Source organism: Neofelis nebulosa, chromosome 6 (assembly GCF_028018385.1).
Source record: "Neofelis nebulosa isolate mNeoNeb1 chromosome 6, mNeoNeb1.pri, whole genome shotgun sequence".
Classification (NCBI taxonomy): Eukaryota; Metazoa; Chordata; class Mammalia; order Carnivora; family Felidae; genus Neofelis; species Neofelis nebulosa.
In genome coordinates this window covers 83,459,302-83,571,087 of record NC_080787.1, presented here as the reverse complement: position 1 = coordinate 83,571,087, position 111,786 = coordinate 83,459,302, and the positions used below count along the sequence as shown (strand labels likewise).

Genomic DNA, 111,786 nt, shown 5'->3' with positions numbered 1-111,786 from the left:
TTACTGGGGCCTTTCCACAGCTCTGAGCGTGAGCACTGGGGCCAGTCCTGTTTCCTGAGAGAACTGAGCAATTGTTAAAGTTACACATCCCCTGTCTTACAATATATATAAAACTTAAAATGGACCTAAGACCTTAGCGTTAAGAGCAAAAACTGTAAGATTATTAAAGTAAAACATACTAAATCTTCATGACATGGGTAAGGCAGTGGTTTCTTAGATACAAGACCAAAATCACAAGCAACCAAAGAAAAAAATATTTCATCAAAATAAACTTTGTGTTTCAAAGAACATCATTAATAACGTGAAAAGAAAGGAGTACTTGGTGGATCAGTTGGTGAGGCATCCAACTCTTGATTTCGGCTCAGGTTACAATCTCGTGGTTTGTGGGACTGAGACCCACATCCGGCTCTGCACGGACAGTACGGAGCCTTCTTGGGATTCTCTCTCTCCCTTTCCCCTCTCCTGCTTGCACGTACTCTCTCTCTCTCTCTCTCAAAACAGATAAACTTAAAAGTGAAAAGATAACACTGAATGGGAGAAAATATTTGCAGATAATATATCTGATAAGAGACTTGTATCTAGAATATCTAGAGAACTCATATAACTCAATAATAAAAAAAAAAATAACCTGATTGAGAAATGGCAAAGGATTTGAATAGACATTTGTACAAAGAAGATACACAAATGACCAGTAAACGTGGAAAGACGCTCAACATCAGTCATGAGGGAAATGCACATCAGAAGTACAGTAAGCTGCTTCACACCCAGTATGATGGCTAGAGTAAAAAAGTGAGGAATTGGAGAAATTGGAGTTCTTATCCATTACTTTTGGGAGTGCAAAATGGGGCAGCCCCTTTGAAAAACTTGTAGTTCCTCAAAAGTTAAGCAGAGTTACCATATGACCCAGCCATTCCACTCCCAGGTATATTGCCAAGAGAAATAAAAGCATGTTCACACAAACTTGTACATAAATATTCATAGCATTATTGTTAGTAGCCCCAAACTGGAAACCCAAAAGCCCATTGACTGAAGAATGGATAAACAAGATGTGTTCTGTCTCTACAATGGAATGTTATTTGGCAATAAAGAGGAATGAAGTTATACATACTGCAACATGGATGAATCTTGAAAACATCCTGCAAGAAAGGAAGAATGGAAGGGAAAGAGGGGGGAAGGAAGGAAGGAAGGAGAGAAGAAGAGAAAGAAAAAGAAAGGAAGAAAGAAGACAACATGCTGAGTGAAGCCAGACACACAAGGCTACATATTGTATAATTACATTTATATGAAATGTTCAGATTAGGCAAATCCACAGAGACAGAAAGTAGATTGGTGATTGCCAAGGGCTGAAGGGAAGTGAAGGGAAGGAGGAGGTATGAGGTTTGTTTGGGAGGAGATGAAAATGTTCTAAAATTAGATAGTGGTGATGGTTGCACAACTCTGAACATACTAAAAACCACAGTTTTAAGAGGTAAATTCATGACATGTGAATGATATTTCAGTAAAGCCATTATTTAAAAAGTTACACTTATCTCCAACTGAGTTTTTCTCCATACTGTGATCACAATAATTGAACTACTGAAAATAAGAAAGATTAAAAAAAAATGATAGGACCTAACATTGTATTCAAATGTATCCAAAACAAAACAAATATTTCTTGAAAACCAACAATATCTATGAACAATTCTAGGGTTCCAGCCAGTCCTTTTATAGGCCTGTTTCAAATGGAAGAGAGGAAAAGAGTGATCTTTCGAACAAAATCTACAGGAAAGAACTTTAATGGGTCTCATCCCTTTCCCACTAAATCTTCAGGAGCAATGTGACTTTTTAAACAAATTACCTGGATAATTCTGAGAAGTGGCCAGATTTGGGAATCACTGAATTAGTCCCCATACTGAATTATTCCCACTCCCAAATTCCTGTTTAACTCCTGTAATTTGGCTTCCTGCCACATCTTTGAACTGAAACTACAGTTAATCGAAGTTTGGAGATCCAGCTGAAGCTGTTTTCTGCCTTCACTTCCTCACATCACTCAAACCAGAAACTCCTTTGGTTTTCATAGTCACCCTCTATGCTTTTGTTCGGGCTTCCCATCCATCCATTTGAAGTATAGGTTCCAGTGCACCTGGCTGGCTCAATCGGTAGGACATGCAACTCTTAATCTTGGGGTTGTGGGTTGGAGCCCCACATTGGCTATAGAGAGTACTTAAAATAAAATCTTAAAAAAAAAAGTATAGATTCTCAAGGTTCTACACTTACACTGGGACTTCTATTTTCCTGGAAGATCTCACCCTTTCTTGTGGTTAAACTACCACCATACACTGAAGGCTCCAAATCTGTTTCTCCAGTTCAGACCTTTCTCCTGAGCTCCAGGCTTCTTTATACTCCAGCTGCCTATCGGGCATCTGGAAGTCCCATGATACCTCACACTCCACAAGTCAAAAATCTACGTCCTCTCCCCCCAAATTTGTCTACCTCTAATGGATATCGGTTAATGGTGATACCATCCACCAGTCCTACCTCCAAACTAGAATTGTAGATAACACTGTTGACTTCTATCACCTCCCATTCTGTTCAGTCAGCAAATGTATTCTACTTCAGAAATAACTTGACCCATCTCATTCTTCTGTCCTCTTCCCTCCTCTTCTTTCATCTTCCCTTCCATTAGGGCAAGACCTCACCCTCCTTTGTTATTACAACTTCTCCGATCCAACTGATCCCAGTTAGGAATTCCTTAAAAAAATAAAGTGGATCATGTCACCCCACTTTGCTTAGAGAATCAAAAGAACTTCTTTTGATTCCTTCTTACATAATAAAACCCCAATTCTGTTTCAGTTCTGGCTACTGTTCTTCCTGACCTCCAACCTCATCTCCCTACGTCTCTACCACACTAAACTCCTCTCCATTTTGAACACAGCAGGCAAGCAATAAGTAGTCTTTAAGCATTTTATTCCTTTCAGTAGATTAAATATAACCACATACATCTTTACACTTCTAGTGTTCATAATTCCATATCCCAGGATAGGAATCAAGCCTAATTTATGATGAAATTATACACTTTAGGATTGAAGACCAAAATTAATCTGATGCTCGTGATCGGAAGAAGAGCTTACATAATCATGAATTCCCCTTTGTTGTACGGGTTCCTTCAAAATCAAATGTCTTTTCACTGAAAAAAAGATGTGTATGTGGGAGGAAAGCAAGCATCCGTGGCCATAGACAAAGCATGAGTTCTTAGATGGAGAAATAAAGCAACCTTGTGAAAACAGGTCATTTGTGTGTTTACTCAGCATTTCCTAAGCACATTCATGCACTCATCTTGTCCATCAGGTCTTTCCTGCAAATCCACTCAGAATCCAAGCTGTCTCCCTGGTGGATGTGACAGACTGGTTTTATGCAGCCAGAGGGAAGGATTAATGATCTCAGCAAAGAGCTGGCATATTCAAGAGGTTTAAAAAATTTTTTACGTAACAGTTTTAGCCAAAGCTGCTCTCGGACTCAGCGGCAGCAGAATTTCACAGGAGGACAAACTTGTTGACTAATGGCCAATCATTAGGCAGCAGGGAGGGCAAAGCCTTGGTGTTTGTGTCACGCCTGAGGGGTGGGAGGTGGGGTGGGTCAAGCTTCACTATCAAATACTGAATCGGAAAAATCAGTCTGGCCAGTCATGCCCTCGCAGCCCCTCGGAGAAGTACCATCACAAAGCGACAGACTGAATCAATGGTTCAGCCCAGGGGGGTCTGCCCCGCTGCAGGTTACTGGCGAGCAGCTTCTGGTATCGTAGACAGTCACAGAATGCCTTATTTCACAAGACTCATTTTATTCTTGTTTTGCCTGGCGGCTCTTGTGGAGAGCAGAAAGCCCAAGAGGAGGAGATGGACAGGGCAGCTGGAAATGCCCAAGCCAAGGTAAAGTCGTGGGGGGGAGAGGGGGGAGGGAGGTCACTTACAGCAGCAGCAGCCCCAGCCGCATAGTGGGATGGCTCCCAGGAGGGCCAGGGGTTACCTCGTTTCTATTAATCTATTTCCAGCCGGAGGTAGACAGGGCCACCACCTCACTGAAAACAGCCTCTCTCGGGGTACAAATATGCTATAGTGTCACAAGCCACGAAAGAGCAAAGCTAGACTGGGTCGAGCATTTTCTTCTAGTACCTGTGTTCTGCCCAAGCATTTTGACTTAAGGCAGGTAGTTGAAGATTTTGTGGGTCAAATATCCTGTACTTCTCCGATTGTGCTGCTTTGTTTCTCAGGATTACATCCTGTAGGGACCATAGGTGGCCTGCTGAGTGATTGCACTCAAGTACTTTGGAGGAGGGCCTATATATAGGAATTTAGTTTGAACTACTAAGAAAACATTGTAAATGGAAATTGTCCCCTTTAAATTATTTGATTGGGGGGCACCTGGGAGGGTGCAGCCGATTAAGTGTCCAACTCTTGATCTTGGCACCGTCATGATCTCACAGTTCACGGGTTCAAGCTCCACACTGGGCTCTGTGCTGATGGTGCTGAGCCTGCTTGGGATTCTGTCTCCCCTTCTCTCTAGCCTTCCCCCGCTTGTGCTCTTTCTCTTTCAAACTAAATAAACATTTAAAAAAAAAAGTATTTGGGAACAACTTTATAATGGTATCGGGTTTCATTTCACTGTTTTGAATCTTCAAAAGGTATTTGAAATTTGCTAGGTTATCAGGAATACATGTGTGGACAACAGGAATTGCCATTTCACGATGTAATGGAAACATTTCCAAGATACTGGTGAGGCAATCAAAATCATTACATTACAAATCAAAGTTCCCTATTAAGTTTGTTTGAACTGATGTACAAAAAATGATTCTCCAGGCCTGATGTAGACATGACTATTCAGAAGAAAAGAGCAAGCAGCTAAGATATAAACACGTGTAGCAAGGTGAGATGCTACACCTGTTTTCCATTCTAAGCGTTGTGTGAACTAGTGATTATGAATATAAAATAATATCTTGAGACACAGTTTCTAGGTCACTGGTTTTTATTTTTAATTAGGCACTGCTATCGCTGACAATTTTTTGAAATTGTACCTATATGTATATTTACTTATAAATTATATACACGTACTGTTATAAACATATATACTAAAGTAAAATGATTGCTTCCTTATTTTTAGATAAAAACTGTCAGTAAGAGTTACAATCTCTATCTTCTGTGTCCCAGCGGACCATCTTAAACACCCCAGGGGTGTGCTGGCTTTGGAGACTGCTCCCTGGGGGATATATGTGCTTTGCAGGGCCTGATGCTACCCAGGTAGAAAGCAAACAGATAAAACTTGTCCATGATGCCGGGAAAGAGGCACTGCTCTGGAAGTCTTGCCCTGGTTATCTTGCCAGGATCACAGGCTTTTGGACTGGAAGGAACCTCAGGGGCCACGTGAGCCAGCAATTATTCTGCATTCTAATTCTGTGACATGTGAATAGGTATTGTGTGAAAGGGGACCTCAGGGTCAAAGAAACTTGGGAAGCTCTGGTTCAGACGATTTTAAACAGATGTCTCTATAGCAGAGCTTCTAGAACATTTATTATGCAAATAGACATTCTGAATCTTGAAAGGGAAAATAAATTATGCAGTTTCTCAAAAAAAGAAAAGAAAACAAAACAAAACAAAAAACCAACCCACTTTTTTGGACTATCTTGTGGGAGTCATAGTTTACAGAGCACATATTGGGAAGCACGGACTCATTTACGGATGCTGAAAAGTCAGCTCTCAGACGTGGGTAATTCACACAGCTGGCTAGTGACTCCACAGGACTAGAATGTAGGTTTCCTGATTTACCCAGCCTGGAGGAAAAGCATTATATGGAATGGTCTATTCCCTAAGAATGGTGCTAGGGTTCAGCACAAGCCCCTCAGGGATCCTCAGGGATCCTACTCAGCAGCCTGGGCTGTCACATCTGTCACTCCCCAGAAGACCCGCAGTCATTCCCAGACACCTGCATGAGCTTGGGGACAGATTGAATCTGACCCTTAGGGGTAAGGGGAGTTTCTTGAAATCCATCCCATGAGATACTAAGGTGGAAGAAAAGATGAATGTACACGTTGAACAAATATAAAATAATTATCGCAGAGGGGCTGGGAAAAAAGATAGAGAAAATGTCATATCAGGAAACATGGTTCTAGGCCTTTCTAAATTTTTTTTAATGTTTATTTATTTTTGAGAGAGAGAGAGAACGAGAGCAAAAGCTCTGTGCTGACAGCAGAGAGCCTGATGGGGGGCTTGAACTCATGAACCACATCATGACCTGAGCCAAAGTTGGATACTTAACTGACTGAGCCACCCAAGAGCCCCAAAATGACCTGAAACTTTACTGCACTTATCTCTGTAGGGTCACTTCTTTTCTTTGAAGTCCTGTGTCCCCCACCCTGCAACCCCACATGGTCATACACACACATACCACATACCATACATAGGATTTCACACAGTGTCACACACACCACACATACATGGTCTCACACACACAATCATCCCTTCACATGTAAGATATATGGTCACATTCACACATACAATCACACACACCCCTACACACTGCTGTTAGGATCTCTTCTAACCTATATACCTTCCATATCACTGTGGCCAAGGCACCCTTACAAAACAATTATTCTGCTCAGGAGCTACCTTTTCAAAAACTTCTGGCTTTCTGATCCTTTGTGTCCCTGTTTATTGAATTGCTGCCACCCGAACCTGTTTTCTCTTAGCTATTTGGTTTGTTCTCTTCTCCCTGCCTTTCAGCCTCCCAGCTTTCTCCCAACTCCTCCCTGCGTGCTACCTAAGTTGGCCACCTGACCACATGATTGCTTTCCTACAGGAGAGGCCCTTTTCCCCGGAGATCTGAAAATGCACCTCGCTCTAGGCTCTGAGGTCTGGGCTCTCCCTGGATAACACTCTCTGGTTCCTCCTGGTCCCAGAGCTGGGGGGCCCCTTCCATATTTCCTCTCCTATTTGCTGCCCCCCTTGGTACTGCCTGCCCTTGGCTGTCCTTCTCTTGGTCTGCATCGTGGCTCAAGTTCTGCTGGGCCCAGGAGCAGTTTTGCTTTCCTGCTGCCCAGTGACCTTCATCCTCCCCAGAGGCCTGGGAAGGAAGTGGCGCCAGGAAGTCAGGGAATCCAGGTTCAGGCCCTGGTTCTGTGGCTCTCTGGCCATGGCCGTGTTTCCCAATCTTTCTGAACCTCATTTCTCCCACTGAAAAGGGGTGATTTTGAGACCTTCCCCACTGGGATGATGGGGTAACTAGAGCTCGGGGTCTGCACAGAGAGGGGGTGATTCATACAGGCGTAGTCATTTTGACTGCAATTATTGTTACCAAATAAACTTCAACACAGTGGCGCTAGCCCTGCTTCTTGAAGGTGTAGCGAGCACATCATTCTTCTCTCCCCACCCAAGGTTGGTTTGAGGTCCTGTGGAGGTTCTGGCTGCCCCACATGGGGCTGGGACTCAGGGTATGACCCCTGGAGTCTGAAGTCTTCGGTCCAAGGCATCCAGGCGCTGAAAGGATGAATTGAGGGCATCTGGCTCACACAAATAGCTCAAGGCTGGAGATACTAGTGGCCTGACTTATCAAATAACTGGTTCCTTAAAAAAAAAAAAAAAAAAAGACTCAACAATGGCATAGGCATTCCAGTCTCCTCTGTCCTGCCAGGGTGCTGGAGTTCTGGGACTTCTGTTCCCTAATCCGCCTCTCTAAATGGAAATGGAAACTATTGGCCAGCAGGGATTTGCTCCATGTGAGACAGAGGGGTAGTGTGCCCGTTGCACTCACAATTTAATGTCTGTGATCTGCTAACCCCTTCGGCTGAGCTCTTCCTCTACCTTTCTGGGGTGTCTTTTCTGGGGTGTCTAATGTGGCCTGTCACACAGTCGCTGAGCAGGCACTGGGCCTGGTGCCTCTTGACTTCTGGAGCCAGGCTTGGTGCAGAGACTGTAAGAGTGGAAGCTCCATGGAGGCACCCTGACGGTGACCACCATGCTTCAAGGGGACTGAACTGGGTTCCATATTCCAGCTAACCAGGAGGAAGACTTCTCTCCAATTGGCTTGTCTAAAAGCAACTCTGATCATGGCTTCTTCCTCCAACTGCTTACCTTCCGTGTTTTCCTGTTGCCTTTGGATAAAGACAAAATTCTTAACGTGATCTTCAAGGCTCTGCCCGGCCTGGTCCCTAAGGTGCCCCTGCAGCCCCACTCTGTCCATTTCAGTGCCTCACCCTTCTCTTTCCCTTTTATTGAATGCCCACTCCTCTTTCAGCCACTCCTGTTTTCACCTCAAAACTGGTGTGTCTTAAACCAAACTATGGGTGTGTTGAATTTATTTCATATTTAAAGTTTATTTATTTTGACAGAGAGAGAGACAGAGAGAGAGAAACAGAGAGTGCAAGCAGGGAAGGGGCAAAGAGAGGGGGAGAGAGAGAATCCCAAGCAGGATCTGTACTGTCAGCACAGAGCCCGATGTGGGGCTTGAACCCATGAACTGTGAGATCATGACCTGAGCAGAAACCAAGAATCAGATGCTTAACTGACTGAGCCACCCAGGCTCCCCATGAGTATGTTGAGTTTCAGTGCCTACAGGATAGCCACTGGGGATAATTAGACAGTTGGATAAAAGGTCTAGAGCAGGGGGTACAGATTTAGGAATCCTCAACACGTTAATGACAATTGAAGCCACAGCTATAGGCGAGCCTGCCAAACAGGGTGTAGAGGGAGAAGAGAGGGCAGCTGGGACAGGGCTCTGGGGACACTAGCAGTTAAGGGATGGGCTGAGGACGAGGTGGGGTACTGCAGTGGAGATTGAGAAGGGAACCATCAGAGTGATAGGAGGAGAACCCAATGCCGGGTCCGGAAAGACCAGGTTTCTAGCAGAGGCATGTCCCTCCGTGTGGCAGAGAAGCCAGCACCCAGCAAGAGTGCCTGCAGGGCCTCGGGTCAAGCACAAGTGGGGCAGGGCGGACTTGAGTGAGGGGTGGCAGCAGCAGGTGACACACAGCTCTCTGTGTGGAGGATCATTTATTAGGAGGGGGAAAGAGTTTTATTTTAAAGAAAAAGTTTAAAGATGAATATAACTGCCACACCTGTACCACTGCCACTGTTTAATACATTTTGCACGAGAAGGACATGCGGTCTAGACAGATATTCTGCTTAGGGGTCAAGGTGGGAGAGACTTGAACCCGGTTTGAAGGCTGATGAGAATAAGCCATGGACGAGGGAGATGCTGAGGAAGTTGGGGCGAGGGTGCTTGAGGGCAGAGGTCAAGGGCTCTGGGAAGAGGGTCAGGCACCTCTGCCCAACCCTCAAGTACTCTAAGAACCTATGAGTGAAAATATTACTACTGCTCCTGCTCCCGAGTTGCCCCCTCCCTGTTTTCACCTTCTCCCTGAGAATCTCCAGGTGGCCTTCAGAGAATAGTTGGGAGGTCTGGAGCTCCAGGTGGCTCCTGGGCTGTAAGGTGGGAAGCCCCAGCTTATAGGGCAATCTGCTTCTTGGGTAGGGAGGGAGGTCAGGGCAGAAGTTAGGCCAGCACTGCAGAATAAAACTTTTTGAGACCGAGGAAAAGTTATAGATCTGCACTATCCAATATAGTAACCACCAGCCTCATGTGGCTATTAAGCACCTAAGTATGACTAGTAGAACTAAAGAACTGAACATTAATTTTATTTCATTGTAATTGACTTAAACAGCCACATGTGGCTAGTGGCTACTTTATCGATCAGCCCAGCTTTAGAACTCCATCAAATTGCACTATCTGGGCAGAGCTGATAGAGAATGAAAGTTAATGAGGATTTCACAGAAAGATGTGTCAAAGAACAGAACCTCAAAAGAGGAAACATGTTACTTCCCTCTTATAGAGTTTAAACAGGAAATATGCCTATTTCTCTAAAAAACATGAAGTGTGATAAGAATACTGAGAATAAAATAAGGATGTATATATAAATGAACAACAAACATTCAAAACAAAATCCCTTCATTTACTTCTAAAATCCTTAAATATCCTACACATAACGCTGACTTCTTATAAGGCTGTTTAGTTTCTTCTGTCAAGAATTAGATCTCACAAACTTACAAGACCATAGGGGAAGGGGAAAAAATAGTTTCAGAGAGGGAGGCAAACCATAAGGGACTCTTGAATATAGAGAACGAACTGAAGGTTGATGGTGAGAAGAGGGGAGGGGGAAAATGGGTGATGGGCGATGAGGAGGGTACTTGTTGGGATGAGCACTGGATGTTGTATGTAAGTGATAAATCATGGGAATCTACTCCCGAAGCCAAGAGCACACTGTGTGCACTGTATGTTAGCTGACTTGACAATAAATTATATTTAAAAAATAAAAATAAAAAACATTCATAGAAAAAAAAAAAGGAATTAGATCTCACATCTTGTTAGACCCAAATCCATCCATCCTTCTTTCCTTCCTTCCTCCCTCCCTTCCTTCCTCTCTCCCTCCCCTACTCTCTCCTTTTTTTAAAATCTTAGAATTCTTTTTTTTTTAACTCTTTTAAAAAAATGTTTATTGGGGCGCCTGGGTGGCTCAGTCAGTTAAGCGTCCGACTTTGGCTCAGGTCATGATCTCGTGGTCCGTGGGTTCGAGCCCCGCGTCAGGCTCTGTGCTGACAGCTCGGAGCCTGGAGCCTGTTTCAGATTCTGTGTCTCCCTCTTTCTCTGATCCTCCCCTGTTCATGCTCTCTCTCTCTCTGTCTCAAAAATAAATAAACATTAAAAAAAAACTTTTTTTTAATGTTTATTTACTTTGAGAGAGAAAGAGAGCAGGGGAGGGGCAGAGAGAGAGGGAGAGAGAAAATCCCAAGCAGGCTCTGTGCCATCAGCACAGAGCCCAATGCGGGGTTTGCACTCATGAACCATGAGATCATGACCTGAACCAAAATCAAGAGTCAGATGCTTAACCGACTGAGCCTCCAGGCACCCCCATCACAAAACCAGTATTATAGTAACATAAGAGAAATGTTTAAAAAGAAATATATATATATAATCCTCCACCATTCAACCCAACTGCTGTCATCCAATCATTACCTTACGAAGGCTCTGCAAGGGTCTGGTTCTCAGGACTGACTATGAGGGCCTGGGGAGGACAGGGTGGGTCAAGAGGGGTGTGTGTGTGTGTAGCCTTTGGTGGATGGAGAAGAGATGTCTAACAGGTAGCTCCTATAGGGAGTAATCTCCCCATATGCCTTTGTGGGTTGTTGGGAAAACATCTCTTGCTTGTTTTTGCAGTCACCTATATAAGAAGAACCTCGACGTGACCAAAATCCACAAGGGAAAACCTCAGCCACTTCTTAGAGTGGAGGACCATGATTTCTCCATGAGGCCTGCCTTTGGAGGTAGGACTGAGTCCCCAGGGGCTGCCTGCTGCCCTGTCCTGTTCCCTCAGGCACAACCCTCCCTCGGGGCCCCAGTTTTCCCACTCACAGTCAGATAAGCCCAAGTCGGCTTCCGAAGTCTCTCATTTCCTCAAGGAGAGAAGAGTTGGAAGGAAATGAGCTAAGAAGGCTATTGGCTGAAGTGTTGCTAATGGTTAAGATGTCTACGACCAGAGTGGACCTGCCTTGCTGCTGCCAGCTTTCTTTTCCTAAAACATGAGCCAGCCTGGAGAGTCTGGACACAAAATGGCTCCCCTGGGTCAGCCACCATTCCCAGTGATTAGCTGGGAATTTGGGGTTTTGAGGGCCACCTGCCTTTCAATGCAGCAACAACAATTTAACCCATGATGAGTCCCCTCATAAACTTGGCCCCTAAGGAGCTTTGCTGCTTTGCAGTCAGGGACGGGTGGCCAGGCTGGTGGCCGTCCTTTCTTTCCAGGAATTGGAGAAATGCCACAGGACGGCCAGGAAAGGAGCCATCTGCTCTCAACAGGCGGGGAGTGGGGTAAGAATAGCAGAATGTGCAAGATGTGCCCCGCCAGCCACCCCCCCCCACCCCACTTGTATACTTGGGAAACTGAGCTCTGGTGCATTTCAGCCAACAGGTACTGGCCAAGGCAGACCTGGGCAAGCTGGCTTCCCTTTCCCTTTATCTCCGTTTCCAGATCTTCTCTTAGGGCCCTGGGGCTGTAGGGGTGACCTGCAGGCAAGTCACAGATCCTCTCTGAGCCTCTGTTTGCTGGTTTGCAAAATGGGAATTGTAATCCCTACATCTGGGGTTGTGTCAGGATTAAAGGAGATAATGTATGTAAAGCCCTTGACACGTAAGGATTCAAGTCCCTTTAGAAAAACCCAGCTGTCAGGCCTGCCTCTTGTGTGACTGTTATGGGATTAGACATTAATTCATCCCAGGGGCCTTTGCATTTTAAAAGGCCGCAAAGCCTCTCACTCAGTTCCCTGAGCTCTGACACCTGCAGAGCAGGAAGAGAAAAGTAGGAGGCAGATTATGGTCCCATGTGCCTTCTTCCTGCCCAGGAATGTTGTTCATCACTGGCTCAGGTCAGGAGGTTACCAGCTCCCCCAGGGCTCACCATGATAAGGCCCACAAGGAATTTTATGAAAATAAAGTTTTCCTAAATAAGCCACTCTAAAATAGCTGTATCTGCTCCAAGCGGTCTGAGACATTCCTGTCACAAGGAAGATCCACCTTGCCTTTCTGGTAGAGTGTCAGTTAAGTGGCTAGGACAACAATACACAATGGCATTAATGACAGCACTTTGATACTGGTTTTTCTGCACCAGGGACCATTCTAATCAAGGTATGTACATACAGGATCTTATTTCAGTCCTCAGGACAGCTCTGTGATGTAGATACTATCATTTTTCCCAGATGGGGAAACTGAGGCCTAGTTCAACTGAGGTGAACTCACTGGGTCAGGTCACACTCCTGCTGAGGTTAGGCCCTCCCTCCTGGCAGAGTGTCTTTTCTTGTACTTTCTACTTGTATGTCCCTCAATGCAGGGCTGACATACCCATCAGGCAGAGTAGGCATAGTGTTAAAGGATCACAATGATATTCTTAGAGACCCCTGAAAATATTTTAATGTATTTAAACACTTTTCTTCTTTTAATGTTTTGTTTTTGAGAGACAGAAAGAGAGCATGAGTGGGGGAGGGGCAGAGAGAGAGAGAGAAAGAGAGAGAGAGAGAGAGAGGGAACCCAAGCAGGCTCCAGGCTCCCATCTGTCAGCACAGAGCCTGACACGAGGCTCAAACCCACAAACCATGAGATCATGACCTGAGCCAGTCAGACGCTTACCCCACTGAGCTGCCCAGGTGCCCCTAATGACTCTTATCATCTGTAACCTCTGGGAGCATCTGAACAAGGGTTAGAACCAAGAAGCTTTCCCTGCAGGTACTCCTGAGGGTCTCCATTCCATCCAGCACCCTATCCTTGGGCAGGGGACACTGCCCAGGTGGCAGGCAGATCTCTGAGGAAGGAGACTGGCAGACATAGGTGACTCTGCAAGTAACAGACTCTGTGCAAGTAACTCCTTACTTGTTGGCAGCCCTGTGCCAGGAGCCTGGTAAGAAGCAGAGCCTGGGCCCAACCTGCCCTCACGCTCGCCCCTCCTGACTCCCTCCCCGGCTTAGCACCCACGCATACTAAGCAGGTCATTTTAACAAAGATGTTGTGAAGTTATGTCTTATTCTTGTCCTCTCTTCCTATTTTATTTCTATAAGAGGGGCTTCCTGAGGACTGATGTTTAAAAGTACTTGATAAAGAAGAATTTATCTGAGGCTAGATACCCCATGGTGACCTTTTCGGCCTGGAAAAAGAACAGATTAAAAAATCTAGCAGCTTCCTAATAATCCCAGGGATCAGTTGAAACAAAAATACCTTGCCTAAGCTCCCAGCTGCCTGATTCAGTAGTGCGTCCTGGTTAGAGGAAACTCCAAAGACCTGGGGTGTCTCCTCCATTTGTTAGGAGATATGCTGCAATGCAGGTTTTTTTAATATTTAGTTTTTAAGAAATTGTGGTAAAATACATATAACATAAAATTGACTATGTTAACCATTTGTAACTGTACAGATCAGTGGCATAGTTATACAACCATCACCCCCACCCATCTCCAGAATGTTTTCATCTTCCCAAACTGAAACCCTGTCCCCATTAAAAAGTCAACTCCAGCTCTTTCCTTTTTCCCCAGCCCCTGGCAACCACCATTCTACGTTCTGTCTCTAGGAATCTGACCACTCTCGGTACCTCGTGTAGGTGGAATCATACCGTTTTTGACTGGCTTTTGTGACTGGCTTATTTTATTTTTATTTACTTATTTATCTTTGTTATAGCACAATTTGTATATTTCAAGAAGACAAAAAATTAGTATCGTTTACAGTATCTTAAGATAAATTGCCTTCGAATGGGAGCTTCCTTCCCAGTACTTTGAGGTCTACAAGGCACATGTAGAAAATTTACTTCTGTGGAAACTGAGGACTGCTTAAATTGAATGGCAGGCAGGGAGAGGGCCTGTGGTTTTTCTTTTTGATTAATTGCTGTAACACTGTCCTTTGGGCGACTGAGGGAGTCTCATGTTTTCTTTAGACATCATTAGGCCCCAGAGCTCTTGCAGGACAACTTTGACGCCATATGAATTCTGCCATCTTGCCAGCACTGATGAGACTGACGGTAGTGAGTTCTCACTCAAGTTTGTGCAGCTTTAAAAGAATGCAGTTGAGGAGGGAGTCATCATCAATCTGGCTTATTTCTTTTAACATAATGTCCTCAAGCTTCACCCATGTTGTAACATAGATCAGCATTCCCTTCCTTTTTAATAATATTCCACTGAATGCATAGATCACATTTGGTTTATCCATTCATCTGTTAGTGGACATTGGGTTGTTTCCACCCTTAGGAAATTATGAATTATGCTTCCACGGACATAGGTGTACAGATACCTGTTTGAGATCCTGATTTTAATTCTTTGGGGTATATTCAGAAGTGGAATTGCTGGATCATAGGGTAGTTCAGTTTAATTTTTTGAGGAACCTCCACACTTTCTTCTACAGCAGCTGTACTTTTTACATTCCCACTAGCACAATGTTGATATTTAATGCAAATTGTATACAGGGGAGGTATAGGAGGGATGGAGTGTCATCATCCTACTGTGGGTAGGAAAAGAAAAGCAGCTCAGGGGCTGAGGTGTGCTCTCCTTGCCCTGCCACATGCCGGCCTAGAATTCTGAGGAGTCTGAGAGTTCTGAAGTTGGACTTAACCTTCAGGATTGTCGTGAAGGTGCATTTATCAAAGAGGTAGGATAGGCTATCTGTAATTTTGCAGTATCTTTGCTTGATTTATAACCTTCAGATACACATATGGCATATGGGTCTCTGGTTGTGCTCTTGCCTAGAGGTTGACCCGCAAATGTTGTTGCTGTCCATAGACGTCACCTCCTGGCACCTGGTACCAGGGAGGAGAGTGGGCCCAGAAGGGCAAACCTCGAGGTCAGCACTGGGTGGGTTGAGATTGAGTGACTCAGAGAGACCCGAAGACTGAACCCAGCCTTTGACCAGGGGCAGGTTGGGACACCATCTGGGCCAAAAGCACCTTCCCCATATCAGTTTCTAGAACAGAACACTTCCTGTGTTAAATCCACACAGCAAAGGGCTGAATTCAGCAGAGAAGGTAGGCAGCATTGGCTCATATGTTTCCTTGAGGTAACTGCAAACCCAACGTGTCCAGCTTCACTTCATGAGCCTGCCGATTTTCTGTCTGCTTTTTCTTGGGCAACTCAGGCTGGAAGGTGTTGAGCTGGGCTGGGTTTGCCCTCCTTCTCCTCCAAGTCAACCAGCTTGAATCAATTCACCCATTAAACTCTCACTCAGATCTGCCCCCTCCTTCCCCTCCCTCATCCCCTTACACCACCCATTCTCAATATGCTCTTGGGAGGTGAAAAAAGTCTCAGACGTTATTGTGGTTTGTGGCCCTCCAAAACTCAGTCCTCCCTGACAAAGTCTTTTTCCTTAGTATTTTATTTAAATTAAAATTAATTAAAACCTGAAATTCCACTAGAATTTTCACTTTAGGGGGCAACAAAGGTGAGAAGTTTGGAAGTACTGCTTACAGCAACACCGTGGTTCCCACCCCACTCACGGCCAGGTTCACCTCCTGGAAACATCGCTTCCATGTGCTGCTCCCTCAGAAACTGCAGGCTCCCCATATTCTTCAAGAGGAAATGCAGCCCCTGCTTCTCCCTGCTGGGTCCCAAGACCTCCACAGTCTTCTCCCTGCTACCCCTGACGAGGACTCTTCCCTTCTAGAACGCTTTCTGTCCCTGCACACCCATGCTTGTTTCTGCCTATGAGCATCTGTTCCCAACGCCCCTGCTCCATGTTGCCCTGCTTCATCCATCTATCCAGAACCCACTTTAACTCCTCTCCTCTAACATGTGGCATCTCTCGGCTATTTTGAACTATATGACCTTCTGATTTGAAATAACTGCACAGATTCATTCTTTCCCTCACAAGACTGCCCCTCCACTTCAGGCACCAAACGCAAGTCGTCCCCAAGTCACCTGCACTTGTCTGACTTGGCTACAAAATCAGGAGTTCCCACACCCCCTCCGTAGGCTTGGTAGTTTGCTATAATGGCTCATAGAGCTCAGGGGAATACTTTACTATTGCTGGTTCATTATAAAGTAGATTATAAAAGACACAGACGATCAGCCAGATGAAGAGGTAGGCAGTATAAGAACCAGAGTCCTGAGCACGGGGGCCTCTGTCGCATGGAGTTGGGGTATGCCATCTTCCCTGCATGTGGATGTGTTTGCTATCCTGGAAACTCACTAAACCCTGTTGTTTAGGGTTTTATAGAGGTTCCATTCCATAGGCATAATTGATGAAATCATTGGCTATTGGTGATTACCTCAGTCTCCAGTGCCCGCCTCTCCCCAGAGGTTGGAGGGTGGGGCTGGAACTTCCAACACTCTAATCACAAGGTTGGTTCCCCTGATAAGCAGCCCCCATCCTGAAGCTATGTAGGCATCCACCAAAAGTCTCCTCATTAGCATAAACTCAGAATGTTTGGTGGAGGTTTGTGATGAACAAAAAAGATGCTCTTCTCACCCCTATCATTCAGGAAATTACAGGGGTCTCAAGAGCTAGGAACCAGAGAAAAAGACCAAATATATATATTTCTTTTCATATCACAATATCACAATTTCTGTGTCACCTTACAAGGTTACTGCCTACTTACTTCTCTAGCTGCACTGTCTCTAATGCGATGCCTTCCTAAGGAACTTTCTAGGGTAATTCTGGTGCTTTTCACCTGGGATGATAATTTAGAACCACCCACATAGAAGATGCCCTCTGTGTTTGGGGCACCCAGATCTATGAGTGCCCCCATGAGCTCTTCAAGTGCTTTACTCTGTGGCCTCATCCTTAGCAGGGATTCAACCCTGGACTTCCAAGCCGCAGGAGTCTGGCCACCAAGGCCTCAACTGCTACTCATCTGGCCATCGTGAGACCCATGGAGCCAGTTTAAAGCAAGGTCATGGCTCTATTTGAATCTAAGGCCTCCTTTTGAGTGCTCCTTGGATCTCCCTGGCTCTGCCTCTCCACTTTGCCACGCTGGGTGGGCTAGTGCTTCCCAATTACATCTGAGGTTGGGGAGTCGAAGTGAGGGGCACAGCTGACTCTCTGGGGTAGGGCTCCTGCAGCCATTTTCCTGGGAGCTCCTGCCCTTGGAGGAAACTCCTCTGATCTTTCCTTAGTGCTCGTGGCCCTTCCCTTCTGGAACACAAACCCTAACTTGCCACCCACGCTGTGCTCCTACTCACTCCTTCCCCTGAAATTAATCTTCCCTTCCTGGTCTCTCCCTCACACAGCCCCTTCTCTACAATCCTGCTTGGAGCAATCTCACGGCTTCCCTCACTTGACCCCACCTGAGCCCAAGTGACTAACAAGGTCACCATGCTCTGAAAGGATAGGATGCTGGGCCCGGTAACAAGTCTGTTTGGGGATGTTAAATTTAGGAAATTGTTAGATATCCAATGGAGACCTCTTTCAATCTTTAACAACAATCAGGTTATTGGAGTTTGGGTCAGAGATAGGGCCCAGGAGGGTGATGAGAGTCAGTCTTTCAGGGAAGAGTTGTTTGTGGGAGGGGCTTTGTTGCAGACACCACAGAGGGAGGGGTTTCAACAAGGGGTGGGGCGTGGGATGGTGGTCAGGAAGATTCCTCGACTTAGCTAGCATCCGGAGGGCAGGAGACAAGTAGGAGGTGGAGACAGCTAGTGGAGATGGGGTAGCAGAAGAGTTTTGACAACAAGTGGAAAGTGGCCACCAGGGCATGGGAAATTGTAAAATCTCATTTCTGGAAGTCTCCTTAAAGGTCAGTCGTGCAGCGGTCCTCAAACTTGAGAATGGATCCGCATCACTGCAGTGCTTATGGAGACCCAGCCTCCCAGCCCCCACTACAGAGCCTCTGGCTCAGAACGCCTGGGGTAACACTTGAGAATTGTATTGCTAACAAGTGCCCTGTGAGGCTGATGTGGCTCATGAAGGAAGAGGCCCTGATCGAGTCCAGCCTAGATCCTAAAGTCCTAACACCAAAAATCCTGTTTTAACAAAATACCACAGATGGCTTAAAGAACAGAAATTTGTTTCTCACAGTTCTGGAGACTGGAAGTCTGAGATCAGGGTGCCGTCCGATGTGGTTCCTGATGAGCGTCCTCTTCCTGGTTTCCAGGTGTGGCCTTTTCACTGTGTCCTCACGAGGTTGAGGGAGAGAGAAGCAAGCTCTCTGGTCTCTTCTTACAAGGGCACTGGTCCTATTTGAGGAGATTCTACCCTCATGTACTACTCACCTACCAAAGGCCCCGACCTCCTAACACCATCACATGGGGAACTAGGCTTCAACATGTGAATTTGGGGACATGAGGGGACACAAACATTCAGTCCACAGTAGCCACTTCCTTCCGTGGGGTCTCTGCCAACTCAGCACCTGCATAGGCCTTTTGAACCTTTCTTAGTGATGAATATCTGAGAGGTTTCCCAAAATTGTTAAGCACAGGACCTGCAGCAAAGGGCAAGGCTGCTCACAGGCAAACTTGTTTTCACAAAGAATAGGCGATCAAGGCTGTTTCCTTGGTGAGTCAGCGGTGGAAGGGGAACCCTGTACTTACTGAGGTGTTCCACAAACACGTTCTTCATCGTTTACACAGGGGCAGCTGTGCCTATTACAGATTCTCCCCCGTCCACTAGGACACTCTCTTGGTCTCTACAAAAATATTTTCTTGAGGTAAGCATCTTGGTAGTGTTCTGTAGGTTCTTTAGCAAATTACCACAAATTTAGAGACTTAAAACAACACAGATTCGGACACCTGGGAGGCTCAGCCGGTTAAGTATCTGACTTCGGCTCAGGTCATGGTTTTGCCGTTAGTGAGTTCGAGCCCCGTATCAGGCTCGAACTGCGCTGACAGCTTAGAGCCTGGAGCCTGTTTCAGATTCTGTGTCTCCCTCTCTCTCTGCCCCTCCCCCCACTCGTGTTCTGTCTCTGTCTCTCTTAAAAGTAAACATTAAAAAAATTTCTAGGGGCACCTGGGTGGCGCAGTCGGTTAAGCGTCCGACTTCAGCCAGGTCACGATCTCGCGGTCTGTGAGTTCGAGCCCCGCGTCAGGCTCTGGGCTGATGGCTCGGAGCCTGGAGCCTGTTTCCGATTCTGTGTCTCCCTCTCTCTCTGCCCCTTCCCTGTTCATGCTCTGTCTCTCTCTGTCCCAAAAATAAATAAAAAAACGTTGAAAAAAAAATTAAAAAAAAAAAAAATTTCTAGGGGCACCTGGGTGGCTCAGTCGGTTGAGCATCCAACTTTGGCTCAGGTCACGATCTCACGGTTCGTGGGTTAGAGCCGCATGTCTGGCTCTGTGCTGACAGCTCAGAGCTAAGAGCCTGCTTTGGATTCTGTCTCCCTCTCTCTCTCTGTCCCTCCCTGCCTGCACTCTGTCTCTGTCTCTCAAAAATAAATAAACATTAAAAAAATTTTAAAAAAATTTTTAAACCACACAGATTTATTATCTTACAGTTCTGTTGTTCAGAAGTCCTAAATGGGTCACACTTAGCTAAAATTAAGGTGTCAGCAGGGCTGTGCTCCTTCCTGGAGGTTTCAGAAAGAATCTGTTTTCTTGCCCTTTCTGACTTGGCTGCCCAAGATTCCTTGGCTCCTGGCTTTTTTCTTCTGTCTTTAAAGCCAGCAACAGCTGGGTAAGTTCTTCAAACGTTGCATCACTCTGACCTCCTCTCTTTCTTCTACATTTAAGGATCCTTGTGACTACATTGGGCCCATCTGGATAATTAAGGCTGCTCTCCCTATTTTAAGGGCAGCTGAATAGCAACCTTAATTCTATCTGGAACCTAAATTCCCCTTTGCCATGGTGCCTAACATTCACAAGTTCTGAGGATTAGGATATAAGCAACTCTGGGGGGCCTATCACAAATATATATAAGGTGAATCTTTACATGTGTAAACAATTATCCTTGAAAACACTATGCAGCTTCTCAGAAGTCTGCCTCATATCTCCTCCCAGCTGGTGTCTCCCGAGGGTAACCATTATGCTGCCTTCTATCTCCATGAATTAGTTTTGCTCATTCTTGAGCTTCATATAGAGGGAATCATACAGTGTATGAAGTGACCATGTTCCTCTTGGAACAGTATGACCATTATAGAGGTGGTTTTTTGTTTTAGTTTTTTTTTTTTAAATCATTTTAAGTGCCAGTCTGTCTTTCCGAGGCTTCTATACATAGGACCTTGTCTGACACAATAATGCCGCCATTCAGAAAATATCTCTTCCATGTGAAAACCCTTCAAGTCATTGAAGACTGTCCAATGTTTTTAAATTTTTCAAGATCAATATCCCATGTCCTTCAATAGCTCCTGACATGGTGCCATCGCAAAGTGCTCCCTGCCCCCACCCCACTTCAATAATGAGGTGCTATTCTATGCTATTCACAGGGGTATTCCTGGTTCCAGATGCAATCCTCCCTCAGATGTGATTGGGTCACACAGAGCGAGGGAGTCAACCTTCTGTTGCTCCAGATGTCTATGAAAACCTTTTACGTGTCCTTCCAAATTCTTTTATGCATATGCAAGTAAATATGCACATGGTCTCTCCCCACCCCATCTTTTGGACAATTGTTAGTTGCTATACATACTCTTCTGCACTTGATTTTTCTTTCTGACTCAGCAATATATTTTGGGAATCTCTCCCTATTAGTTCACAAAGAATTTCTTCATCTTTTTAATGGTTACTTATTATTCCATGGTATGGATCTACCATACTTCATTTGATCAATGTCTTATTGAAAAATATGTGAGTTGTTTCCAGAATTTCACTATCACAAATCGTATGTACAAATGTCATTTTGTAATTTTGGCAATCACGGGATTATCTAAATAGATACAGAAAAGCTCTTGATAAAGAAGAACACCTGTTGATGCTAAGAATTCTTAGCAAACCAAGATCTGACAACAGATGAGAAGAAATAAAATCCAGTAGAAAAACAGATGACAAGCAATTCATAGAAGATGAAATTCTGAAGCTACAAGTGTTTAAAGGTGCTCAAACATATTGGTGATTGGAGAAATAGAAATTAAAACAACACTGAGAAAGAATTTTATACCCATCAGATTGGCAAACCTTAGAAAGTTGGATCATGACAAGTGTTGGCAGCCACTGGGCATAAGAGAACCCTCCTTTGCTGTCAGTGAGTGTGACCATGGTGTGTAACACACTGGTCAGCTTTCTACCACAGTCACCCAAGAGACTGGCAGCCTGAGACAAGGACATGGAGCCTCTGTAAGACAAGGGGGATACGGGGTTTATTATAGGACCAGCACAGACTTTAGATCTGGACACAGAGGTCACCAGGTGGGAGAGTTTTGCTACTGGAGGCCAAAGGCAGGACCACGGATTTACCAAAAGAACCATGGAGTCTGTTGCATCTCGGCAAACACCAGTCCAGGGGTTGATTGGGCCAAGCACTTCATGGCAGAGGCCAGCCAGCATGGACGCAAGGGCCCTTTTCTCCTCCATGATGCAAGGTCAACTAAGGTGAGAAGAAATTAGAAACAGGACTAGATTGAGCTGCTGTTAGTTGGTAATTGAAAAATTTTCACACTTTGACGCATGATCTTTTTTGCGAGAAAGGTCGAAAAGCTGCCTTTTTTCCCCCACATTTGAGAAGTGTGAGTTAATTATCCACCTTGCTCCCCTGTACCTCCTGACACTGTACACGCAACCTGAAACGTCCTTCTTCCCTTCGCTACCTGTTAGAAGTAACCAGTGCCTCAAAGCCCAGCCCAAACGCTGTCCCTATGGTGACACTCTCTCCAGTGCCTCAGAATTAATCAAAAGCTGTCTCTTTTGTGAAATTTTCTACAGTGCCTTTGGTTAGAATTAATTGAGCTTTGCTCCTATTATCACAGAGCTCATTGTCCCCCTTAGTGGATTTCAGTCTTCTGGAGGAAGGAACCGTGTCTTCTTGATCTCCACATTCCCAGCTGTGCGGTCTGGGAGACACGGACAGTGTGGGTTGGAATGAATGAACCAGTCAGTCAGGGAAGGTGTGGTGAACCAGGAAACACTGCACACTGGAAGGTCTTATTGAGAGTCAGCTGCAATTCTGATCTCTGAAAGACTGTGACACCTAAAATACCAAAGTAACGGGGCACCTGGGTGTCTCAGTTGGTTAAGCATCTGACTTTGGCTCAGGTCATGATCTCACAGTTTGTGAGTTTGAGCCCCACGTCAGGCTCTGTGCTGACAGCTCAGAGCCTGGAGCCTGCTTCCAATTCTGTGTCTCCCCCTCTCTCTCCCCCTCCCCCGTTTACAATGTCTCCCTTGCAAAAATAAATAAACAAAAGAAGTTTTAAAAGAATAAGATAAAATACTAAAGTAAGAAGAAGAATGCTGAAGTGACCAGCATTAAGGTCTTGTTTGTTTGTTTCAATTAATTTTACTACAAGTCTGAGATTTCATTATAAAAAGAGGCAAGTCTGAGATTTCATTATAAAAAGAGGCTTTGAAAAGACTTTGAAAAGACAGTATCTTTGATTTTTTTATTTTTTATTTTTTTATTTTTGGGACAGAGAGAGACAGAGCATGAACGGGGGAGGGGCAGAGAGAGAGGGAGACACAGAATCGGAAACAGGCTCCAGGCTCCGAGCCATCAGCCCAGAGCCTGACGCGGGGCTCGAACTCACGGACTGCGAGATCGTGACCTGGCTGAAGTCGGACGCTTAACCGACTGCGCCACCCAGGCACCCCAAGACAGTATCTTTGAAAAGATACTGCCAGATGACAGAAGACATAGACATTTCTCCAAAGAAGACATCCAGGTGGCCTGTAGACACATGGAAACATACTCAAAGTCACTCATCCTCAGGGAAATGCAAATCAAAACCACAATGAGATACTACCTCACACCTGTTAGAATGACTAAAATCAAAACCAGAAGAAACAACAGGTGTTGTTGAGGATATGGAGAAAAAGGAACCCTTAGGCACAGTTGGTGGGAATGTAAACTGTGGAAAATACTATAGAGGTTCTTCAAAAAATTAAAAATAGAACTACCATATGATCCGGTAATTCCACTACTAGGTATTTACCCAAAAAAAGTGAAAATACTAATTCAAAAAGATAAATGTACCCCTATGTTTACTGCAGCATTATTTACAATAACCAAATTATGGAAGCAGCCCAAAGTCTGCCAATAGAGGAATGGATAAAGAAGTGGTGTGTGTGTGTGTGTGTGTGTGTAGTGGAATATTATTCAGCCATAAAAAAGAACGAAATTTTGCCAATTACAACAACATGGATGGAACTAGAGAGTATAATGCTAAGTGAAATAAATCAGTCAGAGAAAGACAAATACCATATGCTTTTACTCAGATATGGAATTAAAAAAACAAATGGAAAAAAGAGACAAAAAAACCCCAGACTTTTTTTTTTTTCAACTTTTTTTTTTTTTTTTTTTTTTTTAATTTTTGGGACAGAGAGAGACAGAGCATGAACGGGGGAGGGGCAGAGAGAGAGGGAGACACAGAATCGGAAACAGGCTCCAGGCTCCGAGCCATCAGCCCAGAGCCTGACGCGGGGCTCGAACTCACGGACCGCGAGATCATGACCTGGCTGAAGTCGGATGCTTAACCGACTGCGCCACCCAGGCGCCCCAATCCAGACTCTTAACTATAGAGAACAAAGAGATGGTTACCAGAGGGGAGGTGAATGGGGGATGGGTGAAATAGGTGAAGGGGATTAAGAGTTCACGTATCATGATGAGCATTGAGTCATGTATGGAAGTGTGGAGTCACTATATTGTACACCTGAAACTAATATTACACTGTATGTTAACTACACTGGAATTAAAAAATTAATTAATTTAAAAAAGACTGCCACATGAGCCGGATTAATTCAATGACCACAGTATTTCTTTGGACAAACCCTTGATGTGTTTTTTCCCTCCCTTTAATGGGGCAAGTTTTAACTCCTTAGTACCTGGGAGCATGCGTTGCTAATAACTGCCAGCCCTTCTTCAAGTGTGGCCCACAGAGATTTTTCTGTTGTTGGGTTTCCCCATTTTGTCCTGTGGCACAGTCTGGAGCAGTTTATTTCTGCTCACATTGCTGAAGGTGAGTGAAGCCACGCTTCACCTATGGCTAGGGCTGGGTGATAGTCCAGGACCCGAGTTTGGCCGTTTGGAGTCCAGGGTCAGTGGGCAGTGACACTGGTGTGGCAGGCAGAACACCATGGGTACCTGCGATTTCCTTGCAGAATTGGGTCTACAGCGTGGCCCCTCAGTGACTAGAAACCAGGGCTAAGAGGTTGGCAGTCATTCCTTCCCCCAACGTGTATTAAGCCCTCCTCAGGCCAGGCTCTCTGTTCTGTGAGTGCTGAGGGAAATACAATGAGTAAGTTTCAGGCTCTACCCTCTGGGTAAGTGAGATAGGCCACAATAATAATGGCAATGATCATATAACTAATTATAGAACATCTTATATGCCAAACCCTTACATGGGCTTTCCATGGATTAACACATTCAATCCTCATGACAACCGTATGAAGCTGGTATATAATTACACCTATTTACAGATAAGGAAACCGAGGTACGGAGAAATTATGTATGCTCAAGGTCACACTGCTGGTGGATGATGGGACCAAAATCCAACTCCTGGCTACCACAGTAGGTTTATTTTTTGACTCTTTTGAATCACAGAGTCCTTTGAAAATCTGTTTGTTTCCCTGAATAATGATAATCTCTGTTACATGGGCGTGCATGCACACACACACATGCATGCTTACTTTTTATGTAATTTCAGAAGGTTCGCAGAAGGCTTGCACCTGTCCCTAGGGACTCCATGAGCTCAGGATAACTACTCCTGCCTGCCTTGCACAGATGATCTCCACATGAGGGCATTGGTGGAGAGTGACAAATCACAGACGTGACAAAGCAGTCAGGGGCAGCTGGAAGGTGGCATGAAGGGTACCGAGGGAGGGCTGAGGAGGGAATGCAAGGCCAGGTGGGGCACCAGAGGAACAGAGAAATGGGCCTTGATCCTCTCCAGAGCCTGTTCTCTCTTCTGGCCCCCATGAGGGCAAGGTGGCTTTCTCGGGCTTGTCTTCCACTTTCTGATTTTGATCATTCATTCCTACAGCAGAGGCTCTTCCACCCACTGACAAACTGGTTGGGGAAGATAGGAGTGGGGGGACTCAGGGACCTGCCTCCTTAATCCAGTCTGGCAAATGACCCCTCTCTTCTCCACCTGTGGGACCACAGAACCTGCAACATGCTCCCTTCCTCTTCTTCCTTCTACACTTTCAGAGGAACCTCATGCCATTGACTTCAGGTCTTGTTATCTATTAATATGATCACTGCCCCACCCTGCTGTAATGTGTGGGGGTGAGGGTGCAGAGTTTGGAGGCTGACAAAGCAGAAAGACAACCCTCCTCCCCAGTGGTTGATGGGGGGGTGGATGAGTGTTCTGGTAGGAAAAGAACAGGACACGGTGGGGTCCGGCAACCTCAATTAGGGGGTTGGGGAAATCCTTCTAGAAGAAAGGTGGGGTTTAAGTTGAGACTCTGATCAATTTGACTAGTTTGAGTAGTAATACCTCATTGTGTTTCAAATGGAGTTATGTCTATTTTGTGTGTCTGTGATTTATTTCCTCTTTTTTGAAATGTTTGTTTGAAGTCTCGGCTGTTTTTGTATTGGGTTGTCTGACTTTTTCTTAATGGGACTCTTAAGAATTATTTATATATTCTGCATGCGAGCTTTTTGCCAGTGGTGGTTTTTGATAAATAGGAGTTCTTGATTTCTTCAGTGAAAAATTTTTTATTGGATTGTAACATATATACAGAAAAGTACACAGATCATAAGCGTACAGCTTAGCAAATTATCTAAAAGTGAACATTTTCTTGTAATGAGCATCTAGATCAAGAAACAGTATTTCCAGAAGTCTCCTCTCCCTATAATTATCCTTCCACCATGGGCAACCATTATCCTGACTTCTAATGCCAAATATTCGTTTTGCCAGATAATCTTAATTTCAGTGTAAATCTATTGATCTTTTCTTATGGTTAGTGTTTTTGTGTCTCGTTAAGTATATTGCTATCCTGAGATAAGAATATATTCCCCTTGATTACCTTCTGGAGCTTTGTTGTTTTGCTTTTCACATCTGGATCTATAATCCACTTGGAGTTATTTTGCATATTGCATGATTTGCATATGTATTTCCAATTGTCCCCGCATTGGTTATTAAAGATATATTCCTTCTCCAATCACCTGCAGTGATATCTTTATAATAAATTAATGTTCTCAGGCGCCTGCGTGGCTCAGTCAGTTGAGCATGCAATTCTTGATTTCGGCTCAGATCATGATCTCACGGTCATGAGACTGAGCCCTGTTTCAGACTCTGCACTGAGTGTGGAGCCTGCTTGAGATTCTTTCTCTCTCCCTCTGCCTCTCTCCCCCACTTGCGCTCTCTTTCTCTCTCTCTCAAAAACAAAAATAATAAGTCAATGTCCTCAAATGTGTATTTCTACTTCTGGACTCTCCATTCTGTTCCATTTTGTCAACTGGTTCATTTTTATGCCAATTCTTTACTTCCTCTTTACTGTGGTTCTGTAATAAATCAGGATACCTGCTGAAGCACATCCTCCCACCCTGTTTTTCTTCAAGAAAGGCTGCTTTGAATTTCCTGATAAGCATTTTGTCAAGTTCCATAGGAAAATCTAATGAGATCTAGATTAGAATTGCATTGAGTCTGTAGATCAATATGGGATAATTAATATTTTTACAATATTGAAACTTCCAACCCAGGACCATGATCTATTTTTCCATGTACTTATGTCTTTTAATTTCTCTCTATTGTATCTCATTGTTTACTTCATAGAGGACATTCAGATATTTTGCTAGATTTTTCTCTAGGTACTTATTCCTAGGTATTTTTGATGCAATTGTTAAAGGCACTTTTGCAAATTTCCTTTTCTAACTTTGACTTTTGTATATTGACTCTGTATTCAACATCCTTATTAAAGTCTCTTATTAATTCTAATAACTTATCTGCTAATTTAAAAAATTATATGTCGGGGCGCCTGGGTGGCGCAGTCGGTTAAGCGTCCGACTTCAGCCAGGTCACGATCTCGCGGTCTGTGAGTTCGAGCCCCGCGTCGGGCTCTGGGCTGATGGCTCGGAGCCTGGAGCCTGTTTCCGATTCTGTGTCTCCCTCTCTCTCTGACCCTCCCCCGTTCATGCTCTCTCTCTGTCCCCCCCCAAAAAAAAAAAAAAAAGTTGAAAAAAAAAGAAAAAAAAATTATATGTCTAATCTTATACAAATAATGGCAATTTTGTTTCTGTTTTTTCCAGTCCTCATAACTTTTTCTCATTTCTTGCCTTTTTGTGCTGTCTAGTCCTTTCCATACAATATTGAATAGAAGTGGCATTTATATTCTCATCCCATTCTCAATATTAAAGGAAAACTTACAACACTTTACCATTAAATATGATATTTATTGTAGCTATTTTTTGGTAGTTATCTCTTTTCAGATTCAGGAAGTTCCCTTCTATTCCTATGTTTAAAAAAATCATAAATGGGCACTGACTTTGGCAAAGGCTTTTTCTGTTAATATGAAGGATTATATTGATTGATTCTATTTTTGTAGTTTACAGTTTTAAGAAGAATTTCCAAATCTTAATTTTTTAATCTATTTCACTTAGTATACTAAGATATTTTTTAATTGTATTTTTTTAGAGTTTATTTATTTTTAAGAGAGAGAAAGAGAGTGAGAGAGAGTGAGAGAGAGAGAGAGAGAGAGAGAGAGAGAGAGTGGGGGAGGGACGGGGAGAGAGAGGGAGACACAGAATCTGAAACAGACTCCAGGCTCTGAGCTGTCAGCATAGAGCCTGATGCAGGGCTTGAACTCAGGAATGGCAAGGTCATGACCTAGGCCAAAGTTGGATGTTTAAACAACTGAGCCACCCAGGTGCCCCCACACTAAGATATTTTAAAGTTGATGTGATTTCAATATCTAAATCCCCTTGTTCCTATTCTCTATTTTTTTCTGCTGGTTATTGTGTATGTCTTATTGTGTGCCTGGTTATTTTTATTATGAACTATATATTATATTTATGATATTTTTAATAGATATAATTGAAGATAACACCTGGGATGGTGTTATCTTCCTCCAGAGTGGATTTCTGTTTATTTATACCAGGTGCCTGGCAGCACGAATACTCTGTGCTGCCTGAGGCCACTACCACTCCAGATAACTTCAACCTACTGACAGAGTAGGGACTGATGTGATTTGAAGCTGAGCTACATATCCCGCAAGGGCCTATCTACCTTCACTGCTAAGGTATACTTTTGGGGATCCTAAGGTGGAGCAGCCTGCTTGGTGGGCCCTGGATTCTAATCCCGGCCCCAAAGCTTCCTGAAACCATCAAAAGCATCCTTCAGCTTCTCAGTTGCCTTCCTCAGCTAGCAGATGCCCCCAGGAGAAGTGGATCCAAACATTGAACATCCCTCCTTGGGACTCTGGTTCCCTCTCACATCCTCATCTAGGTTTATTTTGTTAGTATCAAAGTCTTCAGAAATTTTTATATTTGGTCCAGCTTTTTAGTTTTCAGTAGAAATGTTAGTGTGAATTATTTAGCTTGCTAGTATTCAACGTTGGAAGACTTTGATTGATTTTCCAGTGTGAAAACAACCTTTCATTCCTGGAATAAACCTGATGTAGAAGTGATTTATCTTTTTTTTTTTTTTTAATATATAGCTGGATGTGATCTGTTACTATATTGTTTAGGAGCTTTGATTCTATGTTCACGAGTGACACTGACTGGTAATTTTGCTATCTAGTGCAGTCCTTGTTCTGACTTCATAAAATAACTTGACATCTTTTCACATGGATTTTGATTTTCTAAATATTCTTTTTATATTTTCTGGAAGAGTTTATGTAAGATTGGTGCTCTTTCCTCCTAAAACTTTGCTAGAATTTGTTGGTGAAGGCATCTGGACCTATCATTTTCTTTGTGGGAAAATTTAAAGACTCCGTTTTTAAAATAGTTAAAGGACTTTTCAGGTTTTTGTATTTCTCTTTTTATCAGTGTTGGTCGGTATATTGTATATTCTTGGGGATTAGATAATTTCATTATTTATTTATTTATTTATTTATTTATTTATTTAATGTTAGTTACTTACCTGTCTGTCTGTTTTTGGAGGGAGGAAGGGCAGAGGGAGATGGGGAGAGAGAATCTTAAGCAGGCTCCTTGTCCAGCTTGGAGCTTGATGCAATGCAGGGCTCAATCTCATGACCATGAGATCATGACCTGAGCTAAAATCAAGAATCAAGAGTTGGACACTTAACTGACTGGGCCTCCCAGGAGTCCCTCATCTAAATTTTAAAAGTTATTGGCAAAAAGTTGCTCAGAATAACTTCTTTAATTTTTTTCATGTTTGTAGCATATACAATGATGCCTTTTTCATTCCTGATAGTGGCTATTTTTGCTTTCCTTTTTGCAAGACCAATCTTTTTAGAATTTTATCAGTTTTACCAGTCCTTTCAAAGAATCAATATTTGGCTTTTAACAGTATCCTTTCAATTGTGTGTTTGTTTTCTATTTCAATACTTCCTGTTTTTACTTTTATTATTTCCTTTTATCTACTTAAATTGCTTTTCTTTTCCTAAGTTTTAAAGATGGATGCTTAAAAAAATAAATAAATAAAGATGGATGCTTAGCTCATTGAATTTAAGCATTTCTTCTTTTCTAAGATGGTAGTTAAAGTTATACATTTTCCTGTAAAAAACACTTAGCTTGCATTCCATGAGTTTTGATGTGTAGTCCTTTTAATCATTTTGTTAAAATTTTCATTATGATGTCTGCACTGACCCATCAGTTTTTCCAGAAGTATATTGCTTAATTTTCAAATGTATGGAGATCTTCTAGCTATATTTTTGTTATTAATTTCTAGCGTTCATTGAGTTCATAGTTTATATAAATTCTAACCCTTTAAAAGTTGTCAGAATTGCTCTTTGGCACTGTATATAGTAAATTTTTGTAAGTGTTCACTGAGTGCTTCAAATTAATGTTTATTATATAGTTTTTGCATTCATTGTCCTATATATGTCCATTATGCCAAGTTTGCTAAATGTTTTCATCTTATGTGCTCTTACTGGGATGTTTTTGGTCTACCTGTTTTATAAATTCTGAGAGAGATGTATTAAAATCTCCCACTATAAATGTAAATTTTTCTGTTTCTCCTTCAATTATGTCTACTTTTGTTTTTGCATTCTGAAGTTGTATCAGTAAATGCACACAAATTTATATGTATATTTTGTTGGTGAATTGAGTCATTTATTATTACTAAATGCGCCTCTTTATTTATCTCTTTGTCTACTTTATTGATATAATATAGCTACACTCATTTTCTTTTGGTTAGTATTTGAATGTTTTATCTTTTGCATTTCATGTTCTACTTTTCTGTATCTTATATTTTCAGTGTGTCTCTTTAAATAGCATAAAGTTGGGTTTTGTTTCTTGATCCCATCCGACAAACTTTAGCATTTCTGAATTCTAAAGTTGGACAATGTTTGTTTGTTCAATGGAGCATTTAGTCCATTTTTATTTATGAATAATTTATACGTTGGCTTTAAAACTATCATCCTACTATGTCTTTTTTATTGTCCAACCAATTCTACGTTCTTTCTTTTTCCTTTCTGTTTTTTTGTGGATTGATTACTTTTGGTTATTCCTATTTTGGCTTTCCTATTTTAGTTTTGAACATGCGTACTCTTACTATTTGTCAGTGGCTTCCCAGAAAACAACAGGAACTCTTGGCTTATCATACTAGTATGTTAATTAGCCACTTTTACTGTTCTCCTAGACAATGCAAAGACCTCATCACTTTTACTCCATTTATTCCCTTTCTCACTTAAATGTTATTTTTGCTTGCATTTCTGTTTAGCTTTTTCATTTCCACAATACGTTATTAATATTGTCTTATGGGGCACCTGGGTGGCTCAGTTGGTTAAGCATTCAATTTCGGCTCAGGTCATGATCTCAAGGTTTACTAGTTCAGGCCCTGCCTTGGGCTCTGTGATGACAGCTCAGAGCCTGGAGTCTGCTTCGAATTCTATGTCTCCCTCTCTCTCTGTCCCTGCCTCGTTCATGCTCTGTCTGTCTCTCTCTCAAAAATAAATAAACATTAAAAATTTTTTAAATAAAATTCAAAATAAAATAAAGTATTGTCTTACATAGTCAGTGTTTACTTAGAATTGTGCATATATTTACCATTTTTGTTGTTCTTTATTCATTTTTGCATCCCCAGCTTTCCCTCTGGGATCAAATTCCTTCAGCTTGAAAAACCTCTTCATTTAGGGCAGGACACATGTTGGCAAATTCTCTGTTTTAGTTTGTCTGAAAATTCTGTCTCATATTTATTCTTGGAGTCAGTGGGGAAGAAATGACATATATTTTAATTTCAAAAATGGATAAATTCCTAAGTGTGCTTTTTAGGACCATGTGAGGAGAAATGATAGGAAGGCTAAGAACTGAGAAAATGCTTGACTACACAGGTATCTACCTTATACTGCCTTGCATTTGTCACTTCATTGGCTATACTGCATGAAATCCCACTGGTGACTTCTATTTAGCTTACCAGATCCCTCTCTTAAAGCAGCAAAATCCGTAGCAGTGTGAAGAGGCCAAAGCATGAATGCCTACTTAGTTTAACTAGGCTTTTCTGTCTCCTTATGGGACCCAGGCTTACTCAAAACATAAAATTGTTCACGGAAGGAGGAGAAAATCCAGTATTTGGAAGAATTCTCCCAAAATCATGTTAGGAAGGGTCACAAAATAGACAGTTCAGGAGAGCCTGGAAACATTAGCCCTACTAGTGCACGTCAAAGGCAAAGGTCAACTCCATTGCACTCAGACCAAGGAGGGCAAAGCTGTTGGTTCTGTTCAAACTTGAGATGTGAGTCCCTAGGAATATAGCTTTAGAGCCTCCTGAACACACAGATTGTTTACCTCCAATGACCCAGGTCTCCTGAGAACTTGACCTGCACTCCCACGTGGGCAGTACCTCCGGAGCACTGATGTCATCCTCACAGGCATTATCACATTTCTCTTAGGGCAGCTGTGGAGAGCAGGGCAGGCCCTGAGAACAGAGAGACACAGTAACAGGCTCCAAGCAAGCTGATATATTTTATCTTGAAAATGTCCTTTGCCAAAACCAGCTCCTATTCATACACCGTGCCCATTATCTGAAAACCGGGCCACTGGGAAGTAGGTTCAAAGAGGGCGATGGCTATATTGTTTCTTTCCTTTGGCTCTTGGAATGACCTGATGTTGCAGATCCCATGGCACTTTAGAGAAAGGGAGAGGGGGAAAGGAGAGCTGGTCAAGTACAGCACACATCCATGAGAGGCAGTGGTGCCAGGGTTAAGAGCTCAGACTCTGGTCTGTTTTAACATCTCTGGCAACAAAGGTCCAGAGGATGAAAGAATTAACCAGCCCCACTTCCCCGATGACAATGCTGGGGGCACATAGCCCCACGAAAGGGAGCAGGGTCTGGGTACTAGGAGAGGACCCTGGCCAGGCTGCCCGCAGACTCTCCCTCATGTTGCAAGCCCCCTGGGGGAGAAAGGCAGACCAGTCAGACCTAGGAGGGAGCCTCCTCCCCACACTGAACATTGTACTCTGGCACCTTCAAAGCACCCTGGGAGCCTAGAATAAAAAGGGAACACAGCTGTTAGAGCAGGGACGTCTCACGGGCCCTGACCTAAGCTCTCAGTTGAAAAATACGAGAAAATAAAAAGATCATCTTACCCCCTAATTTATCCGAGAGGGAAAAAGTAAAAATAAAAAATAAAGCATTGTATTCATTTACTTTCATGTTTCAGAACATAGGAAATACCGATTAAATTCCACTAGTAATAAATAAAATTCTTCCATTCTATTAGACTCGGTCAAAAAACGAATCTTCAATGGTGGGATTGCAAGTATTAGCAGGTGTACGGGGGACATTTGTGGGAGTTGGTGAGCCCATCCAATGCTCTAGGCTACCTCCATGAGGACCCTTGGCCCCCCAGTTTGGGCTAGAACTGAGGACTGAGCCTTCTGGTTCCTACTCCATGTCAGAGTCTCCCACCCTTTTTCCCAGCCCATGACCAAAGTCTTGGTGCCTTCCAGACCTTCCAGACCCTCTGGTCCCTCCCAGACCTTAGGTCTCTTCCTAAGACCCAGACTCCTCCAGCCACCCTAAGGTTCTCCCTGCTCAGACCACAGTGGGTCAGCGTGCCCTCGTTCTGCACCCCCTGGCCAGGGTTCACAGGCTCCAGGTGCCACCGGGCTGGCCTCATGCCCTCTGTCCACCTGCCACCTGACTCTCAGAGATGTTTTTTTTGTCTATAACTATAATAGCATGTGTTAATATGCTTGATAAACACAAATTTTTGGCTTTCTCCATTCTAGATTTAAAAAATATATTAAAATCTGGGGCGCCTGGGTGGCTCAGTCAGTTAAGCATCCGACTTCGGCTCAGGTCGTGATCTCACTGTTTGTGAGTTCGAGCCCCGCATCGGGCTCTGCCCCTGGAGCCTGCTTCAGATTCTGTGTCTCCTTCTTTCTCTGCCCCTTCCCCACTCATGCTCTGTCTCTCTCTCTCTCTCAAAAATAAACAAATGTAAAAAAAGTTTTTTAAAAATCTTAAAATCTAAGAAACATTTTATGGAAGTATAACATACACACACAAAGTACACAGATTAAAGTGGGCAACCCACTAAGTTGTCATAAAGTGAGTGTAACCATCATCCAGCCCAAGACATAGAACAGGAAGCCACAGATAAACCCACCGCTAAACATGGTTTTGGAAATCTTGCCACAGGCCAGGTGGAATTGAGTGTCAAGCCCTTGTGCTATGTATTCTCCTACTTCTCATCTGACACGACCTGAAAGGGTTTAAAAATCTTGTACAGTTATGTCTTTTGCAGCGATCTGACTGCATAGAGATCTTGTCTCACAGCAGACTGAAGATTTCGAGAGGGCAGGATCCCAGGTATCTGTTAGGTCCTCTGTAGGTAGAGTTTGAATAATCGAACAAATCTAGCCCTGGGCATGCAGGTGTCCCAAGCCCAAATCAGAGGCCATTAGGCACTATCTGTCCTCTATAGATGTCACAGGAGGACAATTGACCAGGGTCCCTATTCAGGCACTAGAGCATTATTCCCTTGACCCTACAGAGATAACCCTGGGATGTAGGAAGTAGTAATCCAGTTCATCAGTTCACCCAACAAGCATGGGTTAAACATTCTCTTTGGCCCAGGAAAGGCAACATAGAGCAGACACAGTCCCTGCCCTCAGGAAGAAAGCTGAGGCACCCAACATGTCAGGAAGTAGCAAGAAAAAACCCCTCATAGAATTCGAGCCACTGCCTCACCCCTGCTCCAGTCAGGCTACCCCCAGGAAGGGGGTTGGGGTTGCTGACCCAGTGGTAGATAGAAATGTACCTTCACCAGATGTCTTTGCTCTTCTGCAGGCCCTGCTATCCCGGTGGGTGTGGACGTGCAGGTGGAGAGCCTGGATAGCATCTCGGAAGTGGACATGGTACTCAGGGCCCTTGGTGGGGCAGCCTCTGGTGTGGAGTCCTGGGGTTAAGGTTCTGTGAGCACCCGTGGCTGGTGGGGCTGCATGGGTGCAGGCTGTCCCTTGGTTGGTGGAGCAGGGGCCGCAGGGAATAAAACGGGGACTCACTCAGTTGGCTCAAGTGCACTGAAGCCTAGAGCAGAGATTCTCAACTTGATGGGTAAAAGTAACTTGGGGAGTTGGTTAAATGCACATTCCTGGACCCTACCCTAGACTTCCTGAACCAGAGTTTCTGGGAGTGGGACCCAGCACATTATATTTTGAACACGCTCCTCAAGTGATGTGACTGGTGAGATGAACCACACGTGGAGGAGCACGGGAGGTGGACATTTTCAGACAGAAATTCTGCAGTTTCTGCTCTCCAGTGCCTGCCTTGAGCATTGCTCCCCTACGCATTCCTTGGCAGGGTCCACCGAGGCCAGGTGGTGAGGGAGGGCTCTTTGGAGAAGCCTCGTTTCAGCTAAGACTTGAAGGGTAAGAAGTAGACAGTGCGGGGAGCGCCAGAGCAAGAGCAGGAAAAAGGCCCCTGAGGCAGAAGAAACAGGTTTACAAACATAACCTAAAACAGTGCAGCACAAAAGGAGGAAGAGGTGGGAGTAGAGGACTGGGCAGGTAGGGTTCTCCCTTCCATGGGTGACCCTGCAGGACAGCCAGAAGATGTACAGGTGTGCTGGTAAAGTAGAAGTTTGTGGGCACTATGCTCTGAGACCACCACCACTAGGTGTCTTTCCATCCTTGCTCCCAGAAGAGGATGTTTGGGGGCACTTATTTACTTATTTGCACTTATAACTTAGCACTCGCATCTTCTGGCTGCGGCAGAAGGGTCAGAGTCTTGGTCAAGGCATCAACTATGCAGGCAAGGAGACACTGTTTGGCAGAATGAGCTTTGAGGATGAAATTATAGCAGATATGCAGCTGTCCAACCCTTCATCCATTCATTCCTATGTCCCCCACTTTTCCATCCTGCAAATATCTATTGAGCGCCTACTATGTGCCCTGCCAGACACTGAGTTAGGGCTTAGGGATTCAATGGTGGGCAGGACACACTTCTGCCTTCAAAGATTCTACAAGACCAATGATAGAAACTCTCTTAAACGGTTTCTATCATTGACTGTACAGGTTTCTCCAAGTGTGCGCTAACTTGAAACTGAATGCTTAGCCAATAGGTAAGGAGCCCTGTGTGCACAAGTCGAGGTGAGACAGAGCAGGACTTTGGGGAAATCCCGCCCTGCTGGCCCCCATGCCAGGCTGTCCGCCTTACAGCTGCGGGTTTCATTTGCAAAGCCTGAAGGATAGGCTGCTCAATTTCCTGGGCTCCAACCTCATGATGCACTATGAACCATTCTCTTTCCTATGGTTTCCTAGCAGCACCATTGTTGCGGCCACTGTCCTACAGGGCTGCAGAACTGTCACCTCCAACTCTGGAAGCTGAGTCTGAGGTGTCTGTTACATTGGTTGATGATGAGTTGGCTGTAAGAAAGGAAGGTTTCTGGGGCGCCTGGGTGGCTCAGTCGGTTAAGTGTCCAACTTCGGCTCAGGTCATGATCTCACGATTCATGGGTTCAAGCCCCGTGTCAGGATCTGTACTGACAGCTCAGAGCCTGGAGCCTGCTTCAGACTCTATGTCTCCTTCTCTCTCTCCCCCTCCCCTGCTCATGCTCTGTCTGCTTCTGTCTCTCAACAATAAATAAATGTTAAAAAAAAATAAAAAGAAATAAAAAGAAAGGAAGCTTTCTAAGCATTTCTGTTTGGTGTCATCTCGGACTCCCATAGGATTTCACCATGACCCTGTACCTGCGGCATTACTGGAAGGATGAGAGGCTGGCTTTTCCCAGCACCAACAACAAGAGCATGACCTTTGATGGCCGGCTGGTAAAGAAGATCTGGGTCCCCGATGTCTTCTTTGTTCATTCCAAAAGGTCATTCACCCATGACACCACCACTGACAACATCATGCTGAGAGTGTTTCCAGATGGGCACGTGCTGTACAGCATGAGGTAAATGCCCATGGGGTCACTGTTTCTTTGTCTAATGCCATTCTACTATATATGATCAGTCTCTTTGGCCCTGAAGAGTTTATTGCTGTCATTAGGCTTGTGGGCTATACAGATGGTCCAAGTCTCCTGACACCTGTTAGAACTTTCTAAAGATGAAATGATCACCCTAGTAGCCAGTGACTTCCCGTCATCTGGGATCTTAAACTCAGGCTAGGAGACTAGTTAGGCTCGAATGAGTTTGGGGAATCAATGCCCTTCTAGATACCTTCCACCCCTGAGAGCCTATGATTCTAGTTTGTTGGTAATAAAGATTAAAAAAGGTAACAATAGGGGTGCCTGGGTGGCTCAATCAGTTAAGCGTCAGACTTAGGGTCAGGTCATAATCTCACAGTCCATGAGTTCCAGCCCTGCGTCGGGCTCTGTGCTGACAGCTGAGAGCCTAGAGCCTGCTTCTGATTTTGTGTCTCCCTCTCTCTCTCTGCCTCTCCCCCGCTCCTGCTCACTCTCTCTCTCTCTCTCTCAAAAATAAATAAACATTTAAAAAAAAAGGTAACAATAGCTACTGTTTATTGAGTGCTATTGCAGATTGACTTGTGGACTAATGAGTGTTACACAGGCTTATTCCACATCTTCTTGGCCTGCTTGTATGCTTCACCAGAATTCAATGCTAATAGCCTTGGGGTGGTGGAGGGTGGGGGGAGGGCATAACCACCCAGGCATCCTTGAGGGAGGCAGCCCGCTGGCTGAGGGCAATGCCCAGAGAAGGGTGCAGATGTGGGTCACTGACGGCCAACACCCTCAGTAGCCGGGACCTGGGCCATGTCTTATGGAAGGACAGAACTCTAAAAGTTAGGGTCCTGCAACTTAGATACTGGGATTTCCAAACTGCTGAAGTAGGCGTGAGGAGGCAGCTGCTCTTGGTCATGCCAATAACTCACTGCATGAGCCAATATGCTCTTTTGGGTTGCCTAGGATTACAGTCACTGCCATGTGCAACATGGACTTCAGCCACTTTCCCCTGGACTCCCAGACCTGTTCTTTGGAGCTGGAAAGCTGTAAGTATCCGTATTCTTAATGACAGATCTTTGCCTTTTTCCCTGTCCAATCCTTGTGCCATTTTAGTAACGTGAGACCACATACTGCCTGCCAGTGTTAAGACCTGTTCTCACCGAAGCTGGTGTAGGATTTCCCTGTTGTTTCAGCCTGCGTCAGAATCAAAGGAGTCAAATTAACTTATTTTCCTCTCCCCAAAGATGCATATACAGATGAAGATCTGATGCTGTATTGGAAGAATGGGGATGAATCCCTGAAAACAGATGAGAAGATCTCCCTGTCTCAGTTTCTGATTCAGAAATTTCACACCACTTCCAGACTGGCCTTCTACAGCAGCACTGGTAGCTAATGTTTGCCATGGTCTAATTCAAATGTGGAAGAAAATACATGAGAATTCTCCAACCTTAAACTTTTCCCTTTCTAATGAAAATGAATTTGCATTATTAAATAACGCATAGTTCTACCAAACATTAGCAGCACTTAAAAGCAGGGTTTTAAAAAGTTGCTGTCATGTCTCTCATGGCCAGAGGCAACCACTCCTAACGAAGTGGAGCACACCCTTGCAAACATCTTGCTTTAATTATGTAATTGCACAGTTGTGGGGTCATGTTTTACATGCTGTTCGGTAATCTAGTTTATTTGACTTAATGATATAGATGATAGCTTTCCGAGGAAATGTATTTATTACTTATATTTCAATTTATAGATTTATTTTTAATGCTTGGTGTAACTCATCCTGGACCCTGGGCTGTGTCTGAAGTTTGGAGAGGATGCACTTGTCAGTCCCTTTCTAATCTCACTGTGAGCTCTTGTAGTAGTTTTCAGAGGGCTGTCATAATAAAGTACCATGGTCTGGGTGCCTGAAACAACTGGAAGGTATTTGCCAAGGTTCTGGAGGCCAGAAGTCTGCAGGACATGCGCCTCCCTTAGGCTCTAGGGAGGAACCTTTCCTTGTCTCTTTCTAGTTTCTGGTGGGTGCTGCATTGCTCTGATGTCAGCTTCTGTTATCATATGGCATTCTCCCTGCGTCCCTCTCTGTGTCTTCACATGCTGCTGTTTCTGTGTCTCTCTGTCCACACTTCCCTCTTCTCTAAGGACACCAGTTGTTGGATTATGGCCCATCCTAATCCAATATGACCTCATCTCATCTAGATTCCATGTACAAAGACTCTATTTCTAAATAAGCTCACATTCACAGATACTGGGAGTTAGGACTTGGACATATCCCAATTCAACCCACGATAGCCCTGTGGTAGCTACAGGACCCTAGAGGACTTCTCACTTAATTACTCTTTGTGTATTGGGAAGCCCAGGCTCTTCTGTGGAAAGCTTTTGTTCTACTTTCTGCCCCCACATGGCCACCATCTCCCTGTTCATCTGCCCCCCACACACCCCTCTGTCCCCAACATCAAACGTGGAGAAAGTTCGAGGCTCAGTCAAGGTTGTGTTAGTGTTTAGACAGCTCAAGCTTTCTTCACTTTATGTCCACAGTGCTTGTCCTCATCCCTTTCTTCCCTTTTCTGTCGATATGTATGTCCACAGAATTTTCTTTTCTCATATCTTCTTGGTAAGTTCAAACCAACTCTCTTTCTAAAACCAATTTTAAGAATGTCTTACATAACTTTTTATTATGTGCCACTGTTTTTTAAAAATATTTTTTCTTTTTTTATTGAGGGACAGAGTGCATGCATGCACACGCCCTCACGCACAAGTAGGGGAGGGGCAGAGAGAGACGGAGACAGAGAATCCCAAGCAGGATCTGTGCTGTCAGCATAGAGCCTGATGCAGGGTTCCATCCCACAAATGATGAGATCATGACCTGAGCAAAAATCAAGAGTCAGACACTCAACAGACTGAACCACCCACACTCCCTTTTATTTCTTTATTTTAGAAAGACAGAGAGAGCATGAGTGGGGGAGAGAGGAAAGAGGGGGAGAGAGAGAGAGAGAGACAGAGAGAGAGAGAGAGAGAGAGAGAGAGAGAGAATCTTAAGCAGACTCCATGCTCAGCATGGAGCCCAACATGGGGCTTGATCCCTTGATCCTACAACCCTGGGATCATGACCTGAACTGAGATCTAGAGTTGGGAGCCCAAAGGACTGAGCCACCCAAGCACCCCCAGAGTATACATTTTTAAGGATCCTGGTTTCTTCCTAGTGTTTCCAAGGCAACTCTCCCTGATTTTCTTCCAAGGAAAGGATAGTGGAATAGTCCTTAGCAGAATGAGGGCAACTCTCAGCCTTTCCAGAAAAACCTGTGCAAACCTAAGGAACAATGTGATTTGCTTCATGGGTGCCAATTTAAGTGTGGAAAATCTGACATGACTGGGTAAGCGCTGTGGTATGAATAAAGGATTGGGAGTTTCTGTCATAGTTGAAGAGTACTTTCTATTTATCCACTCCACTGAAAGCACCTACCTCATTGAAATAACCCAGGAACTTATATAGTAAACCATGCGCCAAGCTTCTAATGGACCCATCCTATTGCTCCAGCCTTTCCTTATTGATCCACCCCTTCCTTTCCCTGACTCAGTACTAACTTTCCATGCCAGCCAGTTGGGCTTTGTCCCCTTCCTCAGCAGCATTTTTCTGGGTGCAGCCTGAGGTCCTCCTGCATCCAAACCATCAGGGCAGTGTGCTTGACAAACAGATTTCTGGGCCCTCTTGCAAGCTACTGAGTCAGCATCCCAGGCTGGGCTGAGATGGGAGTGGGGTAGGTGTGTGCACACAGTTTCAGTCCACTTTATACATTTATACTGTCCTTGCCACCATCTGTGGTCCCAGTGATTGGGTATCGATTTTGTGGATCATTTGAAGCCTTACCATTTTAGTCTTTGTTTACAACCACTCATCTTGTGATGTATGTGGAGGTTGGCTCAGCTGATAATCTACAACAAAGGGAATAGTGATAAGATCCCAGCTCTGCGGGCTCCTGCCTCACTGGTATTGGAATCAATAAAATAGAACCAGTCCCCCCGTCTTAGGTTCCTGAGCTGTGAGTCCTCAGGAAATATGGTCCTGGTTTGCAAATAACAAATACCAAACAAGCAGCTAAACCTAGATCTCTCTACCTTTTCCCAAAGTGCTATGGAGAGAAATTAGGTAATATTGAATGAATAAATGTGTTTATAGGAGAGAGGGCTTCGATTTTAGAAAGGAGATATATTCTATTAAGTCAATGATCATTCACTTTGAACTTTCTGCTGGAGATGAGAGCAATATGGGGGAACCCAGGGAAGGAGTTTGTTTTTGCCTCTCTCACTGAACCTCACTCGCTTCCTCCTGTGTCCCCCAGGCTGGTACAACCGTCTGTACATTAACTTCACGTTGCGACGCCACATCTTCTTCTTCTTGCTCCAAACCTATTTCCCTGCCACCCTGATGGTCATGCTGTCCTGGGTGTCCTTTTGGATCGACCGCAGAGCTGTGCCCGCCAGAGTTTCACTGGGTAAAAGCATGTGATAAGGTGTGATAGGGTGGTTATTTTTTCATAACTGATCACTATAAAAAGAAAAAGTAGGGGCACCTGGGTGGTTCAGTCGGTTGAGCATCCGACTTCAGCTCCAGTCAATATCTCGCAGGTGACGAGTTTGAGCCCTGCGTCGGGCTCTGACAGCTCAGAGCCTGGAGCTGCTTCCGATTCTGTGTCTCCCTCTCTCTCTGCCTCTCCCCCACCCATGCTCTCTCTCTGTGTGTCTCAAAAATAAAGATAAACAGTAAAAAAAAAAATTTTTTTTTAAAGAAAGAAAAAGTAAAATCATTATTCAGAGTTCTTAACTGATTGGCTGCCAGAGCCAAAAGGAGCAGACTTGCCTCCTGCCTCTTGCCCTCACTGTTCCCACATTGCTCTCAGCTTCCTAGACTATTTTATGAAAACCACAGGGAGCTACAACTGCATCGGCTTTGCTCAAGTCATTTCAGAAGGAAAAGGCTTGTCTGGGGAATAGATGTCCACTACCAGCAGTGTTAGAGCTCACTACGTCGATGAATAAGACAATTCTGCAAATGCCAAAAACTTATTTTGTAAATACAAGAATTTTGTTTGTTGGCCTTGTTTGCATAGAGTGAGAGTTTGAAAGCAGGGCCTGTATCAGGAGACTTGGGGGGAGGGAAAGGGCTGTATGCCCTGGAGTTGTGGTTTTAGTCCTTGCAGACCCTAAATTCCAGAGTGAACCGTAACAGCTCATCGTTGTCAATCTGGACAAAATCAGGCTGGGCTCCCAGAAATGTGAGGGTTTAACCTGCAAGGCACAGGGAGGAGAAACTAGCATGCAGGCTTCTGGGAATTTCCACAGTCTTCAGAGACTTAACGTGGCCCAGAGAGAGAATAAAGGCTATTCCTTGTGGTGTGGGAAGTTTCCTTTAGTGGTGTCCTTTACTCACTGTTTCAAATTCCACATCTGGATGGGTCCTCCGTGAAGCCCTGCTGATGTGGTCAGCCATATCGCAGAGACCCAGTCCCCCAAGGGGCGTAGAATGAAAGAGGACCAGCAGTGAGCTGGCCAGGAGGGGGGCTGCCTGCTGCCTGTGGGGCAGATCCTCAGCATGGATGTTTCCATGCCCCGGGGATTTCTCGTTAGATTTAAGAGATGGAGAATATAACATGGTGACTCAGTGGACTGTGGGAGCAGTTCTGTACCCTTGTCGGCGGCTGAACTAGAGCTGGATGTTACAGGTATCACCACCGTGCTGACCATGTCCACCATCATCACGGGCGTGAACGCCTCCATGCCCCGCGTGTCCTACATCAAGGCGGTGGACATCTACCTCTGGGTCAGCTTTGTGTTCGTGTTCCTCTCGGTGCTGGAGTACGCAGCCGTCAACTACCTGACCACGGTGCAGGAGCGGAAGGAGCGGAAGCTCCGGGAAAAGGCGAGACAAGTTTCATTCATTTCCTGTCCTAGCTCAAGCTACTGGTTGGATGACAATGGCAGGAAGGAGGGTTGTGTGTAGAAAAGGGCGATGTTTATGCAAAAGGAGGGAGATCTATTTTAGAGTAGGTTCTAGCTTCTACCACAAAGGATCCCAGAAAGCAGAAAGTCTTTAGATCAAGACTAGGAACAGGAAGACTTGGATCCTTAGGTCCAATTCTGCTACTTATACTGGGCTTCCGTTTCCTCATCTGTAAAAATGGTATAGCTGAACCCTCACCTCGCCTTCCTCCCAGGGTTATTGTAAAGATCTCATGAAGTAATGTATATAAAAATTATTTTGAAGCTATGGGGTTCTAGAGTATCTAGTATAGTATAGTATCTAAAGCATCTAGATAGTATAGTATCTAAAGTGTCACTGTTACTATTGAACATGTTTAGGGACGGTGCCTCCATGTCCTATGACCAGACAAGGAGAGTTCTAGAGTTGAACATTCCTGTGTTTATCTGCGCTCTGACCCAGTGAAAATTCAGCCACATACAACTTTAGCCTTTAGACTCATTGGAAATACTATGCTATATACACTGCACTGCAGTATATTAACCCATAGCATGAGATACAGTGGAAATGAGAAATTCAGGCAATGTGCATAGGCCTTTGGCACAGGGAGGGAAAGTCAATTCCTTTCATATTCAGACTCTCATTAATCGCAATAAGAAATAAAATGTCAACTTGTTAACCAAATCATTGCTCATCATCGCACCAATCGAAATGGGCATTCTCCTAAAAGGTATAAAGATCAGGGGATATGAAAATCCCACATTTATGCATGTCTAGGTGGCTAATAGCTCCTTAACATAAGGGACTTTTAAATTTTAGGAAAAGAGGATGTGTTACCTTTTCAAAAATAGTCTTTCAATGCCCACATCATATGTGTTAAATATTTCTACACTACCTCCAAATAGGCTAAATCGTTTAAGAATTTATTTTTAAAATTCTATTCAAACCTTTTCTACTTTAGCATTTGAGTGGCATTCACTCAGATTTTCAATAATCTGCGCATCGGTCATTGTCAAATGATTTTGGATTATATTTAAACATTTTTGATTTATAATCAAATGAACTTTCCCATATAGAGCTGTTGAAAAGAATAACAAGCCTTCACCTGACAAATATGGGCTCATGAATTGTTGAATGGTGCCAGCTAGAAGCCCACTCTTTGCTGACTCAAATTTTGGAAAGAAGTTAAGTGAAACCATTTCCTTCCTTAAAAAAAGCATTGCAGGGGCGTCTAATAGGCTGAGTTGGTAGAGCATGTGACTCTCCATCTGAAGGTTGTGAAGTCAAGCCCCACACTGGGCATGGAACCTACTTAAAAAATAAAATAAAATAATAAAAATGCATTGAAGGCACCATGACCTTTTATGCTTTAGAATAAGGACACTTTCCTACCTAGTCATCTTTTGATTCATGCACAAAGAGGTGGAGACCCACAACTGGAATGAGAATGCGCAGGTTTAAAGTTTTGACTCTGGTGCTAGCTATGTAATTTCAGGAGAACTATATAGCCTCTCTGTGTCTTCGCCTCTCTGCAGCTGAGAGCATGTGAACTCAATCAGTGATTCTGGACCCCGGCTGCACAGTAGAATCACCTGGGGAGCTTCGAATTAATTCGTTTAGAGTGGAGCCTGGGTGTGGCCATTTTAAAGAGCTCCTGGATGATTCCAATATGCAGCCAGGGCAGAGAGTCATTGGACTGAGTGATCTCTGGAGATCCTTCTAGTTCTGCCTTTCTGTGGTTCTGAGTAGCCAGAGGGCTTTGCTCTCGGCCCAGGCCACCTCCTCTGCATCTCCACAGGGTCTAGACATGCCTGCCACCTCTCTTGTGTTTGCTGCCTGCAGTTCCCCTGCACGTGTGGAATGCTTCACTCAAGAACCATGATGCTGGATGGAAGCTACACTGAGTGTGAGGCCAACAGCCTGGCTGGGTACCCACGAAGCCATATTCTGACAGAAGAAGAAAGACAAGACAAAATAGTGGTCCATCTGGCTGTGAGCAATGAATCCAACTCCTCTAGGAAGAAGGGGCTTCTGAAGGGCCAGATGGGTCTTCGCATCTTCCAGAACACCCATGCCATTGACAAGTACTCCAGGTTGATATTTCCTGCCTCCTACATATTTTTCAACTTAATTTATTGGTCAGTGTTTTCCTAGAAGCCCTGAGGCTATGCTTGGGAAAGGACATAGACATCTATGGGGCCTGGCTAGCCATCTGCACATGGACCTGCTGACCACTCTTCCCTCACCAGATGGAGCAGCTGCCCCTGGACCACCAGATCCTGGACCACGATGGCAGTACCCCCTCTCAGAGGAGCCCAGGAGCCCTCCAGCTCCCTTTTCCCTGACCTCATGGGTTTGCTCCTCATTAACGGTGTGTTCTGTGTCCTACTTCATGCCTCATTGGGACTGTCTTCTTCTGTTCTTGTGTGTAAACAAGAGCACAAGAGCCCCCCCCCCCATAAAAATGACTCAAATGCCTCCTAGATATTCTGATACCCTAAGGAAGCCCAGGATTCAGTTGTGAAGGGACAAGGAAGAATAAAGGGCAAGCTTAGGGGCTTTATGGATAAGAGACAGGAAATAGGATTCAAAATAGGAATTAAAAAATATGTAAACCCATATAACTAGATTAAGTGCCTACCTAGGATGAAAAAAAAAAAAGCTCAGCTCCCTGATTGGAAATGATTTGACCTGTGTGAGTCTGGCAACTCACAGGATTTTGCAATCCATTCAATCATTCGTTAAATATTGAGCACCCACCTTGTGCCAGGTACTGTGAAAACGAACAAATAGAAGTCTCTTTTCTCAGAGAACTTCTCTAAGCTTGCACTCATCCTACATATGGCAGAGGGTACTTCTGCCCTTCTTTCTCTCCCAGCCCCCACTTACCCCATGGATCTGTTCTGTTTGCTGGTGCTTTTACTTCTATGTCTGTTTAGAAAAGCACTTTCTGTCTCCTGTGAGGCCCTCCTAAGGCCAGCTTAGTACTTCTTTCTTGGAATCTCCATTCAGGGCAAGTATAGTATTGGGGAGAAGGCCAGGGATTTGAGAATGGGTGATAACAGAACTTGGTCTTGGAGAGGAAGGAGCCATGAGTCTGCTGTGGAAATGTGTTCCACATGCCATCCTACCTCCCTTTCTGGGCTTCTTCCCCAGCAGACAGATGACCTCAGTAATTCCTGTGTCTACCCCTTCCCCCACCCCAAGGGTGGGCAGAACTGCCCCTGCACCCTGGAATGATTTCTCCTTTCCACAAGGAATTGACTTTCCTCTAATGTGGCTAAGCTCAAATTAGGAAAGCAATCTGATTTATTGAATCTATAGTAAGTTGTGAATGACCATTCCTCTTAATCCTATTTTAGGTGTTTCCTAGTTAACTCAAGTGAACCTCTAATTAGCAGTATTTATGGAAATATAAAGGATATGATTTTGAGAAGGGGGCCTTTTCTTCAAATCACAGCACTTGGGGGGGCGCCTGGGTGGCTCAGTCGGTTAAGCGTCCGACTTCAGCCAGGTCACGATCTCGCGGTCCGTGAGTTCGAGCCCCGCGTCAGGCTCTGGGCTGATGGCTCGGAGCCTGGAGCCTGTTTCCGATTCTGTGTCTCCCTCTCTCTCTGCCCCTCCCCTGTTCATGCTCTGTCTCTCTCTGTCCCAAAAATAAATTAAAAACGTTGAAAAAAAATTTTTTTAAATCACAGCACTTGGAATCAGAGGGCTGATCTGGGGAGTAGGGAGGGAATGCCCAGCTCAGATTTCTTGTTTAATAAAAGAAGTTGTTCTGCTCTGTCCCCTACCTGCTGCCCCTTCTACCTTCCTGCTCAGGGTCTGAGCATCTAGTCCTTTGGTCACAAGTATACAAATGGTACAGGAAGAGAGTATAACCCTGCCTTAAATCAAGTGAGCTCTGGCCTGTGGAGTCTGCTTTGCAGCTCCTGACTTCCAGGGGCAGAGCTTTTTAGTTCCTGAAGATTAGAGCACAGGTAGGTACCAGAGCCTCCTGAAGTTTCAAGTCAAGGGCCTGTACATCCCTGATCTTCTCACTTCTCCCGCACCACAACCGCCATACGGTTGCCCTATGCATCTCCGCTTCTCTGGTCCTTCCTTTCGTCAGTTACCCACCCATTTCCTCTGTTCCCATACCCATTCCTTGTGTGATCCTGGTCCCAGACACCCCTTTGCTTTGCCACTCCACTGTCCCTGTTGAGACCCAGACTCACCATCTCTGGCCACCAACCCTACCAGTACAGAGGCTGTGTGATCAGGACTGGGATTTGAGGAGTTAAACTCTCGACAGGACAGCCTCCAGGCAATAATATGGCATAGATTACCTTGGGCAACTGCGAGTTTGAGAGGTTCCCAAGACTACTCTCAGGTTTAATAATTCACTGGAAGGACTTTCAGAACTCAGAAGAACCATTATACTCACAGTTATGCTTGGATGTGGCAAAAGGATACAGATTAAAATCAGTGAAGGAAAGCGGCATTTAGGGCAGGGAGCAGGAGAGACCAGGCACAATTTTTAACTATTCTCTGTCAGTGAAATCATGCAGTTAGTGCTTATTTCTCTCAGCAATGATGTTTGACAATATGTACCAAGTATTGCCAACGAAGAAAATGTACCCAAGTCCATCAAGGTGTGCAGAGTTTTTATTAGGGGCTGGCCAATGCAGATACAGCTAACTGCCCACCTGGCTGACCTTAGTCTCGAGCCCTTTCAGAGGTTGAGCTGACAACTCTTATCCTTAGGCCTCCATCATAAATCACACTGTTAGTATAGACTATCTGGCTTGACCCAAGGCTCCAATGTAAAGACTCTCCTATTAGGCAGTATATTCCAAGGGCTTAGAAATTACCTCCAAGGAGCTGAGGCTGACACAAACACTTTCTTTTGTCAAGGCTAATCCTTTACTGCACAGCAATCTTTGTAAATTACTTATTGTTAATGCTGATCGCTGGGTTGCTATTATAGATTCATGCAACAAACATTTTAAACATGCCTTGCACTGGGATGTTTGAACTAAGAACAAGCGTTAGTTGCAGCTGTCAGAGAGGGTATGCATATATAGAGGACAGTGTACACAAATATCTACAAGTTAAAAAGTGTTAAATGCTACAGTAGTGGTTCAAAGTGTAATGGGAGTGCAGAGGAAGGAGAGAATGATTTCTACTGGGAACACTGGATCTCATGGAGAAAACACCCCTGAGCTGCCCCTTGAAGGTTGGAGATTTGGAGATGAACATGCTAGACGCACATCGCACATGTAGAAAAGTACGTACTGGATCTGTGCCATCCAATATGGTAGCCACTAGCCATGTAGCTATTTAAATTTAAGTTAAAAGTACGGTTCTTGCCACTGCACTAGGCACATTTTCCAAGTGCTCTTCTCAATTGCCACGTGTGGATAGTGCAGACCTAGAGAATGTTTCCACAATCACAGAAAGTCCTGTTAGATAGTGCTGCTGTGGATGAAGGGGTCAGCCTGAGCAGGGGCATGAGAGCGGCAGGAAAGTCTGGGGCTGCACAGTGTAAGGTTTGTGGGACAAGTCATCTGTTTTTGCTGGGTCCTAGGCTATGGGAAGAGGAGGTGAAAGACCAGCACTTTCCACAACACTAGGGTCATGGCAGGCTTCCCCCATGCCAGTGCCAACAAGGACAGCGCCCCCTCCCTGGAGTTGTCTGGCCCAGAACCACTGGGTTTCCTAGCCTCGTGGACAGATGAAAGATGAAACTATGAAAAACAAGGATTATTGGATGGTACAGGGCATCTGGACTTGTTTAGAAATTTTTACTCTCTGTAGATTCTCGTAGGCCACAGTGCTACTCAAAGAATAATTATGCTGTCATTAAATAGATTGCTGTAGTTGTCTTATTTAATCCCAATACTGCTCTGCTTCTGACTATGTTGTCTTCATAAATTGAGGCTCATATAACATATAACATATAACATGGTAGCCTCAATCAAAAAAATAAAGATGTATTTTAACTAGCTTACATATTTAACTGGAGTTAATAGTTAATAGTATGATGTTTACAATCATAAATAGCATTTTATCATGTAGAATCATAATATAATGACACCACTGTATTTAACACTGCCTTACTGCAGTGTAACACAGTCTGACTCTACTTAAGAAAAGTAGAGAATTAAAAGGAGGTAAAGAAGAGACAATAGTAGGGGTGTCTGGGTGACTCAGTTGATTAAACATCTGACTTTGGCTCGGGTCATGATCTCCTGGTTCACAAGTTCGAGCCCAGCGTCAGGCTCTGTGCTGCAAGCTTGGAGCCTGGAGCCTGCTTTGGATTCTGTGTCTCCCCCTCTCACTGCCCCTCCCCCGCTTGTGCTCTGTCTCTCTCTCCCAAAAGTAAATAAACATTAACAACAAAAAGAAGAGACCATAGTAGGAGTAGAAAACAGGAACTAAGGAAATGTTGAGGACATGGAATGATTCACTCTAGAGGCAGGAAGACAGCAGTAAACATGATTGTTAGCAGGGATGCTTGAATGATACTTTATTTCACTGACTCTAAGGCACCATTGATGTAAGATGCACCCATATTTTACGTACCACCAAGAAAGAAAAAAATGCTATGAATTAAATTACAGCATGCTAGTGAGTATGAGTCCTGATTTCACCAATATTAAATTGTGAAAAAATATGCATGTTGGATAAATGAAATAGGTATTATACAAAAGCTGGTGATTGGACATACTTCTTTGACACCACAGAACCAACATTTATTATGCACTTGTCCTCAGGGGCTTGTGCCTGGGTGGGGGAATGGGGTGATGGCAGATACAGAAATAAATGGGCAACACCTTTCAGTGATTAAGAAGTTTACATTGCAGTGGATGTGTTTCAAATTTTTTTCTTTTAACGTTTATTTATTTTTGAGACAGAGAGAGACAGAGCATGAACAGGGGAGGGGCAGAGAGAAAGGGAGACACAGAATCTGAAACAGGCTCCAGGCTCTGAGGTGTCAGCACAGAGCCCGACGCAGGGCTCGAACCCATGGAGCGTGAGATCATGACCTGAGCCGAAGTCGGACACTTAACCGACCAAGCCACCCAGGCGCCCCAGCAGTGGATGTGTTTCAAAGGAGAGAGAGAGATCATAGAATTTGAGGAATAAATGCTATTTGTGGTAAATTCTGAGCAATGGATAGATATAATTTCAACTGGTAGAAAAGGAGAGTGGGGATGGTAACATGGCAGAAGGAAAGCTGAGCTGTTCAGGAGACAGTGGGCAGATACCCTACCAAATGTACAAAAGTCTCAGGTTCCCATCTTTCTAGTTCCATGACCCTGATATCAAGAGTCCTTTTAGGTTCATTCTGCTTAGAATAAACCTGGGGAAGAGATTTGTCTGGTCTGGTCTGGGCCACACATGTTGAAGATGATCAGAGCTCTGTGTTAGAAAGTTAGAAGGTTTAGAAAGTTTAGAAAGTTAGAACTCTTCAAAGACATTTTGATTTGGTTCAGTATTTTTGTAAACATCTGCAGAAGGGAGAGCAGGAATTCAAAAAATGGAAAGCTGCGTAGTCTGAGGGAACCAATGAGGGGGAAAAACAATGATAAGTATAGTGGAGAAAGTTCACATTAAGTTCAGTTATATGTGAGAGCCACAGCCTGTGTGCTGACATTAACAGAGACTGGGAAGCCAGGGGAAAGAGCTATTCCCTGTGGAGGGTGAGGAGTTTGGTCCTGGCAGACAAGTGGAGATGTGAATGAAAGTTATAAACATTGGTCTGGGGCTGGAGGGAGGTAAGGCTCCCTCTTAGATGCTCAATGAAGCTCAAAGCTCAGTGAAGCTGTCAGAGTGGGTGGAGCTCCAGGAGCAAAGCAGAAGAGAAGAAGTCTGCAGACAGGAGTTTAGGAGTTTATTTTTAGGTGGGAAGAGAAGGACTGATCAGAGAAGTAGGATACCCAGAAGACTGTTGTGCTTTAGAAACTGGAAGAAGGGAGACTCTCAAACGGAGGAGGGTACAGCTGGGGGCAAATGCTAACCATAAAAATAGAGAAGGATAAACACTGTGATCAGACATGGCAAGATGGAGGCCAAAGGCTTGGTGGGATCAAGCACACAGGGAGATGTTAAAGAAGAGGGACCTAACTATAAGTGATTTAGGGAGGTAGAAGGGAAAAGGCTCAGAGAATTACTGCTATTTATTATGGAAAGAATATTTTAGACTCTTGTTTTCTTGGAGGATTTAAACATAACACAGTGGCATACCTGGCCTGAATGAGGATTGTGATCTCAGTGGTTGGTTTCCCAAATTATTATATTGGAATTTAGGGGACCGGTCTGAAAACAGTGTTTATAACCTAGTTGCCAGGTCTGTGGACCAGCAACAGTCTCGAGGACTTGTGCCATCCTCTGTTCCCACATGCATGGGGCGGGCACCACCGGAGACAGTGTGGCCACTGCTTCAGCCATCAGGGAAGATAGAACAGATGTTAAAGCAACCTCATTATGTAAAGGGCCAGGTATTGAGTGCATTCTCTTGTGCTTGGCACTGTGGTGAGAGTGGATATGTGGTTCCCAATTCAATTCTCATGTAAACCCCGCTGAGGTGGGAAGGATTGCCCCTACCACATACCCACCAAAGCGTGCTGTCTTCCATAATTGTGTTCAATACATTTAGGTAGGTGGACTTCGTGAAGCAATTATTATTTCCCATAGTATTTTCAGGAAAAAGGGCAATTTATTCCCTTACTTAGATGGGCAGAAATGAGGTTGGAAAGAGTAGAAAGAAAAGAAAACCCAAGCTGGTCTGGGTTGTGCTGAGACATGTGGGCATGGGAGTCACCCCTACACCCAGGTAGAAACTTAGAGTCAACTAGGACACGTGGCTACCTCTTGAGGTTGGAAGCTGGCCTGTGGGACCTGCAGCTATTCAGGGCGGCCAGGGCGAAGCAGTATGGGTTTCTATCACTTACGCTGTTATAGGGAAGGAAAGTTTTCCTCGACCCTCTTAGAGTCCCTGGCTGAGTCTGCAAGTGAAACTGAAAAAGACAGAAAGATAAATAGGAGAAAAGCATACATGTTTATCTAATGTAAGTCTCATGTGACACCGAGGATTTGAAAAGAAATGAAGGCCCAAAGAAATGGTTAAACCTGAGTGTTTTTGTGCTAGATTTGATGAAGTGTGAAGCGTCATGGGAAGATATGATAGGACAAAAGGTATGAGGTAAGTGTAGTAAATGGGGGTGGGGGGATTTAGCAAGCCTTGTTTCTTCAAATTCCTTCCTGTGTCCCTTCATCTTTGGAGATAAGGGTGCTCCTTTCCTGTGGGTGTGGAAAGGGCAGCTGTCACATAAACGTTATGACTTGCTTCAGGGGACGGTCAGAAAGTCCGTCCTGCACAAGCCGTTTCTCAAATTCCTTACTCTTGAAATAGTCAATAGGTTATAGTTTGGGGGTTGCATGTCCCGTTTAAATGGTACAGACCAGCATGATTCATAACCCCACCACCATAGACCTCTTCTTTTTTCCTTTCGTTGCAAAAGAACAGACAGCTGTGCTTGTGGGATTAACACTGGATTGGAAGCAGCTGATGCCCCCACCCCCACGCGGTCACTAGGAAATGTGGCAGGAGTTAAAATGGTTCCCACAAGGAAGGCTGTGTGCCCAACCCGTCCGAGGGTGAACGTGCTGGCCGGTTTGCACAGAGACCCAAATCCTGTGCCAGGAGGCTGCATTGTCCCAGCCTGTCCCACCCCCGGAGTCACCGGTGAGCATCTGCATGGGTAGTATAAAAACATTCGCCATTAGCAGATTGGATAAAGCACTCAATCCTCACCCTCAGACCTTCAGATGTCATTACGAAATGACATTTGGGTCAGCCATTGAGAACATTAGGTTTGGGATTTATTTTAAAAGAGAAATTGAAAGATAAACCTCGGCTATAGTAAACCATTGTTTAATCTAAACCGACCAGGTTTGTGGTGGCAAAGCTCTTCTCCACCCTGTCCATTTACCCCAAGGCATCCCAGATTCTGCAGTGCACATGAATAACCTGGGGGGCTTGTTAACATGCACACTCACATCCAGTAGGTGGGGAGGGGACCCAGGATCCTGCACTCCCAGCAAGCACCTGGGAGATGTTCCAGCTGCTGGTCTGCAGACCACGCTTCAAGTGGCAAGGCCTTAGAGACCCCTGCTCATCATTTAAAGTTGAGCTTAAATGTCACCTCCTCTCTGTTGATTTCCTGACATCCTCTTCCTTCCCAAAGCAGAATTTATTACCACCTTACTGGCATCCTCCAAGCATTTTATGCATTTGAGCATTAAGAAATTTCCTTTATGTTGTGATTATCCTCCTTAATCCGTGCTTTCCTAGCTCTGGCTAATGGTAGTCACCTGGGGAGTTTAAAAAAAAGAAGTCTCAGTGCCTAAGTCCCACTACCCCAAGAGTTTCTGATTTTATTATGGTCCCCACTCTTGTAGCCAGGGCAGAGGGGTATCAGAGCACCTGGCTCCGGGGTTCCCACACAGACCAGGTTCCGCCACTTGTCACCGACAAAACCCAAAGGCAGAGAAATGAGTGGTGGTGAAGAAGAAAGGAGTTTATTTCAGTGAGGCCAACACCGAGAAGACAGCAGACTAGAGTCTCAAAGACTGTCTCCAAAGTGCTGAAAATACTTCCAGGTTTATAGGAGAAAATGTGGGACAAAGGTTGGTGGGAAAGTGCAGAAGGGCAGCGAAGATCAAATTGCACATTGTCCTGGAGTCAGTCGGAGTGGAGTCTCTTGCTGGCTCAGGGCAGTGCTTGTTGCCTCAGGGGGTAGTTTCAGTTCCCATCAGAGGATGCTCTGCCTGCAGGGTCTTTTGCCTGAGTTAAGAGATAAGCTGGAAAGAAGAACTTAATCAATTAGAAAATACAGACCAAGGTCAGAATGGAGGTAGTTGAAGTCCTCTTTCACTCTCTGTCTCTCTTTTAAATAACACTGATGCTTTTTTTGAAGACTGATACTAAAATCTGAAATAAATTTCTTTGGTAGAGTATTGTCTCGACTTGGTTTGCATGGTTTGCAAACTGTGGTCCCCGGGACCCAGTGGGTTCTCTGGGGGTGCTTCAGGGACTACTCCAGGGGTGAGAGATGAGAGAATAGGAATGAGCAGAGGGTGTGGGGACAAGGCAATGGACCCAGCCAGAGTGGGGGAACAGTAAGGAAGGAACAGAAGCTCATCCTTCCTCTTTTCCCAACAATTTTTTCATCCTGCTCTTGGGCAAAGCAACCAACACAACAAAGAAGACAGCCTACTGTAAGCAAGTGCCCAGTGCTTTAATCTTTCCAAGAACCCCATGAAGTAGGGTTCACAGAGGAGATAAGAGGTAAATACGTCAAGTTACAGGGCCAGTACTGCAACAGAACTTCTGACCCCAAGTCCTTTCACTTGGCATGGTTCCCTGCAAGAAAGCTGTGGAGTCTGAGACACACAGGCCCCCAGGGAAGCCTCAGTCTTCTCCCATCGGCACTGCTCCGATCAATCCTGAAGGTGCCTGGCTTGTTGGTGGCACAGGTGGAAGGGAGGTTAGAGGTGGGAGGGGCAACTAGGCACCAACCACCCACAGAACTTTAGGTTTCTGCACTGACATCATATCTGCCCAAACTATTTGGAAAAAGCTTCCAGCCCTGGGTCCTGGTCTTCTGGCCTCCAGCCTTCATGCTTCACCCACTTTTTCCCGTCCCCATCACCTCTCCTCTTCCTTAAGAGAGCACCACTGCTCACCCTCCTGGAGGAAGCTGGCAGCTGTTGGCACGAGGGCCCCATTTCTCCCCTGATGTCTGCTCTGCCATTGTAGGGTTGTAGAGTTGAACATGGCCACAAACCTTTTTCATTCCTCCTATGAGCAGAAAGAGTGCATGTAGGTGAAAGCTGCAGCAGAAGATGCCATCACAGATGTAATGAGTCCTAGAATGTAAGCTCCACAGGACAGGGATTTCCATCTATATTCTTAATTGCTGTCTCTCAAGGCATAACAGTGTTTGGCACATGGTGGATGCCCAGTAAATACGGAAGGAACGAATGAAGTACCCACTATGTGCTAGACACTGTGCCAGGGGCTTTATTTACACTATGCCATTTCCTGTTAGCTACTGAAATATCCTACTCGTGTTCAGTGTGGAGGCGGGAGGCTGGAGATTCCGTGAATGCATTTTGCTAACCATCTGACATTGAGCAATGTACTTAATCTCTCTGAGCTTTAGTTTCTCTGTCTGGGGGGAAAAAGATGGTAATTCTGGCATCTTAGGGTGGATGTGAGGAGTGAGTTAACCTGTCTGAAGCACTCAGCCCAGTGCCTGGCCCAGGAAAAATACAATGTAGGCAAAGGAGAGGAGTCTACCCTACCACCCTACCACCCTAAAATGCCCTACCACCCAAAATATCAGTTCCATCTGTGATTGCAATCATTTCTTTCTTTTTTTTTTTTTTTTAACATTTATTTATTTTCAAGAGACACAGAGCATGAGTGGGGCAGGGGCAGAGAGAGAGTGAGACACAGAATCCAAAGAAGGCTCCAGGCTCTGAGCTGTCAGCACAGAGCCCGACGTGGGGCTCGAACACACAAACCATGAGATCATGACCTGAGCCAAAGTTGGCCGCTTAACTGACTGAGCCACCCTGGTGCCCCTGTGATTGCAGTCACTTCTTTTTTTCTTTTTTAATTTTTTTTCAATGTTTATTTATTTTTGAGAGATAGAGAAACAGAACACAAGTGGGGGAGGGGCAGGGAGAGAGGGAGACACAGAATCCGAAGCAGGCTCCAGGCTCTGAGCTGTCAGCACCGAGCCCGATGCGGGGCTCAAACCCACGAACCATGAGATCATGACCTGAACCGAAGTTGGATGCTGAACCGACTGAGCCACCCAGGTGCCCCTGCAGTCATTTCTAAAACAACAAACATTTTAATACTAACCTGATCACAGAGTATATAAAATTCTTCGCAAGAGAACCCGGTTTACATTTCAGCCAGCCATTTTCATCAAAAGGGTAGATGAAAACTTTGTCATGGATCAGTTCGTGGTTTGGGGGACCACTTTCCTTTTTTAAAATGTTTATTTTTGAGAGAGAGAGCATGTAGGGGGAGGGGCAGAGAGAGAGGGGGACAGAGAATCTGAAGCGGCCTCTGTGCTGACAGCAGTGAGTCCCATGCGGGGCGTGAGCCCTTGACATGGAGCCGAAGTTGGGCGCTCAACTGACTGAGCCACCCACCCAGGCACCCTTTCTGTGAGGAGGATTCATTCTTCATTTTGCAGATAAGAAAACAGACCCAGGGAGGTTGAGTAACTTGCATACTGGCAGACAGCTAATTTTCAAAGGAAAAATGCTTACCCAGATACTCTCTTCTGCCAGTTACAGAATTTAGTTAATACTCCTCAAATGACATGAATTGGTAATGGCATGTGACTCGGGTTAAGACTTCTCCCTTTGTCTGGAGATTCCATCTTCTCAGGCCTGTGACCCACGGGGACACCTACAAATGCCCAGACTTTGGTACTTCATGTGTTTTTTCTGAAGTTGGAAGATGACATGGGTCACCTCTCAGGATTCTTCACTCAGTCATGCTTTTCAGAGTTTCCTAGAGCATATCTCTGGCCTCAGGAAAACTCCTTTGAAAAAACTGGCTTGGTGTCATTGAATACTATCCAGGTTTATGCATTTGCTTTTAGTGACTTGCTGAATGTCACCTACACCAGTTTCAGTTAGATTCAGCTACATGTAAAGAACATGGCGTTAAAAAGAAAGAAGCCCACAAGGGGCAGTCCAGAATGCTCTAGTAGCTCTGTTCCACGTAGTCTCATGAAAACTCAGGCTGTTTCCTGCTCACTGCTTGCTCCCCTTAGAGTGTGGCCCTTGACCTCATGGTCCAAGATGGTGCTAGGAATCCTAGCGATCTTTCTGCAATTGAAGAGGCAGGATGTATGCAAGGGGAGGAAGAAGGAAAAATGAAGCATGCCAGCTATCTTTCAAGGAAAGTTCCAGGGGGCTGTTGCACACTTCCCCATTGGCCGGAACTTGGTCTTATGGCCGCATCTAGCTGTAGAGAATGCTGGGAAATGTGTTTGCTCGGAATAGACATATACCTAGGTAAAAATAGGGTATTCTGGAAGAAAAGGGAAAACACAGAGTGTAGGAAAGAGCAGTTCCTGCCATACCACCCAAGAACACAGCCAGTTGTTTCCATGAAGCCCCAGCTGAGAACAGTTAGGAAGGTCATAAGAAAAGACAAAATGTTCAGTCATTGCCTCCTCCCTTCCTCTCACCCAGATACCTTCTTGTTCCTATTCTCAAGTGTGAAGCAGGGCAGAGATACATGGGTCTTTCTAAAGCATTGTGTTGATGCCAGGAGCTTCTGTTACTACTGAGCTCAGAGACTTGGAATGTTTCTATGCCCAGAAATAGGACCTGGGAACTGAGTCCCTGCCATCGTTTATTTTGAAAGAGGGCAGGAGTTTTATTTCCTCCAACTCTGCCAAATTTAGGGACAAGCAAATGGGGTTAGCAAATCTGAGGCCATTCTCCTTGGGATAGGCTGTGAGGGCCTAAAGCCCGTGCCCTCACTAACTGTTCCACCTGTTTGCATGACTGTTGTCTCCAGGGGCTGAGCTGGTCTGTCCCCCTCACACTCTAAGGGGCCTCGAATACTAGAATCAAGAGAACAGAACACCCTCCAAGGTGATTATCAGTCTGAGATTGTTTTCCCAGGAATAATGAAGGGTTTGCCCTGAGTCACCCCCCCATCCTTTTGTTAACAGTAGTACATTGTTTTGAGATCTCCTGCTGGCTTGAAGGATGTAAATGTGACACAGAGGAGAGCTTCTTCTGAGTTTGAATAACTTTAGAAATTGAGTCGATCAGCAAATATGATATAAGTATATTAAAAATAAGAGGGGCACCTGAGTGGCTCAGTTGGTTAAGCATCCGACTTTGGCTCAGGTCATGGTCATGAGTTTGAGCCCTGCGTGTGGCTCTGTGCCGACAGCTCAGAGCCTGGAGCCTGCTTCAGATTCTGTGTGTCTCTCTCTGCCTTTTCCCTGCTCCTGCTCTCTCTCTCTCTCTGTCTCAAAAATAAACATTTAAAAAGTAATAATAAGAAAAATAAGAAAAATACCAGAGTGAGGTTAAGTAGCTGGAGTCTATCGTTCTGGAGCTTCTTTCTTAATAAAAGAAACAAGACTACATTTAAAACAATGTATTGTGAATAACAATGTGTTAGTTAATGCGTTAGTAATTTGGACCATTTGTGTGCCTGTGATTCAAGTTACTGCCTACCTTAAGGTCATAATGTCCAAGAACGAAGCCATCTTTCATTTTCTATAATCCTCTTCTGTTCTTGTCTACTTCATGTTAATCAATAGTCCACATGAATATGGGCATCTACATGGTTGGCATGTCTAGTCATATCTGTATTTCTGGAAAAGCTACCTTTTAATAAACTATTAATGTGTAAACTACCTACAGCTGACAGCTTTTATTGACGTATGTTTTACATGCAATGAAATGCGCAGATCTTAAGTGTATTGTTTAGTGAGTTTCAGCAAGTGTGTATACCCAGTAACCCACCTTCCTATCAAGAGACAGAACCTTTCTGACAAATCTTATGCCTTACTTCCAGTCAGTCCTTATGTCCACCTCCCCCTAACCTCACAACCACTGCTGTGGGTTCTATCACCACTGGATTTGTGTTGTCATTTCTCAAACTTCGTATACATGGAGTCATAAGGTATGTACTCTTTTGTGTCTGGCTTTTTTCATTCAACATCCATTTCTGAGTTTCATTCATGTTGTTGCAAGTATCTGTAGTTCATTCCTATTTGCTGCTGAGTAGTATCCCGTTGTATGAATAAAGCATGATCTCTTTATCCATTCTCCTGTTGATAGACATTTAGATCATTTTCAGTTTGAGAAGTAAAGCTTTCTATAATAATTATAATAAATAACTTAAATAAATCTGTAAGTAATAAATTTGTAGCTTATAAATAAGGAAACGGACAGGTGTGTGTGAGTATATTCTTGACTTATCACAGAAACATGCTCATCAAAGATACTCGACTAAATCTCTGAGGCACAAGCATGCATCTGGAACCGTGCTTTGGGTGAATGAGGAGTTTGTGGAAGATGGGAGGATGAAGGGAACAATTACCAATTCATGAACTTAAAAAAAGTTTATTTCTTTTTGAGATGGGAGAGAGGAAGTGGGGAGCATTCATGAGCTTAAAGTGTTTATTTTTGAGAGAGAGAGAGAGAGAACAGGGGAGGGGCAGAGGGAGAGGGATACAGAGGATCTGAAGCGGGCTCATGAACCATGAGATCATGACCTGAGCCAGTTCAAGAGTCCGGAGTCAGATGCTTCACTGACTGAGCCACCCAGGTGCCTCAGAGAAAGGAAAAGTAACCGCCCAACGTGGGGCTCGAACCCACGACCCTGAGATTAAGAGTCTCATGCTCTACCGACTGAGCTAGCTGGGCAGTTCATGTGCTTTTGAAAAGTTGTTGTCTTCCAATTGCAATCAAATGAAGGAAGTAGGCTTGGTCTGAAAATGCTTTACAATTTAGAAATGAGTCACTCCTGATTAATTGCTCCATTTTACAGTGGAGAAAATTCTTGGACTTTTAGTTTTCTTTTGTGTAAAATGGAGGCACTAGTTTTTACCTAGCCTACCTCGCAGGGTTTTTTGTTGTTTTTTTTTTTTTTGAGAAGCAAATGAGAGAAAGCATACAAGGTATCTGTCAGCTTAAAGCTCTGTGTGAGTGCAAGGTGGTAGTGTTGTCTTTGACAAATTCACACGGTTTTCCCTTAAAAGCTTACGGTGGAATATTTCACATGTGTCATGCATGTTTTGTTTATTCACTCATTTACCTTCCTATCATTCCCATTTTATGGATGAAGAACTCGGGGGCCGGACAGGTCTACCTCTCAGAGGCCACACAGGTATAAACGGCATAAATGGGATTTGAATCCATAGAACTGGCTCGAATCTGAGCTGTTACTATTGTGCCATCTGCCTTTCTAAAAACATGTCATTATACCTCCTCCTAGCAGCTCACTTTACAGTAATCGTCTTCATCCACCGCCTTTATTTCCTTGTGGGAGGGTTGCTATATCCAGATTTGTTGGTAAGTTGTCTCCAAGATATAACAGAAGGAAACTGCAAGTTTGCCTAAAATCTTACTGATTTCCCATTTCGGTCTTCCTGGAGGTTTGTGGTGAGACTGCTGGGTCAGCCATATTCTCAGCGAAAACTCTGCATTTATGAGATAATCAGAACCACCCACAGGATGGAACAGATCCTGTGAGCTCCTACTTTCCCAGGACACACAGTTTGGTGCCCTGGTGAGGTGGGAAACACCCTGAAGCACTGAATGCTAAGAAGGAAGCATCCCCATATCCAAGACCATTTGGTCATTTACTGGCATGTCTATCCTCACTGCCTGGACATTTGGCCTTGCTTCTTATAGACCCCTGTACTTCAGGCTGCACCCCCTTCTGTCTGAGACGCTGTGGACAACTGAGTCAGAAGGCACCTTGCATTTCTGGGTGGGGACTGGGGAGAGGGGATGGACAGCACAGCATTTCTTTTTTCTTTTTTTATTTTTTAAATGTTTATTTATTTTTTGAGAGAGAGAAAGAGCATGAGCAGGGGAGGGGCGAGAGGGAGACAGAGGATCACAAGCAAGCTCAGCTCTGACAGGGAAAGCCTGATGCAGGGCTCAAACTCACCAACAGTGAGATCACAACCTGGGCTGAAGTGGGACGCTTAACCGACTGAGCCACCCTGGTGCCCCTTTTTCTTTTTTCTTTTAAAATTACTGGGGACCACTCCTTAAAAAAAAAAAAAAAAAAAAAAAAAAAGAGGGGCGGGCACCTGGCTGGCTCAGTGGGAAGAGACTATGACTCTGATCTCAGGATCATGAGTTCGAGCCCCACGTTGGGTGTAGAGCTTACTTAAATGAATAAATAAATAAAAACTTAAAATAAAATTCCTGGGGACCACTAATTAACACTTCCAAATTGATCTGAAAATAAAGTTCAGTTTTTAAGCAAAATGATCATGGTTATCTAAAATATTACATGTCCCTAACACTGAGGTTTCAGAATGTGAGTTGTGGAAATTCTAAAGTTAGGTGAAATTTAGCAACTCCTGAAACTGAATATTCAACCCGAGAAGAACAGGCTGAGAAAACCACCTGTGCTGCTTTTTTTAAGCATTTTCTGCAGAAAAATTAGAAGTAGGAGTTATGGCCCCCACAACCACATCACCAGGGATTGGCTATCTATCTTCAGCATTGACTAAAACAGGAAATTACCAGTGGTACCTAAATGGAGCTAATAAGAACGAGAACCTCCTACAACTTTGTAGCCACTTGGAAAAAGCAACCCAAACCAAATTACCCATCTGGATCTGTTTTCTGTTCATAAATGAGGTAGATGAACTTGGGGAGCACCAACACCTCCCCCCAGCTGGAATGGTCATGATTCTATCCATCAGTGACCAAGACATGATTCTATCTATCGTTGATCAAGGACTGCAATTCTCCACTGACCTGTGAATTTATAATCACATGGGAGCTATCCTGGATGTTCTCCTGCTGGAATGGCAGAGTATGGAGCAAGATTTGGGGTGAGTTCAGAAGCCCCTAAGGAAAGCCCAGCATTGGCCCTCAGAGGGCAGAAAGTGGACACAAATCTACAAAAAAGCATTCATTTCACTGACTCTTAAGGGTCTCCAGTGTTTTTTCTCTCCTTAAAGCAAAGAACCAAGTCATTTGAAAAACTGGAGACAAATGAATACACTCTGAAGCTAGCCATTTTGTTTTTATTTTTCAACAGATTCAAAGAGACAGTGGAATTTATGTTAATTTATTTTAAGAAATGGTATGCAACGAAAGTTAATCTGGGAGTCAACGCAGTCACATGCTACAAAAAGTTAAATAGTCAGACATTAAAAATTGCACAACTGTTACGTCCTTCTTTGCTGCTGCTGAGTTCAGTTTAAGCCTGTTGTTTATTTTATGGTAAAATTAAATTACATTCTTTTCTTCAAGTGTTGAGCAGTTCCAAATGTGGCTTCTTAGTCAAAGAATCCATTCTTACTGTGGCCAAAAAGCCTCCCTTTCATTCAAATGAATCATTTCCCCTAATTAGCAGGGAAGAATCCGGAACTAATTAACTAAAAGATCTGAGATGTCTTCTAAATGCTTTGGGCAACATGTTAAACAAAAAAAACTGTGTGACAGGGGCACCTGGGTGGCTCAGTGGATTAAGCGTCTGACTTTGGCTCAGGTCATGATCTCACAGCTCTTGGGTTCGAGCCCTGTGTCGGACTCTGTGCTGACAGCTCAGAGCCTGGAGCCCGCTTCGGATTCTGTGTCTCCCTCTCACTGCACCTCCTCCGTTCACACTCTGTCTCTCTCTCAAAAATAAATAAACACTAAAAAAAATTTAAAAAAGAAGAAGACTGTGTGACAAATAATATCATTTTGCAGACCAGCCATTTCAGGAAGGGGGAGGGGTTTGAGTCAATGGAAAAGCACAGGCTCTGGGATCAAAAGTACAAGTTTTCCTGTTTACTACCCACATGTCCTGGGAGAAATAACTTAATGTCTTGGGGCCTCAGGTTTCTTGTGGATGAAGTAGAAGTAGTACTCCTGTGCCTACTTCCAGGGCTGGTTCTTGGGACCAAATGGAACCCTGGATATAACAGTGTTTTGTAAATGCCACAGGACCACTCAATAGCAAACTGCAATTATTCAGCAATTGGGTTGGTTTGGGGACAATGAAAGAAGTCCTTGTGTTTTGCATTTAGCTCTCAGACCACATCATGCCACTGAGGGAACCTCACATCAACACCCTGCTTAAATCCCAGCTACCCCACGAAGGGCACCAAATGGTCACTCGGGCTTTAGGAATAGATTGACCTCACAGTATTTCCTTTTTTCTCCACAGCGACTCCCCTGGAACTGTGACAAGCATATCAAACTCCACCAACAAGAAACTAGGGGACATTTTATGAAGTTATACTTGAACCTAGAAGCCTCTGTGTTTCAGTTAAAGACAGACTTGGAAATGATAAAAAGGTGCCTTAACAATTTTATCATGATTCCAGCAGAGGGAGACAGGGCTGCACTGACTCCGCACAGGATCAGTGATGTAATTGATAGATTGACATAACAAACAGCCTTTCTTCCTTCCTTCTTTCCTTTCTAATCAGATGACTGTAGTCATAATTAAAAAGAAAATTTTTAATGTTTATTTATTTTGAGAGAGAGAGAGCAAGCAGGGGAGGGGCGGAGAGAGAAGGAGAGAGAAAATCCCAAGTAGACTCTGTGCTATAAGAGCAGAGCCCCATGTGGGTCTGGATCTCACAAACCATGAGATCATGACCTGAGCTGATATCAAGACTCGGGTGCTTTACTGACTGAGCCATCCAGGCGCCCCTGTAGTCATAATTTAAATATCACTAGGTGGAGAAAATATATGGCTGAAGGCCCTTATGAATTCAGCTGTACTTGCAAAACACTTCTAAAATGGGTTCGCATTTTATCGATCATAGAAGCCACTAAGGCAGTTGGAAACAGCAGCAAAGGCAGGTCGTGCATTAGTCTTCACAGTGCACAGACTTCACGCCTGTGGTGAGTACCACTGGTGGCTGAGCCAGCTTTCACCCTGTTTTCCTCCTTCCTGAGTCACAGTTCCAGTTTCGTTCAAGCATCTGCTCCATTTCCAATCCAGAGGTGGATCCTGATTATTCCAAGTCAATCAGATCACATTTTCCCCAGTGAAGGTAGCGGTCCAGCGATGGACTTTTGACCTTACTTGGCCCAGTCAAACTTAAGGGAAGGGCTTCTCTTCCATGCTCTGGGAAGAGGTGTTCTCTCTTTCTCTCCCACTGGATATGAATAAGGAAACTTATTGCTGTTGGCAGCCATATTGCAACCATGAGTAAGGAAACAGAAAACACATAAAAGAATGAAAGAAGGAAAGAACCTGAATTGTTGTTTTTTAAGAACCTGAGTTTTTGATGACACCACTAAATCAAACAAACCTGCAGCCTGGATTTCTTGTTTTGTGAGATAATACATTCCTTTTTAAGCCTGCTTGAGTCAAGCCTCTATTTTTTGCAGATATAGTATCTGTATAGATTGATGGACTCCCTTGGCTTTTGCCAAAGTCACCCAGTAGTCTTCAGTCCATTGGGTGGACTGAAATAGTGGTTGAGGACCACTACTTTTAATTTTTTATTTTTAAAAAAAATTCCAGTTTAGTTAACATACAGTGTTATATTAGTTTCAGGTGCACAATGTTGTGATTCAACAATTCTATACATTACTCAGTGCTCACCATGATAAATGCACTCCTTAATCTCCATCACCGAATTCGCCCATCCCCCCAACTCCCCTCTGGTAACCATCAGTTTGTACTCTGTAGTTAAGATTCGTTTCTTGAGAGGCACTACTTTTGACTACTTTTTAAACGATCTATTGCTTTTCCACAGGTCACTTGTTGAGAAGGTTGTTGCGAATTATTTCAGTGATATCATTCTTTTCATTGACATAGCACTTTATAGATACTTATTATTTATTGCTAGTCCTAGATGGATCTGTGGCTTAGAAGGATTATTCCAAATGAGAGATTGCAGTACAGCAAGTCAAAACATATCCAAAGTCACCCAAGATGTGAAAATACTGAAAATACTGAAAATACTCTGTATGTCATAAGTGCTCTTCTCATTACTCGTTTTAGTCTGATGGAGGAAAAAATTCAAGTCATCTAAAATGGCAAACCATGATAGTTTAAAAAAAATAGGAATTGTTAGTGCTGCCTTCCTTCATTCTCTGTTTCAAGGGTGGGAAACTATATATGTGTTTTTCTTACTGATTCTATTGCTAGTTGGTGTTCATAACTTCTAATCAAATTAAACTAAAAATTACATTTTAAAAACTCACTTGTGGCTCCTACTGGAAAGAACTTGACAAAACAGGAAGTAGGGGTTGCCTCATAAGAAAGAGACTGAGTGCCCAACCTCCTAAGGATTTTGGCCAAATGTCTGAGAGATTGTTCAGAGAATCACCAGATAAGCATTCATGAAACATGTATTTGTCTAAGCATTCATGAAACATTTCTTTTTTGACCATAATTATGAGAAATAGAGAATCAAAAAGGAATGTAATTTTTCAACCAACAGTGTACAAAGTCTTGTGCTGGGTGCTGCTGTGATGAAAAGATGAATAAGATACAGTTAATGACATTTTATATTGCCCTTAGACAAAGAAGGCTAGTACAGTGTATGTGAAATAAGTAGCCAACCATTTTAGACAGTAGATAATTAAATGCTAACCTGGAGCTAACCTTGGAGGACCTGGGTGGCTCAGTTGGTTACGTGTCTGACTTTGGCTCAGGTCATGATCTTGCAGTTTGTGAGTTGGAGCCCCATGTTGGGCTCTGTGCTGACAGCTCGGAGCCTGGAGCCTGCTTCAGATTCTCTCTGCCCCTCTCCCACTCATACTCTCTCTCAGTCTCTCAAAAAAAAAAAACATTTAAGAAAATGCCGTTTGCAGTACAGAATAAGTGATACCAGTACACAGAGAGAGAGAGAACTTAAGATGAGTTATTGTGATCAGGAGAGGTTATTTTATAAAAACGATGAGTTACATAGGATGGGTTTGGATGAACTTTCAAGGCGAGAGAAAAAAATTTTTGTTTCAAACATTGTTGAACGTTTTCCTATCAATACATGAGTATCTGAAATTGTTTCCTATATTTTGAAATGCTTCAGAATTAAACTTAGAAAAAATTTAAATGTATTTATGTATTTTCTTCCTTAGGAAATAAAAGCATTGGGCATTTAATATGTTCATTATTCATTCACTAAATATTTATTGAGCACCTCCTGTGAGCCAGCTAAGATTCTAAATGATGAGCAAAAGAGATATGCCTCATTGATGACTGAAATCTTGTTCAGGGAGATAACAGTAAATGAGTAATTAGAAAAGGGAAAGAACAGATATGAAATCTGTTTATCACAGGAGCCACTAGGGCATCTCTTATCTCTGATTTCCCTCCTTGCAAACTTTAGTCCAAAGCTGGGAAACCACATTTAGACACTGAGCTCAGAGTCAGAGCAAAATTGGTGTGCATGTAGAGAATGTTCTGGAGTGAGTAACTTGGAAACAGTTCATGAAGGCCCAGGGCCATTGTCTTGGAGCAACCAGGAGTGTGGTGTCTGAAGTTGACCCTCTTGGTCTGTGAGTGCCTTGGGCATGGAGTGTTGGGCTGGTTCTGAGGGCCAGAGGCAAGGAGACACTTGAAGAGCTTAGAAGAAGCAATGAGAAAGCAAACTAGCCTCAACTACTGCCTGTTCCTTTCTCCACTGAAGGAATTACTACCCTGGAGTTCCTGCATTGATGTAGAGAAGGCCATGATAATTGAGGAATAAAAAAAGAAATTAGAAAGAGAGATTGTCATGCTAAATAAAGGAAAAGGAGGATTTGGTCAAAAACAGTGGTTTTTAGGGGCGCCTGGGTGGCTCAGTTGGTTAAGCGGCCGACTTCGGCTCAGGTCACGATCTCGCGGTCCGTGAGTTCGAGCCCCGCATCAGGCTCTGGGCAGATGGCTCAGAGCCTGGAGCCTGTTTCCGATTCTGTGTCTCCCTCTCTCTCTGCCCCTCCCCCGTTCATGCTCTGTCTCTCTCTGTCTCAAAAATAAATAAACGTTAAAAAAAAAAAATTAAAAAAAAAAAAAAACAAAAAAAAAACCAGTGGTTTTTAAAATTGGTCTGGAAATACTATACTTGAGTAGGTCAGTCTGGGTCCTCGATAAGCCTTGGATCATGATTTCTAACCCCTCTACCTTCCTGAATCCGGATGTTAGCCCCAACTGGTGCTCTTAGACCACATATACTCTTTATAAACCCCTCTTATGTCCTTGTCTTGCAAAAATGTGATGGATATTCTCTGCAATAGAGTCACATGGTGTTGATGGGAGAAAAAACATTTATTAAGAACACTTATAAGTAGGGTGGCACCTAGGTGGCTCATTCGGATAAGCGTCCCATTCTTAATCTCAACTTAGGTCTTGATCTCATGGTCAAGCCCCACCATGGGCTCCACACTGGGTGTGCAACCTACTTAAAAATAAATAAATAAATAAATAAATAAATAAATAAATAAAAGAACACCTATAAGTAGGGAAGTAGCAAAGTGCACATGACTTTTTGAGCCCTCATGATCCCCCCAAGAAGGGTGCTTGGGCTGGGTATGGTTGGCTAGGTCCAAATACAGAAAGGGCTCTAAGACAGGGTTCCTCCCCTTAGGGCTCTGCCATTGGAGCTTTCTGGTGGGGGAAGTGGCCTAATTGGGAAGGCTGGGCATCTAGCATCAGCCAGTCCTTCCATTGAGCTAACTCAGACCTGCTGAGCTGGCTCTCTGCTAAGCTACTGAGAGAAGATTGGAAATGCATATTTGAGGCCATCTAGATTTGCTCTCTTTGGTTATGCCCAGGGTCCTCCAAACAAGAAAGAAATTCATTTTCCAAAATGAGCATCAAAGAGCCATTTGATGGTCCCTTCAATGACTTCTCCACCTGGAGATTTTTATGTACTCAGCCCCAGAATCTTTCTTCTTTGCCACTTTGGCTCTTCAGGTCAGCAACTCCCCACCAATGATCTAACCATGCTTGGCTTGCATTGACTTCTGGAGACATCACATATTCTGCCTTTATTTCTATATGTTGAATTATTTTCAACATCTATTTATTGAGTGCTGTTAAGGGATAATTTATATAAGAAGATCTAATCACAACTTTCATATAACTATGACACATGTCAAAGTTTTTATTTAACTCATTAATTGGTTAAAGGACCAATAAGATATTACAACTAGTACATTTGAGGATTTGATTTATAGAGATTTGTATTCTCTACTGGAAAAAAAGAATAATTTGCATAGTTATGGGCAGAAAAAATATATTACTGTCAGTTTTCTACATGTTAATGTCTACTGTTATGACGTTGTAAAATAACCTGGTCAACGACAATCAAAGGCCACATCGTTATAGAATGAGGAGGGTCCACTGGACAAAGCTTTGCATTCTATTGTAAGGACACGCAATAATCTCTTTCGACCATTTCAATATCTGACAGCTTTTCCTGACAGATTTCCTTCCCCCTGTGATCATACATAATTTCAAAGATTATTCTTGGTCACCAAAAAAAGCTGGTCACATTAGGTTCGGCTGATTACTTAAAATAGGGGCATCAAGATTGTTGATTGATCAGAGAGGCCTCTTTCAGCTTGCTTTGCAAAATCTAGGGTAATACAGCATCAAATGGTACCAAGTTAACTCCTACCTACAAGTTATCATAAGGAATCTTAGACTGGACTTTGAAAAGCATGTCTTATTTGTTGTCCCAAGATCCTCCACCAGCCTTTAGCTGCAGTACCTTTGGGCAAGTTCCTCTCTTCCTGAGGTTTTGAAAACTACCCCAATGGCTTACCTTTGAAATGACCTTTCTTACTACCTAAAAAGGGTGGTCCCTATAAACTGGTCCAGGCCAGTTTTCCTCAGAGGACTTTGCAGACGTTGACTCCATAATTACAGCCTAATTTTGTTCTTTATTTTTTAAATTAATTTATTTTTAAAAGATTTTATTTTTAAGTAGTCTCTACACCCAACATGAGGCTTTAACTCACAAGCCCGAGATCAAGAGTCATGCACTACCCACTGAGCCAGGCAGGTGCCCCCAAACTTTGTTATTTAAAATGGCTTGTCACATCTAGTCAACTGAGTATGACGATGACAATATTTCAGGCAAGGCCTTGCTTGCACAATGGAGTCTTTTAGTTATATTCTGGCAAAAAGGAGGACAGATTCTTATTGAACATATATAAATAACTGTATTGAAAAGTAAAGAGACTAGGTAAGTTTCTGAATTCCAAGGAGGGTAATTGACTGTTGGTGAGAATCATATATCATTTTTAAATGTCTCATTTTAGTTTACAACAGCAGAATTTACAAAATTATTGTGAATAGCATAGAGCATAAAAAGAAAAAGAAAAGGCTTCTTTACACATCCAGTAGATAGAGCATTAAAGCAAATCAACGATATTCCAAATAACCTCAATAAAATTTCCTACAGTAATTGGTTCAATCTTATATAATTAATTCTCATTCTGATGGATGTCGGGTTAGCAGTTTCATGAAACTGTCTGCTTTTCAACTATAAAGAGGCCTGGAAATCCCAACTAACTTCTGCTAAAATTCTCTGAAAATTATCCAAGCCATGTCAGCCAAGATTTGAAGAGTCAGTAGTTTGAAGGACCTTGTACTGTCTTCTTCCATGAGATTCTGAGACTGCTTTTCTTTGATGAAGACACAAACTCTGGCCAGTTGATTATAGCGGTCTTTTGAACAAAAAAAAAAGAAAAGAAAAACTATGATGTTTAAAAAATTCAGCTGAAGAGGCATGGCTCAGTCGGTTAAGCGTCTGACTCTTGATTTTGGCTCAGGTCATGAATCTCACAGTTTGAGAGTTTGAGCCTAGCATTGGTCTCTGAACCAAAAGTGCAGGGCCTGCTTGGGATTCTCTCCCTCTCTCTACCCCTTCCCTGCTCTCTCTCTCTCTCTCTCAAAATAAATAAACAATAAAAGAAATTCAACTGAGTATATTTTGAAGATCTTATTGCTTTTATTCAATGATTCATGAATCAAGCAACATCTAATCTAGTAGCTAGGAAAGAGCTCTGAGGAGTTCTATAAAATGAGAGATTTGTAGAAGCAGAAGTGCAGTGTAGGTGGGCGACAAGGAAGTTATACTTGACAAAAAAGTGGACTGGTTAGGGGTGCCTGGGTGGCTCAGTTGGTTAAGTGGCGACTTCAGCTCGGGTCATGCTCTCGTGGTCCATGAGTTTGAGTGGTCCATGAGTTTGAGCGATCCATGAGTTTGAGCCCCATGTCGGGCTCTGTGCTGACAGCTCGGAGCCTGGAGCCTGCTTGTGATTCTGCGTCTCCCTCTCTCTCTGTTCCTCTCCTGCTCACACTCTGTCTCTCTAAAAAAGAAATAGACATTAAAAAAAAATTTTTTTTAAGTGGGCTGGTTACTGCAAGGTTGCTTTTTTTTTTTAGGGGATGACAAGGGTCTGTCAGGTAGATTACCTAACTAGTGCTAATTAGGCGATTCCTGATTGACTGATTTAAGATTCCATTTCTGGGGGCTCCTGGGTGGCACAGTTGGTTAAGTGTCAAACTCTTGACTTCAGCTCAGGTAATGATCTCACAGTTCCTGAGTTCGAACCCTACATTGGGCTCTGCGCGAACAGTGCAGAGCCTGCTTAGGATTCTCTCTCTCCCTCTCTCTGCCCCTCCCCTGCTGGTGTGCTCACTGTCTCTCTCTCCCTCTTTCTCAAAATAAACAAAACTTAAAAAAAAAAAAAAAGATTCCATTTCTGGGAGAGCTGAAACTAAGTCTTGATTTGGTGACATGGAGCTTAGCCTAAGTGACTCCATTTTGGGCCCGTTGTTTTTAACAATAGATAACACAGACTTAATGGCTACTGTTAATTTATTTCTGGTATTTTTTTTAATGTGAAAAGTCTAGAGAAGTTCATAATACAAATAATACAGCTGACAAGAAAATTTAGTTCTTTCTGTGCAAATGAAGACAAAAAAGCCTCTTCCCCACTAGCCCTCCCAACCTCAGCCATATAGAAAACCTGCCCAGGTAGGAAGCCCAGAGGTTCTGTGGATTCAGCATAGGAAGGAGTGGGGGCGGAGCGCTGTACAAATCCAGCCTTCAGCTAAAGCAAATAATAATGGCCGGAAGCTTAAAATAGATCCAGGGAGGAGCTCATTAACTTGGCATAGGAAGTGGTTCAGCACCTCTGGCATTTCTCATTTTGGAAATTGCTTTGGTCCATTTTCCTTCTATTCACTGGACCAGAAAATACAGACCTTTACTAACATACTCACAGCATCTGATGATGAACTAATTTAGACTGGTCGAAATAATTGTTCGACAGGAACACAGGGCTTCAACCTCAGTTCAGAAAATCCCTGACATCTGACGTAGGAGGATTTATAGGTTTAGTGGAAATTGCTTTCTCCTGCTCTCCAGATTACATACTGTGGGTTGATTTTTTTTTTTTTTTTGCATGAGTAAACATCCTTGTAATAATGAACAGACCAATAATGTCTTAAGAGAGAAAAAGAACATCCTTTTCCTTTTTGCTGTTTCTTGAGAGAACTGTTTGGATTTGGAAACCCATGTTGGCTGTTCAGAATATGAAAGTTGGCATCTTCCTGTTGTGGTGGGGATGGGTTTTGGCCACTGAAAGCAGAGTGCATTGGCGAAGAAGAGAAGTACACGAGATGTCTAAGAAGGGCAGGTGAGTGGACTTTTAGGGATAGAGCTAATGGTATTGTTCCAGAATCATTTCCATAATACTGTGTTTTATGTGGATGCCTTTCCCCACTTTTCCCTTTGTTCTCCTGCTTCCTATCTTTTAGGAAGTTAGAATTATGTTGTTGTTTTTTAATGATGCTAGATTAGATATAGTGCTATCGTTGCATATTCTTAAATCTCTTATGAATTGTCCTGGGTGAAAGATAGACTCTGGGAAAAAAGAATATATGTACGTTTTTTAAAAAATTAAGGGCATTTATTGGATGTCTGCATCCTAGGTGGAAACAAGTCTGCAAATTCCATGGGACCTCTAATTAGTGAAAATGATTCTGTTAGTTCTAATTATTTCGGTTAGATTTGTGGGTCCTTTTAAACATCTTTTAAAAGAAAAGGCAGCTTTCTTCAAGCTGTCTGGCTGGATGGATCATTGGATCATCCCCTACCCGTAAGCGGAAAGGGTGCAAGGATGGACCTGCCTGCAGACCGGACCCTTGCTCGATGCCAACGGTATGCGCCACCCTGGCTGAAGTGGTGTCCGAGCGGCATCTTAGGCAGAAACACACACCCTCTGACACTCGGCCTCTCAGGCAGCTCTGATGACGGTGCTGGTGATTAAGTGCACACTTGCACACCTGCTTGCCCGACATTTATCAATAAAATAGCCCATTTGGAGAAAACCTAATCCAGCTCTCTTTACTGATGAGGAAATAGAGGCAGTAAGGGCATCGTGACTCTCAGTTTCTTTATCGGCATTGGGTCCAAATTAAGCTTCAGGGCTCCTTATCTCTGGATGTAAATACAAATAGAGGTCAGAAATATCAATTTATGTGAAAGGAAATCCAGCTTTCTAGCGTTCAGGGCTAATGAGAGAGCTGGGTATCCAGCTCCTCCATGTCCCCCTCCTGGGTCTTGAGAGCCTCCTAACCCCCCACAGGCTTCCGAACAGCCAGCTATGACTCACAGCACTTGTTTCGGGATATTTTAGCAACATCGCAAAGCTAGGAGCTGAAATATCCGGGGATCGCGGTAAGTCCTGGACGCTGAGGGGGACTGCTGTGTACAAGCCATATGCCCTGGTTCTGTCAGAGTCAGGAGTTGCTTGGGCAGACAGTGGAATTCGTGGAGCGCTACAGCCATAGAGATTATCTGAACCAAATGTGCTCATGAGGATTAAAAGCAGCAACAGCAACAAACCCTATTGGTTGTCGTCAAAAACTTCTCAGCCTCTCTCCTAAACCAGAGTTGGAGTGGCGACCAGTTGGTAAATACCAATGATGAAGAGAAGTCCCAGAGAGCGAAACAGATTTTCTTTAAAAAAAAATTTACTTAAAAGAACTTTCTTTTTTTATTATGAAAGTTATACATGACCATTATTTAACATTTTAAAAAATGGGAAAAAATGTTTTAGAAACACACAAAAACCACCCATAATCCCTAAGCTCAGAAGTTTATGGGTATTAATGTTAACATTTTTGTGCATTTTCTTTCAATCTTTTATTATTATTTTTTTTTCTAAGCATGTCCTGGGTATTGACTAGTTTGGGATTATTCTATACGTCCAGTTTTGTAAACTCATTATATTTATATGGTTTTGTCTGCATGTTTACTTATTTAATGTCTACATAATTATCACTTGAGTGACTGCGTTATAATGCATAATGTACCACCATTTAAGTATTATAAATATTATACATGAATATCTTTGTATATAAGAATAGTTGTTTACATACATGTTTATTTTTAAGTGAGCTCTATCCTCAACATAGGGCTTGAACTCAAGACCCTGGGCTAGTCACATGCTCTACTGACTGAGCCAGCCAGATGCCCCTACATATGTGATTTTTTTAATTAGAATAGGCTCCTAGAAGTGGCACAAGAATCTTAAATCTCCAAATATATTTGGCCGAACTGTTTTCCAGATTGGTGGATCCAATTTATATATCCACCAACCAGATTAAGTTTTAATTTGCCTAAATTTTTATTATTTTATTTATTAAAAATTTTTTTAATGTTTATTTTTGAAAGAGAGAGAGAGAGAGAGAGACAGCGCAAGCAGGGAAGGGGCAGAGAGAGAGGGAGATGCAGAATCCAGAGCAGGCTCCAGGCTCTGAGCTGTCAGCACAGAGCCCGACGTGGGACTCGAACTCATGAACTGTGAGATCATGACCTGAGCCGAAGTCAGACACTTAACCGACTGAGCCACCTAGGTACCCATATGTAACCTAAATTTTTAAAGGGATCACTTAATTTCATCCAGAATCTAAACTCATAAGATGCTAGTAGTTTGTATCCAGGCTTCTTTTCGTAATTTATCCTAATGGAATGGGAAGCAAGATGAACACACTCACAGAACAGGGTGAGGCAAGTGCGGTGTCTATGGTGCAAAATTGAAGGAGGCGCTTGCATGATCCTGAGAGCGCCTCCTTAGGTTTTTTTCTCACTTGCCTCACTGTAGTCTCCACCCTGGCAAATCATTCAAGTGTTTTTCCCCTCCAGATCTCCATGGGAGGCACATCCAGGTGGAGTTCCTTTCACAAATCCATGCTTGGTAAACATCAGAATGTCAGGGCATTGAGCAATGTTTCCAGGATGAATCAATAGTTATTGTCTCTCTCTCCTCCCTGGAGGAATGGAGGCATAACCTGTCTACACCGCAGGCCCTGGGACAAATGCCAGCTCTTGCTCTGGGAGGGCAAACTGATCTACCAGAAGCCGGAAGTACTGTTACTATACTTGCTTTGCTATGCTAAAGAATTCAAGTTGATTCTGAAGGTAAAGAGGGTCCGAGTTGCTTCAGCGGACTTCCATTTTTGGAGAGATCACACTGGTAGCAGTATGGTGGGAGGCTGGAAAGAGTGCTAGAGGGGAGACAGAGAAAGTAATCCAGAGTCTATGCCTTAGCCCAGGTGAGGGATGCTGATAGCCGGGAGTAGGATATTTGTGGAAAGAACAGGACTAGGGGAGATGGATTTGAGAGCTTTAAGGGGCTAGAATTGTCAGAATTAGCTTGGGTGGAAGACTAGTAGGTAGATGGATTGTGTGACTGGGTAGAGGGTGGTGCCAGGGAAAGGAGACAGGAGGAGGGGCAGATCTGGGGGGAAAGAGGTGTTCTGTACGAGCATGTGGATGTGGATGTGCCTTCACAAGATGCTAAGAGATAGCTGTCCAGTCGGAAGCTATAGGTCCACAGCTCAGGATGGAAATCAAGCTGGGGGATGTAGATTTAACAGGAGTCCTCACAGGAGGTGGTAGGTGAGGCGACCCGAAGACACCATGTTGCATGAAATAAGAATAGGATCAAGGACAGAACCTTAGGGAAGAGCAACATTTAAGGAGAGGACAGAGGAAAAAGCCTTGGTGAAGGACACCGGAAATGAGGGACCAAAGAAGTGGGCACATGATTGAGTAGAGGGGTGTCAAAGAGGCCAAGACAGCCATTTATTCAAGAGTTGTCAGATGCTTGTTATGGGCCCAACACCACACTGGGCAATGAGTGCTTCATCGGTGACTAAATCGGATACAGGTTTTGCCCTCAAGAGGCTTACACACCAGAGAGGCATTCCGGCGAAGTGTTAAGTTTCCAGAAGGGGGTAGTGAACAATAGGGTCAGATCACACAAAAACACAGCAGCCAAGAGCCACTGACGACGTCAGAGAAGAGAAGAGCAGGGCGGTGGGTTGAAGAGCGGGGAGAAGATGGGGCGAGTAGAGGTAACTCGTACAAGCAACTCAGCTGTGCCCAGAAAGGCTGCGACTGGTGAGGTTGGCAGGCGAGAGCTTTCAGGCCAGAAGAGACCCAGCGGGTTCACGTGATGAAGCAAGGAAGCCAGGGGAAAGGTGGTGATGAGGCAAGAGCCATTTGCTCTCAAATCCCTGTCCTGACAAAGCACAAGCCACTTAATTACGAACTGGGTCTCTGATTGCCCAGAGTGTCTTGGAATTTGATTTTGTCCTGTGTAAGTGCTGTCCACTCTTCATCTTGTCCCCCAATTCTCCAGATGGTTTGCTCGAACTTTTGACTCTCTTTGTGCTCCTGGTTCTTGTCCAGTTATTACCTTTCACTCAGTCTTGTTTTCTGAGGCCTGTGCTCAGGCTGCTCCCATGCTCATGACGCCCTCCTTCCCTTTCCTCTCTCTCCTGCTCATTTCTTTTCCTGCTCCTATGCTTACCAGAGACGTCACTTTCTTGGAGGAGCCTTCCTGGCCCTCCTCCACCCCTGCCTCTCAGTCTCAACTGGGCGACTTGGGAGTTTCCACAGCCCAGTCTGTACCATCTCAGAGGACTAATCTCTCAGCATTAGCACTTCCTCCTCATCTGCCTCGGCTTCTAGACGATGAGCTCCTTGAGGGCTGTGTTAGTCTGCTCAGGCTACCATAATGAATTACCACAGACTGGGTGGCTTAAACAATAGACAGTTATTTTCTCACAGGTCTGGAGGCTAGATATCCATAGTCAAGGTGCCAGCAAATTTGGTTTCTAGTGAAAGCTCTCTTCCTGGCTTATAGACAACCACCTTCTTGCTCTGTCCTTACATGGTCTTTCTTCTGCAGTTGCCAGCAGGGGCAGAGGGGGCATCTCTGGTGTCTTCCTCTTCTTGTAAGGACATGAGTCCTATTGGATCACAGCCCCATTACTATGATCTCATTGAACTGTAATTACTTCCCTATAGGCCCTATCTCCAAATATATTCACACTGGGAGTTAGGGTTTTAACATATGGATGGGGGGGGGGGGGTCACAGTCCAGTCCATAACAAGGACTCCACTAGCACCTTTATCCTTGTCTCCCCAAGTTCAAGTACAATATCGGATACATGATAGATACTCAAGAAGTGTTAAGCATGAATAAATGAGTTCTGATTTTTGCTATTCCTGTACTTTATTCGCCCCACAAACATGTACTCACTACATTATGCTTCAGGTACTGTGCCCAGGGCTTGGTGGAGGCAATGGTGATCCCTTGAGATGCTGAGTTTAGTGGAGGTGACAGACATTTAATCAAATAATTTTTACAGAATGTCAGAATTTCAAGGACCTTAGAAATCCCTTCATTTTAAAGATGAGAAGAGAAAAGCCCCCAGATGTACAATACCTGTGGCAGGGTCATGAAAAATCCCTTCAGAATTCCACATCCCTCTTTTCTCCATGTCCAGTGCCCTCTTCTCACCATCATAAAGTGAGAACAGGACATTACATTGACAGATGTAAGGTTCAGGTTGAACTATATGAAAATATTTTTCTAGGTCAAAACCAGTTGAATGTCAGCCGTTTTATGTGGTTCAAACATTTTCTGGCTTAATCTTTGTAGCAATCTTGTAAAGTTAGTATTATTTCCCCATTTTATGGAAAATTGAGGCACAGAAAGATCAAGTAACTTCCCCAAGGTTTACAGCTAGTTTGTGGCTACCCTGAGATTCACACTGAAGTCTGACTGGTGACAAACCTGAGCCCCTTCCCATACTATAAGCTGCCTCACTTCAAACAAGTGATTGTGACTTATAATTGCTATGACATCAAGTCCCCTTGTGGGCCTTTACTACTCACTCTTCTAGGCCTGGTCCTGCTCCACTTCCAGGTGAGAGGGCGAGATGTGGGGTAAGTGGACAAGTTCACTTAGTCACTTCACTTATCAAAATGCGTTGCAGGCTGGCTCCTTGACAAACATACCCTTTATTTGCATGCTTATTTTGGTCTTGGTTTTTTTATTTTTAAAATAGTTTTTTTTTTTTAATTTTAGAGAGAGAAAGAGAGTGTGAAGTGCAGGGGAGAGGGACAGAGGGAGAGAAGAGAGAATCTTAAATGGGCTCTACCTCAGCAAGGAGCCTGATGTGGGGCTCGATCGCACAACCCTGGGATCATAACCTGAGCCAAAATCAAGAGTTGGACACTCAACCTACTGAACCATCCAGGAACCCCTGGTTTTGTTTTTGTAAAAGCGGATATATTTAATTAGTGATGGGAATTCCACTCAAAAGACATTTATTGAGAGCCTAAAGTGTTCAAAGGCATGTAGGTACACGGTGGATAGTATATGATCAGTAAACAAAGTTTGCTCATAAAGGGGGTAGCATTGGAAATAGAGACAGATCTCTACAAGGTCAAAGGTGGTATCTAGAAAGTAGCTGAAGAACTATAATAAATGGGAAAAATACAACCTGAGAATTCTGATAAAGAGAATAGGTAGAAAAAAAATCAAAGCTTTAAATTAAAAGAAAGCAATCCAGTGTCTTCAAATGGGAAGGCATAGGAAATTTATGTTGGGACGTATGTAGAAGATAAAAGAGACGATCTAGGTCAAGATTTTACGAGAGACGCAGGGTGACAAGCATGTTCTTGCTGTGCCCTGTCACTGAGGGTGATAGCAGCCCAGGCCTGTGTGCCAAGGACCTGCCAGGAGTCTGTCATGGTGGCAAGAAGAAGGCTTGATCAGATGACCTTGAGCTAGGACTCTGAGACAAGATCAGAAGGCAAATGAAATTGGGCTGGTCCACCCACACCAGACACAATCCCTGCTGTCTTTTGGTTCCAGGAAGCTCAGGTCTCCCACAGGTGTGCAGACCTTAGGTGTCCATGAGTATACACATCCTGTATTAGTCAGGGTTGTCCAGAGAAATAGAACCAGTAGGATGCATGTGATATGTATCTATCTGTATATATGGTATTACATAGATATATTGTGTGATGTACTGAAATATATACGTATGTATGGAGGGAGAGGTGGGGAGGAGGATTTATTCCTTTGAAAGAATTGGCTCATGTGGTTGTGGGGGCTACCGAGTCTGAAACTTACGGGGAAGATAGCAGTCCAGAAATTCAGTGGCAGATGATGTTGCATCTTGAGTCTGAAGACAGTCTGGAGGCAGAATTCCCTCTTCCTCAGCGGACTCAGCATTTTCGCTTAAGGCCTTCATCTGATAGGATGAGACCCACCCACACCATGAAGAGCAACCTGCTTTGCTAAAAGTCTGCTGATGTAAATGTTAATCACATGTTTAAAAATACCTCACTGTAACATCCGGGCTTGTATTTAACCAAAAACTGGGTACCATGGCCTAGCAAAGTTGACATATAAAATTACCCATCACACATTCTTAGAGGTTGTGGTTTGAAAAGCAGATTATCGGTTACTTACCCAAAATTCCACTTAATAAGAAATCAAAAGAAATGAACTATTTATACCCAAGGAAAAATACAGAATACTTATTCACTACGTGGAAAAATGCACAGCCTCTATAGCAATTCAAGAAATGTAATATAAATAACATTATGATAACATCCTTATTAGATAAATAAAAGTTAAAAGCACACGGACACACACACTCACATATACCCTGTGCTGGGGGGTCTGCGAGGAAGCCAAAACCATATTTGTGGGGCTCTGCCAGTGGACTGACCCTTTCCACATTGCCATCCACCCATAGGGCTAGAGCTATAAAGTGCCTTTAGTACCATAGGGATGATGACTTCTGGAACAGACTTGAAAGGTCTCCAAGCTCCCCCATGACCCAATCCCTTATTTCGCAGCAGAGGAAACAGAAACTAATAGCAGAAACGTGTGGTGTTCTGTCAACAGCCAGAAAAGCTGGGGCTTGAGACCGTGTGCTGGCAGGTATCTTCCCTGCTAGGTCAATGCCTCGGAGAGCAATGTGTACAAAATATCATAGCAGGGTTCCTGGGGTGGCTCAGTTGGGTAAGCATCTGTCTTCGGCTCCGGTCATGATCTTCTGGGTCGTGGGTTCGAGCTCCATGTAGGGCTCTGTGCTGACGCTTGGAGCTTGGAGGCTGCTTCAGATTCTGTGTCTCCCTCTCTCTCTGCCCCTCCCTTGCTCATGCTCCATCTCTCTCTGTCTCCCAAAAATAAAGAAATGTTTAAAAACTTCTTTTACTTAAAAAACAACAACAACAACAACAACATATCCTAGCAGCCTTACTCATGGTGGGCACACTGGAAAGCAGCCCCGTGTTCAGTCACAGGTAAGCAGCAGAGCAAACTTGGCTGGTCTGGCCCATGTCTCCTCCCCAACCTCCCTTCTAGTGCCACATGGACCTCCTTGCTGCTCCTGGGGCACACTGTGCAGCCCCACTTCATGGCCTCTGTCCACTCTTTTCTGGCATTGGGAGGTTGCTTTCTCATCTTCTTCAGGCCTCTGCTTGATTGTCACTTTCAGGGAAATGTTCGCTGGCCATCCATATAAAACAGACAGCTAAGTGCCCGCTCCCAAGCCCTTATCCTACTTACCATCATAGCTCTGAATTTATGTTCCCTTAAGGTAAGGTGGAACCCTGGCTGTGCCCGTGATGATTTCCTTTGAAGTTTTGGCTTGGGCAGGCACAGTTACAGGCAACCCCGAGAATCCATCACCAAAGCCCCTCAGCTAGATGGGGCAGTGGTGGCAAGACTGGCTCCAAACGATAAGAAGGCTCGGCTTTGGGACTTGGAGCTGCCACATAGTCACTCCATGACTTTAGACAAGTCACTTGACATCCTCAAGTCTGTTTCTTCTGTCAAGTGGAGTCAATTATGTCTGTCACCTCAGGGTTATTGTAAGGACTGTGTGAGCCAAACTATGGGAAAGCGCTTCAGATGTTGTAAAGCTCAGGAAACCCCTGAAGACCTTGGGCCCCACCTATGCCATCTTGTCATGGGCATGGATAAGAAGCTCCTGTGCAGACTGTCATTCCACTGGACCCCCTTAGGGCTCGTCTCTGCTTTGAGGACAGTTATGCTACGCACATCACCCAGTGACTCTCCCCGGATATGCCAAATGGAGGCCCCACCCAGGGAAAGGAGATCAGTTTAGGGTTTAGGATGTCTTGCTCTGTCTGAGCTCTCACTGGTTTCACACCATTGACGTAATGGGACACAGCAACGTTCCTAAGTTGTCTTTGTAATCAAAGTTCTAGCACATGGCCAGGAGACAACCTGGAGCGTAACTTCCGCAGTTTTCATGATACCCTTTGTTCTTTGTCACTATCAAGAAGCATTTTCCCATCTTCAGTTTTCTGGCCTCTCTCTTATTTTCCAGATTTTCTCTGCTGCATAATCCTTAAGTTTCCCAAGCTGTAATACATCTGGGTCTGTAGGCTTACGTTCCATTAAAAAAGCTAGAACAGTAAGTGGTTCTTGGCAGAGGAGGTTTGAAAGCTACTGATGGCTGGGTCCCACCCCTGGTGTGCGGTGTGGCTTGGGAAGTTTCAAGTTCCTCGGGTGACCCCAAAGTGCATTCATACTGAGATACCCTGAGTTAGATGACCTCATGCCAGCATTTTCACCATGCTGGGCAGCAACTATTTCTTTTCACTGCTCCCTTCCCAATGCGAAGGCCAGTCTCTCTGATGGAGATTGGATTCTATTAGCAGACTCCCAGCCTGACCCTTACCATTTGTTAACATTGCTGCCTACCCACCAAGCAGTGTATTTCCCTCTGCTGACTCTTCTGGCTCAGAATACTTTAGGGAAAGCTCCTTGTCTTTAGCACCTTTCTTGAGTCGCACCTCGTTTAAGCCTTGGCCTCCTTGGCACATTTCTCGCAGGTCCATTCAACTCTTTAGGATACACCTTTAGGTTTATGTTTCTCCTTTTATATTTTGTACGTGTTTTTGTGAAATCTGATTTCTTCACACTGCCGGGAGCTGGGGCTACAGAGATGTACGAGAGAGATCCCACCCTGATATAGCTCACAGTGAAGTGCGTGAAGTGGTCGGAAGGCCCCTGGCCACACAGGCTGGTGCACATTCTAATAAGGCATGTGAAGAAGAGAAGTGTTGATTTGGGCGGGAAGGATGGAAACCTAGGAATTCTTCCAGGAAGAGGTAATACTTGATCTGGGAACACAAGGCATTGTCTAGGTAAGGAGTATGAAGAATGGAGGCAAGGAACTTCCAGACAGATGGGACAGCAGGAGCAAAGGCATAGAGGTGTAACCAGCAGCTTTGGGAGACAGAAGTGGGGGGAGCTGAGGCAGAGAAAGAGCCTTTATGTATACGTGGCTATTACACATGCCACGAAAACAAGAGTGTTTCCATTAGCTAGTTGAAAAGATTCCTTCCTTGTCAAAATTAAGTTCTCTATCTTCTCAGAGGTGACCTCATCAGCAAAGTGAAGTATAACTTATCAGGTGCTCTGCTCTTAGCCAAATGAGGGAGACGTCCAGCAGACCCCTTGCTCATCATGGGTTCCCAACCCTGCTCTACCTAACCTTTGAGAGAGTTCTGAGATGTGCTTTGGGAAAACACCATCCACACACGAGCTGACTAGGAACTATAAGAAGGAAATGTCAGGATGTACCATAGGTCAGAACTTTTCATTCTTTCCAAAAGGATAGGATGAACATGGGTGTTCAAAAAATGTACAGCCCAAAACTTTACTGCCCCCACAGCTGTTTCAAATGTTATCCTATATCATCATCACTTGGGACATGTCTGTGCTTTCTCCATAACTTCCCAGAGGCTCATTCAATAAATGTGTGGGCATCGATTTTGCGCTGAGTCCATGCTAGCTCTTATGTGAGGGAAAGATAAGCTTAGACCTTTTACATCTAACCCAAATTCCAGGCAATCAGAGATAAATCTTCCAACAAGACACTGTACTGACCTTACTTCCAACCCTTGGAGCCAGACCCTCTGGATTTGACTCCTGGATCCATCACTTTAGCAAGTTACTGAGACCCTCTGTGTCTTAGTTTCCTCATGTATAAAATGGGAATAATGATAAAGCCTACCTCAAGGTTATGAGGACTAACCCTAGATAATACATGTAATGTAAGTTAGCATAGTACCTGACAGATAGTAAGCACTGTTGGTTATTCCTATTATTTTCTGTGTGTCATACTTCGTTTCAAGATTAATAATCAGGGGTGCCTGGCTGGCTCAGTCAGTAGAGTGTGTGACTGTTGATCTGGAGGTTGTGAATTCAAGCCCCACATTGGATGTGGAGCCTACTTTTTAAAAAATGAACAATCATACTTCTGGCTGGTAAAAAGATGCCAATGCCATGTAGAAGATTTCATGATATATTGCAACTTGAGTTTAAAAGCAAATTACAGTATCTCCTCTTTTTCTCTCTTTCTCCTTTCAAAGGATGAGGGTATAAACAGATGGCAAAGATTATTTCTTTCTTTTATTTATTTATTATTCATTTTTGAGAAAAAGAGAGAGTGTAAGCAGTGGAAGGGCAGAGAGAGAGGGAGAGTTTCAAGCAGGTTCCACGCTGTCGACACAGAACCCAATGTGGGGCTCGAACTCATGAAACTGTGCGATCATGACCTGACCATGACCTCTCGAAATCAGGAGTCCAATGCTTAACTGACGAGCCACCCAGGCACCCTGGCAAAGATTATTTTTGAATGGTTTTTATTTTCTCCTTTATTTTATAATTTTTAAAACATGGGCACATAAGGGAAAAAATGTTATTTAAAAATATTAAACATCAATGAAAAAGACTTTAAGAATCCTGTTTATCAGTCTTTTCTAGGCTAGAATCTAGGCTTCACGATGGGAAAGGCAGTGGCGTCTCAGAGCCCAGTTCTGTTTCAGGCTGGCCCAAAGCCAAAGAAAGAACTGGGTCGAGCTCAATTTCCATTCTGAGCCCTTCTTTCAGTTCCTCCTGTTTCCCTTTTCAGATGCCCATCTAGGGGGCCATTTCCTTCCTTCAATTAACATGCGTTGAGAGCCCACAGGAACCCAGCACTGTACAAGGTACTAAAGATAAGACTCTGCCTTTGGTGGCCTGTGGTCTCATCCTGTCCCTGCCGACCATCAGTTGTGATGACCAGTAGCCCAAGGAGCAGCCCTCCCTCCAATCTTAGCTTTTCCCTATGCCTGGGACCCACTCTTGGGACCCACTCCTGCCGAGCTCCTGCCTCTGTTCCACTTTGCTACAGATGACATAATCCCTATGCATCAGCCCGGTGTGTGTGCATCATTCGAGTCCTGGCAGAAAACAGCAGTGCTCTCAAAAGGGCTTAAACAATAATTGAACAAAGGGACTACTCGCAGAGCTGTGGCCAAGGTTCAGGGAACCAACCAGGACTAGGAACAGAAGGAAGCCATGACTACCCACAGGCCTGGAGGGGAAATAGTATTATTGGAAATTATTGAAGATACTGTGATTATCTGTAGTTACAGAGCAACACAGACATTGCTAGTCCCTGGCATTGGAGCAGGAAGAGATTGAGGAACAAATGCCCTGCTCTGTCATCTCCTGCCAGTGCCCATGTGGCTGAATCCACAAGCCAGATGGCAAGGATGCCCAAGTGATACAGTCCACCTGGCAATGTGTTACTCTCTGTAGTAAAGGTTTTGTGGTAGATTCAAGTAAAGAGTGGCATCAATTTCTGATCTGCCTAAGGGGGAGAGGTTTACCTTTTGGTAAACCAAGGGGGGAGAGGTTTTTAAGTCAGATCTCCTCAGACCAGTCTAAGTAATTAATCCTCCAAATCCCTGCTCCTGTGAGTACTGGGAAAATGCTCAGCAAAAGGCTAAATCAATGCAGTGAAGCGTCATAGTTTTGTTTTTTTCATTCATATTTTATCCTGACAATATTGGTAGTAGATCTGAAGGGTGAGGAGTACTTTGTTGATTTGAGTGCCTAGACTGTCTCTAGCATGCCTTTGTTTTTAATGTTCGTCGTACACAGAGACAGAAGCACACAAAGATGCCAGCAGACAAGGCAAGCATGGCCATCAACACATGCACACCATTCTAAAGATGTCTCTTCCTCACACGTCACCTGGGGTGATTTTCAGCAGCAGTCCCCACCCCTGGTCCATTTGCTGGAGGCAGAAGGTGGGGGACCAGAGGAAAGGAGAACTGGAAAGGAAAAATGGCGGGGCTCCTGGCTTCAGCTGGGTGAGAGAGAGGATGAGGGAGGCGACGGGGACCAGCTTTCCTCCTCTCGAAGTCCCTAGCTTCTTCCTCCCTTACATCCGTAAGCAGCGTAGCTTGGTCCTGGTTCACTAGTTCAAATTCTTTCCCCGACGTGCTTCCTTTGCTGTGAGCACATTAATTCCCTTACTTTGGAAGGAAACTTCCTTACCAGCTCAGTAACGACAGTGACTTCTTCCATTTGTGTACCTTTTAGAGTTTGAAGAGTACTTGCACACACATTACCTCATTTATTCCTCACACCCCTTGTCAGGTCACAGAGCTTTACCTTCTATCAGTTAAGGGAACTGAGTCTCAGGAAACAAGGCGCCTAAGGTACCACGCGGACAGCGTCAGAGTGAAGGTCAGAGCCCTGGTTTTCTGTCTCCCCGCCACATTTTTTTCTCCCCACAATGATGAAGGTTTCTTCAGGAAAGAAGATGGCAAAGGACTTAAAGGTGGACATAGTTAAAAAGGAGGAAACCATATATATTGAGAATAAAATGAGCCAGGGCAGTGGCTCTTAAAGTGTTGTCTCCAGATCAGGGACATCAGGGGCATCCGGGAGCTTCTTAGAGGTGCAAATTCTTGAGCCTCAGCCCAGACATACTGAATCAGAAACATCAGAAGAAACGGGAGTTTCAGGAACCTAGGTTTGAAGAGGCCCTCCAAGAGATACTGATGCATGCCACAGTTTGGGAACCACTGCATCCAGGGGAAAGGTGTGTGTGATGGCACCCTGAAGAGAACACATGACTGGTGTTAGCCTAAGGAGGAGCAGGGAAGGTAGTCAGTTATTTCTGTGGATTCCAGAGATGGTGTTGATGGCTGGATGAAGACCATTCAAGGCCATTGAACCATTGCCTATAATAGCAGAAAACTAGAAACAATTCAAATATCTACCAATTGAGGACGGTCATGTGAATTACAGTGCATCCATGTAGTGGATGCTATGTAGTACAAAACAGAACAAGAGGCTTGGGATAATTAGATATGGAAAAAAATCCAAAGAATAGTTAAATAAAGAAAAAAAGAAAAAGTAGGAGAGTTTATATGTTAACTTTGGGTTTTAAAAAGGGGAGAACTGGGGCGCCTGAGTGGCTCAGTCGGTTAAGCGGCCGACTTCGGCTCAGGTCATGATCTCACAGTCTGTGAGTTCGAGCCCCGCGTCGGGCTCTGTGCTGACAGCTCAGAGCCTGGAGCCTGTTTCAGATTCTGTGTCTCCCTCTCTCTGACCCTCCCCCGTTCATGTTCTGACTCTCTCTGTCTCAAAAATAAATAAACGTTAAAAAAATTTTTTTAAATAAAAAAATAAAAAGGGGAGAACTAAGGACATATATTTGTATTTACTTGTACCTACAAGAAACCTTGCAAAGAAGAAATCATTCAGAGAGATACCTGGGGATGGGAGAAATGTGGTAGAGGCAGAGATGGGAGGGAAACTTTTCACTGCATTTCCGTTTCTAAAATTGTCCAACCCCGTAAATACGTTACCTATTTAGAAAACATAAAAATAAATAAAAATTGCCCTAGGTGTAATCCAGCAGCAGAACAAGAAGCTGCCTCTGATGGAATAAGGATGGTGGACATTTCCAAGGGCAAATCCATGCTCTTTCCACAGAATGGGCCAACAGAGGTCAAGGGTACCAAGCTCTACCCACACCCACTTCCTCTCCCCCTCTAGCTCAAACCCTCCCGGAATGGCCATGGTGCTTTGGAGGGGGATAGACTTCTTAGTAAGGCCAGGACCAGCAGTTATCAGCATTAGCTACACATTAAAATCATCTGGGAAGCTTTTAAGAATACTAATTGCCAGACCCCATTCCCAGAGCACCCAAATCCAAAATTCTGAGGTGGGGCCTGGGCATTGGTGTTTTTAAAGCTCCTCAGTTATGATGCTAAACTACTGTCTTGGACCTTCTGGGTCAGTTCATTTCTCTAAAAAGCTGGAGAGAGGGAAAGAAGATATCCAATAGCTTAAAAGAAGAAATCATACATCCCATCGAACCTGTCAGGATCACATCTGAATGCAAGAAATTTTTTTATCTGCTTTGATTGGAATATGTGCTCAACCCATTTCTCCCCTCTTGGCAGTCCAATTCTGAAACGAAGTCCCGATATCACCAAGTCGCCACTGACAAAATCAGAGCAGCTTCTCAGGATAGATGACCACGATTTCAGCATGAGGCCTGGCTTTGGAGGTATGAGCCACAACTCGCCGTGGTTGTCTTCTCTTTTCGGGTCTGTTCACCTATGCCTGGGTATAAACCAAAGCAAGGGACCACTCAGCTTTGCTCTCCCCTGGTCAGGTCCATCTCTGTCGTGCTTGGTGGCCAAGATGGAACCCACAGTGTCTTCTGAGCATCACCCCTGCCCAGCCCCACCGTGGGCCCTGCTAAACACATTCTCAGAAGGTGCCTGTTGGCCGATGGCAAGGGTAGGCTAGCTGAGCAGTCCTCAGACCACTACTCCTGATAAGGAAGGCTTGGGATCAGTGAGGCCAGCAGCTGGCTGCGGGAAGGACAAGGGGAAGATGGGGCTGCTACATCCCAAAGCTGCCTCCTGAAAATACTCTGAAACCACAACCTTGGACTAAATTCATTCTCATCCGGGAGCTGGCAGATGGAATGAGGGGTGTGTATCTGAGGGCAGAGTGTGGTCTGCTGGATTTAATTAAATGAAAATAGCTTGAGAAAATAATGATCTAGAGCAGGGAGGGATGTCATGGCACTTTGAAGCTTAGCCTGCAGCTGCCAGATTTCAGCCTGCTCAGTGTCAAATAGGGTTTTCATCTACATGGGTTTCTTCCTGCAATAAAAAATGTATTTTAGAAACCGTCCTCATGTTTTTATTTCTTCTAGCCACCTCGACCCAAAGAATAAACAGATTCTAGAAGGGAGTCTTTATTAATCTGTAACCTGCTGCTGTTAGATCCAAACCTACCTCAATCCATGATAATCTGAGTCTGCTCCATGCCTGCCCCCCATGCCTGAAAGCAGGGAGGAAAAGGGGCAGCAATCTACTTCTCCTTCTCTTTATGGATAGTAAGATTTCATGGCTTAGAAATGCCAAAGGCCACCCTATTGCATCATGTTGCCCTTGGAAGCTACCCATCCTGTGGCAAAGGTACAGATGTGTGGGCTTGGCCAATGACCTGAATGTGGCTTTGGTTCTGGGTGCCTATTAACCAGGTAGAGCCTTTCTCATGGCCAGAGACACTGGCTTCTGTGACACAAGAGGCTGCAAAATCAGGAGTCAAATATAAAAAATAAAGTGCATAACCCCATGCTAAGGAGTAACTCCTTAGATTAGACTCAGCTTTGAGCTAGGTCTTCATTGTATCTTTAGATAAGTATGTGCAACCAAAGAAGAAAGCTTTATATTAACCTCATCATCTCAGAATCACCTGAATGATTCAGATAAAGAAAAATTAAAAAAAAAATATTTACTTATTTTTGAGAGAGAGAGAGAGAAAGCGAGCACAAGCGGGGGTGGGGGAGAGAATGAGGGAGAGGGAGAGAGAATCCCAAGCAGGCTCTGCACTGTCAGCGTAGAGCCCAATATGGGGTTCAAACTCACAAACCACAAGATCATGACTCTAGCTGAAGTTAGACACTTAACCAACTGAGCCACCCATATGCCCCAAAACTTCTTTCTTTTAAACCTTTGTTGGAATATTCCAGGGAGGCAGCCTATGATCCAACCCTTTGATTTCTGGCTTCATTTGAGCTTGAAATGTGGGGACACCAAACCTTCAATCTGACAGGAAACTGAGGAAACTGGGGCTCCAGGGGGGAAATGCTCCTATGCCTGTCTTTTCTATAGTGAAAATTCAAATAGAATAAATGCTTTTGCCATGCCCCATTTGCAGGTCCGGCCATTCCTGTGGGTGTGGATGTGCAGGTGGAGAGCTTGGACAGCATCTCAGAGGTCGACATGGTAAAGTGCTTCTTTTTCTAGGGCTGCAGCAGGTGGATTCACACAGGGCCTATGCTGGGCCAGGAGGTCCACACACTCGAATTCACTGGGTCTCACAACTCTCTGGCTACGGGAATGCCCACACTCATTTTATAGGTGGCTCAGGAAGGTTAGCACACTTGCCAAAAACCACCCAATTGCAATGAAGCAGAGCCTGGTGACAAAGCCAATCTCCCTCCCGTGCCTTTTGCCGTCGGGATGGTTCTCTGGGCAAAGGCTCTCAAACATAAACTGTAGGGTCCGCGGTTGTAGCTGCCAGATATCCTACAACTGTAGATCCTATATCTGGCTGCAGAAATGCAGATGACTTGCTGAAAAGTGTCCCTTTTTTTCCTTTTTAATGAGTTTAGGTGGAAAAATGGAATGTTCTACAACTCCCCGACTTACAGGACTTTTTACAGCCTTCGCTTAGTTTGGGTTCTCCAAAAAGCAGACTTGAGAGAAGCATTCTAGCACAAGTTGAGAGGTGATCCCAGGAAAATCGAGAAGAGAGTGGGGGAAGGTGAGATGAGGGTGGGGAGGAAGCACATAGACCTGAGCCTCAAGCCAGTTACTACTAGGAATCTCAGTCCCAGTGGGGGTACTCCAGGAGTCAACAGCCAACACGCCTCACGGTTATCCCAGCTGAGGGGCCAAGGAGCTGGGGTGCTTAGCTGGTCCCGCCCAGCCCCCCACTAGCCCCGGTATGTTGAGGGTCACAAGCGCTGACAGTAGCACCTTGTCAGTGTGGAGGCACTTGGCAGGGGATGGGGTGGGTCTCAGGGACACGGGTTCTGCTAGCGGTCTCTCCCTGTGTCCCTCCCCTGCAGTCCCCCTCCTACTGTAGCAAACCCCGGGGACTGGAAGCAAGACCTCTACTCTGCTGTTGCATTCTCAGCCGCTGACGGCTCCATGGGGTGCACAGTGTCCTGCTGACACCCAGTGGGTTCAGTGTGTGGGGTTCTCCTCTCTGCCCTTCCCCTCCAGGACTTCACGATGACCCTCTACCTGAGGCACTACTGGAAGGACGAAAGGCTGTCCTTCCCGAGCACCAACAACCTCAGCATGACGTTTGACGGCCGTCTGGTGAAGAAGATCTGGGTCCCCGACATGTTTTTCGTGCACTCCAAGCGCTCCTTCATCCACGACACCACCACGGACAATGTCATGTTGCGGGTCCAGCCCGATGGGAAAGTGCTCTACAGTCTCCGGTAAGGTCCTCCCAGCCCTCAGGCTGTGCCTCTTCCTGTAGGTCCTTTTACACCTGAAGCCTGGGCAGAAAGGCAAATCATTTGACCACTCACACCTGCAGTTTTGCTTTTTTGGCTTTGAATAGCTAGCTGCTACTTCTTTTTTTTTAGAAAATGTTTTTTTCTATTTATTTTGAGAGAGAGAGAGAGAGAGAGCACGCAAGCAGGGCAGGGGCAGAGAGAGAGAGAATCCCAAGCAGGCTCCGTGTTGTCAGGGCAGAGCCCGATGCGAGGTTTGAACCCATGAACTGTGAGATCATGACCTGAGCCCAAATCAAGAGTCAGATGCTTAACTGAATGAGCCACCCAGGTGCCCCTCATTAATATTATTCCTGATACATTGTATACAAATATTGAATATTGATAAAATCGACAAATGAACAGAAAAAATGGTATTTATCAACAAGAGAACAACATATGCTCCTATGATTTCTTTTAGGAAACAATATCACATGAATTTTTATTTCACAGGTTTATATTGATAGAGGTCATTGCTTTGTTAATATGCTTCAATGTGATAGAATTTACAGAGATAGACACCCTGTTTGCCTCACCCTGACGCTGGAGTTAAACATAAAAACCGGAGTACTCCAATGACTTTATTATACGCAGGCTACTTACCTAAGTCTTGACACCTTGCTTATCAGTTATAAGGAGGCAGTTACATGGGAAGGAAACAGAGGCCTTTTCTGTTTGATCATTTTGCACTTGTATTTTGCAGCCTCTGAAAATTTGGATTTTGTCTTTTGGCTTGCAGGGTAACAGTGACTGCAATGTGCAACATGGACTTCAGCCGATTTCCCCTGGACACGCAAACGTGCTCACTTGAAATTGAAAGCTGTGAGTAGACTGTCCTGGACATTGCATACAAACCGCGAGTAATCGCAAACACCGAGAACTGTCAGTAGCACGAACAGCATGTGCTCCTCCTTCCTGGCTGTGCTTTTCAAGTGATTTTTCAATTATTTATGTATCTTTTTAAAAGTTTATTTGTTTATTGTATGTGTGTGTGTGTGTGTGTGTGTGTGAGAGAGAGAGAGAGAGAGAGAGGAAATGTGAGTGGGGGTGGGGCAGAGAGAGAAGGAGAGAGAATCCCAAGCAGGCTCCTCACTGTCAGTGCAGAGCCCGACTCAGGGCTTAATCTCACGAATTGTGAGATCAGGACCTGAGCCAAAATCGAGAGTCGGGTGCCCAACTGACTGAGCCACCCACATGCCCCTCAAATGACTTTTTAAGATATTAAACCTAAGTCCAGAGTCGTTTTGAAAATCAGGCATAAGTTTGAAACTAAAACCTTCTGTTCCCATAATGGTTTTAAACTCGGTTCTGTGGAACCTGAGCTGGGGAGGGCGGTAGAGGGCTCAGCAAATGCGGATCTCCTTCTGTAGCTGTTTCTATACACCGTCCATCCAGAGAGCTCATTTTTGACCTGTTTAATTGTTCCTCTGAATGAGATTTCTGTGGAAGAAAAGATTTCTTGACAAAAACAAGTTTGGCAACAATTGTCGGAGGGAACTGCCCAGGCGAGCGCACGTCGTGCTTGAGACTCTCAGGCACAACTGAGGGGCATCGGGACACTTGCACACAAAGTCCTGGACAGGTTCAAAGCCAGGCCCCAGGAAGGGCAAGGCTGAGGCAGCATCAAGGACTAACCGCTTGCATCTCCAGCTCTCTACACGACTGCTCTGTTTTTCAGTCTTTGCCCAAACGCTTCCTCTGGTGGGTGCAGTCTGGACTCCCCCATAACTCCAGCTGGTCTGCTCCAACCGAGCACATGCCCACTGGCCCTTCCTGGCTGGTGGCCAAGCCCTAGTGAGGAATCTCTTTGGCCCAGGACACCTTTGTAAGCCTACCTGCACTGTGGCAATGGTTCAGGGGTGCCCTGGCTCCAGTCATCTGGGGCTGAGGAAGGCAGGGATGTTGACCCCCCACATAGCAGGGGCCAGATAGACAGCTCCATAGGGCACTGAATGTGGGAAAAGGGAATAATAAATCCTAGGACCAAGGAAATCACTACCCACTGCACAGTGACTTGTCACCTGCTGTCATGTAATCCTCACCAGATCCTGTGAGAAGGTTACTATTATCTCTGTTACGGGTAGGAGGGGTGTAACTTGCCTGAGGACATAGTGCTAAAACGGACTAAACTCACTGACTCCAGAACCTTGTTTTCCCTACCACACCCAGGCGGCTCCGTCAGGAATGTAGCTTTTTCCAGGTTGCATCAGTCAGGGAACCACAGAGAAGCAGAATATCAGAGATACATAGTAAGAGATATTTAGTGTCAAGGAATTGGCTTACACGAGCCTGGGGGTTGGCTTGGCAAGTCTGACATGTGCAGGACAAGCTGTCAGGAAGGGTGGCTGGGAACCCTCGGCTGGGACCTGATCCTGCCCATGGAGGCAGGAAGGGCAGAATTTCTTCTTCTTGGGGAAACCTCAGGTCTGATCTTAAGGCTTTTCCGTTGATTGGATCAGGCCAACTCAGATTATCCTGGATCATCTCCTTTACTTAAAGTGAACGGGTGATAGGTGTCACATCCACAAAGCATCTTCCGAGCAACACCTAGATTCGTGTTTGATTGAATAACGGTACTGTAGCCTAGCCAAGTGGAGGGGATACATGACCCCAACTATCACGCAGGTCAAGGGTAAGAAATAGAAGAAAATCGAGGAATGAAATACGGCATCAGGGAACTCCAGCAAGAACGGTCTAACACATGAGCAGACTGGACCGGCAACTGTGAGGTTTTACCTCAGCTCTGTCCAGGCCGCAGGCAGGTTTGTTCCACCGGAGTAAGATGTGGGCTCACCTAAAGTGGGATCACCAGAGGGAGTGATCCTTATGGAGAATCACTTGGATTTTCCCCTGGGTAGGAAGAGCAAGAGGAGGCCTGCAGAAAAGGGACTTGTGTCCTGCTGCCATCACTTTGTGGCTCCTTTCCTGCTAGAATGCACCCCTTATTACCTGAGAGTATTGCAATAGGTTCGCCATCAATGGATGCATTCCTACACTTTGAAAGGAGAAAAGAAAGGGCTAAATTAGCCTGGGCTTGTAAGGCTGAACCATATGCGATACTGCAGCCATTTATCCATTTCTGATCTACAAGCATAGCAACTTCATTTTTTCTTTTAATGTTGGTCTGAGAGACAGAAAGAGAGAGAGAGGAGGGGAGCCGAAGTCTGATGCTTAACCTCCTGAGCCATCCAGGCGCCCCACAACTTAATTTGTTTTAACTTAAATGGCAGGCTGAATTGTGAAGTGAGCACTTTTGCAGGCATTATGAGCATTTAGGCTTGAGAGCTTTGCTCTGATGACTTCTGGAAGACTGGGGAGAATTAATGTGGATTTTGTTTTGCTTTGTTTAGACTGTGGTTTATTTATTCAGACTCTCTTACTACAATCCCAGTCGTCCGTGTGGGAGGTCTGGAGCTGCTTCCACGGAGCCCCACAGGCAGGCCTGTCCTCCCACGGCCGCCGGCCATGCCTGATGCTGTCTCCCATCCTTTCAGATGCCTATACAGAGGATGACCTCATGCTGTACTGGAAAAAAGGCAACGACTCCTTGAAGACAGATGAGCGGATCTCACTCTCACAGTTCCTCATCCAAGAATTCCACACCACCACTAAGCTGGCCTTCTACAGCAGCACAGGTAGGGGTGGGGGTGGGGGGCAGGGAGTGGGGGGCTTGGTTGTCAAGCGAGCAGAGCTAGTGTGCTTGGATTTGAAGCCAAAGGTGGAAATCCCTAAATCAGGATGGCAAACACTGGGGAAGGTGATTTTCAGATACCACCAAAGCATTGGAAGTGATAACCTAGGAAATATTAGTAAAGACTCAAACAGAAGCTATGGGAGGAGGTTTGTTTGAGCCAATTACTTTGCCAGTTTAGCAGCTGGCATCTCACCCCTGATACGATCTCCAGGGCCCCTTCCTTTATAGGCAACAAACAGTTCAATTTTAGGTCTGTTGATTTCCATTCTCTCTGCTCCATTCAACCAATTCTCTCTCTCTCTCTTTTTTTATGCCCCATCCCCACCCCCCAAACAGTCCTCTCTTAACCATACTGCTTGCATAGGTCCTCCTTAAGACCTTGTGAGCCTCAGTGCTCAGGTCAGGTGGCCTCGCCCCCTCTGGTTGCCTGAGGGCTTGCTCTGTGGTCTTCCTCTGGGCAGCTGAGGGGAACAGCTTTCTCCAACCCTGGTCTCTGTCTTGACTAATCATCTTTCAGGATGATCTTGTTCAAGTCTTTATGAAGCTTCTATTGCCAAAAACATCGCATGACTGCACAAAGAAGTGCAACCTTTTAAGTCTTTATAATCTGCAACAGAGGCACTGTTTTATTTCCAACACATGGCAATGCAGCACATCTCATCTTCTGTATACATCACTCAGGAGTCTTGATTTTTCAGGGGATCTCCACTTCACCTTAGCATTCTAACATTTCCTCTTGTCTTAGTCTGTTCGGGCTGCTATAACAAAATACCATAGACTGGGTGGCTTCTAAACAACAGAGATTGGGGCGCCTGGGTGGCTCAGTCGGTTAAGCGGCCGACTTCGGCTCAGGTCATGATCTCGCTGTCTGTGAGTTCGAGCCCCGCGTTGGGCTCTGTGCTGACAGCTCAGAGCCTGGAGCCTGTTTCAGATTCTGTGTCTCCCTCTCTCTCTGACCCTCCCCCGTTCATGCTCTGTCTCTCCCTGTCTCAAAACTAAAAAAACAAAAACAAAAACAGACAAACAAACAAAAAAACATTAAACAACAGAGATTTACTTCTCACAGTTCTAGAGGCTGGGAAGTCCAAGATCAAGATGCTGGCAGATTCAGTGTCTGATGTCTATAAACTTCCTAGTTTATAGACAGCCACCTTCTCCCTGTGTCCTCACATGGGGGAAGGCACAAGGGAATGATCTGGGGTCTCTTTTATAAGGGCACTAATCCCACTAATGATGTAATCACCTCCAAAGGCCCCACCTCCAAATACCATCGCACAAAGGATTAGGTTTCAACATACAAATCTGGCGGGGACCCATTCAGTCTATAGCACCTCTACACTCGCTTTCTGGGACTGTTTTACAATGATCACTATTGCATTATAATTGTCTAGGATACCAAGTCTTCAAGTTAATGTCGCCAAGTCTCCATTTTATTTTCAGTCCTCGTCGTCTCCCGTTTATCCTGCCTTCTCCTTTTCCTTCCTCTTTCTCCTGTTCGTTAGAACTCCTGCATTCATATTTTTTCCTTGTAGAGAACACGAGGGGAGAGCTAAAGCTCAGCTGAGCCTGTGACCTTTCACTGTTCTGAAATGTAATGTTATGGTTAGCTGGGTATTTTAACTTTGAAACATTTTCCTCTATAAAGAAATCCAAAGGGGCTTGTTTAAATAAATGTTTCCCAAGCTTTATTGTGCGTATAAATCATGTGGGGAGTATTGTTGAAAAGAGATTCTGATTCAATAGATCTGGTGTGGGGCTGAGAGTCTGCATTTCCAAGTAATCAGGTGACAGTGACTTTGCTGGGCTCTGTCCCAAAGGATGAGTAATAAGCCTTAAATGGCCATCTCAAGGGGCTCCATTTATGTAGAAGACAGGGGCCAAGGATTTCTTGAGAGGGACTCACCCATGCGGTTCAGGTTATCATATAATCACTCTATTCCATGTTTTTTTTTTCTCCCTTCCAATTTATAAAGGCATGGCAAGGTTCCAGGGAAGTGTCTAAGGCGTTTACGATTCCCCAGATAAAACGTGTTGTGTGAAGTTGCTGAGTGGCTATGGTGTGTGCTATCTTTTCCTCCTGTGTCCCCCAGGCTGGTACAACCGTCTGTACATTAACTTCACTTTGCGACGCCACATCTTCTTCTTCTTGCTCCAAACTTACTTTCCTGCCACCCTCATGGTCATGCTGTCCTGGGTGTCCTTCTGGATCGACCGCAGAGCTGTGCCCGCCAGAGTCCCTTTAGGTAAGGAACATCTCAAGTGCACGTTCCAGGCATCTGAAAATACAAGCCATTTCTTCCAGACAAAAACAATTCATTTCAAATTGATTGTAAACCCCTGTTAGCATTGTAACTTGGAAAAACCGGGTTATTGATTCACAAGTAAAATGCCATTCTTAAGAACCTATGTGGCAAAAGAACTGTTTCCAGGTCCCCACAAGTACTAATGTAAATAACCCACCTTCAGTCTTCTTAGAACCATGTTCTGGGGTCAGTGGTCCCGGTGTGTGGGTGCTTTCTCTGCTCACCTGCATAAGAAATCGTGTTCTCTAACAGGGCTTCTCAAAAGGTGGCCCAAGGGATCTTTGCAACGAATCCCTGGGGGGATCTGTTAACAGTGAAGAATCCTGGGCCACCTGGGTGACTCAGTCTGTTAAATGTCCGACTTTGGCTCGGGTCATGACCTCACAGTTGGGGGGTTTGAGTCCCCGCATTATCATAGGGCTCTGTGCTGATAGCACAGAGCCTGGAGCCTGCTTCGGTTTCTGTGTCTCCCTTTCTCTCTGCCCCTCCTCCACTTGCACTCGCTCTCTCTCTCAAAAATAAATAAACATATAAAAAAAATTTTAAAAACAAAAGAAACAATGAAGAATCCTGGGTCCTTTCCACATGTATAGCATCAGAATCTCTGAGAAAGGACTACGAACCTACATTTTGAACAGTCTCCTGGTAATTCTTATGCATACTCAGGTCTGAAAATCCCTATTGTGTAAGCATTTCATGGATAGGTACTTGCTATCAACTCTCTTCCCCACTTTTAAATATTTCACCCACTCAGTCACACACACCCCCATTGTTCAGATGATTCAGAGGCTTCAAGGGAGAGGGTGACCCCTCCCCTCAGATTTTAGTGACACTGAATTGGAGTTGGCCCTTAAGGTGACCCCAGACCCCTGTGATTTGGTGTTTGCCAAGCAAACATTCTGAGCTTAATTTGAAATCCCAGGCAAATACCATTGACAAATGCCCTGTCCTTTAACAGTTGTTCTATCGCTTGAATAGCTACTGTGCTAAATAAACAAACATTCTAGTTTTCAAAATCTAATCCCCATTAAATGAGGTTAACATCATTCTTGGCAAAATTGACCTCTGAGTCTTCAGGTCAACATTGCTGAACGGGCAGCCGGGTCCAGCACGGGGGTTGGTGCCATAATTGCCCTGATGGCTGATTATACGGGCCCAGGACTGCAAGACCAGCAACAAGGACACAAATACTAAAATATACCTTGTGCTCTTGTTTCCCTTTTGGAGAAAGAGTTACAAGAAACACATATATACCTGCTCATATATATAAACTCTGTTTTAAACAATTGAATGGAAATTCACATCTTGCTGCCCAAATATCTGGGGCGGGCGCTCTACAGAAGGACAAAGTGATACGTTTGCTCTAATGAATATGTTTGTATATGGAGTGAGGAAAGGGTGAGCAGGGGGCGGTGGAGGAGTAAGAGAAGCTTCATAAACGCTACATCTTGAAAGATGAGTAGGGGCCAGGGACAGAGAGGCAGGGATGGAGATATTCTAGGCCCAAGGAGCAGAAAGGACAAAGAACAGAGGCATGAAGCCACCCAGTATGTTTGGTGAAAGACAAACACGGACTTTTTTCTCGCTGTGTGTGCAGGTATCACCACCGTGCTGACCATGTCCACCATCATCACGGGTGTGAACGCCTCCATGCCCCGCGTGTCCTACATCAAGGCGGTGGACATCTACCTCTGGGTCAGCTTTGTGTTCGTGTTCCTCTCGGTGCTGGAGTACGCAGCCGTCAACTACCTGACCACGGTGCAGGAGCGGAAGGAACGGAAGCTCCGGGAGAAGGTGACCTTACCATGAGTAAAGAAAGTGCTCAGGGATAGAGTCTAGTCCGGCTACAGACTGTGAGAAGGTCAGACCTTCTCTGTAGAAGTGGGTAGTGACATCCCATCCTCAACCTTCTCCACCGGTTGGTGTGATCAAACAAAATAATATGTTAACACAGTGCTAACTTTACCCTGGGCTACATATTTCAGTCATTCAAAAATTTATTTAGCACCTACCATACACCAGGAGCTAAGCCAAGTTAACTAAGACATAGGCCCTTTAATCTTGGTGGTGTTCAGTGTTTAGTGCTAAAAATCGATGACAATTCAACACTGTGAAACAATTATTTGTGAACACAGAGGTGTGATAAAAAACCTTCCAGGGAGGTACATCCTCCATTCTGGGAACTTTCATATGTGATCTTGTGCATCTCCCGTCATTTTCCCGATCATCTTCCCTCTCACCTGGCTTTCCTTTCTTCCCCCTGTCCGCGGTCCCATGGTTATCTCCTCCAGAAAACCAGAACTAAATAAGAGTGAAGTTTCTCCACAATGCTACACCTTTCAATCCCCACCTCATCACATCACACACACATAACGTTACCAGAAAACATTTTTATCAGGGCTTACATCCGTTTATGATCTCATGGAGAACAGGGCAATTATCTGATCATGAACATTCTTATCGGTCTCTGATGCAACGTGATGTTTCCTAAGAGTTGCTTTGTAGACTTCAAACAAAAACGGATACCTGCTCTTTTAGAACGACTACAGTGTCACCACCATTATTCTCCCACGCCCTGCCCCTAACTGGGAATAAAAGAAACTAGAAACGGCAACCCCGTCCACTATTGCAGTTTCTTGTGAAGGGCTTCTGACAGATGAAGCTGAGCTGGCATCCCAGTGTGTGTTTGCTGTGTTCGCAGCTTCCCTGCACCTGTGGAATACCCCAGCCACGCGGGGTCATGCTGGATGGCAGCTACAGCGACGGGGAGGTTAACGACCTGGGCAACTACACGCCGGAGAATGGAGAGAAGCCGGACAAGATGATGGTGCAGCTGACCTTGGCCTCAGAGAGGAGCTCCCCCCAGAGGAAAAGTCAGAGAAGCAGCTATGTGAGCATGAGGATCGACACACATGCCATTGATAAATACTCCAGGATAATTTTTCCAGCAGCATATATTTTATTCAATTTAATATACTGGTCTATTTTCTCATAAACGCCTGTAACTCTATACATTTCACATTCTTCTGTATGTACCACAGAAATACCTGTATGATGAGAGTAATTTAAGGTTATGATGAAATTAAAGTTCCCACTATCCACTCTTCTCCAGCTTTCCAAAACGACATTGACAACACACTTACTGGTTTAATCTGCACTTAATAACCATCTATTGTGTCCACAGAATTATACACGGTGCTGCAGGAATTGGACACCTGTAGCAACTGGGGATAGTTGTTACCGGGATTCCCTGGAAAAGCACACTGCCAGCATTGTGGGCACCCTGTAGTTCAACCTCTTTTAGACCCTAGGTGCTTATTCACATGAATGATGCCCTTTATGTGCACGTCACTATATTCTCTGGGACTAGGTGGAATTGGGAAGCACCTAAAGATCACCTGCATGGAACATACATGCACCTAAATCCCTGCTTTGGCCAAAATTGATGCTTTACTTTATAGCCTATTACCTATTTTTCAATATTTATTGAAATGCATGTTTATTTTAATGCAAGGCAATAATAGTATTTCTATTTTTGTTTGTGTCTCATGGTTCATGAGGTTTCACCTCTCTGAAGCAAAGCTCTTTAGATTGATACAATGGCTTCTGATTTGGCGGGGAATTTCTCTGGTAGGGAAATTTTAAAGAAGAGCGTCTATGCATGCATTTTGTCAGTTCTGTCATAGAAATAACTAGCCTAGAAAATTTCTGTTAAGTGTTCCTGTTTCATAATCACTGCTTCGTGTATCTCCACCTTGGAGCATGTCCCAGTTCAAAGTGAAGTCCTTTCTCAGTAGTGTGATATCTTCACTGAGGAACTCGGGAATAGACAGATTTTTTTCTACATAAACATTTCAAGAAAATGCATAATTTGAGACACCCTGTAACTCATTAGGATGAGAAGTGCCCACATAGATTCTGAAGAAAAAAAGAACACCAGAAAGAAAAAGAAATGGGAAGACATCACTGGACATCTCCATTTGACCTCAATGAATACCAGCATTTTCTATGAACCAGTAAACAATGGCCACCTCTTGCCAGAGCATGGGATAAAGGAGAGGGTTCTAATTTGATGTATTATTTAAACAAGTAAGTTACTCAGACTAGGTATCTACAGGATCAACACCCACCAAACTTATCTGAACAGCATTTGTTTAAAATTCACTTTAATAAAGTAAATTCTATACACAATAATGTCATTTTATTTCCAAAATTAATTGGACTGAGCATCCATACTACATATTTCTTCATATTAGAGCTATACTTCATTCTAATCTGAAAATGAAACCATATTTGCACAAATTCTACTTACAAGGTAATCTTCCATTTCCCCCAATGAAAACTCACGAAAACAAAGGTTTTTTTTGGCAAACTCAAGATACTTAAAGGGATATAAATGAAATAGCTAAACATTAGCTTTTAGTATTTAAAAAATTTTTGGGGTGGGCGCCTGGATGGCTCAGTCAGTTAAGTGTCTTGACTCTTGATTTCAGCTCAGGTCATGATCTCATGGTGGTGAGATTCAGCCCTGCATCTGGTTCTGTGCTGAGCGTGGAACCTTCTTGGGATTCTCTTCCTCTCTTTCTCCCTGCTCCCCCTCTCATGCTCGGTCTCTCTCAAAATAAATAAACATTAAAAAAAAGTTTAAACATTGTTTTTTTCATGCTTATTTTCTGAAACAATTTCAATCAAACTCTTCACAAATATCTTTGTCACTCACTTCTTCCTCATGACCAGGGCCACTCTGAGTCATCTGGCAAGGTTTCCAGGCCACATGATCTGATTTTCCACTTACTTTGCTTGGGAAACTCATATATGATGCTGTATTAGCTGCTCAGGCCACCACAACAGGTGGCTTAAACAACAAAAATTTATTCTCTTAGTTCTAGAGGCTGGAAGTTCAAAATCAAGGTGTTGGAGGGTTGGGTTTTTCCTGAAGTCTCCCTCTTTGGCTTGCAGATGGCAACTTCTTGCTGTGTCCTAGCATGGCCTTTTTCTATGAGCTCATGCACACTGGTGCCCTGATGTCCATTCTTTCCTTTTCTTTTTTTCTTTTCTCTTTTCTTTTTGTTTTTCTTTTCCTTCCTTCCTTCCTCTTTTTCTTTCTTTTCTTTGCTTTCTTTTCTTTCTTTCTTTCTTTCTTTCTTTCTTTCTTTCTTTCTTCTTTTAATTTTAGAGAGAGCATGAGATGGGGAGAGGGAAAGAAAGAGAGAGAATCCCAAGCAGACTCCACACTCAGTGAAGAGTCCAACGCAGGGCTCAATCCCATGACCCTAGGATCATGGGCTGAGCCAAAATCAAGAGTCAGATGCTCAACTGACTGAACCACCCAGACACCCCCCTGACATCTCTAAGAGTAGCATTAACACTGGGGAAAAACCACTGGAGCAAGAAAACAGGTTCGGGCAACAAATATAAATATAATCTTAATTTTTTTGTTGCTGCAACATAGAATTTAGATGAATGTAATTCTAAAACATTGTCCCTAAAAATGATGGATTCCAAAGAAGTGGAAATTTTTGTAGGCTGAGTGGTCAATGGAGTTATTTGATAAGGATTAAAGAGACATGGAAATTGCTTTAGGAAATTTACTGGCCACAATAGCAGGATTTCTTTTACACAAAGGCCAAGTTTTAAATCTCATTCAGCCATGTTTTAACAAGATTCCACTTGTAATTTTCCAGTAGGTTTCTTTCTCTTAGACCTTCTATTGGAAAGCAATCAACTTTAGTATTGCCCAATTTAATGATATGCCTAGAAAAATAGTTCAAGCATGAGCAGAGAAGAAAAAAATGATCTCTGAAGATTTCTCAATCTTCACCCAAAATTGGCACTGTTTTCTCATGTTGTACATCTGCACACAACTATCCTTATTTGAAAATCAATTTTAGAGTTCTGGCTTCTCCCCAAAATACCATGACTACAACTTAATATGAACCTGGCTGCATAGTTACGGGCTTTGCCATTTCAGATAGTTAACAATTTTTGCAAAATTGCCTTTAGCTATGAAATACAGCATAATTATACTCAAAATATGTCCGGTGATTTACCTAAAAACTGAAGATTTAAGGTGAGAAGAAAAGCTAGTAAAAACAAGCTAAAAGGGGCCATCCAGATGCCTGCGGATGGATATTCCCCTCGCATACTTTCAATTTCTGTAATCTTGTTTGCCTCCTGTGTCCACCAACTGCCCAGATGGCACCAATGATAAGGGCCCCCTCCCCTTTTTCTCTTGTCTCTCAACCCCCTACCATCCCAGCCATAAAAGGAGGCCGATGCCAAGGTTCGGGGCTCAGCCTTTGGAGGTGACTCTGCTGGGCCAGCACCAGTGCACAACAGTCTTTTCTAATTCCCTGAGTGTGTGTGGCTTGTCTCTTCCTGGGCGCCGAGTACTTGCTGTAACAACGGTACAGCTTTACAACTATTTTTCCACTTGGTAATACTGTCCCACAATACAATTTAATTACCATGGCATTCAGGTGAAATGTTGGGGTTCAGGAACGAATGGTCAAGAAAAAATTCTTGGGACATCTTCGATGCAAAAAAAACGTGGTTTTATTACAGCATGGGACAGGACACTTGGGCAGAAAGAGTTGCACTGGGGTTGTGGAGTGACTGATTATATACTTCAAAGTTGGGAGGGGGTTAGGGATAGGGTAAGTCTCTAAGGAATTTGGAAACAAGGTTTCCAGGACCTTGAGGGGTCATTTACTGTCTAGTAAAACCTTAGTCATGAGACCCTTCAGATGTATATCAGTGGACCATATGTTTAGAGGATGATTGCTAACAAATTATATTGGGGGGAGGGGGTAGAGGTAAAGTAAGCTTCCAAAAGGATTTTTGCATGTTAAAGAAGACTTACAGGATGGAGGTCTGGCTAATGTCAAGCTAAGGTTGCCTTTTGCTCTAGCAAAGTATTAACATCCAGGGAGTTGAGCTTCTAGAGGAAGATCACTCTGGCTGTCTCAAGTACTTGTCAATGGGCTGTAAGTTGTAAGTTCTTGTTTTTGTTTTTTCTTTTTTGCCTTTGTCCTCCACATCAGCATTCCTCAAGTTGGACTTCTACTCTGGGGTATTCACTGCATCTATTTTTTTTTTTTTTATGTTTATTTTTTAAAGAGCGAGTGAGCTAGGGGAGAGGCAGAGAGGGAGACACAGAATCTGAAGCAGGCTCCAGGCTCTGTGCTGTCAGCACAGAGCCCAACGTGGGGCTCTAACTCACCAACTGCGAGATCATCACCTGAGCCGAAGTCGGAGCCAACTAGCCACCCACGTGTCCCGCTGCATCTATTTTTACTTAGGATAAAAATACAATTTGATTCTTGCAACTCAAATATCTCCAGAGCAGTAGTGGCATCACCTAGGAATATGTTCGGAAAGAAAGGATCTCAGTACCTGCCTTACACCTAGTCAATTAGAACCTGTATTCTAACATGATCCCTAAGGTGATTTCGGTTGGGCAACCCAGCAGCCCAGACGGGATAGAAGTGAAAGAATTCGCCCAGGGAGAACAAAAGAGAAGTTTACTGAATACACTGCAAGGGAGCAGCAGGCAGGACAGCAAAGGAGAGACTGTCTGCCAGGAGGCAGTGGTGAGGGGCACAGTTACATAGAGTAAGGGGACATATGGGATTTTCTTTTTTGGCAATCTTGGAAACTGTGCCTGGCTGTTAGTAGCCCATTAGGGCCAACGGCTATTTTGAGGTGGGTCACTTAATGAGCCTGTTTGTATTCAGCTCTGTGTTCACTGTGGGCCCTTTTACCTTGCTCAGGTTCCCATTGTTCAAGCCTTTGCCTAAAAGTGGCCTCCACAATTCATATGTACATTCAAGTTATCAATGCATTGAACCAGGATCACATAACCACACATCTTTTATTATCATTCACAGGAAGTGACAGAAGAGCTGCATTCAGACATTCAACAACTCAATATTGAGTGCTCACTATGCGTGCTAAGCACTGTGTTAGGAGTTCTGGCTGATTTGTTGATCCTAAACGAGTTGGTCAAGTACCCCTGCCCCTAAAGTCTACAGCCCTCCAACACCAAACCCAGCTTAAAGAACACAAATGCCTTTACAAAATGGGAAGAAATGTTTGTCCTGGAATCTTTTAAAAAAATATTTCTCCACCACAAACTTCAGCTGACTTAAAAAAATTTTTTTTTAATTCTAAGGGAGTATGAATCTCAAGTTACTTGGGATCTAAATGCAGATTTGGGAGGTGAATGTCCTCCCTTTTCCTTGGGGGGAGGGGCGGAGGGAGAGGGGAATATTGTAAAGTTCAAGTTATAAAAAGCAGAAAAACCTCATAATCCTATACATCTTTATATAGTTGCCATCAATTTTACATATAAATCGATTTGGGTTCTTTTCCAGGACATAGCATCACCATTTTCCTACTAAAAACTCTTTATATTTTGCAGCCATTAAAATCATTGTATATTTTAAATATACAAGGCAATCTTTCCCCTAACATTGGATAAAATACTGTGATGAATACTTTTAGACATCTATTCTGGTCCTACTCTGGACTATTTCCTTACATTAACAATAAATGTCTGGAATGGATGTTGATTTGAGATCAATATTCTTCGTTATGTTATAGTAGTGTGATTCTAGGCTCCTAGCTTTCTATGGCTTTAAAAATCACAAATGGGATTAAACTATACCTTAGTGGTATTTCATCATATGGGTAATATGGAATGCACTCATACTAGCTTAAGAAAGAAATAGAAGAATACAGAAGAATCTCACAGATAAAAAGTAAACAGAAGTACAGCTGAACCTGCTGAAAACAGGAAAGATGTCAGACAGCTTTTCTTTTTAGGCAGTACAGTAGCTTTCTCACTTTTCTGGGTGATTGCTGTCTTTGCTATTAAGATTGTCCTCAGCATATACATGACATTCAGCTCCAGAGTTATTGTCTTTAAAATTATAGTGCTCATTGGGGCGCCTGGGTGGCGCAGTCGGTTAAGCGTCCGACTTCAGCCAGGTCACGATCTCGCGGTCCGTGAGTTCGAGCCCCGCGTCAGGCTCTGGGCTGATGGCTCGGAGCCTGGAGCCTGTTTCCGATTCTGTGTCTCCCTCTCTCTCTGCCCCTCCCCCGTTCATGCTCTGTCTCTCTCTGTCCCAAAAAAAAAAAAAAAAAATGTTAAAAAAAAAAAAAAATTATAGTGCTCATCATCATCTAAATGATGCACCTACCCCATTCTGAATTCCCAGGATACCTAATTCAAGTATCTCCCCACCCATATCGGAATTCCATTTCAGGGGCACCTGGGTGGCTCTGGCTGTCGAGCATCAACTCTTGATTTCGGCTCAGGTCATGATCTCGCGGTGGTGAGACTGAGCCCCACATTGGGCTCTGCATTGTCAGCTTCCGGCCTGCTTGGGATTCTCTCTCCTTCTCTCTGCTCCTCCCTACCTTGCATGTGTGCTCTCTCAAAATAAATATTTAAAAAAACAATTTTTTTTTAAGGTTTACTCATTTTTCAGAGACAGAGTGTGAGGTGGGGAGGGGCAGAGAGAGAGGGAGACATGGAATCTGAAGCAAACTCCAGGCTCTGAGATGTTTGCACAGAGTCTGACGCAGGGCTTGAACCCACAGACCTGTGAGATCATGACCTGAGCTGAAGTCGGACGCTTAACCAACTGAGCCACCGAGGTGCCCCCAAAATATTTTTTAAAAAGATAATAAATATGGTTGTGACAAATCAAGGTGAGGACAGAAAAGTTTTGTTACTGAAATTATGTTGTCATCTTAGAATAAGAAATCTGTGCTTTGTGAATTAATTCAGATCTAAACTTTTGTTAATTCTTTTCCCCTTTGATTTCCTAAATTCATTTTTGGCCAGTCTTGGATCAATAGAGAAAAGAAATCATATTTAGGCCAGGAGAACTCAGTAAGTGACAGAGGGTAGAAGAGCGTAGACAGCAAGATGGAGTTACTCATGTCAAGCAGGGGTCTGTGTCAAGCAATAACACAAACAGTAAAGGGTATTGCAGCCACAAGATATTGCCAGGACAAGCAACAACTGACACCCCAAAACTGTTAACAAGGAGAAGCAGAGGAGGTCTGCAGGGCCCAAGACCCATTAAATTCCTTTAAAAGGGGGGAGGGGTTTGCAACAAACTATCCTGCTCTTCAGACATGACCCCTCTGGTCTGACCACTTAAAGAAGGCAGTCGCCGAAGGCCCTGGCCAATTGATACCTGAACAAAAATGAGCCCCTCCACTGCTTGAACATAAGTAGGTGCCAAGAGCTGACCTGATCTGGACCAAGGCCTTATCTCAACCGTATGCCCACTGTATGTACGTGTTGGGATCGTTTCCTCCTCTTGTTTGTTGTGTGCCTTTGTCATGCTCTGCTCTGTGTGCTGTGAAAGAAACCAAGTTAATCACATGGTGAAATGTCATTGAGTTTTGAATTCTGAATCTGCTTTATAACTATGATTAGCTTTGCTTTATGATTGAAACAAGCTGACACTGTGGAAAGATGTAACTCACGTGTGCGCCTTCATAGCATGCTCACGACAAAATGGCAACATCGGAGGCTGGGGAACATGGAGTAAAATCTGATTGGAGATGGTTGCAATCTCTGCCAGGGATTTTCTATCATAAGCTCTTTAAATGTAGATAGATGATACATAGATAGATAGATAGATATTTTTTCTTTTCTCAACACACAACCGACGTAAGTGGGTTTTGTGACTTGGGAGGTATGGTTCTCCTACCACAATACATGATCTGCTTGTGAGGAATGTGTGTCAGGTCAGATGACACAGTATGCAGGAAGTGGTCATTAATCCTGAGTCCATATCATTTACAGGCAGTAATGCTTAGATTTAGGTTTGGTATTCCTTGAATAAATTAAGCTCAAAGGGGGAAAACATGAAGTTTTTGAACTGCTTTTCATTCTCTTGAGCTAAACAAAATACTTCATCAGGCATTAATGACACCACAAATAGATAAAATTCAAGCTCTCTAAAGTAATTTATTGTTCTCAGGGGGGCAATGTCTACTTAGTCTTTGACCTAAACAAGATTCTTGTCAATTTAAGACCCTGACCTTACATTTCTTTCTATTTTATATCTCTGAGGTTTATTTTTTAAGGTGATTTAATACTTTGATCCACTGAACTAACCAAAGCTAATCTTACCTTTCAATCATTGGAAAAAAGGATTGGACTCTATTTTGAAAGACAGCCTAAATTTTTCTCATATGAAGACACTTGTAATTTTTTTCTCTGAGGCACTCATTCTTCAGCCATCAGTAAGAATCTAAAAACCTGTTCCATTGCATTTTAGTTATTACATGAATTACTTTGTATTAAAGTTGAAAAAAAAATTTTTTAGTACCTTTTTTTTTTTCTAAGTTTATTTTTGAGAGACAGAGGGAGCACACAAGCAGGGGGAGGGGCAGAGAGAGAGGGAAACTGAGAATCCCAAGCAGGCTCCATGCTGTCGGCACAGAGCCGAACTCGGGGCTTGACCCCGTGAACCGGAAGATCATGACCTGAGATGAAATCAAGGGGCAGATGCTTAACCAAATGAGCCACCCAGGTGCCCTGAAAATCCTTTTTAAAGAAACTTTAATGTTATAATCATGTATCACTTATCACATACAATTTGCATTGGCATTTTTCAGTTTCTGAGACTAGTGACACATTCATTTTTAAACAACAGAACTTAAAAAAATTATATTTTATGAATCAATTACATGAATAATATGGCTTTAAGTTTATTTATTTTGAGAGAGAGACAGCGAGCATGAGCACAAACAGGGGACGGGCAGAGAGAGAGAATCCCAAGCAGGCTTCACACTGTCAGCACAGAGCACAGCGCAAGGCTTGAACTCACGAACCATGAGATCGTGACCTGAGCTGAAACCAACAGTCAGATGCTTAACTGACTGAGCCACCCAGGCGCCCCTAGTTTTTTACCTTAGGTAAACTCCATACCACACGTGGGGCTTGAATTCTCAACCCTGAGACCAAGAGTTGCAGGCTGTACTGACTGAGTCAGCCAAGTGCCCCAACATTTATCATTTAAAAACAAGTCATCACCTGTAAAACTGAGGAAGAGAATAATGTATCACGATTTATTTGGGTAACTACTTTAACTTCATGTATTTTATTTCTCTGTATATACACTGAAAAAAACACAAGATGATGGCTATTAAACATATTTATTATCACTTTAGATTTTTTTCATACACACTTATGTACATATTGAAATTATAAAAACTACTATCACCTGATGGTAGTAGAGACCGCTTATTTGAAAATATTAACTTGATACATATCAAAATGCATCATCCTCAACTACACCAATGAACTGCAAAATGCCTGATGTAAAAAAGATAAAGTAATGTATCATAACTTATAGTCTTATAAAGCGTTGCTAGCACAAAGATACCGGATTTATTTTACAATGAAGATTTATTTTTGATAGTTTCAAGGCTAGTATGCTATGTAGGACATTTTCCAGAAGACTAAAGAGATGCTTCAGGTAAAAATTAAGAAACGTATAAAAAACAACTATCAGAAAGGTTTAAAAAAAAAAAAGTATTAGGTAATCATTCTTTTTAAAAAAAGACTTTTAATATCAATTTCTTCTATCCAAACAAACTGACACAACTCAGGTATTTTTATTTTTTTATTTACTTATTTTTTTTTTTTTGACTCAGGTATTTTTTTCCTCAAAAATTTCCAAGATAGTAGCTTTCGGATGATTTACTTTCAGATGAAGTAAATCTTATGAGGACTCACCACCAACCACTAGTTTTTTCAGGCGTAAGTTTATTCTTCTTACCACCCTGTGCTTAGAAGTAGGCAGTCCTTGGGGCGCCTGGGTGGCTCAGTCGGTTAAGCGGCCGACTTCGGCTCAGGTTATGATCTCGCGGTCCGTGAGTTCAAGCCCCACGTCGGGCTCTGTGCTGACAGCTCAGAGCCTGGAGCCTGTTTCAGATTCTGTGTCTCCCTCTCTCTGACCCTCCCCCGTTCATGTTCTGTCTCTCTCCGTCTCAAAAATAAATAAACGTTAAAAAAAAAAAAAAAGAAAAGAAAAAAAAAACCAAGTAGGCAGTCCTCAAGAAATGTTCATTGAACTCAACTGCTGAAATTATAACAGTTAAAATATCAACATATCAACAAATAAATAGGCCTTTGGAAGACTGGGAAATCAAAACACTTTCAGTTTATACACTTTCATAAACACATGTAAATGCTCTAGTTTATGCTAAATGCCCCAGCCCTTTTGAGTGCTATACAAAGAAGCAATTAAAAGGATAAATTTCCTTAGTTCATAAAATATGAAAAGCAGTCCAAAAAGAGACAAGCTAAGTATTAGCTATACTCAGTCCTATTATATGGTATATAGCAACTTAGTAATTAACAGTACCATGTAATTGTTTTATTCACATTCTGTAGTCAGGCCTGCTTTTAAAGTTAAGTCACTGAAAACATTTTCAGTCTGTAATTAAATTTAAATCATCAAATTGGCTTCTACATTTTAAAGTCTGTTAATTTAACAAAGATAGCTAAAAGTTAATATTGGAGAAAAAAACTTTCATTTCAGGATACAAGCAATGAAAGATCATTAAAAAGGCACGGAATAGGGGTGCCTGGGTGGCTTAGTTGGTTAAGCATCCGACTTCGGCTCAGGTCATGATCTCACGGTCTGTGAGTTTCCTCAAAAACAAGACACAAAGTTATAAATTTTAAAAAGTCCTATTCATTTGTTAACCTCCTAAAACCAAGCAATCCTCTTTTATGTATAAAGAGCTCAATATAACCCTTCCTTATCTAAAAGTGACACTGTTCGCCTGTAACCTAGTGCTTCCTTGTTTATCTTCCAAAATCTCTGGAGATTTAATGCATCCTGTGAGAACCAACCAACCATGGTAATTTAAGCCAAGTACAAACGTTTATGAAAATTCAGCACTGTTACTTAGGAAACGTGCCACTGAAGTAGGAGGGTATAGAAAGAGCTTAGTTCCAAAAGGAAAATCTATGTTATGAAGGAAGCAATCTCCTAAATTCAAATGGCATAATGAATACTGGTGATAACTGGTTCCTCTGGAATGAGATTCTGACTTCGGCGTTTATGTATGTATTTATTTATACTTTCTAGTGTAATGTGGCTCAATTAAATCACTGGTATATAAAAAACAGAAAGGGACTTAAAGAATCTGAATTATACTAAATACTATTAAAGTAAAATAATATAAAATGTCAAGGTAAGATCTAGGACTAAAAAAAAAAAAAAACCCGAAACACCAGGGGCACCTGGGTGGCTCAGTCAGTTAAGCATCCAACACTTGATTTCGGCTCAGGTCATGAACTCACGGTTCATGGGTTTGAGCCCCATGTCAGGCTCTGTGCTGTCACAGAGCCTGCTTGGGATTCTCTCTCTCTCTCAAAATAAATAAACTTTATAAACAACAACAACAACAAACACCATCCTTCTGGATAGACTCTAGAGAATCAGTTCTCAACCTCTTCTGATGTGATAAATCCATGACATGTTCCAATGAATAAATCCGTATTCTGATCAGTTTTCAAAAATTGGAAGGAATATACAGTATTACACTCAGATGGGACACAAATCTCAGTGGCACATCAGCATTAGTTCCACACTGTGGCTTATGGCAGATAGTGCTGGTGCAGACTATACCTTCACCCCAGCTGCAACACCACACCTCGTTCTCGTTCTCCCATGCGAGAATACTTATCAGAGCGCAAGTGAATCAGTAACAATGGAATCGCTAACCTGAAATTTTCTCTAATTTGTTTTTAAAAAGTAGATCAATCACAAACAAAACACAAAATACTTTGTATGAATAACAATGAACTTGTGACACTTCACAAAAAACAAGAGAATATTAGTGTGTTGGGTTACCTGTTAACAATCACTATTCTAGAAAGGTATCGTGGCTTTAGAAGATAAAACTGTGCTCCTTAGAGTACAAGGCTTATAAAAGGAATTTAAAACCTGTAGTTGGGAAATTTATTAAGTTGATAATGAGGAAACTAATTCCATCCATATAAACCGGTGATCTTGGATATACCCAAGTCTTAGCCTGAAGCCTCTGCTGATCCGTCTCTCGTCTGTTAATAGTCAGCGCTATTTGCAGTTACAAATAATCAGACAAAGCATGTCGTGAAGATCCAGTTCTAAAAGCTGATGTGAAGAGCTGGAAGGCTAGCTTGCATAGAGTAGTCTTAAGGCACTGGGGTAGCTGTATCTCAGAGCGAAGTAAATGCTAAAAGAAACAAACTTCTGAAGTTCCAGAACTAACGAAGACAAACTGCCCATGCATTACAGTGGTCAGCGCCAGGGCACTGCCATCTAAACCCTTTTCTCCATGTTTTCAATTCAAAGGCTGGAAGTTTTATCTTAGGAGAAGATTTGATGATATGATGGAAGTCAAAGACAAACATTCTATTTTACTGTTATATAGGACAAAGACTGGCAAACTTTTTAAAGTAAAGGGCCATTTTGTCGCAATGGAACTGGGGAGTGTTATGCTAAGTGAAATAAGTCACACAGAGAAAGACAGATACCATATGTTTTCACTCTTACGTGGATCCTGAGAAACTTAACAGAAGACCATGGGGGAGGGGAAGAAAAAAAAAAAAAAAGAGGTTAGAGTGGGAGAGAGCCAAAGCATAAGAGACTCTTAAAAACTGAGAACAAACTGAGGGCTGATGGGGGGTGGGAGGGTGGGTGATGGGTATTGAGGAGGGCACCTGTTGGGATGAGCACTGGGTGTTGCATGGAAACCAATTTGACAATAAACTTCATATATTGAAAAAAAAAATAAGTAAAATAAAGGGCCAGGTAGTAAATATTTTAAGTTTTAGAGGTCACATGATCTGGTCTTGGTCTCTGATGCTTTTTTTTCCCCCCTATGATCCCTTAAAAATGTAAGGATTGGGGTGCCTGAGTGGCTCAGGTGGTTGAGTGTCCAACTTCGGCTCAGGTCATGATCTCATGGCTCGTGAGTTCAAGCCCCGCATCAGGCTCTGTGCTGACAGCTCAGAACCAGGGGCTTGCTTCAGATTCTATGTCCCTCTCTCGCTCTCCCCATCCCCCACTGGTGCTCTGTCTCTCTCCCTCTCAAGAATAAACAAATATTAAAAAAAAAAAAAAAAAAAAAAGGTAAGGATTACTTTTATTTATTTATTTTTTTATTTATTTATTTTTTTTTAATTTTTTTTTCAACGTTTATTTATTTTT

The 111,786-nt window shown here is 43.8% G+C and overlaps 2 protein-coding genes and 2 non-coding genes across 7 annotated transcripts; 2 read left to right on the top strand and 2 right to left on the bottom strand.

Moving 5' to 3' along the window:
- The first annotated feature begins 3,603 nt into the window (after nt 1–3,603).
- GABRR2 (gamma-aminobutyric acid type A receptor subunit rho2) lies at nt 3,604–45,518 on the top strand. 3 transcript variants are annotated; one of them, XM_058734696.1, is made up of 9 exons: nt 3,604–3,905; nt 11,236–11,342; nt 34,967–35,034; nt 36,847–37,070; nt 38,043–38,125; nt 38,324–38,464; nt 41,417–41,569; nt 42,797–42,993; nt 44,896–45,518. In XM_058734696.1, the coding sequence occupies exons 1-9, from the start codon at nt 3,718–3,720 to the stop codon at nt 45,205–45,207; spliced, it is 1,473 nt and encodes a 490-aa protein (XP_058590679.1). In that variant the 5' UTR covers nt 3,604–3,717; the 3' UTR covers nt 45,208–45,518. The 3 variants fall into 3 exon arrangements, with proteins under 3 accessions (XP_058590679.1, XP_058590680.1, XP_058590681.1); XM_058734697.1 differs by lacking the exon at nt 3,604–3,905 and adding an exon at nt 25,026–25,116 and having other exon boundaries at nt 11,254–11,342; nt 34,967–35,065; XM_058734698.1 differs by lacking the exons at nt 3,604–3,905; nt 11,236–11,342 and adding an exon at nt 25,098–25,116.
- Nucleotides 14,551–14,639, bottom strand: LOC131515604 (small nucleolar RNA SNORD116). The gene has a single exon (XR_009263658.1). It is a non-coding gene; the product is annotated as a small nucleolar RNA SNORD116 (small nucleolar RNA).
- Nucleotides 45,519–59,459: 13,941 nt separating the features above from the next.
- TRNAK-CUU (transfer RNA lysine (anticodon CUU)) lies at nt 59,460–59,532 on the bottom strand. Its single transcript has one exon. It is a non-coding gene; the product is annotated as a tRNA-Lys (tRNA).
- Nucleotides 59,533–61,488: 1,956 nt separating this feature from the next.
- On the top strand, nt 61,489–98,646 carry GABRR1 (gamma-aminobutyric acid type A receptor subunit rho1). Of its 2 annotated transcripts, none has more exons than XM_058734695.1 (9): nt 61,489–61,685; nt 86,418–86,524; nt 88,195–88,262; nt 89,268–89,491; nt 90,288–90,370; nt 93,043–93,183; nt 95,333–95,485; nt 97,143–97,339; nt 98,247–98,646. In XM_058734695.1, exons 1-9 carry the CDS (start codon nt 61,627–61,629, stop codon nt 98,538–98,540), a joined length of 1,326 nt encoding a protein of 441 aa, XP_058590678.1. In that variant the 5' UTR covers nt 61,489–61,626; the 3' UTR covers nt 98,541–98,646. The 2 variants fall into 2 exon arrangements, with proteins under 2 accessions (XP_058590678.1, XP_058590677.1); XM_058734694.1 differs by lacking the exon at nt 61,489–61,685 and adding an exon at nt 71,207–71,445.
- The last annotated feature ends 13,140 nt before the right edge of the window (nt 98,647–111,786 follow it).

Bases quoted from the DNA above. Each gene is read 5' to 3' on its own strand.
- GABRR2 (XM_058734696.1), top strand. From the start codon at position 3,718: ATGGTTCAGCCCAGGGGGGTCTGCCCCGCTGCAGGTTACTGGCGAGCA. The intron at 37,071-38,042 runs GTAAATGCCCAT...TGGGTTGCCTAG, and splicing joins CACGTGCTGTACAGCATGAG to GATTACAGTCACTGCCATGT. The intron at 41,570-42,796 runs GTAAAAGCATGT...TGGATGTTACAG, and splicing joins GCCCGCCAGAGTTTCACTGG to GTATCACCACCGTGCTGACC.
- GABRR1 (XM_058734694.1), top strand. From the start codon at position 71,324: ATGTTGGCTGTTCAGAATATGAAAGTTGGCATCTTCCTGTTGTGGTGG. The intron at 86,525-88,194 runs GTATGAGCCACA...CCCCATTTGCAG, and splicing joins CATGAGGCCTGGCTTTGGAG to GTCCGGCCATTCCTGTGGGT. The intron at 97,340-98,246 runs GTGACCTTACCA...CTGTGTTCGCAG, and splicing joins AACGGAAGCTCCGGGAGAAG to CTTCCCTGCACCTGTGGAAT.